Source organism: Manacus vitellinus, unplaced genomic scaffold (genome assembly GCF_001715985.3).
Source record: "Manacus vitellinus isolate BGI_N305 unplaced genomic scaffold, ASM171598v3 scaffold_4_pilon, whole genome shotgun sequence".
Taxonomy (NCBI): domain Eukaryota; kingdom Metazoa; phylum Chordata; class Aves; order Passeriformes; family Pipridae; genus Manacus; species Manacus vitellinus.
In genome coordinates this window covers 31,494,632-31,638,810 of record NW_021940604.1, presented here as the reverse complement: position 1 = coordinate 31,638,810, position 144,179 = coordinate 31,494,632, and the positions used below count along the sequence as shown (strand labels likewise).

The 144,179-nt window shown below is 41.2% G+C and overlaps 4 protein-coding genes across 4 annotated transcripts in view; 1 reads left to right on the top strand and 3 right to left on the bottom strand.

The window, feature by feature from the left end:
- PM20D2 (peptidase M20 domain containing 2) overlaps positions 1-17,728 on the top strand; it is a 26,260-nt gene extending 8,532 nt beyond the window's left edge. Inside the window, 10 exon segments of the mRNA XM_008929971.3 lie at positions 47-521; positions 523-555; positions 557-592; positions 594-788; positions 866-1,014; positions 4,610-4,752; positions 7,730-7,884; positions 10,243-10,378; positions 14,646-14,753; positions 15,575-17,728. Coding sequence (XP_008928219.3) covers positions 47-521; positions 523-555; positions 557-592; positions 594-788; positions 866-1,014; positions 4,610-4,752; positions 7,730-7,884; positions 10,243-10,378; positions 14,646-14,753; positions 15,575-15,777 — 1,633 coding nt within the window. The 3' untranslated portion in view covers positions 15,778-17,728.
- Positions 17,729-21,626: 3,898 nt separating this feature from the next.
- LOC103763213 (gamma-aminobutyric acid receptor subunit rho-1) lies at positions 21,627-50,187 on the bottom strand. Its single transcript, XM_008929949.2, has 10 exons — positions 49,930-50,187; positions 37,972-38,025; positions 36,157-36,263; positions 34,730-34,797; positions 32,561-32,784; positions 29,061-29,143; positions 27,744-27,884; positions 27,146-27,298; positions 25,218-25,414; positions 21,627-24,385 (listed from the first exon to the last, which is right to left on the bottom strand). Exons 1-10 carry the CDS (start codon positions 50,049-50,051, stop codon positions 24,098-24,100), a joined length of 1,437 nt encoding a protein of 478 aa, XP_008928197.1. The 5' UTR covers positions 50,052-50,187; the 3' UTR covers positions 21,627-24,097.
- Positions 50,188-79,180: 28,993 nt separating this feature from the next.
- On the bottom strand, positions 79,181-111,234 carry LOC103763214 (gamma-aminobutyric acid receptor subunit rho-2). Its single transcript, XM_008929951.3, has 9 exons — positions 111,107-111,234; positions 103,428-103,534; positions 93,210-93,277; positions 88,854-89,077; positions 84,693-84,775; positions 83,262-83,402; positions 82,866-83,018; positions 80,475-80,671; positions 79,181-79,489 (listed from the first exon to the last, which is right to left on the bottom strand). The coding sequence occupies exons 1-9, from the start codon at positions 111,217-111,219 to the stop codon at positions 79,181-79,183; spliced, it is 1,395 nt and encodes a 464-aa protein (XP_008928199.3). The 5' UTR covers positions 111,220-111,234.
- Positions 111,235-113,360: 2,126 nt separating this feature from the next.
- On the bottom strand, positions 113,361-141,003 carry UBE2J1 (ubiquitin conjugating enzyme E2 J1). Its single transcript, XM_018078194.2, has 8 exons — positions 140,940-141,003; positions 130,244-130,317; positions 128,391-128,522; positions 127,734-127,818; positions 126,260-126,365; positions 123,694-123,823; positions 119,678-119,809; positions 113,361-114,533 (listed from the first exon to the last, which is right to left on the bottom strand). The coding sequence occupies exons 2-8, from the start codon at positions 130,301-130,303 to the stop codon at positions 114,264-114,266; spliced, it is 915 nt and encodes a 304-aa protein (XP_017933683.2). The 5' UTR covers positions 130,304-130,317; positions 140,940-141,003; the 3' UTR covers positions 113,361-114,263.
- Between the last annotated feature and the right edge of the window lie 3,176 nt (positions 141,004-144,179).

The following is a 144,179-nucleotide window of genomic DNA, read 5'->3' as shown; positions in this document are numbered from 1 at the left end:
GGCTGCCGGCTGGGGTTAAACCAGAACACGCCTAGACCTAAACCAGAGAACACGGCGGGTCCCAGCACCGAGCACCACCCGGCAGGCGCCCGGCACGGGATACGGGCGGGCCCGCGAAACTCCGTCGGCCGCGCCGGGGGGCGCCGCGCTGGCGCGCTGGGGTGAGGAGTTCTGGCTGGGCGCCGCCTGCAGGTCGGCACGGGGCGACGAACTACCTTCCCAGCGTGCCCCGCGGTGCGGCGGAGGCCATAAAAGGGGCGGCAGCGCCGGTCTCACGCTGCAGGGCAGGTGTTCCGTCAGGTGCTCTCGGGCCTCATGAAGCCGCAGGAGCCGCCGCAGGAGCCGCCGCAGAGCCGCCGCAGGGCGGCCCCGCCGCGGCCGCGCGCTGGAGGAGCTGAAAGCAGCGGGCGTGCGAGAGCGTGGATCTGAACGCGGCGCGTCTGGGCGCGCTGAGCCGCGACATCTGGAGCCGTCCCGAGCTGGCGTACCGCGAACACCAGGCGCACGACACCCTGACCCACTTTCTTCTCCGGCGGGGACCTGCCCGGCGCCGCCCTGGGCCGTGCGGCCGCGCTACAAGCTGGGCACGGCGTTTCCGCGCCGACTGGGGCACGGCCGCCCCGCAGGGCCCCCGCGGCCCGCTCCGCATCGCCTTTCTCTGCGAGTACGACGCGCTGCCCGGGCTCGGGCACGCCTGCGGACATAACCTCATCGCCGAGGTGGGAGCCGGCGCCGCACTGGCGCTGAAGGCCGCCCTGGAGAGCCTGGCGGAGCCCGCGCCCGTGCAGGTGGGAGCCCTCCCGAGGGAGGCGGCGGTGTCCCCCCTCTGACTGCCCCTGACCCTCTGTGTGCATCTGTGCTGCAGATCACGGTGCTGGGGACGCCCGCGGAGGAGCAGGGAGGAGGCAAAATCGACCTGATAAAGGCTGGAGCTTTCGATGGCCTGGATGCGGTTTTCATGGCGCACCCCTCGCAGGAAAACGCGGCTTACCTGCCTGATGTGGCTGAGCACGAGTGAGTGAGCGGGGTCAGATGGAAAGAAGTGGTTTGTCATTAGCCCTTTGTCCCCTCCCTCAGTAGAACACTGCTTTGGCAGTGGCTGAAACCCGGGGACCTTGCAGATGCCCTTCAGACAAAGTATTTACAGTCAGCTAAGAACCCAGGTCACTATTAGGGAATGGCACTCTGGGGCATTCTTCCGAAGTGCAGTGTTCAGCATAGTGCTAAAATCCCTGACTACTCTGAGATAATCTTGCATATGTCCCAAAAATCAGTTCTTTGTTCTGATGTTTCTAAGCGTTTCTTTTAAACATCCATGCGATTATCCCATCTGTTAAAATAAAAATAGAATTTAAAGATGCAACTGTAGGCTCTCAAGGATCATAGTTCCACGCTTGCCAGGGTGCCAGGTCTTGTAATCCTCTGTGCATTTTAATCATTTCAGAAAGCGTTTCACGTTTGACCTCCTGCTTTTGAAAAGAACTGGCCGGCCAAGCTTGACTGCAGTTTGGATCCATATTAACTTCCACCCTAAATTTAGTCATGGCCCTGTTGTGTGTATTAACTCTCACATCAACTTTTTTTTTGATCCACAGTAGTTCTTGGCTTTCCTGGCCCTTAACGTACATATAGACAGCAGTCCTGCCCTCACACAGCTGCCTTTTTTGCCGGCTAGCCATGTAACTCTTTGGAAATTATGTCTTGTCTTCTTTTCATTAGCTCTGCCGTTCGGTGACAGCACTTGCTTATTCGTACTTGGAGTCACTTGACTTGTGTTGAAGTATACGTTGCTGGATGTGCATACCCAGAATTGTGCACAGTACATGAGGTGCAATTTCCTTAGACCTTACTTAGCTGATGCAGGGACCATAGTGTCTCCTTGTATCTTTGGAGATAGCCGGCATGTTTGGGATTTCCTGCTCAGTCATTTTCAAGCAATCAACTCTTATACAAGTGCTTAGTCTTTAAATATGTGATTTTTTAAAAAATACTTTTGAGCTTCTTTCTTTTCTTACTCTGCCAGTCTGCAAGGCCATGCTGTTCTTCTTTTGATGTTATGAACTTCTTTTTCCGTAGTGTCCCAGCAGTAGTGTATCAGCAGGTTTTGTTGCTACGTTTTATGTCATTGTTACTAAGATTCTTGATCCCAGGGTCTTATCTTGCAGAGACCCCACTAGTAACCTCTCTGCAGTGAAACAGATTTTTCAAGTATTTCTATTGGCTGTCTCTGACTACATTCTGTAATATTTAAATAACTGGTTTTCCAGTAATTTCTGACTTGATGTACTGAGAACTGTTTTCAGCTCCTATGTTCTTGGGCATTTTGCTTTTGTCAGGGCTTTTTTCAATGGATAATTTGCTTCTGTTACTGCTAAATTTTATGGTAAAAAAGGCAAGGTTAGCAACACCTAGTCTTTATTATGTGGCCAGCTCTCTGCTATATTTCTTTATTGTGTTTCTAAAGAGTCTTTACTGGTTATCGTAATCTCCTTCAGGACTTAGCCCAGCTTGCCTTTTGGTTTTTGTACCTTAAGATTATATCTATAATGTTCAAGATTCAGTTTTCAATGATAGTTCTGCCTGTCTGCTTGCAATAGCCTTTTAAGTTTCATACAGTAAGATTTAGAAGCCTCTCTTCAGAGGTCATGGTCTGCTGTAGGATGCAAGTCCCAGATAGCCTTTAAACCTTGAACAAAATTGAAGTTCTGAGTGAAGCAACTTACTATCTTCAAAACCTTGAAATACCCAGTTTATGTCATGTTTTATGTAATTATGAGATTCCAAAGGTACAAAGACACTTCTGCCAATTTGTAATTTATCTTTGGTTGTTTCCAAGGAGTTTAAGGACTGGTGATCACTAAATTGCTAATATAACTGTATCTGCTACTGTGAAAGCTGGCTTGTGCCTGAAGTAAGATTAACATATTGAGATAACTGGTGAATACATTCCAAAGTTTGCTGATTCTTATTCACTTATCTTTCATTTAATCAGCCTGTTGTTGGTCAAACAGGATCCTCATTCTTCTACTGGTATTCTTAAACTGGCTTAGGGTAGTGTTAATCTGCAAAATCTGTTGGGTTTTTTGGACACTGTGACATTTGTGTAGCAATAAAAGCACAAGAAAAGGAATGCTGAAAGAATGTTTTTTTAATAAGAAACACATGTTTCTTGTGGAAAAAGAAAGTTGCAACATGACTTTCTGCTGCACTTTGCTTTCTTCCCATTTTTTGGACAATGTCGAGGGATATTTGTGGATCAATTTGAGGGGTTGCAGTATAATACTTGTGATATTAATGGATAAGTTTTTTTTTATATTGATTTCTTAGTGATAACAAATTTTAAATAAATCTCATACTCTAGAGAAAGGGATCTACGGTTGTCTTGGAGGATGAAGGAGAATGGAAAAGGGTGTACTTAATTTGGGTTGCTCCAGTAGTAGTAGATGTTTCCTGCTGCAAGAGTACAGTCCATTGTACCCCTCTTTGCTATCAAGTATTTAAGTACTGGTATTAATTTACAGCTGTGGCGTGGTTCCGAGAGTGAGGGGTCAGTTCAGGATAACTGGTGAAGTTGGCACTTGTGCAAGACAGAGGGACAAGCAAGTTGGGCTTGCTTACTATGGCTGGGTAAGAGGAAGGTTGTGTGTGCCAGGGTGGAAGGAAGTCTTTGAGCTTGAAGATGGAGTTTTTTGTGTAAAGGAGTGGGTATGGAGTACAAACTGATTTAGTTAAAATTTCTACTATTGGTAGAAAATATTTGTGTATTTTATAATAGTAAGACCTTATGCAGTTGTCAGTATTTAGTATTTTCCTCTTACGTAAAGAGTTTTCATATAATCCGAAATATTAAATTATTTTGTAAGTCTAATAAAAATGGCCCCAAGATGAAGCAAAGCATGAATTCCTACTAGGTATGTTAAGGTGCATTTTTTAATGACTTCTATGCAATTGGAGGATAACCCTTGCACTAAATTTCCTCCTTGTTGCAAACCTTTCTACCACCTTTTTTGAGGTGTGCAGGGAAAGAACATTCTTGCTGTAGCATAATAACATGTATTTAGTACTAGGCTATGCCATTACTACACTTGTAAAACTTGACTTTTGTTATTTAGACATGAGTTGTATGTGATCTTACATGCTTTTGCTGTCTTATTGTACGCATTTTATTTGACAAGAATTAGGACAGTCAGCTTCTAATTTTGAGTCTGAGAAAAGGGTTTGTTGTTCTCTGAGAAGAATGTTAGTAACTTTAAGTCTCAGAACAGTCAGGCAGTGTAAAAAAAAAAGTGTTGGAGAAATTTAATTAACATGTGAAACCCGTACTCTTCAGGAAAAGGCTTTGTAGTGGTATGTGTGTTACCAGTAGCATTCTTGCTTGACTGGCCCTTGGTATCATTCCATTTTATTGGGTTTCTGGAAATCTTTCAGCATTTTTCTGCACTCAAAGATAGTTTAACTATGCAACAGTCTAGTGCCAGGTAAACTGTTTGGTGTTCTGCTGCACAAAACTTAAATAACATATTTGTGTGAACAAAAGGAACTTTTTTCTTTTAGACTTTTTTTTTTTCAGTGAACAAAAAACAAATAAGCAATGCCTTTTATTTCCTAGCGTGACTGTGAAATACTATGGAAAAGCTTCTCATGCTGCTGCTTATCCTTGGGAAGGAGTTAATGCATTAGATGCTGCTGTTCTTGCGTACAACAATCTGTCTGTTTTAAGACAGCAAATGAAACCGACCTGGAGAGTTCATGGTGAGATCTTCATTAAAACTAATGTCCAGCAAGTAGAGTTTAGGCTGTTGAAGTACTAACTTAGAATATCATACATTTCAAAGTATTGCATTAATGCCCTAAGTTAGTATAGTCACTTGAAATATTATGAAATAACACCATTTCATTTAAATGGTATGTAAGTGTCCAGAACTAACTGCTGAAAATACACTCACAGATCATATTCAAAAGAGGACTCTGGTACCTAGGTAGAGGCGAGACAAATTTTATGTCTTTGCACTTGAAGTTGCAGTTCAGAAAGGACGAAAAAAGTGCCAAGTTTATTTTGGTACATGACCTTGCATTCCTTAATCTGTGTGTTTTTGCAAAGGTGTAAGATTAAACGCTTCTGAAAAGTGAAGTATTACTGCATCACTTTTTTTAATAGGTATTCCATTAGTTAGATGGCATTTATTGGAAAGGTGTAGTGGTCTGGAGTGAAGTGTATTTACTGAAGTACAAAGAACAAGTGATGGCACAAGCTTATATTTCTGGTTAGTAACCCAATCAACTAGGTGTTGACTGGATTCTAATATTTAATATCTAGTAGATTTTGGATTAGAAAGGTCATTTTGCACTAAGCTTGACTTGTACTCCTTCAGTGTCATGTATCAACATCATCAAAAGTTTCAGCTGAGATGAAGCTGCCCTTTAGCTATAAACCCAGTTTTCCTTATTACATTCAACACAACTTTTTCCAAGTCAAAATTAATAAACTTTGCCAATTCTACAGGACTTCTGAATGTAGAGCTGTTTATTTGGAGTACTTGTTTATGAGCTTAAAACCCTTCCAGAAGTTCTGAGCTGACCATTATATGTCTTCGTTGCTCGTGCTGTATGTAATACAAGAGTGTATTTCTCTCCAGGATATCTGGGTAGAGTCCTGATCATTTTGACTCTAGATGAAGCTGTTTGCAGTTGTGCTGTGCAGCATGCCCAAAAAAATTTCAGACAGTAGGCATAACCTCTCCATCCTATTGCTCTGTAGGAAACAAGGCACATAATTATGAGTTTTGGTGTCTGAAATGCATGTGTTGCAGGTGTAAGCTTGGAGGTGCCTAAGTCTTCTGTTGAATCTAAGCCTAAACCCCTAAATACTGCTTTCTTCATAGTTTCTAAAGGCTGCATGGGTAATATTGGAAAAAAAACTAAGTATCTAAACAAGCCTCCTGCAGGTAATGCTTCCTGAACTACAGCAAAACTGAAATTACTGTGTTGATACAACTGCAGTCATAAACCTGGTTTTCAAATTGGAAATATTTAAAATACTTCTGGGAAGGTATAAGCAGACAGAATGAGATTTAATTTTAGGAGTGCTTTCTTTACAACACTTTGTTGGAGATCGTGTGTTGTAGACTTGCAGTATAATCAGTGACTGAAGTAAGTGATCCTAAAAACAGTAGTGTTAGCCCACTAACAAAAGCTGAGATAATTTCCATTGTTCGAAGTCTAGGATTTCTAACTAATGTTTCATGTACTGAACTACTGTTGGTTTGAGTTCCTCTGAGATTTTGATATTACCTTTCTCCCCTGCTTATGAATGGAGTAAGTGTTGCCTCCTTGAAAAACAGGAATGTAGGTTTTTTTCCTATTCAAAAAGTTGTATTAAACAGGTTGTAAAAAACCCCCAAGGTTTCCCTCCAGAAGGGCAAACTGGCTGCTACTAGGAGTGTTTAGGCAGCCTACTTTTAATCTAGGTCTGCTGTCCAGTCTATATTGCAGTTGCTTTGAAATTTAACTGTAGACATACTCGGACTCTATCCAGTTGCATTTACAAATGTGCTGGACAAGACAAGTGAAAGTTGTTTACTCATGAAGCTGCTTGTTTTGAGAAAGCGTGTTGTGGTATGTGTCATGAAAATTTGCACAATTACTCACTTGCTGGTTCCTTTCCTGTGATGTCTGTCCCTCTCATCTGAGCTGTTCCTTTTGTGATAGACAAATACTGATAGTGGATTAATTCAGCACTTTGTTTTTTATTTTGACTGTATTTGAGACTGGAAGGGTATTACTTCAGGTGGAATTCATAATAGGTTTTCAGCACCAAAAGTAATGTTTTGTTGCCCATTTGCATCCTGTTAGTGCTGTCTCTTCAGGCCTCAGCATCACACATCAGTAACTTGTACAATATTTCCATTTAAGGTAGAGAGTTTCCCAGGTTCTACAGAAAACAAATCTTATTCCACATACCTCAATTGATGGTAGGAGGCCAGAGAAACAGCCTGTTGAAAGCACCTAACTGTTAATGCTTTAAAATCTAATGTAGAATTGGGCTCTATAATGTTTTATTGATGAAATATCTAAATATTACTGTCTTTTATGGTAGTGACTCTGATGCTATAATTGAAAAAGACATAGTTATCATGCATTTCCTTGAGGGAGCACTTTCAACTCAAACTGTACTTGTGAACAAAACTACATATATTATACATTCCCATATTTCTGAAGAATTAGTATGAGGCATCTAATGAACTTTCCATGCACTGCAACACACACGTGTTACTCCAGTATTGCCGAGAAATGCAACTTAATTTTTCTCCAAGCTGACAAAGGAAGTTGGAAGCATTCTAGTTGAGGAAATGTTGAGAAATTGGAATCCAAGTTAACCTTTATAGCAATTTTTTTCTTATGGCAGCCGGATTGATTTAGGGCTCTGATGAATTGAATTTCAGGGGATTAATTAGAAATGCTAGTTTGGCTCATCTATGGATTTATAGCAGATGTCTAACCAAAGAATGCAGTGAAATTGTGCTGAAAAACACAAACATGTTCCACTTAATCTGATGAAGAAACTTTTGTCCACATATTGTATTTTTTAAATCCTTTGTATTTCATGCTCAGCTGATGTTTTGTTGTTTTCTGTTTATATATTTAGTTCTCGACCAAGGAATTTCATGGCAGGGCTGAAGGTCAAGTTATTCCATTTAACACTGGTAACACAACTTTTCCCTTTCTGCAGGTGTAATAAAAAATGGTGGTGTGAAACCTAACATCATTCCTTCTTACACTGAGCTAGAGTTTTACTTGCGCGCACCTTCAATGAAAGAGCTTTCTGTTCTGACAGAGAAGGTTGAGAACTGCTTCAAATCTGCAGCACTGGCCACAGGGTGCAAAGTAAGAATGTATTCATTGTCTTGTGTTTCTGTTACACAGACCAGAACAGGAAATCGAGGCTTGCATTATTTGTCTGCATGGTGTTTAGCCAAAGTAAATCTGAGTTACTATGATAATCTTTGCTGTTCTGTTGCTTTGTGTCCTGAAAGCAAGCTTTGGTTTATAAATAGAATGCTGCAGAATCCTAGAAGAATCTCGGTTGGGAGAGACCTCCAGAGGTCATCTGGTCTAATCTGATGTTCAGGGCAGATTGCTGAGTGCCACGTGAATTTCTGAGTACTTCCAAAGCTGAAATTCTGCATCCTCTCTCAGCAAGTGCTCTACCCAGCTCATGGTGAACGAGGGTTTTCCTAATGTTTATGCTGTGATGACTTGAGCACTGGAACAGGTTACCTGGAGAGATTGTGGTGTTTCCATCCTTGGAGATATTCAAATTCTGCTTCGATGGGGTTCTGGGCAATCAGCTCTAGGTGACCCTGATTGAGCAGGGTCAAGATGACCTCTGTAGGTGCTTTCCAGCATCAGCCATCATGTGATTCTGTTGTATCTAATGGGAATTCCCTTTGTTGCCTCTTGTCACATCACTTTGACCTCCGAGAAGTCTGGTTCTGTCTTCTCTGTACCATCCCCATCTGATAACTGTAGACAGCAATAAGATGTCCCACTAACCTGCTGTTCTGAAGGCTCAACAAATCGAGTTCCTTCAGCCTGTCCTTGTAGGTCATGTTCTTCACCTGCTTATCCTGATGACCTTCTGGTGGCCTAGTCTTGATTGGAGGAGCACAAAATGAACACAGCACCAGATGTGGTCTCACAGGAGTTGTCTACATCAAATGATAGAAATATTGAAACAGTAATGGCACTGCTATTGGTTGCAGATGACTGACTGCTACAGGTAACAGGCAGCAATGTGGATTTTTGTGCCACTGATTGTAACACTTGGAGTTTGCATGTCTTGTGTCGTCTGAGCCAGACACGTTGTCATGAAAAGCTAAGCTTGATCATGCACTGTCTGCTCTTCCATGAGTGTATGCACGATCACCTTGTGATTCATGAGCCTGGATGCGGGTCTTAGGAGGATTTATTTGGTCTGTAATCCCTCTGGAAACTTGAGCAGTCTGACCAGTCTGTAGTTTTCAAGGTCCTCCTCTTGGCCCTTCAAGGTGGATGTGACCTTTAGCTCTTTTTCAGTGAGCTGGAGAATTCCTCTATTTCAATGACACTTAGAAAATGATAGCTCCCAGATTGCATTTCTGCTTCTCTCTTACTCTGCATCCTCGGATGCATCCTGCCCAATCCCATATACATACAATTTCTTCAAGTGCCCCACAATTTTTTTTGTTTTGCTGTGGGTGATGTTTCTATCCTACAGACAGTGCTGACAGGCTCAGAGACCTGGGAGGCTTGGTGGCAAACCTTACTGGTAGGAACAAGCAAAACAGGTATTGGGTGTTTTGCCTTTTTTTTTTTTTTTTTTTACCATGTTCTTTGTCACTAGGTCCTTTGCCCCATTGAATAGCAGGCTCATGTAGCAATCGAATGTGAAAAATTGAGTGATTTTTTCAGTTAGCATTCCCGCTTTTTTTGCTTTTAGTAAATGGGGGTATGCCTCCTCTGGCTGGTTCAAGCAACATGACTACCTTGCATTGTATTGCTAAGGTAGGTTGTTCTACCTAGTCTGTAGTTACAGCTTTGTGACTAATAGAACTATAAAAAGAATGTATGTGCTCATCAAAACAAATAGATATGGTATGTGTGAATGTGAGCTTGTCAGTTTTGTAGTCTATTTAAGGCATTAGATGCTGTTTTCCTACTGTGGCCTTCTCACTCTATTTAGAAAAGGGCTTCAGAAAGCGTACTTTATGCAGAATGAAAGTTAAAATCTCTCTTGAAATTTGACATTGATAGGGTTTTTTCCCATTTGTTTTCAAACTTCTCGACTGGGTGAAGTCACTTCATGAATGGGGCTGTATTTATTGGAAGTGTGCTAAACAAAGGTAAAATAGAATTTGGTAAAAGCCTAAATTGATTTCTGTGTAGTTTAATAGTGCCTGTAGTAGGAATCATTAGACAGTGTTACAGGAAATGTTTGTTTCCTATTTTTGGAGAAAATTGTGAAATCCTTGCTTCTGGAATTTGATTGTCTAGTGCAAGCTGAACAGAATGCCAGCTGTGTTTTGATCAAGGGTAATATTTAGCAGAATGTAGTGTTTTTGAAAGAAACTTAGCACTTATGTCTGTTTTGCCTTGGGCTTGAAGTATGGATACATAGTTACTTTTTCTGGCCTTTAGATTGTTTACATTGAACTGGCTTACATTGGAGAAAAACTTAAAATAATTTGGGTTTTTTTTGTCTAGGTGGAAATAAAAGGTGGTGAAAATGATTACTACAGTGTGCTTCCAAATAAGAGCCTCCAGCAAGTTTACAAGGAGAATGGAAAGAAGCTTGGGATAGAATTTATATCAGAAGATGCTATCTTGAATGGTTTGTCAGGTAACTCCATCTGTATTTTTTGTTATGACTGAAGCTTAGGTTGATCAATCCTAAAGTGTGTAAAACAATGGAACAGAGCTAAATTAAACCCAATTTGGTCAGAAGAAAAAGCCAAATTACAATAGTGAAGTTCTGTAAAAGGTTTATATCTCTGGCTGGTGTTTTTGTATTTGTTGTAGAAGCTGAGAACAGGTAAGAAGAGCAGTAATCGTTTTCTGGTAATAGTTCTGAAAATATTTCAATTAATAAACAGTTTGATTGGGGGAAAGGTTGGAGAGCTAAGAACAGTCTTACTGAGAACATGAGGATGTGTAATGAATTGTGTCTCATTCTGTGGCTTTGAAATATAGAATCCTGGTTTGCTATGCATGGGGATGAGACTTTGTTTATAGGAACCTTTCTTAATAGTATTTTACAAGCTTTCATATAAACAAATCTACTAGAATCTAACAAATATCTCAGAGGGAGTTTTTCGAGATATTTATAAATGGCAGTTTAAGCATCTCACCCTCATTTAATCTTTTCATTAACAGGTCTTTAATTTTAGTTCAAGAGTTCAACAGATTACTTTTCCAAAGGGTGCTGTTCAAGTAGATGTTCACTTCTGGGTCTTGACTGTGTCTCAAACGATTTAACTTTTTTGGTCTCAGAGCTGTAACAGGAATGTGAATGCTGAGGTGGATTTCTCATTATACTTAACAGGGTTTTTTTTCAGAATGTTCCTACAGGAGCTCTGTTCAAGTCTTAACTGCTGCTCATGCTTTTAGCTTTCACTACTGATCATAACTGTATATATGGACATTTTTACTCCACTTATGCTAATGGTTTTTCTCTTAGAAAGAAAATACTTTTCTCGGTAAAAAGTTACTCTGACTAGTTTGATTGTGGTGCTTATCTTCTCTATATTAAATGCAGATTATATTTGGAGTTTGGATAAGCTTGGTGTTTGGGAACAGAGCTCTCCAAACTTTTTTTTGTGGACGTGGGAGACTTCATATCCCCTGGTATTGTGGATTTTTTTTTTTTCTGTTTCTTACTTCCCTTCCAAATTAAACATGTTTTTTTCGACTGGTTCATTGTCTTGTGTGTAAAAGCAAATTATAACTAAAGGCAGGTTTCTTTTTTTCTTTGGTTCAGTACAAATAAGATTTATACTTTGCTGGTTTAGCCAAAGAAAGGGGCTGAGGAAACTTACATAGAATGTTTACTGTAGTGCGGCTTTCTGGAGCTCTGCTGGTTGCTTCCTTCAAACCATTGTATTAAGAGTGATTGTGAATATTGATGATCTTGCTGTTGTTCAGAGGACTTCAAGTAAACTTAACACAGACACCCACTTGTAATGGGACTTTCATATGTAAGTTACTTGATATGCTAAATGTTAACCATTAATTTGCTTAAATCAAAACTCCCCATATGCCTGTTCCATCCTTGAATTGCTTGTCAAATGTCAAAATGTGCTTGAGCAATTGCATTTTTATCTTGCACTGCAGTAGGTTTTACTGAATTTTCTTTCCACAGCTTCTCCTCTGAATTTTTGCAGTGGGAATTCAGGAGTGATACAAAGCACAATCTCCAGAGCCATAGGAGTGGAACTTTGTATGCTACCTTTTTTTGGGGGGGGTTGAGTGTTTTGTGTCATCTTTTTCAAGAACCTCTATTTCTGTTTAGTTTTCATACAGTTTTCAATGTTTTCTTTTAGGATATCAGTTTCTTCTGTTGAAAGGGAAGGAAGATAGCTCAGTTGCTTCTCCATGTCTGTGCAGCAGAAAAGTCGTAAACAGATGAGCAAACTCGCTGCCACCTCTACATGGGTATTGGTATCGGTCTGCTCACAGGTATCGCTCCAGGCAGCTAAGCGTTACAAAGAGTTTCTTTAGCACATCACATCACACTACTCCGTGTGTGCCTTGTGCCCACTCTGCTCGCTTGGCACACAGCCAGGGTGACATAAATAACATGAAAATGAGTTAGTTTGGACCAGGTACCATGGCCTGTTTCTCCTCCTACTGGCGGTAGGGCAGCTTTACTGCGGGATACCAATAACCTCCCAAAGAAGATGGCTTAACTGAGCATGCCTTAGATGAGGCACCAACACTTGTGATAACTTTGATATTTTTAGCATTCGTGGGGTTCATTGGTTCCCCATGCACAAGACTGATACAGGCAATATTAAGAAGGAGGCAGTATGCTTTGAAAATGCCACTTTTGGAGCTTGGGACTGTATATAAATGTTTCCTGGGATCTTTGGTATTTTCCCCTCCATTCATGTTTGTGGTAATACTGACTTGTGTTAAATATTCAGTGACTTGAAGAGGCTTCAGTATCAGCTTCAGGATATGTTTTTGAGTGGCTGGAGGTCCCAGTACCTCTCTGTTGAAGATAGTGCAGAATTCTGTATATTGCAGCTGCAATTATTTATACTTCTAGAAGGAGTCCTGATCTGTATGTATCTGGCAAGCATACAACTTCAGATGTTTGTATGGAAGCCATTGGAACACCTGATGTTGTAAACGTGCATCTAGGTTATTACCACTAAAGGGTGTCTCTTTTTATCTGTTAGAGGGGAGAATTTGACTGTCACATTTTTATTAAAAGCTGCCTGGATTTTTGCTCTCCATATTACTAGAAAATACCCAGTTTAAATCCCTCTATTCAGCAAAAATAATTTGTGAACTGGAATTTTACATGACTGGAAGCTGTGATGCACTGACATTTCTGATGTTTCATTTGCTAAGTACGAGCGGGGAAAAGGGCAGCACTGTCTTTCCAGCAGTTTATGTATTAGGACTTAGTAAGGCAAGTCTAGAACTCTTGGCTTAGTCTGGAGGATGCAGAACTTTTAGACTTCTGGTTTGTCTGTCCAGGTTGACCAAAGAATGAATCAGTAGTACAGACTACTGGAAATTAAAATAACTTGTTGCTGTGCCAAGACTTGGGTTTTCTTCAAATGCATGATGAATTTATTGGAAAAGATGTTTTCGGACAAGTCTTGCTTTTTCCAAGTCTTTGCTCTGTAAGCAGAGCAAATAGCAAACTCTTGTCCTCATAGTGTAGGCTCTGTGGACTCACTTTTAATAACTATATGCTTCCAAGTAAAATCTGTGTTCTTCAATCATTTTATCATTACATCTTGAGGCATTAGCAATATCATCTCTTCACAAAGTATCATGATGTGGAGGCTACCTGATACAAATAATTTTAAATCTTTGGGATGGTCATTTTATACTATAGAAACAAATTGCTATAGAAACAAATCCTTGCATCTCTGGCCTGAAAAAAGTTAATTGAGATCTTAGTTGATCATCCCCATTTTTCCCTGCTATGACTTTCTCTGGTGTCTGGCTATCACAATAACTAGTATGTTGATTTCTCCAGCTTCAAAACGTCATTTTAACAAATAATGAGTGGATTGCTTGTTTGGGTAAAAAAAAAAAAGGCACTTGGGATGTAGTTGTAGACTCTTGGATGATTTACTATGAAGGATCTACTACTCGAGGATGATATCATTCAATAGATATGGCAGTACTGTGAGATAGATCCTATCACTAGATAACATATTGAAAGTGGTAGTCAGACATGAAAGCGTCATCATTAAAATCTGCAGCACTGCTATCAGGGTTTTTTTTATATCTGCAAAGCACTAGCATTTTGTCTGGAGTTTAGTTCTGATTTTATTTTGAGAGTGCTTGTGCTGTTAAGATTTCCATAACTGAGAATAATCAAAGGGCATGGGGGGAAAAAATAGTTGTCCTCAATCTGGTTTTGTTTAAAGATAGATTTCTACTTCAGAGTCTTCTATCTAACACTGAATGTTTGCATATTGGTGAGAAGTGGGAAGTTTTGGGCCTAGTTTTAAGGGCTGTAACAGGAAAATTGCTGAACTGCCAGAAATGTCAGGGTTTGCAGCTTTCATTGTTTCATTGTTTTCATAATTAGCAGCTTACTATTGGGAGATGCTTGATAAAAGATTAATAGTAAAGGGAATAGGAACATGCTGATACATCTTCCTTGCAGTCTGGTAACTGATCATTGATCAGAAGCACACTGGAGAGCAGCATCTGGAGATGACTAGTTAGGGAAAGCACCTTGGTGATGGGAGGTATTTATATGGATAATGACTCATTAGAAATGCTTTTATTTTGTTATTTGGGGCAAAGGATATTCTGTTTTAGATACAACCAGGAGATAATGTCTTTCAGGCATTTTCTTACAGCGTTCAAAACTGTTCAACACTTGTTCATTAAGAAAATCTCTGTGCTCCTTCTAGGTTCCACAGACTTTGGAAATGTTACATTTGTGGTCCCTGGGCTTCATCCTTATTTTTATATTGGCTCTGATGCATTGAATCATACTGAGCAGTACACAGAAGCTGCAGGTGAGTGGAAGTGAAAAAGGTTAAAGGTTTATATTTGGAATCCTTATACACTGTAGAGGCTGCTTACTGATTTCACTACAGCAAACCTAGAAACAGAGAATATTTCAAATTACAGAGAATTAAAGCTTTCATATGTTTCTATGGTATTCAAAGGTACCGTGTATAATGTAGCTTTGTATGTATAATGTTTAAAAGTGTAAATATGAAATGGGCTGCATGTGAATATGTTATAGAAACAAGGTTGCTTTTGTCAAGCATGATGAGATTTGAGCTGAATATGGACCCTGAAACTATTTAACTACATTAATAGTAGAGTTGCAGAAAAGGCTGATGTAGAATTTCTGGGTTTGTATCTAAAGTTAAATGTATATGGGAAGGATGATCACTTTTCATATGAAAAACCTGACTTGGTATACCATCTAGACACAAGAAATTAGACAGATTATCCCAAGCAGCATATTCAGAAGAGTTTCTAAACATGAGACAAAAGAAAAAATTCTTACTCCTAAAGCACAGTGCTTTGGAAACATAACAGTGCCAACTGTATAAAACTCCACATTGTCTAAAAAGCAAAACATGAATGCTCATTTTCCTGTTTTCAGTCATAGTTGTTTATATCAGTAGCAGAAAATTAAGTACTTGCATGTGAAAGATTGGTTTGAGGCATGAGAAAATGGGCTTGTACTTCATGCAAGTAGATTAAGAAACTGTTCTTGCCATTGAAACTTAAAGATCTTATTTTACAGACTATGCCTTATGCAGTAAGCTAGTGGTTTAATATTAGTGATCTAACCTGAAATTCCTTACTTTGTTTTTTGCAGGGTCACAGACTGCTCAGTTCTATGCTTTGCGCACAGCCAAAGCTTTGGCAATGACAGCACTGGATGTCATTTTCAAGCCAGGTCTGTTAGAAGAAGTCAGGAAAGACTTTACAGAGATGAAGCTTAAAGAAGAGGGGCAAATAAATCCAATAGAACCTAAAAAGGAATCCGATGTTGGCGTAGGAGCATGTGCATCACACTAAACTTCATTAAGCCTCTCTCAGTAGGATTGACTTAATGGAGATGCTGTATTTAAATCCTAGTAGAGGCTGGATAAATATATAGCTGAAGAAATATTGTTGTGTTTGTTTTTTTTTTACTTTAGGAAAAACAAACAGTATTGCATTCAAAAGTGCGCAATTTCATCTGGCTCTAATGTTTGTGTTCAATATGGTGATGAATTTCATAAAGAGATCTCAAATATGTTGTCTTTCATTTGCTGTGTTGAATGAATTATAGTGTTCAGATCCCTTGTTAGTGATTTTCTATGTATTGCTAAAGTAATATTCCTTACAGGGGTAATATGGCAGTTTTTCTAAAAAAAGCACAGTTCATGCAGTAATCATAGGCTGAATCTGAAGCATTTCTCTCTGGTCAGTCACTTTTCTTGGCACAAAATGGAGACCTCAGGTTTCACTGGAGAGAAGGGGCTGTGTTTGGAAACATGCCTGGTTATGACAATAATAGCTTCCAGCAATGGAAGAGAACTGTTTGTATGGAAATGCAGTCTGTGAATCTTGATCTTCCTGAAATGCATTGATCTTCCTCCTAATAAATTTTGGAGGTGTTGTGGAGAAGTCATGGATCACAAAATTGGAAAGCAACTAAACGTTTAAATTAAATTTGTTTAAATTAACACACTGAAACTACTGCAGGAAAAGTGCTGCTCTAAGGCAATACAAATGTTGCACCAGCTTAACTGAGCTGAAGGATGTGTATAAATTTAGCTAAACCAGTGAAAATTTTTTTTTACAAACATACAAGTGTGGTACCACGAAGCAGTAAATGAAGATCACCTTAAATTGGTTGCGTGCAAACCCCTCTAGTTATCTCAGGGAAGCTTGCACTGAGGATTGCTGGTGCAGTAACTGGCTTCTTAAACATGTTTGTTCCCATATCCTAAGCAGCAGATCTATTAAGTCATGTTTCCATATCCTAAGTAGCAGATCTGTTAAGTCTTGTCAGTTGTCCTTTTTGTGTGTTGTGTTGTTAGTCTGTTTAATCCTTGTTATTTTGCTTCCCAGAGATATTAATACTGCAGATTTTATCTAGGTGGTGTTCTGTGCGCCCGAGCACGTTAGGATTTTTTACATTCACTTATTAAAGGACCTCATGAATCAGTGGAAAGTGGAACCAGTGGACAGACTGAGTGAGAAAGCAACTTACTGTTTAATGTTTTCCTAAGCATAAGTATTACAGTAAGATTCAGAAAAAAAGTCAGGCAAACTGTATTCCCCAGGAAGTCAGAATGCACAATATAATTTCAGAAACTTTTTTTTTTTTTAACAGCACCAGTGTCTAAATGATAAAGTCTAAAATTCTATTCAGAATTTATAGTTAGTTAATTTCTACGTTCAACTTCCAGTTTTACACCAGTATCCTTGTTTCCATTAGCAGACAGTTTTGACAGATGAATGCATGAAAGAGATGAGGTATGGACTGTGAGCTATAGGTACATACAGGGTAGTAAGTTGAATACTAAATCCAATTGAAATTTGTTCCAAGATTTGTCAAAGGAACTTTCTCCTTAACTTCTAATCTACAGTCTGCCTTGCCAGGCACAATTGCAATTCATTATGATCTACTGGGTTAACAACCCAATTCATTAATTTCCTTAGCACATGTTGCTTTTTATTTCTTCCTGCATGAACTGCTTGGCCCGTTGCTTTCCTGTTTTTAAGATGGTGTGTTGGGATCCCAGTGATGGCAATACATGCTATGTCATTGTGTTTCCTACCAGCTGATGTGCATTGCAGCCTTCTCAGTTCTCTTTGTCCAGACTTGCTGGCTGCATCTTGTCCAAGATCAGTTAATTAAACTTTTCTGCACTAAAAGCATATCTTCATTTTGTTGTAATAATTGCTGGAGTTAAAATGGAATTGAAGTACTGATTAAAGATGAGTTGATATTAATAAAGCAATTTAATTGTGTGTATCAGTTTGGCCTGGCTTTCTTGCCAAGTCCAAGCTGTCCCCTCCCCCCTCCCACTCTTTCAAGCGAGGAAAAAAACGAACCACAGAAAAACCGAAAGAAGCCCAAACAAAATGGGATTATATCAAAAATATGTATTTACATATATTTACAATTATATATACAATTTGAATATATTGTACACACAATAGGGAACTCCCAAGGGGGGAAAAAAGGGAAAAGGGAGGGGGGAAACAGGGATAAAAACCAAACCAAAACAAATATCCTCCAAATATACACCATTAATAGAGAGCTAGCAAATAAATAAAAAAAAAGAATTAAATACTTCCCTGAACGAGACAGCAGAACTGTGCAAAGCACCAGCCAACTCCCCACGCCTCCCAGAGGGACCGGAGATAACAGCAGGTCTGAGCAGACAGGCCTTGGCCTTGTATAGGCAAAGACCCGTCTGCGGAGAGACCTGTCACCTTCAGCCACCGTCAGAGAGAAGAGAACGAGATCTCTTATCTACACCTTATTTATATGTTGTGTTATGTTAAAGGATGATATGGAATACTTCCTTCGGTTTCTGACCCCCCCTTGCTAAGGAAGGCCTAAAAAAAAAATGCAAAAGCCAACCCACTATATTGTGATTAAATTCTCTTGTCGTTTGCTTAATATTGAGATGCTGCATGACTTTATTTGAATTATAAGAGTGAGGTGGTTTTAAGCTTTCCATTTTGGTCTGCCTTTCAGAGGGTTAATGCTTTTCAAGTACAATATTTAATGTTAGTCTTTATAATCCTAGGTCTGTTTTAACTGTTAAAACATGTTAGAATTGATAGAATAATAGGAATGGTGCTTGGGAGGGTTCTCTGTAGGATTTCTGTCAGGCTAAACCTGGTCCAGCCTCCAGTTTGAAGTGGGATTATTATCAACACTAGATCAGGTGATCTTGGCTGCATTTGCTGAATGCTTGAATCCTCATTCAGCCTCCTTGTTCAATGCCCCATGTGACCTAACACTGATTTGTGTCTCAGGATATTTATTCTTGAAGTTCAGAACTAAAGCAGTCTGAAAATTAACATTGTAATTTTACTATCACAATGATACTATATGAGAGAAATTTCTGTGGGAATAAAACTCACTTTGATTTTCAGTCATTTGTGCTCATAAATCAAATGTATATGAAAAAATCTGTCATGTTTTTTAAGTTGCCCTAACTGCAGTCTTCCCCAAGCTGATTATAATTTAAGAATATTGGAATGTTTGTCAGGAATAGTATTCTCAGCAATTAATCAAAGTGTGTAGGTAATGAACTGTAATGGCTGAAATTATTCTGAACAGCTGATGGCAAATCACAGATATGTAAGGATGAGGTTATTGTATCCAGATGTTGTGAAGAACTTAAAACCTCTATCAGCCCACCAAGCTATTGTATTTCCTTATTTAATATCTGTCCTAGAATTTGAGTGAAAGATAACACCTTGTTTCAGGCAAAACAAAACATGAAATGCAATGGATTTTTTTTTAATGAAAAGACTTAAGGAGAGAACTTGCAACCTGCTGTGTTCCTGGTATAGAAGGGCCCAGCAGCCTTTTTTCAAATAGTAAATGGGAAGCAGCTTTATGTTCTTGTGAATCCGATTTCTGTAATCATTTCCCTCCCATTATCTGAGTGCTCTGTACCTGATCCCATGGCAGTCACAGGGAGCAGGACTGTGTTCCTGTGAAGAAGGGTCATGACACATCGTCAAATTAAGTCTGGCTAGTATTCAATGAGTGATCTCATAACTTGCTAACAGCATTCTTGAAAACAGACTATTATTTAGAGACAAGTGTTTAGGATTAAATAATTATAATGTAGACTGACTTTTTTATTTCCTTTTTCCCCCATAGGGTTTGCAGTTTCCTTCCCTTAAGGTAGCAGCCCTCCACAGAGCCTTTGTCTACCAGCCTGTTTGGTTCCTGCTGCCCCCCACCTTTTGTTCTCATGAGGAACAGAAGTGCATCTCATATAAGAGTTCTTACCTAAACTCTACTAAACCAAAGTTGAGTAAGACTGCTGCTGGTTTAGATCCCTTTAAGCACTAATGGAAGCCAAAAGTGTCGTGACAAACTCCTCCAGAATTTTTCTCAGCTACAACTACATCTGAATGCTCTTATTTAAAAATACAGTGACAAGCCATATGCTTCAGTCCTGGGAAAGAATTAAGTTCATGTGGTTGAGGACAGTGTAAACAGCCATTTGTATGGTGCTGTAGTTCGTGATAGTTACAGAGTATCAGAATGATTTGGGTTGGAAGGGACCTTAAAGATCACCTCGTTCCAATCCCTGCCATGGGCAGGGACACCTCCCAGTAGACCAGATTGCTCGAAGCCCCACCCACCCTGGCCTTGAACACCTCCCAGGATGGGACATCCACAGCTTCTCTGGGCAACCTCTTCCAGTGCCTCACCACCCTAATATCCAATCTAAACCTACCCTCTTTCAGTTTGAAGCCATTCCTGCTTGTCCTATTACTACAGGCCCTTGTAAAAAGTCCCTTTCCCATCTCTCTTGTAGGCCTGCTTTAGGTACTGAAAGGCTGCAATTACATCACCCAAAGCCGCCTCTTCTCCAGGCTGAATGATCCCAATAGCAACTGCTATCTCTGCTACAATCTAGTGAAAGACTTCAGCACTCCCTACAGCCTGAAGCCTGGATAGCTGCATGTTTTTTTGGGAACTCTGTCTTGGTCGCTATGTCCTTTCAGTGAGCTGAGTAGATACAATACCTGAGCTCCTGGCTGCCCCTATACAGTTATCTTTTCAGCTGTTTAGTCTCAGAGTTGCCTAGCAAGTGTAATAGGCTCATTTCTTCCTAACTTCTCAAGAAGTTATTGAAGGATAAAAGCACATAGCTCTGGTGCATGTTCATTACAGTACTGGAGTCTTGTTTCATAACAAAATTCATCAGAAGTTACAATTTTCCATAGTTTTCCTGTTTATATATGCTTTTGGTTCTTGAAGATTGGAATATGCTTCACACTCTACCATTTGTTCAGCTTTCAAAGATTTGTTTGAGCATCTGAATGGCCTTGTGTTGTACTGCCACCAAGCTGGTGTGGAATGTGCAGTACATGGTTTCTCATATTTTCTTTCCCTTTCTCTTTGCTGCTTCCTCAGGGCTCCGTCAAATACCACATTGACATATGAGCAAGTGCAGGAGAGGGGAGTCCCAGGGGTTTCTACTTGCTCATCAGAACTTGCAGGGAATTTGGATCTGTTTTGTACTGAATCTCTTAATTGTGCTACATATAGAAAGGAACATCTATTGATTTGATTACTATGAGAATCTTTTTTTACTAGGGAAGAAATCATTTATCATTCTTCATGCCTTCTCAGTATTCTATCTGTTACAGACTGAACTCTGCCTTTTTGCTGCTTCACCCTATCAGTAATTAGCATCATCCTTAGAAACTACTAAAGATTTTAGTCTCCCAACCTCCCAGCCTTTTCATTTAGACATAGATCTCTTCATCTGCTTGTAGGCAGAACTTGTGTCTATCCAAGATCCACACAGACCTGCCAATACTCTTCAGCTTTTGAAAAGAGCATCATCCCAGGCTGGGCTTTGGGTTAACCTCTGAGAAATAGGTCTGAATTATTTTGTAAAATATCACCCAAAGCGAGAAGAACAAGGAGTGTAATGTACACAATCTGGGGTGGAAAGCTAGTGTCATCATTGTGGTGATGTGAGTTTGCACGCAGGCTTCTTATCCGAGCCCTTCCTGTGAAATCACAAGGCTCTCCAGCCCAAGCAGCATAACCAGATTTGAGGACATTTTGTATTTGTCTGGATCAGGTCCTGAGCAAAAAAGGTCTTATATACATGTATAAACTCATGGAGATCATTCTTTTGAAGGTAGAAAACACACGGTGCTGTACAAATGTGAAGTTTTATTGTGATTTTGAGTGTTTCTAGAAATAAAGAAAAGCAAACAAATCTCTCTGGTTCGTTGTGGGAATGGAAAGGAGCAGAGTGTTAATGATTGGATACAAAAAACATACACTGAAAGGTTAAAAGCAAAAAAAAGGTGTATGTAAATATGTTTAATGAGTACAGCTGTTGATAGCAAACACTGACTGTATATGATATATCATGTACTTATAGAATACACCTATATACACATTTATATAAGACTGAAAAGGCACTAGAGTTTCCCAAGTAAAACACCAGTAAATTAACAGTATAAATCCAAATACTGAGGTTGGGGAATCTGGTTAGGGAGTTGTGCTGCAAGGGAAACTTTGAAAAAAATCTTATGATAAGTTAGAAACCAGGTTCCCACTGAAAGTCAGGGAATTCAAAAGTCCAGCTCCCATTTGTATCTTCAAAATCTCCCTTAATATACTGATCAGATGCCAAATAACGTATGTAGTATGAGATTAATGAGTCTATAAAGGAACGTACAGTACTGTACCAAACTACATAACATTAAGCTTCTTATGAAGCTGAAGAGCTTACTATAAAATCTGGCACTCCTGTTCGTGCTATTCTTAAATTGTAGAAATAAATGGGTTCTTAAATGAGAATCTAAATACATTCCTGTGCAAGTAGTGCCCAAGAAATCTTGGAGTTACTGGTTGTGGAGGGTGCCATCAGAATGAGGAATAAGGTAGGGTGGGCAAAGCTGGTGGCCAACCTTTCATCTGCTTTTGCCAAAGTGACCTTTCCACTTTCATTTGATTGAAATGTTTATGGTTTTCAAAAAAAAAAAGTATGTTTTTAATCTATTGAAAAAACTAACAGGAGAATAATATGATATGAAGGGAGCTTGATAAAATGAAGCTATGAAAGTTTATGTATGTGAAAAAAGCAATTCTGTAGAAATGAGTAGTAAAATCTTATGAGTGGGTGTCTTCTAATGATTTTTAGCTTTTGTGATTTTACTGCTTTACCTGTGGAGTGTGGGCTATATAAGTGCAAGATGAGTGTAGGTAGTTTTTCAGGTCATGATTTTAGCAGTTGTAAGAAACGCTGAGTATGTTTGCATGACATTTATTTACATCGGAAATGAAAACAACAACCAGCAGTGTTGAAACAACTGCAATGTCTGTGTCACGTGCCTGATGGCAGTGGCAGAACAGGCAGGCCAGGGCAAATGTCATGTGAGAAGATTCACTCTCCTTTTGAAGTCACAATTGCTTTGGTCTGATGCTCAGAGCAGCTTCACCTGTAAAAGGCAACAGCATCTGCTGTGCAGGGAATAATTCTGCAATTGTGTGCAAACTGCATCTGCAGTTGAGCTGCTGTCTTATCATGGAAGCTCTTTGTTATTTAATTCCAGAGTTTTTGGCATAGTATCTCTAGTAACTCAAATATAAAGTCCTTACTACTGCTTTGTCAGCTGTTGAGCACCTTTCTATTATGCTTTTACTAAGAACAGATGAACTTGGCTTTTCCCACAAGCGAGTACAATTACTGGTAGCTTTACAGGCTGCAACAGGTTCTCAGGCTGTACAGACTGGTAATGCTCAGACTACCTCAGAGGAGAGAGGCTTTTCCTGGAGTAGTTTGGAAGGGTTTTTGTAGACACATGATTGTCTTCACTGGATCATTTTGTAGAGAAATCTGTTTCCTCTCCCAGGAAACTCAAGAGCAAAACTTCCAATGACCCAAATAAGCACATCCAAGGACAGCTCCTGTGTTTCCCAAAGGATTTGGCTAGCATTGCAGAGGTCTGGCTTTTGTTCATTCCTTATTAAATGTGCATTGCAAGTCATATTTTAAAAAGTTAGTCAAAACCGTCTGGAAATATTTCCTTGTTTTAAATACAATCAAGACAAAGCACAAATCTGAAAGTATTCCTACTTGGACCTGTCAGTACAGTACTGCTAATGCGGCATGCATTAAGCTGTGGATATTTTGTGTTTGTAATTACCATTTCTGACCTCATCCTGCAAAAATGCAAGTATTTGCATTTCTTGTATTTATTGGTATTGAACGTGGTAAGTCTGCTGAGTTGAGAGATGTATGCATGTGCTCAGGTACTCAGAGAATTAGGATTTCAGGAGCACAAAATGGAGGATGCACCATATATAAGCAACTGGCAATTATAGTCACTTGTTAAAATAGTTTACAGTGGCCTGCGAGGCACAAGAAGGAACATAGCACAACTTCAAATAAGTATAAAATTTTAGATTGTGTATCCTATATTTTGCTGACATGTGAAACTTGCACAATTATTTATGCCACAGATGAGTTGCCTCTAATAAAAAAAATTAAATCTTGAAAAAAGTCAATCTTCCTTCCAATTAAAACAATTCTCTATTTTCTTTCTGTTAGCCTATGAGACTGTACTTTCGTTTAATGTCACAATGCTCTGTGACTACAGGAGTTATGAATACCTATGAAAAAATGGACCAGTATATCAAATTAAATAGAATGTATGCACCAGGGAATATTATCCTGGAGTACTTGTCGATGGCATGGGTGTCGATCCGCATGCTGACGTATCTCTGGTTTTTCCTCCTGCCCGAGCCCCTCTCAGACCCCAGCGCCAGCTGCACCATCATCCGGTCCTGTTTGTCTCCGTTCTCAGACATGTAGTGCCCCAGCTCATTCACGTCTCCGTCGTTGTAGCTGCCGTCCATCATCATGGCCCGAGGCTGAGGTAGGCTGCACGCACAGGCAGGCTGTGGGCACAAACAGGTGCAGGGTGGGTTTGAGCTGTGTCCAGATATACACACACCCCTTTCCTCCTTACAAAAGCAGAGGAGGGGAAAGGCTGGGAAAATTCAGGCAGCTGGAACTCAAAAGGGAGAACGAGAGGGTGGAGCTGAACAGCAGCTTTCTCTGTCTCTATTTTCATGTCTGCAAAACACAGGTACAGTCAGGGAGCGAGCAGGGTTGTCTGTGGAGAAGCTCATTTTGCAGAGGTTTTTAGGGTGTAAATAAAGGTTGGACCTGTACCTTGAAGTTGAGAAAATCAGAGAAGAGGACAGAGGGAAACCACAAGAAGGAATGTATGAGGCTTGTCCCATTTGAAGGGAAGATTTTAGGCTTAAATTTTAGGTGGTTAAAATTTCATGTAATGTGGGCAAAAGGGGGAAATTGTGACCATTGTGTAAGTTTAAACTGTGCGTGGAGAAAGGTGGGAGATATCTGCCGTGTTGTCTGAAACCCAAAACACAGTATCCAACTAATTCTATTCACAGGTTTGGATCTTCAGTATAAAAGTATCTAAAGGTAAAATCCCCAAACCTATCCCATCTATACAGGCAGTGGAGGACTATATGTAAAGGGAGTTTGTGTCCTTAGACTCCAAAGAAAGAACAGAGAACTTGGGCGTGGGTTGTTTGTGGCAAATCTTTATAACCTGGAATGACTTGCTGCTGGTGTTTTTATTGCATTCTCCCCCCGACAGCTGAGAGCAGCACACTGTAGTTGAAAAGTTTTGAATATTTCCAGACTTTTGCCACACCTTTTCCCAGGGGCATGAAGCTGTTTGGAGATAAAAAACCTCACCTTGTCCCGCAGTTTCCTCTCCTTCCTCTCTTGCACCGTCGTCAGGTAATTCACAGCTGCATATTCCAACACTGAGAGGAAGACAAACACAAAACTGACCCACAGGTAAATGTCCACGGCTTTGATGTAGGAAACACGAGGCATGGAAGCATTCACCCCAGTGATGATCGTGGACATGGTCAGCACAGTGGTTATCCCTGGGAAAACACCAGCAGAGAGATCATTTTCAAACCAGACTCTTCATCACAAATACAGCTGTTGTTACAATTTCCTTTGTAACAATTTCCTTTCCTGAATTTACTTTGCAGAATTGTTTTTGTCGTTTGGGCAATAGATTTCACTGCCTGAGGACAGTCCAGGCAGCCCTAATCTCTGACAGGGGTTTTCTTGTCTTTTTGGTGAGTATAGCTCTAACTCTGGTCTCAGGGTTATGCTAGCCTGGTTGCTCACCACACCACGAGCCTCCCACCCCATGTCCAGGCAGCAGCACTTTGACCCCATGCTGGCTTCACTCCATTCCAGGCTCAGGACAATCCCTGGAGGGGTACCAGTACATGGATTTGAACTCAATGATCCTTATGGGTCCCTTCCAACTTGAGTTGTTCTGCGACTTACAAGTCTGAGTATCTCAGCTCCTAGTTCAACTCTTCCAGAGCATGGGCACAAGCAAAGCTGCTGCTTCCACCAGTTTCCCCTGTGTTTTCTATATGCTGAACTTCTCCTGGGAAGTCCTGCTTCACGGTAAGTCACAGAAGTCACCAGCCGACTCTCACACTTGGTCTGTGCCCTCACTGGAGCAAAAGTAAAGAATAATGGGGCTCCACATGGCAATGCTGCCCCACGTTACCCCATAGACGAGCACAATGGGCCCATCAGCAAGGACAGGAGCCCTGTAGTTCAGTGTTATCCTGGCTCTCAGAGAGGCTCTCTGTGGCCTTCTTACTTCAGGGGCTAATTATGTCACATTAGTGATCACTTTGGAAGTTGAAACTATGTATACAAGCAGAAATGACTGATTCTACAGGAGCATCTAGGTGCTACAAAGCTGCTAAGGTAGTGCCTGTATCTTCTGAAAGGCCATGGCTGAAAACCTTAAACTCCTTTTATTTTCTTAAAGCAATGGGTGCTGTTTCTAAATTCAGACGTGAACAATTGTCCCATTTCCATATCTGTTATACCTCTATTTATCCTCTCCATTGAAGAATATGATTTTAAGAATAAATAAAATCCTGAGGTGTGTTGCCTAGAACAAGAGGAAGCAAGCTTGAGCTGAGAATCTGCAAAAACACAAACAGCACTTTGCTAAGGGTGACGCATCCACTTAGAAGAAGATTTCTGCCTGTATCACAGTTCTGCTTCCGTGATGACTCTTCTGACATACAGCTTCATCTGTCTGAAAGATGCTGCAAAAGGGGAAGCTGAATCCCTCACATTGCAGTGCAAACTCATTTAACACATTAAATGGCACAGCTCAGCTGGCTGTGTTACCTCCACCCTCCCTCCTCTAGCAAAACTCAGTAAACTGAAATTTTGTCAGGGCTGCTGATACTGATTTTTACCTTCTCGCTCACTGAAGTCTCTGAAGGATACTGAAAACCTTGGCTTTATATGTGCCCTGTTTCTGTTTACAGCAATAAAAACGGAGTGGGATCTTTGCTCTCTGATTTGTACCATGTGCCTCTTGGACTTGTGTGAACAGGGAAATTCCCTTGGCACTTCAGGACAGATGGGGAGTTTGCACCAAGGGCAGTTCCCTGCCCGTGGGAGGACGCATACCCTATCCCTGGGAGAAATGTGTGACATAGCCGATTTCTATGCCACAAGGCAACATGGAGGCAGTGCATAGCACAGGGGATTTCATTTTGGTGGTCAAGGCTGTGGATGCAGCAATTGTCTCTTAGGTCTGCTAACTCCAAGATTGTTTTTACCTAGCGGTACTCTGGCAGGAACTGCTCGTCGATCGATCCAGAAGGACACCCAGGACAACATGACCATGAGGGTGGCAGGGAAGTAGGTTTGGAGCAAGAAGAAGAAGATGTGTCGGCGTAAAGTGAAGTTTATATAGAGGCGATTGTACCACCCTGTATGACAGAGAGAATGAAAATATCAAACTACTTTCAGACAAGGTGATGTTGCATCAGGAGAAAAGTGTCTTGTTTTTTTTTAGAAAAACACAGTTAATGACTGCAGATCATGGCAATTTACAGAAAAGACTCCTTGCTGTTCCAACTATCACAGTCAAAGCATCTCTCAGGATGATATATTCAAGAGAATATAGCCTATGCAATTGGAGAGTTTAATTAATGTTAAGGCTTGGTGTAATCTTGAAGAAGGATTGTCTTTCCAGACCACAACTGTCAAGATGGAAGTCTGTGGCAGGGACAGCCACCTTGGCATAGAAGAGTGGCAGATCTGATGAGCCACACAGGGAACTCCCAGAGGACGATCCTCCAAGACCAAGGTCAAGAAAGACAGTTTGCACCCCTTCTTCCCCCAGCCTACTCTGGCTGGCGCTCCAGTACCCACCTGTGCTGCTGTAAAAGGCAAGCTTCGTGGTGGTGTGAAACTCCTGAATCAGGAACTGAGACAGTGATATCCTCTCATCTGTTTTTAGGGAATCATTCCCATTCTTCCAGTAGAGCATAAGGTCATCTTCAGTGTAGGCATCTAGGAGAGCAGAGCAAACCTCAGTATTGTGCACTGAGACAATTACTATCACCCCCACATCCCAGAGTGTGCCCACACAGCCCTCCCAGCTACCTGAGAGCTCCTGGCTGAAAGGATCAAATACCCAAGATGCCACCCACCTGGGTGGTGAGTATGGTTGTGGCAAGGAGTGGACTAGCTCATTGTTACAGCCCTCAGGCCTGATGCCTGGTACGTTTTGTAAACCCTTCTGTTTCTCACACTCATGATGTGTGTGTTAGATAAGGCACCGCATCAGAACTTGAAAAACTATCCCTTATAAACCTTCTAAAATCAGAAACAAAAAAAGGGACACTTAGAGGAAAGAGCCTGCTTGGGGTAATGGAGTGAACAATCTATCAATGGTCTGAGGCATGCAGGAGGGAAAATTCTTGGGCAAACTTTCTGCCTATGATGCAGACATGAACATTACAGGTCTTCTATTTTAATGCGGAAATAATAGGAATGTTAATCCTTTCAGATGGGTTTAGTAGCAGCTCTTTACAGACAGGGAGAAAAAATCACATGTAAATGTATTAAAACCAAATTAAGATTATAATTTCTTATTGCAAGCTTAAGAAGAAGAAGAAAATAACTTGTAAAAAGCTAAAAGTTTAAAATGTTGTTGTACGAAATCCAGGCAATTCATGTGTGCATTATACTCGGGACAAAGAGTACAAGCTGGGTTTATCTCAAATAGGAGTAAGAAAAGTAAGAGGAAGGTGATTAATGTCTCTGCCCCGCTGTGGTTTCCGTACCACGGATGAGCAGTCGGAGCACACAAAGGGTGTAGGGCCATTTATCTCTGTGTTTGAGGGCACCTGGATAAATGGGTGCTCTTGGAGACTGCTGGCCTGCAGGCAAGCGGCCCAGGTCCTCATGGGGTGGGGTGGCAGCTTGGCTGGCACTCAGGGGTACTGGCAAGACAGTGCTTACAGCCAGTTTTTAAAAACACTGTGTTGCTGCAAACACCATCTAGTTCCAGTGAAAAATACGGCCAAGGAGTTTTCTTAGTGTTGAAGTCTGCTGACTTTGGTTAGAGCTCCCACGAATGTAGCAGCAGTTTAATTGTTGATATAATTGATTATTGGTATAATTAAATGCAGTTTGGGTGCCCATTGGGTGGCCTTGGCTCCACAGCATCTCCACTTTACTTACAGCTTTCAATCTCCAGGGAACATGTCTGTGTGTCCAGGGGAAAGCGACTAAAATCCATGTTGCACATTGCTGTTACTGTAACTCTAGGAATAACAAAAATCACTTCATTAAAAACTTGTCCTCTTATATGACTGAAAAATAGTAAAGCTGTGAGTTTGATCTTTTATTAAGCGACTATGGCCAGTACCAGTCAACTGAAAATAAATCCCTTCCATTCAGCTAAAGCCATTTCACTTTAGTTAAAGCCATTTCTTCCTCTCAGCAAACTAGTGTTAGAAAACATGACTAGAAAGTTAGGCCACTACAAATTGCTATTAGATTACAAAAATATTGGAGAAGAAAATGGAATAATATTGAAGAGGACACTTTTCCCCCTGACAATCAACAAATATATCTCTGCAGACATCTTTCCTTTCAACAGATGCTTTTTACGATAAAATAATTTCCATTTATCAAAGCCATCCTAGTGCCATGAGGGATCCAGGTAATTTTCTCCTCACATGGTGAATTTCCAGCTGCTCGGTGAGAACCCAGTGTTCACACATGGGTAGCAGCCACCAGAGGGCATAGGCAGTGCCTCGAGTTAAGGCTGGTACGCAACAGTGACCACCGAATGCTCTGCCCCATCAATCAAAAGCTCTGATCTCGCTATAGTCTGATTATCTCATTTTTAATAGCATAATTTTGTGTTTGAACTGGAAACATCCATAAATCTTGACTCGACTGGCTTGAACTCTAGGGAAGTAAATGAAAAGAAAAGGATAATTTGTAATGGGGAAAGAATAAATGAATTACAGAAGGGCTAATGGTAGACAGATGTCTGTCACATAATGATAAGAACACAATGCAATCCCTTATGTTAGTAGTCCTGCACATGTGGGTTCCCTCTGATGTTGCTTTCCTGTCAGGATTTAGACTTTGAGTGAAATTGCTTGGCGCAGATTTGTTGTTTAGGTGCCTGTGAGGTCCACACTGGTATCCAAGAAAAGAGAAAACAAAGTCTGGCAAAGAACCTTAAAAAGGCAGGCACCAAGGAAAAAATATAATCTACAGGCAAAGGCATTCAACAAAGGCAGACAGGCAGTAATGAATGACCTGTTGGCTCTTAAGGAGAGTCCAGCCTTTGTATTTCCCTATAATTCATAAGGCACTGCAACCTGCAGTTGCTGCTGAATAAAATACTGACACTGCCAATTTGCTATTGAAGACATCCATGACCATTTCGTACAGGGCAATTGTTTGAGCACAAGACTGTACATGGCAGGATCTGAGTAGTTTGGTGTTCTTCTGTTCCCATCTTCTTTAGATAATCATAAACGCTTGCAACACAGATGCTTGCTTGATGTCAGGCAGCTAAATGAAAGAGTATATGGACATGCATGCTATAGCTGAATGTTATGTCATATTATTGTCCTTTTTTATTGTACTGATGACCTGAGCAAACTTTGCAAAGGCCTAAGGAACACCTGAACCTTGTCTAATACGCTGAGTGAAGAAAAAGCTTTGATAATGAGAAGGTAGACACTGTTCAGGCTGTGAATCCAGTGAACAGTAAGATAAAAATATCAGAGAACAAAAGAATTCTTGTCAAACTGATGCCCCCTAGGGAATCAAGAATTTCTTAGCTTGACTTACTTTCCTAGAATCATAAAACACCTCAGCAGGCTGAAAAGTTGATCTCCTCACTTCGTGGCAGGCTCAGCTCTACCTCTGCCACTACTATAAATCCCTAAAGACCTCCACAGCTTTCCCAAGCAGTATATTCTGCAACTTTATCACTAGTTAAATCTATGAAGCTTGCTGAAACTGACTTTCTATCAGTCAGATTTTCCTTCTTTTTGTCCTTCAGAATATATTATCTATCATCTGACGCTTTCTTATCTATCAGGTATTTTGTTATTTCATTGTTGTGGAGGTGATGTCAACATTTTTGCATCAGAATATTGCACAGCAATTTCCTCTCTAATACGTTTTTATGGGTCATTTGGCAATACTTGTTTTCTAACTGGATGGAGCTGCAGCCAAGAAAAACAGAAGCGCAGAATTTAGGGTTTTTTGGGAGATAGACATATCATGCTGGATTTGTCTGGGATAGAGTTAATTTTTTTCACAGTATCTAGCGTGGGGATATGTTCTGGATTTTTGTTGAAAACACTTTGGTAATACAGGGATGTTTTTGTTTTAGCTGAGCAGGGCTTTTTCTGCTTCTCACCCCACACCACCAGTGAGGAGGCTGGGGGTGAACAGGGAGCTGGGAGGGGACACAGCCAGGACAGCTGACCACAAGTGACAAAAAGGACATTCCACACCATATGGCATCATGCTCAGTATATAAAGTGGGGGAAAGAAGAAGGAAGGGGTGGAAGTGTGTGGTGACGGCCTTTGTCTTCCCCAGTCACCATTACGTGTGACAGAACTCTGCTTCCCTAGGGATGGCTGAGCACCTGCCTGTCCACTGGAAGTGGTGAATGAACTCCTTGTTTTGCTTTCCCTTTGTGAGGGGATTTTGCCTTGCCTATTAAGCCACCTTTCTCTCAACCCAGAAAGATTTTCACTTCGACCATTTCAATTCCCTTCTCTATCTCACCAGGAGGGAGTGAGCCAGCAGCTACATGGAGCTTAGTTGCCAGTTGGTGTTAAATCACAAAACAGATGCTCCTCACAGAGCATCTCCAAGTATGAAAGTGTTACTTATTAAAAAGAAAAAAAATCCTGTTTGAATAATGTTCAGACTTACATCAGCTGATTAACCAGCTGGAAAATAGGGGAGCAAGCCTGGCCTGGGATCACCCCTCAAACTAGAGGACAAAACAACGTTTACAAAAAATATCCCCTTCAAGGGGCTTTCAGGCATTTCACATAAAAAGTGAGAAAAAAGCAGGAAGATCCCAAGTCAAGTGTTTGGGTTGCTCTAGCCATATATGCAAGTTACCAGGAACTACATACACTTGCTCTGAAGCTTCTCACTTCACGTCCTGGAGGATGTTCCTTCTGTTTTGTTGCATATCATAAAGCTAAAATTGTGCTCGGTATAATTTATATTCTTCTTAATTGCATATTTTGCTAGTCACAGAGGCTTGTTATATAATTAAGTGGATAGCAGTGGATAGCTGCCCTGGACTTCTCTTTGTTACCAGACATTGCCCTTTTACTTAGATTGTGCCCTGCCTCTTCATTGGAACCCCCTGATCCCTGTTGAGCTGCCCCAAGAAACTGCCACATTTGACTGCAGCTTCCCAACAGGAACAGGGGCTAACCATGCATACAAGGCAAAGGGACAATGGTCGAATCAGCAACATTGGCATAGAAATTAGCACAGAAGACCTCCTGCAATAGGCACTTAAATGAACTCGGACAGAGACTCAGATGTCTGTGAGTAGTCAGCACATTCATTTTTTTATGCTTTTTTTGTATGAAGTCATGCAAAAACACAATACAGGAATCAATTAAACCACTTTTTCACTCCACTAATGGCTTGCATTGACCAAATGCAGCTTTACCTGAGGCTATAAAGTACCTTCCCATCTGGCTGGACCCGCAGCATGACATTGTCTGTGGTGGTGTCGTGGATGAAGGAACGCTTGGAGTGAACAAAGAACATGTCAGGAACCCAGATCTTCTTCACCAGTCTGCCGTCAAAGGTCATGCTTTGGTTGTTGGTGCTGGGGAAGGACAGTCTCTCATCTTTCCAGTAGTGCCTCAGATAAAGTGTCATGGTGAAGTCCTGCAACAAAGAGGCTTGTGTCACAACTTATACCTTATCAGCACAGTAGTGATTGCTTCTCTCTGGGACAAACAGCAAACTGGAAAGCACCGTTCTTGAAGGCACATCCCCTCCCCAACTGCAAGGGACATGACTGACTGCAGGTTGTTTATTCCTCAGGTCAGACAGACTTATGGGGTTCAGAAATCAGAGGCCATCCAGGTGGCAAATCCACCTCTGAATTGCAAATGTTGCATTTTAGTGTCTGTGAGCTGCTCCAGGGGCAAAAATGAAGACATGTCAAGGCAGCAGTGGATGTGGAGTGCTGCTGACCGCCTAATCCCCAACCATGAGATGCTGTGTTCCTGGAACAGGCAAGAAGCATTTGCTGCCTGCACTGCCATCTCTGCTGCTCCAGCAACTGCCTTACCACAGGCAGCTGGAAGAATGTGTTGCAGTGGGACCTCTTCCTCCAGCCTTGACTCTAAAATATTTTTTACTTGATATTTGACCAAAATGTTTTGGGTTCTTCTTGCTCTTTCTCCCCACGTATTGTACTCTTAGATCTGAGGCATGCTCCTTGTCTTTGAGCTCTATTGTATTTGGAGTTAGGCCCCAGACATACGTACACTTGGGTTTGCCTTTTCCCTTGTTTCAAAGGAAGCTGTCACATATCTGAAGATAAGATCACACAGTTGTTTATAAATATGGTCTCTTTGAGTGTAGTGTAACATGTTGCCCATAAAGTGGGGGAAATGTCTAAGTCTGAGCAGTCTGCCCTAGAGTCTGGAGCCTAGGAGGTCAGATGGATTTGGGGTGGAGTTTTTTGACATTTGATTTTTTTTTTCACAGCACTTTCCAAACATTTTGAACTACGGGGAGTTCTGCTGTCTTTTTTTCAATAGAAGTGATTTTTTTCTTGCAGCCTATGCTATTATTATTACACTAGAGGCTAATATAAATCTTGGAAATGCTTTACATTATATCCAACTGAAGCTCCCAAAGCCACTGATCATGTAATTTCTTCTTTTTCATTGGATTCATTCTCTAGCATTTGGCAACAACTTTTCCCTGTTCAATTTAAAGATGTTTGGTCTGGGAAAGACTTAAATTTAAAGACGTTTGATCTGGGAAACCTTTTTTCTTGTCTCCTGTGTGTTAATGTGTCCTTTAAACAACAATAAATTGACAGATATTTGTTCTTTAGTGAGAAGCTAATGCCTCACTTTTTTGCATAAATTTGTAATTATGGTTGCTGTGGAAAAATCTGGTATTGTCAGCCTTCATTAGGAATTATTTATTAATACTAGTTTTAGGCTATTAAACTGGGAACCACAATATTTTATATCACATCATCTGAAAATCCCTCAAGCAACAACTGTATATCTCCCTTCTTCTTTTGATCCAGTTCTCAGCAACATTATTAACTCTTCCTGTTAAGCTTGCAAATGAATTTCCAAAGCTGAGTGACACTGTTTTTTCCTTCTTGTCGTCTTTCATGCAGATAATACAGCTGTCCCACACAACATGCAAAAGCTCTGTAATTTCAAGAACATTAGCCTATAATAATATATAGGCTATCTATAATAATAGATATTTATATAATTTTAAATTAGTTAGAGAAAAAAATCTGATTTGTGACATCCAAATGAAATTTTATAACAGCCTCTATTATTTTATCACTTTCTTGTAGTCAGAAAGTAACAGAAAAAAAAGAAAAATTGATGTAACTAACTTCTCAAGCTTAAACTTAGTGCAGAATAGATAACTGTCCCTGATGTCTCTTCATTTAAAAAGCAAGCAATGATCTTGCAAAGATCAAGCCTGAATCTGCCTCCTGGAGGCTGTGGAGTGTTTGTCCTTGAAGGTATTCAAACCCCATGGAGACAAACCCAGGAAGCCTGCTGTAGCTGGCCCTGCTCTCAGCACAGATTTGGTCTACAGAGGTCCCATCTGTGACTCTTACCATGTCCACCTCAGAAATGCTGTCCAGACTTTCAACTTGGACATCCACCCCAACAGGAATTGCAGGGCCTGAGGGGAAAAAAATTCAAAGTTGACAAAGTACACACTTAGTGAGACAAAGTAATCCCCTGGCTTTAGTATCTCAGAGATAGAAATAGATGCTTGGTCTGAAATACAAACAACAGTAAATGAATTGAAATTAAAAACCATTTGAATTAATTAAAAAAGCCCCTAATAACAATTAAAGTTGGTAATGAGACTGACCTATTAATGAGTTTTTCTTTTTATTGTGTCATCCTACATGTGTCCCTTCAAAATTTAAGAGCAATTTTAATTGCTTTTAGCTCTAGTGCTTGGGTCCAGAACTAGCGAGACAGATGCCTGGTGGAGCATTTATTCTGAGGGAAAGCAGTGGCAGCACGACTAAGGAAATGTGTGACAGTTACTCCAATTTTTTCCCTCACTTCTGCCCCCCTTGTAGGCTAATATATCCATGAGAGCTACTCTGTGTATTTGACTCAGTGCCCAGCTGTGGAAAAGACAGGGTGACAGGAGGGGATGCATTGCAGGACACAGGCATGTGCCACTGAGCCTGGGGTTCCCAAGGGGAAGGATCCAACTGTGACCCCCTGTAACAGGGATTTTGATCTTTTTTCCCTCCTCAAGGCTTTGACTAGTCCCTCCTATACCTCTGGCAATTACAGTAGAGGAGAGCTGTCAAGACAAATAATGCGCACATTAGCAAACTGCTATGAAACTCAAACATTTTTAAATTAATTGAACATGCTGGCATTTGGTATATTGAGCATTTAGCAATAAAATCTTCTTTCATCAGAGTATATAATGGTATCCTGGATTTGAATGACCATCTGTCAGCCAGAAAGGGTAGATAAATTACAACATTCTCTAATCTGATGGGCTGAAAGAAAACGTGTTCTCCTTCATCCATTTCCCTGAAAGCTTAGGTTGGTCTCGCACACAGCCAAAAACTGTAAGCAAGCATTAACACGGGGCAGTCAAAATGGGTTTTTTGGGGTTATAAATGAAATGGCCAGTCAATAGGTGTGGTACGTCATTTGATTATGCACACACATCATGCATTTCCGCATCATCCAGAGATAAACATGAGGTGTATTTGCAGAGTTTTGTCAGAGGAAAGTGTCAGTCCTGAATACCACTGAATATCAGGAATATTATATTGCCTGTAATCATATTTCCATGCCTTTGACTATGCTTTTTGCTCATCCAGAAGGCTATTTCTCTTCACCCTATCCTCCTGAGCATATCATGAATTCACAACCCAAAATAACAGAAATTAGAGGCAGAAAAGTCTCTACTCGCCAATCTGCTTCTTAACCTCAGTACATGTTACAGTACAAAGAAGTGACAGTGTAAATGGGAACAGTGACAAACGCTCATGTTTCATACCTCCAAAACCTGGTCTCATGCTGAAGTCGTGGTCATCTATTCGCAGCAGCTGCTCTGACTTCGTCAGGGGAGATTTGGTGATGTCAGGGCTTCGTTTTAAAATTGGGCTACCAGGAGGAGAGAAGCACAGCTATGAGCCCCGAGCAGATCCTGCGAGAGGTACGCGCTCGTTTCACTCCATTACCCCTTAGAACATTTCGAATATTTACTCCTTAGGCCACGACCATGCGACTGCTTGCAGTGGTTGGAAATGTGTCATTAAACAGTGATTCCTGCACTCAGCATATAGCTTAGGCACCTGTGTGAATTCTGGCACTGAGAAAACATTCGTTTAGTGACTTTTTGTCTGTAAAATTATCTCTGCTTACAGCACTTCGGAGACAGTCATTCAAAAGTGTGGAGGAACAGTATGTATGGATAAGTGGGGAAATAGAAATGGTGGGGAGGCATTGCTGACATGTGACGGAGTGTGAGGCTAGGAATTAGGGAAACAATATATCAAATAAGCTACTGGCTGTTGCCCAGGAACAAAATGGAGACAGTCTGGGAAGCAGGCCAGGAGGCAGGCCATCCCGTAACTTGGGATAAAATGATTAGCTCCTGCCCCAGATTTCTATCAAGGATAAAAAGGAGCATTAAAGACCTGGGAGGTTTCTGAGCATTTAAGAGCCTAGGAGGGTCATTTCAGAAGCTTTTGGAGTTGCAACAAATGCTGGACAGAGTATGCTCTGTTCCCCCTCCACATCCAAGGTGCAAACTGCTGTTCAGCGCTCCAGTGATTTGGCTGGAATGATGGTGGCAGCAGCTCCTTGGTTGCTCCCTTGTGTAGGCAAAGCCTTTGCTGGCCTCAGAGCCAGCTGCACACCAGCTGCTCGGGTGGCAGGAGGGCTCAAAAACAGGAGGAAAGGTTTTACTGGTTCTTGATTTTAGAAAAGATGGCACACTCAGAGAGACGCTTGTCTGAATATACACAAGACAAGTAAGGAACAGATTAAAGGAAAGCAGGTTATCAGAGAAACTTGATGGGGAATGTATTCCTGAGATAAAGTTTCTCCTAAATGAGACTGTAACTTACGGGCAGTTGTACCACAAGAAGCCAATACAACAATCTCCTAACAGAGGCCAGCAGTGTTATCAGTAACTCCTCTCTCAAACCCAGAGCTTTATCTATGAAACATCTTAGAAAGATTCTCAGTCTCAGTTCCATAATTTCTAGGAGAGGTGAGTTGTCTACCTCCACCAGTGAGTTCTAGTCATGAGTCATCCTTCAGGCATTTTAAAATGTGGACCCTTAAATTAAATCTTTAGATTTAATTCAGCCTCTGAAAGACTTGTGAGTGTACATGGGGAAAGGTTTATGCCTGTCTGAGACGGGGAAACAAAGATAGCAAGCCACTGACAAAGCCAACATTTGTGAGCAGGTTTGACTGTGCTCAGAAAGGTGCTTTCTCGCTGGCAGTGGCAGTGGAAAGGACAAGTGGAGAGCCTGTGGAGTGGACTCAGCTCTGCAGAACGGATTCATGGAGGCAAAGTGCCCGCTCACACAGCATGGGCAACACAAACTGCGTATCAGTGCCACTTGAAGCCCAAAGGGATGTGGCAAATGGCTGTAGCATCGCACCTCACCTACATAAGGGTGTCAAGGCAACAGGACTTTCTCTGGGGCCTGCTGGATCCTACTAATGGCATGACTCCTACCTAAAGACAACTGGCATGTTCAAGTGGTGCCCCCTTCCCCTGCCACAGCCTCAGCCCAGCCATGGGGATGTGGCTGGCAGGGCTGGGCCAGCAGCAGCCACCCAAGGTTTTGCTTACCTGCCTTGCTTGTGCGCCTCGCCGTGGGCTTCCCGTCTCTGCCGCTGCGGCCTGCTGCACACAAACAACAGGAAAAGGGAAAGCTGAGACAGGTGGACATGGACAGGCAGGTGATGATGTCAGGAGGGAAGCACCAGATCCCTGCAGCATTACCTTCTGTGACAGACATGAAATGGTGCTTACCTTTTTTTTTTAACCTTTTCACCAAAGGCCAGTGCCAGACTGGGCATGGCAGAAGGTGGGGAATATGGGCATGCAGGGGGCTCGCAGCTTGGACAGGGCAAAAGGAGCAGACTGATGATTTTTGTGAGGTGGGATGCTCCTGCTTTTGACTGCTTGGAAAAAGACCCAGGCAGGAACACCTCCCACCTCCCCAGCTTTGGCTGGTATCATCAGGGGCTTCATGGAGAGGCCATGCTGCCCAGGGTCCTCTGCCAGAGGGGGTACAGCCATTACAACTACACACCAGAGGCAGCCAGGTTTGTTCATGAGAAGAAACTCTTTCCAAAGTATTCCACAGGGAAAAAAAAAGTAAAAAACTGTGAAAATATTTGTTTCTGATTTCACACTGTCTCCAGCTGGCTGTCAAGAAAGGTTCTCTCAGGTCTTTGGCCAATATTTTATTTAATCATTAAAGGTAAGAATATGCTTTTGGCAATGTAAGTGTTTTTGGCTAGCTAGAGGAAAAGTAACATTTCAAACATTTAACGCTTCTAACTCATCTTTAATTAAAAATGAAAAAATTAGCTTCTCTCTGCAATAAACACAAACCGTAATCAACTCTACTAATGTGGCTTTTTGCCCATTAACATACATCTCAAATGCCTTTGTAGAGATTTACAGCAGCAAAACTCCTTTTGCAGTAATGGGTGTCATCACATGAGCACCATCATCCCTTTGGTGAGCAGTGGAGGAACCTCAGGCCTTATGGGATAGTTCCTCCCGGGGCTGGAAATACTCTGAAAGCCAATAGTATCACAGGGTGGTTCATCCTTCTGCTCCCACAGACAAGCAGACAGCCAGGCTAGGGGTGGGCATGCAGAGCTGTATCACTGACTTACCCTGAAGTAAAGCATTGGCTGTGGGATTGTTTTTACTGGAATCTGCTCTGTGACTCCCAGAGGAAGGCTGGGAATAAGCCCACAGGCAGACCACTGTCTGGGAGAGCCTTGGACCATGCAGCACCATTTTCATTACAAAGAGTAGCTTCTGTGGCATTGCTTGGACCTGGGCAACACACAGAAAACCACTTCCAAATGCAAAATGCACTTTCTGGAGTCTTCTGCCTTGGGCTGCTGCTGCTGTGTCTCACTACTGCCTGCATCTCATCTGCTGGCTATCAGGAAGTAATTTCTCATGTTTTGGGCATAAGCAGATTCTGGCAACAAGCTGACCGATTTACATGACTTCAAAGTGCCCTAGTAAACTCTTGGCTGTTCAGGAGTAATTCTGCTATTCAAACAAGAATAAAGCAGGCCATGTTCTTGCAATTTCTAATTTTCATTTCCTTTGTAGAGCTTATCTAATGCTTTATGATGGCCCCGGCCCTGTCTTGCCTGTTGAGGGAGACGTCAAGGCATGGCCATCAAGGATTCGTGGCCAAATCCTTCCCGTCCTCAGCACTCAGCAACCCTGGGTGGTTCGTTTTATTTCCTTCAGGTGTTTCTCAACACCTCTAAACTGAACTTTATTTCCTTGTCAAAAACAAGCATAAAATGTCCACTGTACTCTAGCCACTGCAGAGTACTGTGTTCATTTGAGCTTTGGTTCAGGTACTTCACTTCTTTTTACCAGTCCCATTCCACTTGTCACAGTTCTGGGGGTACAAGCCTCTCCCACTTTCCTGCCTCCTCCTGTGGCAGCAAAACATTTTTACATATTACCCAGTTACTGCAATTTGAAGTCCCATTTCTTTCTACTCAATGAATAGCTTTTCTGGTTTGGTTCCTAAGGAGTGCTCTGCTGGCTAAGTGATCAATGACAGCTCCATCATGGGCCCCCATTACTCTGCCCATTTGGGCCATGAATCAATGGAAAGCTGCTCTGGCTTCCCCTTACATGTCTGCTGTCTCTGGGTGTTTGTGGTAGACATTGGCACTTGGGAGATTCAGCCCAGACATCGCTCACAGATTGCTCAGCACAGCCCTTTGCCACTGTGGCCACTGTGACAGTGTTGCTCCTGCCTTTGCTGGGGTGACAGGCTGTCTTTAAAAGTAAACAGTAACTCCTGAGGCAAAATATACTGCATAATGAACAACTTTTTTTTCCAAATGTCAATATTTATCTCCTAACTGTTACAGTGTCAAAAGGCGTTTCATGTCTCATGAAGATCACAGAGACACTTTGTGAAAAAGCAGCAACTGGAACAGGGTGACATTTATTCACAGTGCTCCCTGAGCATTGCTAGAGTAGCTCTCGGGCTGCCGTTGGCTGCTGGGGTGATACAAGCTCTTCAAAGTCATTGTACTCCCCCAGATCTACCCACTGCTTCAAGGGATCTTGAGATGCCTCTGCCTCAAAGGCTAAGTCTTGCTGGGGCTGGGAAGCAATGAGGCAGCTGAAGCTTAGGATAGCCAGGGAAAAAAATCAGCAGATCCAGATTTTGAATCACTATTGCTATAGACACAAGGCAAAAAGCAGTTATTATTATTTGCATTTTAAAGCACGAGATTTCCTGTGGCTCTTATAGTGACTCCAACACAGCAAAAAGGGTAGCAAGATTAGGGATAACAGTGTCTGATTTTCAGAAGAAACAGTCCAACCATGACATCTGAAGGTCTCAGCAGGCATTTCCAAATGCCCAGCTTCACAGTATTTGTGCCAGAGTAGCATCATGTCCACATTTGCAGTGTGTGCCAGAAACCCCATAGTATTCTTGAACTTTGAAATAAGAGCTTTTGGAAGGAACCAAAACAAATGTGAGACAAGTCATTGCCCATTATAGCATTTTAATTTGTAATTACTTATGCAGCACACATTTCCCACCTATAAATCATACTCTCTTTTCTCTATGGGAGACAATTTACCTGTAGTAGACAGTGATCTATTTTACACTCTTAGTAGAATAATCTAATTAGGATTTGAGAACATTTCTTCCTTGAGGAGTTAAATCAAGATACAGCTTCAGTTCAGGAGAAAGCAAGCCCAGCGTATTTTCCTTGAGAGTAAAGTGAAAGTTGCTGAAGTAATGCAGCCAGATTTACTCAGTCTTTCCTGGGTCCAAGGGCTGACATCCTTGAGGAGAAGTGCTGGTGGGTTTGGCAGGCTGGACTAACACTAATGTTGTTATTATTATCAGATTTCATTAAAATCTGGGACAGTCTGCTCTCTCCCTCCCTTTTGGTTGTTCTTAGGTCTGCATGAAGGATAGCAGATCAGATTCTGTCTCAGGAAGTATTGTTGAGATGTGACTGTTGCATAATCTTTGTCCCTTTATTTACTTGTGTCATGAGCAATATTTTGGCAGGGGCCTGTAGCTACAGCTCCCCTGAGTGGAGGTGCCTGCCACCACAGAAAGCCTGGCAGCCAGCAGCTGGGGCTGAAACTCCCAGGGAGCCCATTTCCTTTCTGCTTATCTCAAGCTTGGGAGATGCCACCACCCCTTCTCTGGTGCAGAGACTGTGGAATCCCCATCATCACCCTCTGAGACCACCACATGCTTAATTTTGTCGGGTATGAGCTCTGTAGCTCACTCTGTGCTAAGGTGCAGCTGATCCACAGTCTCACCCCCTGACACAAAGCAACAGGGGGTGTGGAGCTTGCTGAACTAGTTTTCAGCAGGACTTTTAACTGGAAAGTAATGAAAGTGATGAAAACTCCCTCCTCCCTGTGAGAACTCCATTTTAATCCATTATTACTTGACTATAAGTCAGTCCTAGAATGCAAAATATGCAGAGGCAGGAGACATATATACACCCTTCAAATTTTGCACTTCTTTTGTTTGTCTGGACATAAACACTGGAAAAAGAAAAACATTAAACAAGCCTACATATATTGATTACTCACAGAAATGTCATGCCACCTGAGGTGTCTTGACACAGTATCTGATGTTGCAAAAATGGAAGTGTCCCTCTATGGAAGGAATTGCATCCAGTGGGTGGGTGTTTGTGGGGGATTTGTATTATATATGTTGAAAGGAAGGGTTGGAGGAAGCAGAAGGAGAATGACTGAGGTTGATCCTGTCAGCTGAGGAGGAGGCAGGCGTGGTGCCAGGGCTCAGTTAGGCAAGAAAGGGAAACGGATGAAGGGAAGGGGAGAAAAAATGGGGCAATGCAGAACATGCTGAAAGGTTTCATGTCTACCCTAGTCTTTGAAGAACAGTTGACTTGTAAACAGATATCAGCACAGTGCAGATCAGGGAAGGAAACTGGAGTTTTGACATTTGGAAATAAATTGTGACAAACTCCAGTGATCCATTTGTCTGCCCCTCCCCTAGGGAATAATGAGATTATAAAGATCACTCAATGTGAATCTTTGCAATAATTGACGTCAGTCCAGTCTAATGTCCTGTCTGACAGTGTAACTGGCTGCCTTAGTGTAAGCAGGACGAAAAGTAGATTTGAGTGAGGTTTTTAATATTTCATTACTAAACAGGGGAAATATGGTCGAGATGAAACTGTGACTATGAACATGGTTGAAAGACCATGGTTAAAGTAACTGCCATGAGTTTGAGAGACATTAAATAACAGCTCACAGATCTGCTAGTCAATATTTTCAATAATAATGCAAATAACAGAACTATAAAATTTGTGCACCATGGCATGCTTGAAAGAGAAACAGGCATTTGGGGAATATAGGAATCCAAAATTCAAAGCAGCCTCAGCATGTTGGGGAAAAGGTTTGATGTTGATAAGATGAATTTCAGTAAAAAAGAATACAAAGAACTGTGTGGAATACTGAGAAATAATTGTACAAATTATGAATGGGGAACAACTAGCTAAAAAATACAAATTTGTAACAATTCAATTCTGCTAATGATGCAAGGGTAAGAAATATATTGACACAGGACCAGAGGTAGATTTAAAGTATATAGACTGAATAAGTCACCAGGCTTTTACCCAGAAGAAAGCCAAGTAAGAAACTATTGAACCAGAATTTAAATTGTCCTTGGTGTCACAGGAGAGGAAGGTGATAGCTTTCCACTTCCTTGGAACTCTGAGAAGATACACTGGACAAATTAGCTACAAAGATAGTAAAAAACACCGATATTGGACACCAGATAAATACGGTTTATATTGAATAAGAGCAAAAGGCAGTTCACCTTTTCTTTAAAGGATGTTATGCACTATAGAATCATGGAATCTTTAAGACTGGAAAAGACCTTTAAAATCAAGTCCGACTGCCAACCTAGCACCACCAACATGTTCACTAATAAACCATGTCCTCAAGTGCCATATCCACGTTTTTTGAACACTTCCAGGGATGCTGACTCCACCACTTCCCTGGGCAGACTGTTCCCATGATTTATAACCCTTTCTGTGGGATTTTTTTCCCCTAGTATCTAATCTAAACCTCTCCTGGCACAACTTGAGGCTATTTCCTCTTATCCTTTCACTTGTTACCTGAGAGAAGAGACGCTACCTCACTACAACCTCTCTTCATGTAGCTGTAGTAATTACAATAGCCTTCTCTAAAAAGCTAATGACCATGTAGACAAGGGTGAACAAGATGATACACTATACCTCAAATTGCAAAAGAGTGTTGACAGGTCCTTCTTGTAAGGCTTCCCAAATGTGAATGGTTACAAAACAAGAAATGGAGGAATAATGGAGAATTTTCACCACGAATAAAGTTCTTCAGTATAGTCCCATGAAACCTATGATAGGATCATTATTGTTCAGTAGCTTTATAAATTATTTTGGATAAAAGAATAATTACTGTAACCAGTATTTACTGAGGATATGTAACTGTTTAAGGTAGTTAAAATCAGAACTATGGATGGGGAATTGCAGCAGAATCTCACGATGCCAAATGACTTTAGAAAAATTTAGTGTTAGTAAATTTAGGAAAGTGTACATTCTTTTCCATTGTGCTTTCAGAAACAACGTTAAGGTGCTGATGACCTCTAAATCAGCTGTTGCTGCTGAGAATGGAGGTCTCAGTATCATTGTGGTATTTCTCAGTAAACATCAGCTTAATGCTGCACAGTGCTCAGCAAGAGAAACAGGAACTTAGGCATTATTGAGAATGGAGAAGCAAAACAGAAAGCATTTTGATGCTGTTAGTAACACCAAGGCATGTCTATATCTCACATATCCAATGTCCAAGGCTGGAAAAAACAGCAGAGCAAGAGAAGAGATCTTGGAGGTGGGAGGTCTTCCAGGCAGCCTGAGCAGGGCTTTCTTAAGTGGGAAAGGAAACAATGGCCAAGTGATACAGTGCAAGGATTATATCCTAGTTTTACATAATCAGGAAAAGCTGAACAGGAATCTGTCGCTCAAGACTTTCCACAACAAATACCACAGAGAAGATATTTGAAACAAATTACACAAACACAGCATGTTTTCACTCACTCTCACCAAAAGCTGTAAGTGCTAAAAACACAAGTGAGTTTGGAAGATGACTGAGCATTTAATAGAAGAAAGACCATCACCATTTCAGATATGAACCCAACCCTGGAATTCTAAAATCAATTTATATTCACTCAGGAGGGAGGAAACTACCTTGCAGCATCTTTGGGTTGGGCTGGTTTTTCTTTTTATTTTCTTTTTTTTTTTTTGTTGGCTGTGCTGCACACAGGATTTTGAAGCCTGTTATGTCTTCTCACACCAGCTCATAAAACACATTGCAATAATGGTGGGCCAGAAGACAATGTGAAGCTGCTGATTCTGAGCAAATTACATGGTGGTAATGTTGACTGAAGATTTTATCATTGGTGTCCCTCTAAAGTTGCACAGTACATGGGTTTATGAACACAGCTTCAGAAGTACCAGTAGAGACTATGATCTGCCATGAATCCCCTGAAGAAAAGTAGGAAGCTATGTGAAGCATAGACCCAAAGTAAGTTCTAGAAGAGATAAAAGGAACCTGGTGATAATGATGAAAGTAGAAAATATAATTTTCAAAGCATCATCATGTGCAATGATAAGCAGAGAGAGGACAGTTTTGGCTGGGCCAAGAAAAGTTGTCACTCAGGAATGAAGTTACTTGAAAGAACAACAAGGTGGAAAGACAAATGAGAGAAATAGCAACACGATAACAAAAAATAAGTTAATGTATAACAGGATAAAGAAGAGGAGCACTGTTGGACAGAATAAAAGTGTTTGAAGGAAGCCACAGAGTAATGTGAAGTTAAAAGGGACAGGACTAAACTTGGTAGAGATGTGTAACAAGGGCAAGGGATGGGGCTAGGGGCAGATAAATGAGGCAGGTGAAGCACAGGGTTAAAAAAAAGGAGAGAAACAGCTAATTGGAGAAGAGGAGAAACCTAGAATGAGGAAAAGAAAAGGAATGAAGGAGATGAAGGTAAAAGGAGGAAAGGGAAAGGCAAGTTACCAACAGGAAAGATGGAGATACCAGTTGCACTGGCCTGAAGCCCACAGTGGGCCTCTTGTTGCTCTCCTGAAACCCAGCACTGCTGGAGCAAACGGTGTCCAGCCACAATGCAAATTGCTGATCTTAGAAAGCAGTGCCTTGGGGGCCACAGGTGGTCGGTGCTCACTGGGTCTGGCTCAATAATGATAACGTGCCTTCACAGGCAATGCTTTCAACAGGCATTTGACAGGCTTACACTGCACTCCCAAGATCTGATCTTGCATTAGTAAAATTTATTCATGCAAATGAATGCTATCAGCATCAATCCTGAATGTACAAAAAGAAACTCTAAGACAAGAGAGTAGCATAAGGATTGCTGGGAGGTAAAGGAAGAAATCCTGTTGGGAGTGAATTTATAAGGCCAGAGAAAGCATTAGGAAGCCAATAAGGTAGGAACTGCCCTTCATATAAGGGACACCCTCAGTGAAAGTACCAGGATAGCCACATGTGATTTACAGACCACAGACAGCTTGCATCCAGTGTGGCCAAGGTACAGAGGAGCTGGCAACAGGGAAGTCCTATCCAAATTCAAGAAAAGCAAGAGAAGGTAACTTTAGTCTAGAAAATGTTCACTACACTGCCAGGTGGTGCCTATCACTTAAGAAGAGTGTCATTAATTGTAATAACATCTGAAAATGTCATAAAGAGAAAGATCTTTAGTCATGAGAGAGACGCTGTGATAACCAGCCCAAAGCTTATTGTAGAGGATGTCATTCAACTCCATTGAAAGATAGCTCTTACTGAGAGAAACATGATTGGGGCACTCTAAAGGAGCAAAAAATTAGTTACTATTTGGAGACCAGAGTGAGGTAAAATTGTTATAACACAGCTGAGGAGTGATAGGGATATGACTAAAAATGTGAAGTCAGTCTCTTCAGTAAGATTAAACAAACATGTTCCTTAGCTTTTCTACAGTGAAATTTCTTCTGCTGAGAGCTCTTTGTCTGAAAGGTGGTTTTAATGCTATCCAGAGAGATTTTAGTGTTAAAAGAGATTTTTTTCCCCTAGCAGTTAGTTTCTGGCAGAACAATATGGCTCAGCTCCAGACCAGTTCTTTTCCTATAACTCATCCTCTCTAGCAGATTCTGCAAGTCTAATTAGCAACACAGGCTTTGGCCCTTTTGTTGGCACAACGATGTTGTGACTTTTAGTGAGCCTTTGCATCATTCTAGTGCCCCCCCTGCAGCCTGGTGGCTTTCCAAGAGCCTGAGCAGTTGGGAAAACAGCAGACAGCCCTTTTGCCAGTGCTCCGGATCTCAGCTCCTTCCTGTAGGAGTTTTGGCACTTTGGGTTTAACAGGAGTAAACAGCCTTGCAAACACAGCAGGATTTGCACATGGCTGACTGCAAACTGCGAACAGGTCTGCAAGGTGAGAAAACTTTTATTTTTGTATTGCTGCTCTTTGAAGTGAAATTCCTTTGACATGATTTGTCCTGGAGATTAGGAAAAATAAGTAGTTGAGTCCTTGACTGGCACAGACATTTTTATAGTGAATTACAATATTGGAGGGCTCTGCAGTAAGTCCCACGCAATAAAGCTATCTACTATGCTGCTTTCACAGTGACTTTGAACAAGACTGGTTTGCCATTTTCTTTTCACACTCTGGCACTATGTCCCAAAGCCTCAGCAGATTTATTTAATGAATTATTTGTGACCTTTTTCAAAATTTCTGTCATATTCCTGTCATGCAAACGCAGTCCCCTTAAGACTGTGGTGCACGCGTGAACTCTTATGTGGAAAACCATGGCTGTCTGTTCACACTTCTTTAGGGCTCTTGTACCTCATCATAGAATGGCTGTCTTGGGGTACCTACCAGAAATTGTGACAGAGGTGTCTGATCCTGTGGGGCCTCATTCGTCCCATCCACCATATCAGGAGGAATGCAAAGGCAAAGTGAGTGTGGGCTCAGCTGGATATGAGCAGGTAAAAGACAAGCCCTGGGGCTGAAAACTGCACATCCAGTGGTGAGTTTTAATTTGAAAGCAGAGTTCAAAGCAAGTGACTCTCCTTGGAAGAAACTAATACAGAATCCAAAGAAACAAGCTAAAAACCTTTGTAAGTCCTCTATCAATTACACCATGAGAATCAGGAGTAAAGCTGGACATGTTTTTCAAGGACAGCAGGATGCTGGCAGCACACCCAGTGTGGCAGGTCTCTACAACAGGTGCCTATGCCACCTGCCAACACTGGTGGCTGATGCTGGGCTCTGGCAGTGGGGCATATAGATGGTCTTGTGGCCCTTCTGGAGGCCCTTCTGGGAGAGCATGAGTGCAAATCAAGCCATCCTGAGCATCCTGTGGTAGCGTGGAGCCAGCCTTTTCCACTTCAAATTGATTTCCCCAGCAATCTCCACTGATGCCTGCTGCTCTCTCAGAAGGTAAAGGCTGCAGTGAAGGAATGGAATTCCATCCTGGTCCTTACCACAGGCTGAGTGTTGAAGGGAGGGGAAATAGAATCAAACCCAAAATATTCAGGAGCAATGTTCTCTGCAAGCTTTTTCTGGTGTTATATAGCATCTCTCCTTGATGCATTTTGAAAGCAGGATCTAACTCTATAAATTAGGGGCTGTTGAAACCATGGGTCTCTTGCAGCCTACCCTGTCCCAGGGCAAAGTGAGCACTGGGCACCACACCACTGATGGACAGCTACAACCACAGGCCAGCTTTGTTCCTCTCTCCCCATCAGCCCTCCTCAACATCACTAGTGCTTTATTGAGGGAGAAATAGGCCAGAAATCACCTCCCAGGCCAGTGTAGGCATGCTGGGAAGGCAGTAGAGCCAGCTTCCCAGAGCCACAACACCTCAGGGCTTTCTAATGGGCTTATCCTGGCACAATTACACCTTATATACAAAGTACAAGTGAAGAGGCAGTTCCTACATTAACCAAATAGGTATTTCTTTTCTGTTTTCACACATTTTTAACACTTTGCTGCTGTGATTTGTTATATTATCACTTCATTGCACTGACACTGTTAAGCATTTAGTGCAGTGGGAGTTTTTGTTAAAGATGCTAAACAAGAACATGGCTGTGTGTGCACATTTCTCTCAGCTGGATGCTTTCCAGCTCAAATGGTGGTACCTTACTTCTCATCCCTTTATTTTGCTACAGCCAACATATGACCTCTGCTGCTACTGCCATGAAGCCTCAGTGAAAACAGGGCTTTGTGGCTGTTTTGTGTCCATACTGTCTCTGGTAATGCGTCCCCTGGGTGCTGGTTATGAACAGAGCCACTGCATTCATTTTGCCAGTTATAATTCCATGAAGGTGATGTCACTGCTAAAGCCACTTCCTATGTATAAAATGGTTCAGGGACCCCCAAGTGCCAACCAGGACACTGCAGTCACTCTGTAATGTAGCCCTCACTTGCTACAAGGGGCTGCAGGAAAATAAAAAGGAACTTTCCATCCCTTCCACCTTTCAGTCCTTTTTCTGAAGGCTAATAGGAATGGTTTGAATTCCTCAGGACTGTGACATTCCTGCATTTCCACATCCTTATACATTTTACAGTGTTGATGCTGATAGTCACTACAGAACAGACATTATAGCAAAGTATAAACAACATAGGATCAGTTTGTCACAAGCAGAAGTATGCAGCATTTGAACAGAAAGATTCATGTGTGAAACATGATAAATATGTCACCTATATTCTTACAAAAAAAAAAAGTATTTTTCCTCTGGGTGTACCTTGTTGTGTACCTGAGTATAAAAATCCTCATACAAAGTTCCAAATATTCCCCAAAATAGAATATAAGTGATCAGAACTCAGCTGTAGCAAAAAACCTTCCTTAACTCAAAACCTCCTAAAATGGCTGTCTACGAGGTAGTGGGAGCAAAATATCACATAGTCTTTTTGAAAGAGAGAGAGAGAGAGAGAGAGAAGAATAGAGAGCATTTTAAATAATTTTAGTATCTTAATTCAATAACTGAATGCCCTTTCTGTTTCCTCTAATAACTGAGCATAGCCTTGAAGTTTGCTGAGAGACTTTAATTTTTTCCTCTCAAAAGCTCTATAAAACAAATGACGTGGAAACAATAAAATAAATTCTGAATGTTTTCATCTGAGATCTCAAGTCAATCTAATCTTCAATGAATGCAAAATTTCTCATGGACCTAAATTTCATCTTCACTTTCATGTAAATACCCTACCGCATTTTAACCACCAAAAATATAAATGTTTCCTTTTTTGCACCCCTTCAAAGTTTGAGATACCTCACAAACCCTTTTCTTTGAGAGAAGCAGTGATTTTCACTGTAGAAAATGCATTAAAACTTAGTCATTGGCAAAAGCAACAACAGAAAATATTTTTGCCTGAGAGATCACAATCTGCAAATGCAAGCTCTAATTATCTGTTAGTCATTTTATCATCACCAAAACATTGCATTTGTCCAAACTATAGCTATTTGAATGTAAAAAAATGAGACTCACCTGCCTTTTTTGTATACCTCATGTATTTCTTTTCCTTGTCGGTGGGTTCTGCACTCAGTGGATAAAATCCATCCCCACAACAGGAGGAAGATGCTAAAATGCATTTTATGGACAGTCAACATGTTACCTTAAGATCCTGTATCCAGAAATAGTCCATACAAGAAGGAGAAAACCTAAATGTAGATCCTTTTCCTCTTTTTAAGACATTATCGGTCTGATCGTTATTGGAAGGATGTTTACTCATACAAAAAATCATCCTGCAGTATTTAATCTGGACAGTGGGGAAAGCAATTTCCACTAAACCTATAAATCCCTCTACGTCAGATGGCAGGGATTTTCTAGCAGTGTTGAATTCATGTATTCTCAGAGAACAATTATTTTTCATCCAAACAGGCTATTTTATTAATTGGTTTAAAATGAACCCTATTTAAATACCTGTGACATGCCTTTTTAACCAAAGTAGTGCAGTTGGTGAGGCTGGTGACATTAGTCATTCTTTAATCACCAAAGTTACCTATGTAGCAGTAATGTTTTTTTACAAGCATTGCAATAAATTGAAAAGTGTTAATAAACATGTATCAGTTTCTGGCAAACATTAATTTTTATTTAGCTCTAAAAACAGAATTTTGATCTTTTGTTTTCTTCTAAATTACTTTAGTATACAGTGGTGCTGTGGCCAGAGTAGTTGGTGCTTGCAGGACTTGTGCTTTGCTGAGCACTGTGTCTGGAAAGTATCCCAGTGTGCAGAGGAGTAGGAGAGGACAGCATGGGGGAGATAGCACAGGGCTGTTTGGAGGCATGCTGCCGAAACAGAGCAGCAAACACCCACCAGAGCTGCAAGAGAGTTCAGGGGCCTGTTGTGCCAGACAAGATCCTTGTTGGTGGTAAAGATAATAAAAGAGCATGGGCAAAAATATGGTCAAGCCAGTCACTTCACCTATCACTTTGGAACTCAACCCCTCCTTGCAAAACCCACAGCTCTGTGTTTACCCTCCTTCTCCTCAGTACCCTCCCTCAAGGCCTTACAGTTCTGGTCCTACTTGTGCCTTATCATGGAAACCTTGCCCCACGCCCTCCTGACACCACCAGTCTTGTCCCATCCCTTTGCTGACAAGGCTCTTCTTCCTCTGCCTGTTACCTGTGCATTTCTGTTTCAGGGCAGTTTGTCAGGTCACCCATCTCTTTCTAAAAACCCTAGGAAGCAAATCTCTACCTGGTCTAAGCTGCTGTGGCTTTATTAACTTCAGTGAGCATTTATACTGCTTTGGGATCCACAGAAACAACACACTGAAAGTCACTAAAATTTCATTCAATCAAACAAGATTCAATTTTGTGATTTGCTGGGGTACACAAAGTCATGCAGGTCTCAAAAGATGGGCAATCACTCACCAACAGTTTGTTGCAGAGATTAATCAATTCTGTTGTTCAAAGAAGTTGTACTCGTCTTATCTTTGAAAATTATCTGCATTCCGTTTCCACTGATTCACATAATCTGTGCAAAGAGAATAAAAAGTACCTCAATAATTGTTCTTTTCACTTGTGGTGATATTAGATATACTCTTCTCAGTCTTTGCAACAGTCTATATAAAGTTTTATGATGTCTTTCATCAAATTCTCTAAAATACATTTTTGTTGCTTCATACGTGTAGTTAAAAAATGCTAGTCCCTTTCTTACGCAACAGGGGAGCAATGGGGATTGAGAAGCAATGGATAACTACAAATTCACTTAGCTGCTCTAGAACAGCTGGAGATCCCCTAGCACACATGAGAGAGGGGAAATATTCATCCTCTCAATAACAGAGGAAATTTGCTAAAGGAATATATCAAAAAGGCAAAATAATGTATTCTATTTCCCTTTTTTTGGATTGTTGCTCATAGAAAAGTTAAAATATGAGCAATTCAGAGGAAAATCCTGGAACAAATCATCAGACTACTTCTAAACTCCTGAAAGAAAATTACTAGATGAAGATGGGCTTATGAGAAATAAACATCTTGATCAGACTTTTTTCTCTGACAGGCCAACAAGTTTCAGAGCTTGGGAAGAAGCAGTAGATTTAGGTAGGCTTTCAACACCATCTCACACAACATTCTTATAAGCAAGAGAGGGAAGCATGGTCTTGGCAAAGTACTTACAGGACTGATGCAAAACATTGCTAGTTCAGTTTATCTTGCTGTACATCAAGAGCACTTACCCGTGACTCACTACTGACTCGAGAGAAGGCAACACGTGTAGCAAATGATCTGCAAGGAAGCTCTGAACCACCTGGGTTCATAACCCAAAATGAAGGCTTGAAAGGGTAAAAGCGGGACAGTACACCTCTTCAGGTATGTAAAAGTCACTTCAAAGAGAAAAATACTCTGCTCCAAAAGGCCATGATATAGAGAACAAAAGGCAACTGAGAGATTAGTAAGGGAAACATGAGGTTAGACACTCGATTAGATACTAGGAATATTTTCAAACAATAAGGACAGGGAAGCATTGCTGTAGATTACATGGAGAGAGTTTGCAACTGCTGTCATTAGAAATAATTAAGACGGTATAGCAGATCTTGTCTTAGGATCAAAGGTTAGTCTACATTACTTTTCAAGGTCACTTTCAGCACTATTTCTTTCTGGATTCCCAGAGGAAAAATTATGGAAAGTTCACATATCAGAATTAGAAAAAAAGCTGCAATTCAAACATCCAGAAACAAGAAAAGAGAGGGCTATGTGCCTTATATATGAAAAATAAAACAGAAAAATGGAAAAAACTTTTTAAAGTTTGCCCTCAAATTTTGGTTAATCTTGAGCTTGAGTAGATGGAGAGTTAATTTTGTCTGCTTTCTCCATGAGAACAGCTAGAGATGAAAGATACAGCACTATTTTAATTCAGTAGATAGAAACCCTCTGGATACCAAATATGAAAAGAATCAGTAATTTTCAGTGAACTGTATTTTCAACAAGTTGATCTGCTCTTATGGTTTGTGGGCTAGCTGTGAGCTGACTGAAGTCTCCTCAAAAGACTATTATTTGTCTTATCAGCTGATATATTTGGGGGGAAGATCCTAGAGATTTGTGTCAAAATATTTTCATTTTGAATTATTATTTGTTTTATTCGGTTTGGAAATCCCTCAGCATTTTTTTCTGTTCACTCATCGTATGAGTGTTCACAAAGATAAAACTTAACATATACTCCACTTTCCAGATACCCAACTAGTAATGACATAAGTACTAGCTTTCCACCTACATCTGACATTCACCAGATCTCAGAGCAGATGTGGGTAGAGCCCTTCCCAAATCTTCGTTCGCTAAGCCTAGCCATGATGATGAGGAGGAGCTGAATGCAAATGATCATCCACCATCTCAGGCAGTTGCAACAAATTATAAGGAACAGGAAATGTAAAAAACATTCTTGAGCAAGCTGAAATGAACAAGGTTTGAATCCTTTGTGTTGAAGTCCCCAGCAGCCACCCTCCTGTACAGCAGCTTGGTCTCTCCCCAGGGATGCCACCACCAGCTCCTGCTGAGCTCAGCTCAGGGGCCTCTTCAACACCTGCTAGCTGGTGTTGCTTTTCCTGCTCCAGGACTTTGTCACTTTGATCACTATGTTACTCAGAGGAGTTCAGTGGGACCTTCGGCTTTTACTTAGTTACTGAGGCCATCAAAATGCAGATTTCCCAGGCTGTTTGGGACTCTAATCCCAGATTTCCTGGATTTTCATTAACAAAGGATGATAGGAAATGTCACAGAAGCAAACATTTCATTCAATTTGGCCCAACTATATTATTATAATTTGTTAAATAAAAAAGTTTTGGGACAATCAAAGACGCACTTTTTCCTTTTGATCCCAGAAAAGAAACTATTTGTTCAGTTCTATTTATAATCCATCTATCTCCAAAATGAGAACACAGTCAGAAGAACAAATTGAGACTTTTTTTGAGTCAACAGTGTACTGAGATGCTGAACTTGTCAGGAGCAGAAATCCAATCTGGAGAACAGTCACAGAGGCCTCCAGCTACCATGGGAACCCAGAGTACTTTGAGTGCCCAAGAGGGCAAGGTGCAATGCAGTGTGTCTGCCACAACCATAACTCCAGTCAAATCACGAATCAGGACTTCTCTTGTTTAACTAACCACCCAAAGCTTCAAATAGTGTAGCAATACACAGCATATATCACGTAAATACCTCTGGAGCTACAGCATGCACACATAAAAGAGCCCATAGTGTTTACATTTTCTAACCTGTTCCTAGTAGGTATCTGCCTTTATCTAAAAGCTTTTAATGCAATCATGGACTCGTGTATCTCTGTTGTGATTTATATTTTCAAGAGCTGGAGGAGCACAGGGGTACCTGTGTAACAGATAGGACATTGCTGTCTCCAGGGCACAATGGTCAGAGCATAGTTTTTTACTTCTTTAGTGCCTTCAATCATGGCTGTTATCAGAGACTTTAAAAATCAGGCTTAATATGAAGTTAGTGGGATTTCCATTACTTGTGTCCCTGTTTAAGAAGTATACTTCCATTGTTGGGGATGTTCACAGAAGATTCATGCTCGCTTTGTGGAAGGCGAAATTTGTCAGCTGGATCCTTCATGTTTGTTGGATTATGGGACCATATCCAAGGATGATGTTAGTACAGATGAGCAATAGAATTTGAATAATCTGGAAATAAGTGGGAATCCACTGAGTTTCACTATGGTGGTGTCAGCAAAGCTGGTGGCTATTCATAGCACTCATAGCTCTGTTCTTTTTATTACTCAAAATCAAACTCTCCTCTCAAGCTGACACTATGAGAGAAGTGTGAATATACAGATTTACACTGAAATGATTAAAACTAAAGAAGCCCACACAGAAGGGGGCTGTAATAACAAAAAGTTAATTTCCTCTGCAGGCACAAGAGGCAGGAAGGTTTTAGTTTTCAGCATTAAAGATCAGTCTATGACCTGGCGTAAGTGTGCACCAAGATGGAAATCATGTCACTTTCTACTGGCCAAGGTTTACACCACAAAAGCTTTTGCACTTCGTTATCACATTTGTTTTTATGTCCTTGCTCTCTTCTAGTCTCTCTTGCCCCCCTTGCTTATAATATCACATCAGAGCAGATTCACATGCTTTTTGTGGCAAACCCTGGAACTTCTCCAAGTAGCGATGAGGACATTGGTGGACCTCAAGAAATCATAACAATTAATGAATAATTAGATTTCTATGCAATTTGAATGACAGGGAGGAGAGAAGTGCCAATGAACCCATGACCCCAAGCCTTCTTATCACAGAATAAAAATCAGATAGAGGCAAGGCAGTGTACATGGGCCTCTAAGCCGCTATAAATCCCTAAATGGATTGTGCACTGCATGAAAGGAAAGGGAAATAGGCCAAGCCTGCACTGGGCAGAAACCTGAATGGCTACAGCAAACAATGTGCCTGAGTGAAATACACTGCTTGAGGACTAATGCATTCAGCTGCCACTCCTCACTGCCAAAATGAATAACAATGCTACAGCACCCCAACGAGGCACATCTTTAATACCACTCTGGTTTCATTACAGCTCTTACCTCAGGGGTGTCTTTGTCCACCAAATGCATCTTTTCTCCTCACATGATGTGTCGTTGTTGCCTGTGGAAACATATTTGAGTTTGCAACTGTCTCTGTGTGGCCTTGCACTCTGTCTGAGAGATTATGTGCGTTGCGTGCTGAGCTGTGTCCTTTTGTTTCAGTCCCTTCTGCAATTTCCCGAAGCTGGGCTAGCTGGATTAGGCGGCTTTGTGTGCACTTGGCTCTGGGGCACCTGGCCTTTTTGCATGGAGGTTCTGCTGCTAAAACTCAAGAAAAGATATCCAAAAAAAAGGTAAAAGATAAATTAAAGATAAAAAGACACTTTTAGAAGGACACTTTGCTGTTAGCAGTTTAACAAGGCTGAATTAAAATATTGAAACATTTACTAGTGCCTAGTGCAGCCTGGTAGAAAGTATTTTTGTCTGCTGCTAGCAGATTATACTAGAGAAGGCAGACATGGGATGCTACAGGTGAAAAGAATTTCCCTTATGCTCCTCAGTCCAGTCTTCACAGCACACAGCACATTCATTTACCAGGAGGGACTGCTCCCTTAAAGGGATCTCTGTTGGCAGATCCAGAACTAAAAGATATGAAAGCATTCAAACTGGATTGAAATTATGCTCTGGACATCCGGATAGGAAGTAATTTCACTCTGCCAACTAGATTCTGGTCCTTAGCCCTCCTATCCAACTCATGGCATTCCACTTCTTTGCAATAAGTACAATTCTTACACATACAACCCTAGCTAAAAAGGTTTTCTCCATTTCCTCTACTGTTCTCACATTCCATCTGCGTCACCCCACGGGGAATTTCATCAAGTAATATGCTAAGGGGCCCTGCCTGTCCACCAAGAAATAGTTCAAAATGCTTTTCAAAAGAGAGTAACAAAATAGAAGAAAAAATAATTCTTATACACAGAGATTCAAATAGGGCCATATCAAGGCAAAAGCTAACACAGGTATGAATAACAGCTACAGAACTGTCAATAGCAATTCAGAGAAGGCAGTAGTGCTTAATAAGAGAGTTGTTCTGCCAATATTCAGAGGGGATTAAAGGAACAACTGGACTAATTACAGCCCTCAGCCTGACAAAATATTGGAAAGGCTGATATGGCACTCAATAAATGAAGAGTTAGAGGGTAATTTGATTAATGTCAATTAGCATGGCTTTAAAGAAAAATAGATCTTTCCAAGTTAATCCTTTTTTGATTAATTTAAAATGTGTTTGCTGGAGGAAATGAAGCAAAGCAATGTGCTTCTGTAAGGCATTTAATTTTGCAGCACATGGCATTTTTATTAAGGAACTGCAACAATACAGTATCAAGATAAAATAAGAAAAATATTTTAAAACTGGATAAAAAGCCCATATTGAATATAACTGCAAATGGCAAATCTCCATCAGGTAATGCAGTTATCTCCCCAAAAAGACTGGTTCTTTATCCTGCACTGTTCTTGACGATAAGCAAGACTAAAACACAGACTGCGTCCCTAATAAGCATGCAGTGGCACAAAGTAGATCAGAAACACTGAAGGACTGCTGACAGGGAGCAAATGGAATATCATAAGGGAAGGCCCAGGAACTACTAGTGTCATTTCACTACAGGTTACTACAAAACTGTCCTGTTGGTAGATACTAGATTGTATCTAGCAGTCAAAAACGTGGCTCATAATTTTAGGATAAGGAGGAGAAATTCTGGATATCAATGGAGAGTTTTCTTGGAAAACTAGCTGACCAGTACCTTCCTATATATATATAAAAGAAGGCCAAAATTTGCTACCTCGTGTGTTTAAAAAAGTGAGAGTTCTCTATCCATCAAGCTAAATATTTATTAAAATATCCTTATTAAATCTTACAACATTCCAGTGGCTGGAAGACCACAGAAGGTAAATTTGAAATATATTTTTTTTAATTCTTTTTAAAAAGTAGCAGTGAAATTTGTTTTATTATGAGTGTATTTATTAACTGAAGACACTATGATTTTCTGGAGGATATGGGCTAGTTCTTAGACAGGATTAAAGCTGGGGAAGTGCAATAGCCAGTGGTATAAGGTAGAGCTGATTAAATAATCAAACAGTCAATGAGGCAGACTGAGAACTATCAATTATTGGCACCAGTTAAGTGGCAAATCTGAACAATGCTTTGAAAGACAAATTTGTTTGGATCTGACAACCTTTTCTGAATTTGGCAGTGAATTAACTTCAGAGGGCAATATGTTATAACAGTTGAGTTTACAAAAGCACTGGTCAAAAGGTGGTTCTTAAACAAATAATGGATTAGAGGAGTGTGTATTTTTTTAAAAACAAATATCACAATAGTCTTCCTTGATCGATGTACCCTGAGACACACAGTGGTTTTCAGTAAGCTGCTTCTTGGAGTCACTCACTTTCATGGGTGTCCCTCCAGTGGACCCACCAACCAGCCACAAATGATATCTGTTCATTGTGCACAGGACTCACACAGTTCATATACAGCTTCAGCATCACTTTAACACTTTCAGTCAAGCATTTGGCATCTGTATAGCTTATCTTGGATTTATTCAGGGATGAACAAATGAACAGGAAAACTGAGAGACTCATTTTAAAACTACATAGTCTCTGGCACCTCTGGACTGTGCCTGAAGCTCTCTGCACATCCCAGGAACTGGGGGAGTCGCCTGTCCAAATTCCTCACCTGCAGTATGGACAACTACATCTGAGCCAACCATCAGGGACTGCTGGGGAAGTGTTTCTAGGAAACAGTGAGTTTTATCAGGATGTAGCTGTCTAAATCAGCTGGGTGCATTGCCTTTCAGCAGGGGCTGTCTTGTTGGGGAGAGCAGCCCAGTGCAGCTGGCTGGCGTACAGACCTGTGCCATGGAATCCTTCTCAAGGCTGTCTGAGAGTATTTTTTTGCAGTGTGCAGGGTCAATGATGTGATAAATGTCAGGAAGTCTCACCTTTCTAGTCTTCTTTTGTTCTAATGGAGTCTTGTATGTGGAATGCCCATGGGCAACTTGCCCCAATGGCTTCTTGCATATTCCTTCTCACTGGACTCACTACAACCTTTTAGTTTTGGCACAAAGAAATCCAATAGCTTTTGGTTTTCTCTATGAATATGCTGCAGCATCTCCAGCTCTGTCAATTCTGAGATATTTCACAGTTTTTCCACTAACATTGGAACATGACTGCAGACTGGGACAGCTCTAACAACAGTATTCCTTGAATTTCAGAGCTGAAATGATGTTAGCTGGCATTTGGATGTGCTGAAGCTCTGTGAATTATACATGGCCATTTGGAAAATTACCAGTTGGTTCTTTTTCCTCTGCTACTGATATTCCCCCTAACAATGATGCCTCGAAATAGGAATGAAATGTAATCTGAAAAGGTATTATGAACTGCATTGACACACAAGTAAGAGAACAGCAAACAGGAACCACAAATCTGTCACATGCAGTTCTGGTTTCAGTGGCCAGCTTCTAAAAGCTGCTATGTGGGTTATCACAAATAAACTTCCCTGACACAGTTTCACCAGCAAGTCTGGTACTGATTACTGCCTCTATATCTCAAACTGCCTGCAGTCCTTCTAGGTCTTCAGATCTGTGATGAAGCAGAAATGCCTCAGCAGACTTTTCTCACTGTGTCTGCTTTTAGCCTATTGCTAAAAGTAACCTGCTGGTGCTCAGTTGCTCTGTCCTCCAGATTTACAGAGGCAGAACTGGCGTTACTTTAGACCATTTTCTCAACCAATGAATTCCCTGCCAAAAACTCTTGCAGACGATACAGCTGGGATTTGTGTTGATTTTTAAAATTTTATTATAACTGAAAAAATTGACTTCTTTATTGTCTCCCAAGATCCCAGTTTAGCAAAATATTTGTTTAGTCAGTTTGCCTTACTGTTGTTGCTAGTGTCTTTATAGAAAACATGGGCTGAATCCACAGTGAAATATTTTGTGTTTCTCCACCAGATTAGCTTCTACCTCTTGTCTCCAGATGCAGTATGGTGTAATACGGGAAGAGACAAGACTGGACAAGACTGTAATTAGTGGACCATTAGTCTGATTACAATATTTAACTGAAATAAAATGCTAAGAAGAGGTCTTGTTTTGCAGCAAGAGACCACAAATGTACAGGAATCAACAGATGGTTGTGTATCATAGAAGTCACTGCCATTGGCAAATAAGCAAATTTAGTACATCTGTAAATATTCTTGAGTATCAGAACATCTTGCTTGTCCCTCTGCAGAATGAGAGGGTTCCTCTGGTGTCAGCACAGACCGTTCTTGGAAGTGGCTCATGACACAGAGGGAGACAAAACAAAACACCCAGAAAACCAACAAGTTGTTCAGCCAATGATATAGGGGAAAGTTTCCTTTCAGATTACTGAACTGGTGATCAGGCTATTCCTGGGCACACATGAAAAACACATCAAGCAGACACTTCAAAGCTTTCCAGGACAAGTCTGAAGAGAAGTTCTCAGTGCTCGATGACCTGCCTCCATCTGTCTCAAGTCTCCACTGCATTATCAGAAGGAAAAAAAACAAAGCCCCCCTGCCCTTTCTCTCTCCCAAGTTAAATGTATGAAGAAGAGCAAGAGTGACAGTGTCCCAGCCTTTGAAGGTGACTGGACAGTACTGAAATATGTGTCTTAAATCCATGTAATCCAAAAAAACTACAAACTTCAGTTTCCCCTACCACCAACCTTCCTTGCAGCACCTTGTAAAGTAAACAAGCAAACGGAGCGATGCACAAAGCCTACCAACTGACCTCCATAAACTCATAAAGCCCCACCTTGTAACACTTTAGCTTCTCTGACTCACTTCTTGGTGGGTAGCATAGGTCCTCGACACTGCTGATAGCTAGAAATCTTCTGGTTTACAGTTTTGTGTTATTCAGTCCTATTCATTTGAACCTGTAGCAGTTTACCCTTTGACATCAACAATTCCTCTTGTCTGGTATTTATTCTTCCTGAAGTGTCCACAGACTGCAGTCACATGCCTTTATAGTCATGATTTTACAAGGTTCAACAGGACAAGAGCTTTAATTCTTTTCTTGTACAACAGTCTCCCTAACTACCTAAGGAGTCCTTACCTACACCTGTACCTGTTCCCATGCATATTTCTTCAACACAGGTAACCAGAATTATACAAAAATGAGGTATTACCAAATACTTTACACCTGGTGATAATACTTTCTACCTTTACCACAGAAGTCACCTGCTAGAGCATCATTAGCAGTCTATTTAGTATTTAATTTTTCCAGAGCTCTATTAGTAAGGAAGGGAGAGCAACTCACATCACTATTAAATGTATGGAACCTCTGCTTGACCAGCACAGTCATTCCTCTCTTCTCAGCACTTGAGAGAGGTGTATCTGCCAGTCCACACCTTGTGTGGGTTCTGCAGGTACACAAGTTTCATCAGCAACAGCAGATCTTAGCCACACACTGGTAGTGGAAGAGGATGGCTAAGTAATGAAACTCATCTGGGCTCTCAGTGGACCTCAAAATGGCACAAATGGTGAGAGGGGATTGATGAAAGAAACACTGTGTGGCAAAGCCCTAGACCTGGATGGCAGGGTCTGTTTCCACTGAGAGTTTCCACTTACAGGTGAATCTGCTTAAGGGTGATGTGCACAGTGCTGTCCATCCCTTACGGGTGCTCCATCAGGGTGGGCCTTCTGGTATTGGGAAGCTTTACACACAGTTAGGAGGTGCTCCTTTGCCCAGCCTAGCCTCTTCTGCTCCTAGTGTTAGCTCCATGGAGGCTGCTGAGATTTCCCAGGGATTCAGCAGAGATACCAAGTCATGACTTTTAATCCTGTCATTTCCCCAGACTGCATAGTCAGAAGCAACTATAAATTGTCAAGTCTTAGTGGCATAATAGGTTTGTATTTGTAACAGAGTTTTTATTAATTTTGGTCTTCATATAATTTGCAATTTTTATTAGTGTCATTTTGATGTTCCTTTTGCAGCACAAATTATCATTGATCTCTTGAGATATAATTGAAGGACTTGATAGGCTCATTTCACATCAAAGTCATAAAGCAATGGGGCTTGGGTGTGAGACTACCAGCCTTGGTATGTGGTTTCTTGCTATACCAAGATATTATTTGGGACACAGACTTGTTATTAACACAGCCACTGCTTAGAGCTGATGTATTTATCCCATGCCATTCTACTTTTGGTTTGTAAGAATATTTGAATTTAGCATTTAGTTCAGCATGAACTGAGCCTTAAGAGGAAGTCTTGATGTTTGCATTTCTTTTCTGATGAGCATACAGTGATGAACAGTCTTATTTTCCTGTACAATCTTCTAAAAAGTTTTGATGGTACTTTCTGGTCTTCAACCCAAGCAATCCAACTTAGGCCATGCTTCTCAGGGCCCTGTAAAGTTGACTTTTGGATACCTCCAAGGGTGAAGTTTCCACAGATCTCTGAGTAGCCTTCTCCTTGTACCTTGCTGCAGCTTGTGACTATTGCCACTTGCCTTTTGCTGAGCATCACCGAGAACAGGTCAACACCTCACAGACAGCATAAAAGCCTCCTAAACGTGCTGTCACCATTACTGGGTGAAACAGGCCTTCCTGCAATGACCTGGTAACTATGATTTAGCAGTGAATGTCCAGCTCAGAATCACAGAATCACGGAATGAGTAAGGTTGGAAGGGACCACAGTGGGTCATCTGGTCCAACCCCCCTGATCAAGCAGGGTCATCCTAGAGCACATGGCACAGGATTGCATCCAGATGGTTCTTGAATATCTCCAGGGAGGGAGACTCCACAACCTCTCTGGGCAATTCCAGTGTTTGGTCAGCAGCACAGTAAAGGAGTTCTTCCTCATGTTCAGGTGGAACGTCCTGTGCACCAGTTTCTGCCCGTTGCCTCTTGTCCTAGTGGTTGGCACCACCAAGAAGAGCCTGGTTTCATCCTCTTGGCAACCCCCCTTTAGATATTTATACACATTAATGAGGTCCCTAGATATTTATACACATTAATGAGGTCCCTTCTCAGTCGAGTCTTCTTGAGGCTGAAGAGTCCCAGCTCTCTCAGCCTTTCCCTGTAAGAGAGATGCTCCAGTCCCCCAGTCATCCTCATTGCCCTCTGCTGGACCTGCTCCAAGAGCTCCATGTCTCTCTTGTACTGAGGATCTCAGAGCTGGACACAGCACTCCAGATGTGGCTTTACCAGGGCTGAGTAGAGAGGCAGGATCACCTCCCTTAGCCTCCTGGCAATGCTGTTCCTAAAGCATCTCAATGTCCTTCTCGGCTACAGGGACACACTGCTGGCTCATGGACAGCTTGCTGTCCACCAGGACCTCCAGGTCCTTCTCCACAGAGCTGCTTTCCAGTAGGTCAGCCTCCAGCCAGTACCAGTTCTCAGGGTTATTCCTCCCCAGGTGCAGGACCCTGCATTTGCCCTTGTTGAATTTCAGAAGATTCTTCTCTGCTCATCTCTCCAACCTGTCAAGGTCCCTCTGAAGGGCTGCACAGCCCTCTGAGGTATCAGACACTCCTCCCAGTTTCGTATCATTGGTGAACTTGCTGAGGAGGCATCTGTCCCTTCATCAAAGTCATTGATGAACAAGTTGACTCAGAAGGGTCAGAGATGCCTTGACTTTCTGTGAGCAGAAGCTGCATAGGAAAAACAGAGAGCCAGATGTTGGTGTTGTAATGTTCTGGGTGAGTTGTGTTACAGAAAAAAATCAGCCCTTTTTTTTTTACCTTTTCCACATCGTTTCATCATTTTTTATTCTTTTCCCCTTCCAAACCAGGTCAATGCCAATTATATGAATCCATGCATGTACTACTAAAGTCATTAAATGTGCAGGCTATTGAAAAGAGTCATTGAAGTGTATGAGCAAGCATAAGTGCTGAGGGGACCAGGGCACAAAAGATCTATCAGAAAGGTCTCAGCAGTTCACTGAGGGGGAACAGACAGAAAAGGCAGCATTTATTTTACATGGTTCTATTTCCAGACAAAATAGAGAAAACTGGATGTGCACTTCATTGCAAGCACATTAGCAGAGTGGCAGAGTTTAAAATACATTATATGGACCCATAAAAGAGGAAAGCCTTGACAAAAGTACAAACATAATTAATACAATTTTTTCTGTGACCATTTTGGTTTCTCACATCATTGCTTTCTGCACATTTGTCCTTTTCCAGCATGTTTGTCCTCTTTAGACTCTCACAGGCAGCACCTTCCCTTCCTAGTTCAAGCTTTTGCTCTCATTTTTTGCACATTCAAACCAAGGTAAGCAGAAGCAAACAATCCCTGTCCCCAGCACATATGTCCACATCGTTGCTGCCACAATTCTGCCACCAGCGCAGTTTGCTTGTGTCTCACTTGGGACTGGCCTTGAGGACCTTTGGTGATGAGACAGGATGGGAGACGGGCCTTACATCCAACACTGCAGTCTGTGGCTGGTCCTCTAGTTGCATCCAGGGCAACAGGATTATCTGTGATTTTTATTTCCATTGGGGTGCAGGGACATAGAGGATAAGGAAAAGAGAGGAGGAATTTTTGTTATTGTTTACTCTCTTTTTCATGTGCTTTTCCATCTGGAATACCAGCTTGGGGTTTTTTTGTTTGCCAGAGTCTCAAGCCTCGCCATAGGCAGCCACACTGGGAAGTGACACAGACCCAGGATGGGTCTCTGTCTCTGGGAGAGCAATGTGGGCAATAGGACACCCAGGGACATGGGAAGCAGAGGGGACAAGGCGATAGGCAGGCAGGCAGTGGTTGGGGCTACGGAGCTGAGTAGTGCAGGCAGGCAGTGATGGGCACTGTGGGGAGGCAGTCATCCAGGCAGGCAAGCAGTGGTGCGGGCAGGCAGCGGTGCGGGAAGTGTTGTCGGTGGGTAGTGGTATAAGCAGCCGTGTGGGCAGCAGAGCAGGCAGAAAGCAACACAAACAGGCAGCAGCGGTGCAGACAGGCTCCCACCTGCTGGAGACAAGCAGCTCCACAGCTACTTTTCCTGGTTGCCTGACACGACGTTGCCCAGCAGATGGGGGCCTGGTAGGAATGGCCACACTGTGAAGCCCAGCATTATCGCCCAGGGGCCAGGGTTGGGCATGGAGGAGGTCTTTCTCATGCAGTTAGGTGTATCAGGGAGTTTACCCCCCAGCATGAAAAGGACCATAAACAGATGTGTATTGTATCTGGAAGGAAATGACACCTTCCTGATATCCTCTGAGGAAGGGAGAGGACTGGGGACATCCCTCACTGCTCAGGGTGGGGGAAGTGTAGAAAAAGTCCAGGTTGCTAAAGTTATGGGGAAGATTATTGTGGTTAGTATTGAAAAACACCTGAAAGACCATGCTGGTTTTGGTCATAGCCAGCATGGTTTCATGAGAGCAAATACTGCTTATCAAACCTGATTTCTTTCTAGGACAAGGTAAACTGCCTAGCTGATCAAGGGAAGCCAGTTGAAGTAATCTTTCTGGATTTCAGTAAAGCTTTAGATACCGTCTCTCACAGAATCCCACTGGACAAAATGTCCAGCCCACAGCTGGATAAACACATCATGTGGTGGGTGAGCAATTGGCTCGTGAGTTGAGCACAGAGGGTAACAGTGAGTGGGATAACATCAGACTGGTGACCTGTCATTAGTGGGGTTCCACAGGGCTCCACCTTGGGCTCTGTGCTCTTCAACATCTCCATAAATTACTTAGACACAGGACTGGAAGAAAGGGATATGAAGCAAGTTTGCAGATGACACAAAACTTGGAGAAGCTGTTGAGTCTATGTAAGGCAGGGAGGCCCTGCAGAAAGACATTGACAAGTTAGAGGACTGAGCAATCATCAACTATATGAAGTTCAACAAGGGAAAGTGCCAGATTCTGCACCTGGGATGGGACAATCCTGGATGTTTGTACAGACTGGGGAATGAGATACTGGAAAGCAGTGCCACGGAAAGAGACCTGGGGGTCCTGGTCCAAAGCAAGCTGAATCTGAGTCAGCAGTGCCCTGGCAGCCAGGAAGGCCAACCATGTCCTGGGGAGCATCAGGCAAAGCCTCGACAGCCGGTTGAGGAAGGGGATTGTCCCACTCTGCTCCGCACTGGGGTGGCCTCACCTTGAATATTGTGTGCAGTTTTGGGCACCACAATATAAAAAAGACATTGAACTCTTAGAGTGTGTCTAAACGAGGGCCACGAGGACGGTGAATGGCCTGAAGGGGAAACCATACAAGGAGCAGCTGAGGTCACTTGGTTTGTTCAGCCTGGAGGAGACTGAGGGGAGACACCACTGCAGTCTACAACTTCCTCTTGAGGGAAGCAGAGGGGCAGGTACCAATCTCTTCACCCTCGTGACCAGTGACAGGACTCAAGGCAATGGCATGAAGCTGAGTCAGGGGAAGTTTAGGTTGGATACTCGAAAGAGGTTCCTCAAGCAGAGGGTGGTTGGAACAGGCTGGAACAGGCTGGAACAGCACTAGAAGAGGCTCCCCAGGGAAGTGGTCATAGCACCAAGTCTGAGAGAGTTCAAGAAGCATTTGGATGATACTCTCAGGCACATGGTGTGACTCTTAGGGATAGTCCTGTGCAGGGCTAAGGGTTGGACTCAATGATCCAAGTATGGGTCCCTTCCAACTCAGCATATTCTCTGATTCTGTGGTTTTGTGATGCATGGGTAACTGGAGACTTCAGGGGAGTCAGCTGAGCATTTCCCATAGTAAAACTCATCCAAACATGCAAAAAAACCCCAAAATAAAATATACTTATCCCTTCTTCCCTACTTCCTCTTCAAAAAGGCATCACCTTCTAGATATAGAAATCTGCCAACATGAGTAGGTTTGGTTTGAATGACAGTTTCACTGAACTTTCAGGCACCTGAAAACAGGCTCTGATTTCTTAGGTCAAATCCTTTCCACCCCCTCTCTGGCAACAGTGAATTTGTTATTGGAGGTTTGATACTAATAGCTTTTGAATGGTTTATCTTTAAAGGAAAATAATGTAATTATTTCAGAGAGAAATCCAGAGCAAATAGAAGAGGAGACAGTGGTTTGAAATACTCTGGGCAAGAACCCAAAAAGCAGACTATTAGCATTTGCGGTAGAAAGTTTATGGCTTTGCAGCACAGCGTGTTAATGTCAGCCCAGAAATAGCCCAGAAAAATCAGAAATCTTCTCCAGAAATTCAGTCCATGATATGTAGGAATACAACGGATGAATTTTGTGCTGAATATATAAAGCATATTATGGATGAGAAAACATCATGCCCTTGCCATGATTGTTGTCAGTGGTCAGCGCATCGTGTCCTATGCTACCACCCAGAGCTGAGCCTTGAGAATGCTGCTTCTTTTTTTAATGCTTTAAAAAAAAGAGAGAGAGAAATCATCTTCCCCTCTCCATTAAAATATTTCTTTTGAAGCTTTTTCCTCAAAAGTCTTTCAGAGTTTTTCCTTCTGTTCACTTCCTTCATTTCCCTAGCTTCTTTTAATAGTAAGGCTGAGGAAAGAAATTAAATAAATCAAGAAAAATTACAAAGCAAACATTTCCAAAGCAGCATGTTTTGAGACATAAAATGTTGGTGAACTTTTTTTATGACTTTATTATTTTAAAACCCAAAAACCCAAGAATATATTGGGATTTCTGCAAAATGTTGTCTGTCCTTTTTTGTCTTTATTTAATGATGGAGCAAATAAAAAAAATTATTGTCATTAGTCTGTACATGTTTTTTGCACATGTTTTTTGTACGTCGTTTCTGTAGCTCCTTGGAAGAGCTTATCTCTCCATTTGGTACTAAAGACATTGTCCAGTGTGCAAGAGCCAAAAAAACCATTAACAATCTCCAAACTGGCATTCCCTTAACAGTCTCTTCTTTCATAGCCCAGACAAAGTATTAGAAAACACTCAGCATTTTTAAGCGATGACTAAGATGATCTAATGGGGCTGTTTCATCTCTGATGTCAATAATCGGATGTTTTCATCTTGTCGCTCACTTTGTATTGGTGTCACAAAATTTTCTGTTGGATATAAATGTGCCCTGTAATTTCCATTACAGTACATGCAGAGTTGTCCATGAATAAAAAGTAGTTGGATTTAGCTTTGTGCTCAGAAGCTGCTCGGGGACTTTAGTGATAAAAAACAGTGTGTGAAAAAGGCTCAGAGAGGGGGCGATGACCATTTTCTCTGCTCACATTAGTACCCAATCCCCATTGCTTGCATGGCAGCCTGCTGGGAAGCCTCATTTGCATAACGTGAGTACTCTCAGCTGACAGACCTTTGGTTGTGAGGGACTTCGGGACATGTATTTCCTGGGCAGCAGCCCCATGGATTTTCTTTTCACCACTCGCATCTGCCACAGGGGCTAGCTTAAGCTGTGGAGAGGTCTGGGAGTGCTGCTGGCCAGGCTGTTGCACTGGAGGCACAGTCCTTTGGTGGTGGTGCCCTTGGCCTCCCATCCTCTGGAACCGGGGAGATGGGAAGCCCTTAGGGGCAACATCACACTCCCAGACATGAGCACAGGGCTCTTCCAGGTCCCCTTAACGCAAGCGTACATAAATGGCAAAAACTGCAAGGAACCATTTAAATAGAAATTTGCAGAGTTCAGCCTTGCTCTCACAGCCTGTGTACCATGCTCTGGCTGTGCCGATTAGTCGCAAATTTAATAACTTGCTATGTCTCTTTTGAAGTCTCTGCCTGTGACAGTATCTCCACCACCAGCCTTTCTCCCCGTTTGAAGTCCTTTGCCTGCACAGAACTTACTTTGTTCTCACACTTCTTACAGATTTAATCTGCTTTCCGCAGCTTGGCATCACTGCAGAAAAGCAGGTGAAACGGAAAGGAGATGAAAGAAAACCCCAGCATCTGAGAGATCCCATTTTACCTGCTGAGCATCCGTGCTGCTCGGGAGATACAGGTCTCCTTTGCCTTTTCCTATTCACGTGTCACAGCTTGTGGGGCTTCTCCTGTTTTATGTGCATTTATTTTGTGTAAGTCCATAAAATATAAAATGCTCAAGTAAAGTGGAATAATTCTTGCTTTAAGCCATTATTGTAAAATTCCTTCCAAATTTTTTCTGTAAGATCATCAGTAAATCAGTAGGAAGATTCTTATCAGATGATGAGTAAAACTAGACATAGTAAAAAACTAGTCCTCACAAGTACAAATCACCTTCCCGCATGTGAAACAATTTTACTATATCTGTATCCTTAGGTCACAGGACAAATATAGTGATTTTTCTTTTTAACTGGTGGAGTAATTATTGACACTATTCATTGATATTCTAGTGGATTTAGCTTTCCAGTGAGTTTTGCTTTTGGTCTCCTGACTTTGGGAGAACATCTCAGACTCTGCTGGGGTGGAGTGCAAATGCCTCTGTAAGTTCCTCCTGCAAGGGTGACACTGGCACAGCCTGGAGAGACAGTGTCACCTGCAGAAGAGCCCAGGAACCAGCTCCCAAGGCCTTAGCTCAGGGAACCTCTTAAGGGAAGGAGAGGAAAGTCAGTGAGTCAGTGTGGAATGCCTTGCTTTCTTGCAAGTAGAAATAAATGTCCGTGGAGACTCCTGATGGCTGTGAGAGTGAAAAATCTGTATGTGTCCATCCATCACAACATTGGCTGCTGGGATCCAGGTAGCTGCACAGTCCCCTGCCAAAACCCCTGCTGCTTAAGGTGGATGTGACCTCTTACTTTTCACAGCCGGTTTCCTCCTGGCTGATGGAAGGTGAGGGCTGGATACCCCGGCCCCACATGCAAGCACAGCCTAATACAGCTGCACCCCTGCTCCTTGCACCTTCCCAGGACAAATCCCTGCAGTGCAGACACACACAGGCGGAGGTCAGGGAGTCAGCATCATCCCTCCAGATGGGAGAGGCCTGGTGTGCCTGGGACTGCACGAGGCTATCTCCTGCATCCCTGGGGCGCAGGGTCCACACAGTGGCCCCCTCCCGCCTCACACCACCTCCTCTGCCACATCTGCCTCACCAGTCTATGGTGCAACATATTGTACTCTTTAGGAAACAAGCTCAGTGCTCCTGGAATTAGGATCTGAGTGACGCTGGCTGAATCATAACCTTTAAAAAATAGCAGATTTTTTTTTTGTTCTATTTTTCCCGCAGTGGAACAAAGCCGGATTTAAAGGTCTGCTGTGGGTGGATGATTGCAACCCTTGATCCCCAGCCAGAAGCATTACATTACATAAAGAGTTTTTTTCTTCATTAGGAATTAATCTGTGCTAACCAACTGTCAACTGCTGGTAACGACTGTTTATTAACATGCTGCCCTCCCCAGACTTAGGGGCGTTTAACTGACTTATTACATTAGATGTAATATGAAAATGCACTTATCCATATCCCAGGCATTCACGTAGCCCAGTTTTCTGCTTGCCTGCCCACGCATGTGCTGGTGCAGGGGAGTGAGGGCAGCCGGGCAGGGCAGGGCAGGGGCTCAGCCTTCCTCCTGCCTCTCCGCTGCCTGGCTGTGGGATGTAGCCTCGGCTCATCAAAGCCTTCCCTGCTGAAGAGGTGAGCTGATGAAACAGACCTGTCTGTGAAAGTCCTGCTTTGGATTTTACAGGGGGCATTATAGGGACCAAAGTTTGCAGAAATGCTGTAGGCATGGAAAAGCCCTCTATGCATTTATGGAATACATGAGTTCACTGAGTCAGGAGAAGGGTTTATTCTGCCTGGTCGGATTTTTGTAAATGTTCAAAACCAGTCAATCCCGGGCTAACAGGTAATCTTAGCAGGTGTTACGGAAAAGATGAGGCTGTTGTTCATGAAAGAGTTATCACCTCTATGCAGCCTAATGAAACATTTAAAGAAATAGCTGAAAACATATACTCCCCTCACCCCCTCCAAAAAAAATCATACCACTTCTTCTACGGAAGGAAATGTTGGGTGCAAGCAGGGCTTGTATGTTTTGATAGTGGTAGGACAAGGGGGAACAGTTTTAAACTAAAGGAGGGTAGGTTTAGTTTAGTTGTTAGGAAGAAATTCTTTACTGTGAGAGTGGTGAGACACTGGAACAGGTTGCCCAGAGAAGCGGTGGATGCCCCATCCCTGGAAATGTTCAAGGACAGGTTGGATGGGGCTTTGTGCAACCTGGTCTAATGGAAAGTGTCCCTGACAATGGCAGGGGGGTTGGACTGGATGGTCTTTAAGGTGCCTTCCAACACAAACCATTCTGTGATTGCAGTAAGGCTGCTGTGAGATTTTTCTGTAAACAAACTGGGGGGCTCTGAGGAGGGTCACAGAGTGGAGGTCACTTAGTCCAGGGAAGTGAAGAGCAGAGGAAACCTGAGATATATGTACACAATCTTAAGTACATAAACTTTCCTTCATATCCACAGGGTGTAACAGATCCAGCAAGGGAGATTCAGCCTGGCCACTGGTAAACACTTTCTAATTTTAAGGCTTTTTAACCACTGGTAAAAACTCCCTGGGGGAGGCTGTGGGGTTGCAGGTTTTTAAGAGCAGTCTGCACAAGCACCTGCCAGAAATGGTTTAAATGCAGTCAATGATGCCTTCAGCCACAGGAGCATTGGCTGCCTGGTCTCCCTGCGGCCCCGCTAAATTCAATTCACCTGACCATTGTGGCAGCACTGGGCAGGGCAGCCTCATCCTGCTGGTGGGGATGTGCCCCAAGATTATAATTTCTGACACCAGAAAGGTGTCAGTGCTGGAGCTGGGTTGAGCCTCGCTGCTCTATACCAGAGACCTGGCACACACTGAGCCCTTGTGCCATGTGTGTGCCCTCTGCTCAAGCATTCAGGGACTCAGCTCATCAGCTTTACCCTCTCCACCCTTGAGAAACATTTTTCAGCCTCTTGTATCTCTTCTGTGACTGCCACCAGCTTCTTGCTGTGTGATTCCTGATGTCCTCTCCCAACCTTGTGGGGAGCAGAAACAAGGATCAGGGTAGACCTCAGGAGACTGCTGGAAGGGTGTCTGCTTGGCAGCAAGTGAGTGTGAAGTCTTCGACTCCATTATCTGCTCTAGTGACAGCAGAAAGCGGGGAGGCTGGGCTGGGAGATAGGTGACGTGCTTGAGGTGTTGAGGCATATCTGGGTTCAGGAGGCAGCTGGGAAATGGCATCAGGGTCAGTTTAACACCACAGTGCTGAGCAGAACTGGACAGATAGCTGGGTGCGTGAGCCTGGAGGCTCACGAGAAATGAACATCAAGGCATTCGACTCCATATAGGCTGAGCCAGGGACCAGAGACATGCCTTGGAGCAGCCATGAAGCTTTGGGACAGGCTCCATATGGGGACTGGATGTGCCTGGAAGCAACCGTGAGCATTTCAGGGCTTAGGTGGCAGCTCAGCAGCATGGGATGGAGAGACTGAGGAATGAAACTGGATCTAAAGTGCATCTTGAGTGGTTTCTCCAGTCTTGGGAGCGCTGGTAGGTCCTCCTGTGGGCTGCCTCTTGGACCTGCACCCACTAGTCAGCTGGGCCATGATGTGTCTCACAGCTGCATGTCATGCAACTGCATGCCCTTGATTGATACCTGAAGTGAGGGCAAGCCTTGGACTTCTTTCTAAGGCTGCTTTCTGCTCCGTGAAATCAAACTTTTTTTTTTTTTTTTAAATTTGTGACAGGCTGTTTTACCTCTTCCCAATTAGACTGCTTCAACTAGTTCGTTTATTGGATTCACAGGGTAAGTAAACATGTTACAGGCAGCATTTACGCTTGTAAAGCAGCCTGGAATGTTCCTTCCTTTGGCAGAGCACCAGCACAAAAGTGATTTGCACTGGAGCTGTTAGTCACTTATTTTCATAGCTTTTGTCACCAGTTGAGACGTGGGAAGAATACTGACATGCTGTTAATGTTTACGTCAGCTGCCAGAGAACTAAGGAAGAGAAAGCACAAACATTACAGCCGTGATTTAAGGAAAGCTGGAGAAGTGAAAAGCAGTTTATGGCTTGGTAAAATACTGTCTTTGGCACAGTCACAAGAATACTTTCATTTTTTTGGAAACTTTTTTCCTCTTCTTGCCTCTTTCCCTACTTTTCCCTCTTTTTAAAGGAAGCCATGTCTGGCTAAGCACTGCATGGCTGCACCTGCACGAGGGTGAGCAGGACATGGGGAGAGCCCTTCTGTGGGAGGCTGAGAAGGGAAGGGAGAGCTGATGGGTATCATTGTTCCTAGGCCACATCACTGATGGGTACCATCATCACCAGGCATCATCACTGCCAGGCTCCAGGCATTCCTGTACACATTAATGAGGTACAGAATGACACACACAGTGCTCCTGCCCCAGCCTTAATGTGTGAGTGGTGGTGAAGGCTCTCGGCAGCTCTGCCAGTGTGGTTTCCATTTAGCAGCTCAGTTCAAAATTGAGTTGTACAGCTTTTGTGTCCTGTGTCACTTAGGGCACAGAGTGCCCAAGAATCTGGGACAAACCATTTGATCCCAAGTAATCAGCAGGGCCTCCCATTTCAATCCTTTCCTTTGCTTTCTGTGCATACACCAACCCTTCTCCAAACAAAGGAGCCCTTTGAAGCAAGGGCTCCTCCTCCTCTCCTGGGTCACCACTGGGATTAAAGGGAGGTCTGATGAGGCAGGAATCTGACAGGAAAATCCTGCAAACAGACACCACCTCTTCAGACCAGAGCACCAACCTCCCTCATGGACAAAACACACATGGAGAGCACCCATCCTAGCCCCAGAGTAAGAGAAATGCTTCCTTTGGTGTGCCATCCTGGGGCCGGATCAGAGCCCTCTGGGGCAGGGGGACACTGACCCCATGAAAAAAGTGTCTCATAGAGGCACAGAACATGGACCAAGGCCTGAGGAAATGTCCTTTGTCACCTTCCCCAGGGTGGCAGTTTTCATCCATGACTCCATCATGGATGGAGGTTGTGGTTAGGGTGACGACCACCTGAGGTGGTTAGTGTCTCCAGATCTGGCCCAAATGGCAGTTTCCTTTTCTCCTCCTCACCTGAGCACCCAGCAATATGTGTTAGATGTCAAGGTTTCTGTCCGATATAAGTGACATGGTCTTTCTCTTGTGCGGCTCCTCAGAGAGTGTCTTGTCTCCCTGCCTAGCAGCTGAACAACTCTGCCTTTCTTCTTTTATAGAATGGCAGCTCTCCTGAAACTCTAGATGCAAAAAGAGCAGTAATTTTACTTGGAGGCTGCTGCAATTACAATCTGTGCACAGCACTGAAGGTCTCCTCATGACTGAACCTATAAAAATGTGGTCATTATATACCTTAATAAGAAAGGTTTAAAATTTCACGGTTGAAATTAATTTGGATCCCGATAAAAATCCAGATAAAATGGAAACAGCCAGGAGGCTAGAGAGTTTTACAGCTCCAGTGTTCTGTCCCATTTCCCAAAATATATTTGTTCAAGTAATTCAAACTGTCGTTACAATTAACTTGTCCTTTCATTTCCCTCTCTGAATTCCCTCTAAGCTAAACACACAATTTTCTTTTATAAATCTGCGTGACAAGTAGAGCATTAAAATCTTTCTTTTTTTTTCCCCCCACATCATTTATATGCATTTTGCACAGGTTGAGTTGCCAGGCACTTTTCCTAAGCTAATTTCTATGGTTGCAAGTAATATATCTGCACTCAGAAACTCTCTAAGAGACTTGTGGAAGAAGTCCAATTTGGACAACTGCCCCAGAGGAGTCCTCAGTATTTTCTCAAAGGGAGAAAATCTTAAAAATCAGGCACCAAATTATCTACTAAGGCCTTTGCTGCTTGCTCCAAGGAGCAGGCACTGCAGGGGTGTCCTGGTTCCTGAGTACCTTGTAAAGGGAGGGCTGGGGGCACATTTCATGGCATGCCGATGATGTACTCCCTATCTCTATGGTGCTGGCCGGATGAGCCGAGAGGTGAGGCTACATCTGGGAGCTGTGCAAGTCTCTTTGTGTCGGTGTGCAGGGGACTCTGCCCATGGCTGCCACAGGATGTGGCTCCCACATGAAACCCTGGCTAAGGACCAGCTAATGACACACATGGCCAGAACTGAACCCAAATCTCTAGCCAAAATGGCTATATCACCTGCACTGCGCCATCTCTCGTGATTACCCTACAGCTGGTGGGGATCCCATCACTTCTGGCAGAGGATATCCTTTTCATGCCCAAATCAAGGATTGCCACATGGTAACATGATTCCCAGGCACTGAATGCCTTGGGAAATTTGGATCCTCTAACTCTTGCCTCTACAGTGGGCTCTGCTCAGCCTGGCAGTTGCCTCTGTCCTGCTGCAAGAACTGGATATCAAGAGCAACACCTTGCCCTTGTTCGTGCATGATTTCCCTCCCCACCCTTCTCACTTCATCTGAAATGATAATTCCTCTGACCAGGAATTAATGACCCTGATATTTTATTTCAAATGTCATTTTTGCAAAGGCATTAATCAGCTTAGTATGAGACTGGATTACATTTTAATTTTAATAGTGCTAAATTCTTGCTGTTTTTAAAATACATTTTCCTGCTCTTTAAATTTCAGCAGGGCAGTATCTCACTTAATTAGACTGTACCTTGCTGTAATCTCTCCATTGTGGAAATTTGACAGACAACAGCCATTATTAAGCCTCACCCGTGCACATTTACTTTAGTTCCATTGTCTGAATTAGGGATAATAGATGAGATTGGGCAGACAGAATCTCAGAGCGGTTTTATCTTCCATCGGGATGTGTGGAGACAATAGTTTCAAAGGCAGAGAGGAAGAATTAAATGACAAGTTCTTATTTGTAGTCAAATGGAGATTGAGATATATACCTGTCATTTGGGCTTCTGAGAATGTGCCACTAATGGTAAAGCAATTATTACAATTTCTTCAGTTGTGGGCTGCAGTTTTCACAAAATGTCTCCATAGCTTATATCTGTAATTAACAGTTCCTTTTTCCTGAGGAGCTTTGCATACTTCAAAATCCTTGCATGCTTACACTACATTTATTCCACCTTTTGAGATGCTTTTTACTTAAAATCAATTACAAGTAAGGTGTTTATTCAAAGCTCCAAACAGAATTAAAATCAAATTTAAAGGTTACACCATGAAATGGACTCTTTCCCACCCTTTCCATCTGTTATTTTATTACCAGGTTTGATTACAGCAATCAGCACAGTGGATTGCACCCACTGTACAAGTTTAGCATCAGCGTTTCTTGCCTTCTTCTCAACACCTCCTTTTTCAGAAGGAAAATGTGAGCAAACTCCTATTTTTTGCTAATACCTCATTTCTTGGGCCTTGGCTGACAATAAGAGCCTTTTTTCCATTCAACATAGTAAGTTTTCTGGGCATAATAAATGGTAATTTACATACAATATATCACAATTTCACATATGTACACTATTTAACATAGGTACACACCCCAGTGTCATCCTACGTTATACATTACACCTGCATATACTTTATACATACGTGTACATATCTACATAGTTACTTTTTTTCAGAGACATGATTTGGTTAGAAGTAAGTAAAATGACAATGGAGCCAGATGTAGAAATAAGCAGAGCTGACATTTTCTCTCTTCAGAGTTGGACAGGGTTGTCTGGAGAAGGCATATTCATCAGTGACCCCAATCTCCTCTGCTCAAATCTCCTGTGCATTTCTGAAAATCCTGTCCTTCAGTAGGTTCATTGTCCAGATGCTTAGTGCTTCACAGAATTGGGTTGTATCCATCAAACAGTACTCAGAGCCTAGCTTCAGGCACTATTTCTCAAAACATTGGTTGGATCTTGCAACTGGAAGTTAGACAATGCTCATGGAGTCTCTTGTAATCCAGGGGAAATCAAGGGTGAAATATATTGTCAATCTACACTTCAAATATTCATTCTACCTCCATGTCTAGCCACTCTCCTCTTCATAAGCAGAAGAATACAACTCCTAATGCTGCCTGAAGAAGTATCAGCTTTATTTGTATCTACGTTTTCCATCTGTTGTTTTAATGAATAATAAGTGTAAGTGGTGCCTAAGTTTGAGTATGGATTTTTTTTTTTGCTTTAATGGAAAAACACCCTCTTGATGGTTTTATAGGCTGTATAATTGTGTCTGGTAGAAACAGACATCAATCTCTATCAGTTATGTACACATGCAAATAAAATAACAGTAAGGTATCCTCTCCAAAAGATGCTTATTAGACATTTAACTACAGGCAATGTTCAAACGAAGATGACAGATCAAAAGGACATCTTTGTCATAACTTCTAAGGGAACAGGAGGTGTCATAAAAACAAATGGAAAAGTAAAGCACTAGGACTTCCTGGTTTTTGTATGCAAGGAGGCATTATTCATTGACAGCACTCACTTTTTGGCTGTTTGGCTACATTTATCCCTGGTTTAATATCATTATAATGCAGGGGAGTTTTAATAGCATTATAAGGCAGGGGAGAAACCTGCTTTCTTCCACCTAAACTGATTCACAGGATGCATTTGAACAACTTGCTGGTAACTAAGACAAAATCAGATTCCCAGTGGGTGACCTGCTCAGAAATCATAACCATGCCCCACACATGTGCTGGTTGAGCAAGTTAAGCCCCTTGGCAGCTTATGAGGTAGGTAAATCTTACCGCTCCTCACTTTCTAGATGGAGGAGATGAGGCACTGAGAGGTTAAATGGCACATGCCATGGGCAATGCAGGAAGACTGGCAAAACAGGAGGGCACAGGAACCAAGTTTCCCACTCCCTGTGCTCTCTGGTGACTTCATGGTGCAGTTCTGCTGCCTTTTCCCAGCAAAAGTCCCTTTGCTGCACTGTCCTGCTGCCAGCTGGGGCATTGGTTCCTGTTTTGCACTCAAAACTGCTAATGCTGAAGAATGCACTGCTGTGTCCAAACTTTAACCTCTCAAAAAAAGGAGTGGTCTATTTCTTTAATATTTTTTGCATCTTTCTTGTAGTAATCTCCACTTGTCAATGTGAGAAGTAGCAAGGTTTCAGCTCCAGAAGTGATGGGTGGTAAGTGCACTGACCTGCTGTATCAGGAGACAAGTAGCAGGCTGGGGTACAGCACAATCCATGCTCTCAGACACTTCCATGTCCTTCCATGGCTCCTCTTCTTGCCAGCAATTTCAGGGATGTGTTTTCTCACTTTCGTGACCAGACAGAACCCCATTTATGTCAGTTATTAACAGGGCTGACAAAAAGGGAACATGGTTGTGAATTTTAGTTTCTCTCATTAGTTTCATTTTCAGTAAATCAGTGCCACCATCAGCTTGACTTAGGCAGTAATATTTGAGGGAAAACCCGGGTTTTGTTGACAGTCAACAATGTTGTTGACAATTCTCTGCCACTTTTCACATCCCTTGAGATTTAGGACATAAGAATAACTGCTAGGGTGAGCAAAAAATTTCACATGCTGACAAATAGTTATGGCTGCATTGGTATTTTTGTTTGCTTTTTCTTTATTCTAACCTCAGTCCTGGCTCTTCACGTTTCAAATTCTGCCCCTACTGCTCAGTTTCAGCATGGTAAACAAATATTTTGATGTACCTAATCTCCAACACAGCCAAAAAGTCCTTCTGTTTTCTAAAACTAAGGAGCACACAAACCTGAGCATTGTTGTCTTGTTGCTATAATATTTCTACATTTGGGTTTTGCAGGCAGCATTGTTAGCAAAGGAAGGGGAGATATCACAGGATGAGAAAAGAACTGCCAAGCACATAAGCTTGTTACAATGCTTTGCAGCAGCTTCAAAGGCCTTACATCGACCTTGGACCCCACAATATTATCCTTGGCCATTTAATCTCTGCCATACCTCTGTTTCTGCAGAGAGAGGTTCTGGCAGACACATCTCCCTTTTGATCCCAAATGCCTGAACGCATTCAGAAGAAGGACATTGTGTTGACTGGGAGAGGCACATGGGCATGTACAGTTTGTCTGTGAGCTGCACTTTCCTCACAGGAAAACCTTTGAAAGCCATGTGTGCTGCTCTCAACACTGTTTTCCGTTTCTTGGGAGGGAATGTGAAGGTCCAAGTCCCAGGGGCACTGCCCATTCACCACGTGTGTGAATGCTACAGATCAGTTCCCCTTCTCGTTTTAGAGAGTAGGTGCTACCTATCATGCTCTGTGCTCCATTGATATGGAGAAAAATGTGCCCAAACCTCCCCGCTTTCATTACCCAGGTACCCTGGGAGCCATCTTCTGTGAGTCTGTGGGCTTCTTAGCTCTCCTTCATCATCGCTCCTTACTTAAAATCTTACCACTGACACAAACATACCACCTGCACTCTGTAACCAGTCCAGCTGACCTTGGACAGTCAACTGCCCTAATAGTGTTGATGAAGGTCCTATCCAGAGAAAGCAGAATTTGGACCCTGAAAGGAGGCGTTCTTCATAAAACAATTGAAAAAACTACGATGCTAATATGCCAAAGAAAAATAAAATAATTTGCTCAAAAGCAGAGATTTTAAAAGGAAAGGTTCATTCAGTTCCCTTACAGGAGATGCACTGTCCAGACCTCCCCTTGCAATTTGCATTTATCTAATTCCTTACAGCTCACATGAGCACTGTTTCTAGTTGTCCATTGTACAGCAGGCACCACCAGCATGGCCAGCACCTTTTCGGTGTAAGGTGAGCACATATTTTCAAGTATGAGAAATGGCATGTGTCTTAAAGCAAACAGCAGCTGGGGTGTGGGTTGAAAATCAACCAGCACAGCAGGTTCCTCCATGATGCCTCCATGTGCATGGAGTTGCCTACTGGAGTCCTCCCCTTTGCCCTTCGAAGAAGCAATAAAAGAATCAGTTTTCTGGCTTTGCATCCAGATTTGACTGAAAAAGTACCAACAAAAGAGAGTTTTGTAAATGTGTTCTGAATCAGTCACTGCTGTGCCAGCATGCTTAGCTAAAGACAGACCAATATATCAAATTAAAAAATATATAGGTGCCTGGGAATATTAATCTTGAGTATTTATCAATTGCATGAGTGTTCTGGATGATGCGCAAGCCCACATGACCCTTCAGGCCTCTCTTCCTTGATGAATTAGATTCATTGCTCATAGCCAAATGCACAACTATCTTTTCTTGTTTTTCTTCTTCTGGTACCATCTGGTTTCTTGTATATCCTGCCAGGCTGTTGGCATCAGATTCACTGCAGTTTCCATCCAGCATCATAGTTTTCGAGTGAGGTATTCCGCACGAACATGAAAACTAGAAGCATAAACAAGAAATATGGTTGAACACTGGAAGAACACATGAGAAACAGAAATTATGGCTTTCTGTTAACAGACAGCTTGTAAACAGTTGAGCTTGAAATTTTAGTTGAGATGTTTTTTCCTCTTTGAACAAAAAAGTCACTTTGGAATTTTGCTTGTGTTCTGGAAGTAAGAAATAGGGTTTAGCTCCGCTGCTTGGACAAGCAAATTCAGAAAAGATTAAAAAAATGCTTAGCAGACATTTAATCTAAGCAAAAAGTTTTCTTAGCTATCTCTTGTTCAGCCTTCCTGTCTTCAGATCCCCTATTTTTCAGTCCTGATGTTTATAAATATTCAAGGACAAGATGCACTTTTATCTGTAGAAATGGCTTATCCAGTATATGTTATGGAAAAAAAAGGCCCAAGTTCTGGTTTCACAGATACACGTTTTCTTTGTAAATCTGATTTTAAACCAAGGAGATGACCTGCTAAAAGCCTGATGTAAAATCCCCACTCTGTTGAAGTTAATGTCAAAACTTGCATTGACTTTAGCAGCATACATCCCACAAGTTTTTTAGACTGCAGGTAGAATTTTGAATGGCAAATGCCATCTTCTACTATTCAAAATCTGAAGTTTTCTTGTTCCAGCAATATGGATGATGTATTTGTATGCAATGAAAATGGACTCCCAAACCTTTCTGCTAGGAGATCCTGCCTTGATTCCCCATAGACCAATTTCCTTACCCAGTAATACTTTGCACCCAATTCCCTCCTCCACCAACTTTGAACTCTGGTTTTTCCAAAGACTTGTTTTCAAGGATGTGTTCAGCTAAAATAATTAAATATATATATGTAGAAATTTATATATCAGAAGATATAAATATGTATATATTTATCAATATGGAATATTCAGGATGCCACTGAAAAACTCTGTCAACATAAAGACCAGATCAGTAACAAGGGAAAAAAGGAATAGATTGATGAAAAGAAGTTTTTCTCACCCTCTTCTGGAGTTTCCTCTCCTTCCTCTCTTGCACCGTCGTCAGGTAATTCACAGCTGCATATTCCAACACCGAGAGGAAGACAAACACAAAACTGACCCACAGGTAAATGTCCACGGCTTTGATGTAGGAAACACGAGGCATGGAAGCATTCACCCCAGTGATGATCGTGGACATGGTCAGCACAGTGGTTATCCCTGGACAGAACCAAGAGAAATAAATGTTATTGACTGATACAGTATATAAGGCTTTTCGTCTCTAGAAAAAAAACCCAGAAATTATGGTTTACATGACGATCTAAAATATATTCAATATCAAATAAATATGTGTAACGTATCTCTTTTGCCAATGCAGAACTGTTCCACTACCTACACTTCTGTGCTCATGATGGGTTGAGTTTTGAGGAGCAATGATTTCTCTAGGAACAGCATTTAACTCTCTCCTTAATCTCCAGGGTTTATGAGACAGTGCTGTTAAAACACATTTTTAACACACCTAACCCTAAGGTCAGGTCTGCTAAGACCAGTGGTGACAGGGACCCCTGTTTCCCAGCTGTACCATTCTGTGTTACAGGTGCTGCCAGGAAGAAAATTAGTATTGACTTTCAGTCACAGCTAAAGAGGACTTGATCTAAATCACTGATTTTAAATAGGACAGGCAATAAGGATAAAATATTTTGCATGAAGCCATGCAAAAGAAAAGTGTTATGCTTTTACCTCTAGAAATATTTGTCTACAGTTAAAGTTGTGGAAATCAAAACATTTTGAACAACCACCATGGTATTATATAGATAAATGTGTGCATGTGTATGTGTTTATAATTAAATATATGTGTTTATATATGTGTGAGTATGTATATATCTTCACACATGTGTATGTGTATATATATTTAGACAGGTATACGTATAATCCTGCAAAATAATATATCCTTTGGATTGTCATGGAGAGAAGAATATTGACACATTCCCAAAGCCACTTAAACAGGGAAAACAGTCAAAAAGCATTCATAGCTACTTCAGCCATTTCAAAACAGTGACTGCTGTGAACATAGCTAATGTTGTTCACTTTTTATAAGGATACAATTTTTTTAAAAAAATTGAAACCAAACACATTTCTTTCAGTGGAGCAGACTTCCAGCTCCCTCTTCTCATCTGTTTGCTCTAGTGCATAGCTCTCTAAGTGAAATGAACTTATGAGCTGGAATACTGTGTTTATGCTTTCATATTAACATATTAATATTCAGAGAGTTTTCCTACTATATTTTTGCCTCCTTTAACCTATGCATGGAGTGATAAACAAATCAGCTCTTTTTTATGTTCAGCTGAAAGAATTTCCTCCAGTCCTGACATGGACAAAGCTCTGACTGTTGAGTTTTAGATATCCAGAGAGGCAGATTGGTGTGTGCAGGATTTCAAGCAGCTTCTTCTTTGCTTTTCCACTCCTTCAAATGAGAGACCTCACTACCCCAGACACATTGGGTTTTCAGTGCAGGACACCCTTGGGAAAGGAGAAACCCAACATCTGCCTCACCTCAGGGTTAGTGGCCTCTCATCCTCAGGCACTGTAGATGAGAGAGGAAAGCTATGTTCCTTTCACTGCCTCACTGTTGTCTGAGGCCTGGAGTTACTGAGGTGCCTGAGCTTCCCCAGGGGCACACCAGATGGAACAACATGTTTGAAGGCCAGGCTGGATGTGGCTTTGAGCAACCTTGTCTACTGGAAGGTGTTCCTGCCCATGGCAGGGTGGTTGGGATTATGTATCTTTAAGATCTCTTCAAACCCAAACCATTCTATGATTTCATAATTCTGTGATACCAAAGTACACAGGTGCTGATAGGGCTAGATCCCTTGCTGGTGCCTTTCTTTCCCAACTTTGTTAAGATGTGCCACATTGCCACCTTCCAGGCAGTTTGGAAAAAAACACTGGCCACAGCATCGGTGTTGGCTGGTTGGGAAGACACATAGCTGGGCTGGGATATTCACTGTGGCAACTGGGACATGGCAGGATCCTGCTCTTGAAAGGCACTCATGAAAATTGTAACAGAAGCCTTTAAAGCCCTGTAGGTGCCTGAACTCCTGTGAAACTCTACTGTCACCAATGGGAATGTGTGTCTTAGAACTGCAGGGCGGGACAACAGGGAAAAACTCTCAATTCATCAGCTCATAAATACTGAAACTTCTCTGCTCAACTGTAGTTTTAAGACCATAGCCCTTTTTGTCCTGAGCAAAGTGTAGGTCAGGAAGACTGCTTAATGAGGAAGGACTTAAGACAAACTGCAAGTTTTACATTACATTAATCATCAGGTAAAACCAACATTTGATTGCCCAGTCCTGCCAAAACTTTCGCGTTCAAAGATTTTCCCACAGTCATGGCTTTTTGCAATTGTTCTCACCCAAAGAGACTCTGGCAGGAACTGCTCGGTGATCAATCCAGAAGGACACCCAGGACAACATGACCATGAGGGTAGCAGGGAAGTAAGTTTGGAGCAAGAAGAAGAAGATGTGTCGACGTAAAGTGAAGTTAATGTAGAGTCGATTGTACCAACCTTTGAGAGAGGAGGAAACCCAGAATCAGTGGAAAGAGCCTTGACAGTAGGCACAGAGAGGTAAGATCTTTCTTTTGCTATTTTAATTCTAAAGAGTAGTGAAAAAAGAAACTGAGCTTACAAAACATGTGTTGTCCAGACCGTGGAGACTACATTTCAGCAACATAATCCCAAGAGCCCTCTCACAGGCAGTTAATACAGCATTAGTTTTAGCAGTAGTATTAAATCAGAAAAGATCAATACCTGTGCTACTGTAGAAAGCCAGTCTTGATGTAGTGTGGAATTTTTGTATCAAAAACTGAGACAAAGAAATCTTTTCATCAGTTTTCAGAGATTCATTCCCATTTTTCCAGTACAGCATCAGATCTTCATCAGTGTAAGCATCTTAGGGAAAAAAGAAACATGATGTGAAGTGACTTTAGCTTGGAGGTTTGACAAAAGCTAACAGATGCAGTCTTTGGCATGAAGTAATGCCACAAATAACTTTGCTAACAGCACTGAGTTAAAAAGATCGCATGATATAATATATCATGACAAAAATAAAAATTTAGGTCATCCTGATTCAAGGAAACACATCCTCGTTTTACTCTACACTGATGGAATGACAGCTGGAATGGCACTCTTGCTAACTGATAAGAATAGATCAAGAAATAATCATGGGTAAAGCACTTGAATTCAGAGGAAGGAGGAAACGCAGACACCTCACACACAAACACTCAAACTATCTTATAATGATAAAAGCAAAAAGGATAGGATCTGAAGCAAAAGTCTAGAAATATTTTAAAAGTATATATGAAAAACAGAATTTGTTATCACACTAGGTATCAGGAATGGGGAATGAGAAATGGGTTATCAAGATGGTCAGGGGCTGGAGCACACAGCATAAGAGGCTGGGGGAACGGGGTTCGTTCAGCTGGAAGAAGAGCAGTCTGTGGTGGGGTCCAGATGCTGCCCTGTTGAGGGTCATAAAGAAGATGGCAGTAGGTTTTTCTCAGACTCTTCATCAAGATAGAGAATGAAAGGACAAGAGGCAAAGGATGCAAGTTACAGCAAGGGGTTGTTTTCAAGCAGGTAAAAGTAAATTTTTCAGGATGAGGGCTGTCAAATATTTGAACAAGTTGCACAGAAAAGTTGTGGAGCCTGCTTTACCTTGTTCAAAACCCAAATGGACACAGCCCTGAGCAACCCACTATAAAGATCTCCCTGCTCTCAACAGGGAGCAGCTGAACTCAAGGAGCAGCTGACCTCAACATCAATGTCAATTACCCTGTGATTCTGCTGTTTGTAGAGGAATGTTTCAGTTAAACAGCTGGGAGGACCTCAAAACATCTAGATGTTAGTCTACACTGGAGAAAGTTTACAGAACAGCCACGAAAATTTTACTGTTCACATTAAGTTCTCCACAGAACAAATCCTTCCCAAAGAAGCTTAGCCCAGGTCACAGTGTTTGCAGGATCAGGATTATGTCATAGGATGTTTTCCTTGCAAATTCCCCTGTCTAGCAGCATAAGGACTAGACATACAACACTGTTGAGTCAATAGAAAGTCTTTTAGTAACTCTGGTGAACTATCTTTTCAGGCCCTGAAATAAAAAGTATTCTGAAATGTGTCCAGTGCAATGCTTGTGCAGCCAGCCATGAAGCACGTGTAGCAAGAAACACAGATACAACATACAGCTTTCCAGCTCCAGAGAACATGTCTGAGAGTCCAGGGGGAAGCAGCTGAAGTCCATGTTGCACATTGCTGTCACTGTGACCCTAGAAGTTGAAAATGAGAAGAAAAGTTGGTTTCTGTGAGGAGCAATCAAGCAGAATGTTATTGCAGATAATTATTCCGCAGCTTTAAAGCCAGAAATTATGCATGATGTTAGCATAAAATCCCCAGGAAAATTACCAATTATCCAAGTTCAAACGAGCTGGATTATACACAGAAACTCCAAAGGAAGATGTAATTTCAATATCTACCAAGGAACTAAAACACTATCTTGAACATTACAGTTATACTAATGTCAGTACAGTCATTCTACTGTATTTTACAGCCAAGTATTTATCTACAAAGCAACAACATAAAATAACTTCACCATTTACATTTGAAGTTTCTCTCACGTACAGCTCAATTAAGGTTTCCTCATTTTCCCCATTGCTCAGTTCCCTCCATAGTCACCCCAAGAATGATCCAAGTCTGAGGAACATGACCATCCTTATTGCAAGCCACAGAATTGCTCCACTACATATATTTTTAAAGAAAAAGCAGTTTCTTTTCTGTTCTCAATAAAATTATTTTAATCTGAGGGGTGTATTCCTGGGCCAGGGGACGTAAAATGGATGCAGCTTATTTTCAAGAAGTGAGATTTGCCTCTGTTAAGTTTAAGTCTAAGCTAAAGAGCTGCAGCAATCACAGCTCCAGTCTTTAAATTAGTCCAGTTGTGCACATTGTTACATAAGAAATTTTCCAGTGGGTCAGTGAACTTTCTCTTGCAGACGGATTTGCAGTGGAGCTCTCAATTTAGTAGGCTCAAATCAGCTGTGACTCATCGTTTCAGAAGCCAACTTACGTTAGCTGTGACCATTTCCTAGATTTATTGCAGACGTTGATAAAGAACTTTTCTTCTGTTGCAGGGATTTAGATGCAAATCCTACCCTGATCTACACACTCATCACCTGAAAAGCTCACACTGTTCATTTTGACCATAAAACTAGAGCAAATTTTTGCCTTACGTGCAAAATTTAAAGAATATTTTTGGGGATGTGCTCCAGAAGGTCTATTGAGGCAATGACCTCCCCTAATTGTGTGTAGCATTTAAGCATTGTGTAACTCAGTCGCATTATTTTCTTTCTTTCTGTTATTTTCTTTCCTCAGCATCACCTGAACTATGCACAACCTGTGGTCAATAACAATTCATTAGCCAATGACAGCACAGAAAATCAGCTCATCAGTAACATATTCCTCAATTAGAGTGAAGTCTTTAGGTGCCCATGAAAGCCCAAGGCTGAAATGAGGAATGAAATGTGTCTCAGCCCAGTATCAACCCCTTGCAGATATCTCAAGACATCTGAGGGCATTTCCAGTATGACCAGGCACCCATGTTTTGTCAGCCAGATCTCATTCTGTGTCCTAAACACTACCAGGCCCAAATGCCATGAAGATTCTCATTCTTCTTTGTTTTATGTATCAGATTATCCATTTAACTCTTGTGCAGTCAGCTGTGGTTAACTCACAGTCTTCTCTCTTGTGGATAACATTAAAAATTCACATCACCTCCTTGACAGATCACAGAAAATTTTGAAAGTAAATACTCTGCATGTGTGCAAATGAGGAGACCTGAACAGAACCAATGTTTGCCATTAAAAATACTTGTTCATTCATTCTGGTTGTTGAACACTGCTAATAAGTGGATTGCTCCTGGCTTTAGAACATAAGAACTGTGGGGTGTGAGCAATGGAAACAGATACTCAGTTACACAGAGCAACAGCTGTCAGGAAGGTCCCTACCCTCCTGCTGCTCTTCTCCCCTCAGTGCTGACCCAATCTTTCATCTAACCTCATTCTTTATTTTTCTTTCTGCTTCTTGTCTCTCCAGCTATATGGCACCTTCATCCTCATCCAGTTCCAAAAAAATACACAGTGTCTTTAGGTGCTTAGTTTAGGTGTGGGTAATCAGACCTCCCACGCAATAAATGGATTTATTAAATGGGTTCATAACAGGGAAAGTGTTCTTAAGTGTTTGATCAAGTTGGGACTTTCATCATTAAATCAGGCAAAATGAAGTAGCCATATGATGCATTTCTTTCTTACACACACGCATATATTTCTTTGTGATTTTACAAATTTGTCCAGGGCTTTTAAAATAAATTCAGTAGAATTGTATTTGGACCATGAAACTTTGCTTTAGAGTGAACTTTGGAACCCCCTAGTTCTGTGGGATATTGTCTTACTTGGGACAATATTGTCCTACTTGGGACAATATTGCCCACTATGCTTATTCTTCAAAGAGAAAGAGCATCCTGAATAAAACTTTATAGAAAACCTTTCCTAGTTTTTGAGAACCATTTTGCCATATCTGAAGTGAGTAAGTTCCAGAAAAATCCTAGAACAGAAATCCTTGGCTACAAAACATTCCAAGGTCTCTGTACACTGAGAGCATGTTTTCTGCCCTGGGGAAATATCCTTTTGTTTGGGCTCTTCAACTTTTCTCCTCTGGAAGTGTATTTTTCTCCACTTTTCTTTTTGCCTTCTTCTGAAGTAAATGAAATCTGCTGGGATGGTGATGTGAGCAGCCGTAAAGGTGGCCTGGTTAGAAGGGGAAACTACTGAGCAGAAAAGCTGCCTTCTGAAAAATATTGACAGAGAAAGGCCTGCCAGCCTGGCAGGCAGACACATCCTTGAGAAGCACAGCTGGCCTCTTTGAAATGCAGACAGGGTACCTAGAAACTGGAGACATCCTGGAATACCATCAACAACTGCAAAAAGAAAGGGATTTAAAAGGCAATTTATTGTCTGGAAAATAAAAATTTTTCTGAAAGAACAGAAAACATCATTATCTATTATTCATCATAGGTAAAAAATAGAAATTACCAGCACCTATCGGCTGCTCAAAGTGATAGTGTCCTACACCCTCTTATATCTCTGGATATAAGAAGGACATGACTTCTACCCAAAATGAAGCCTTATTCTCTGAGAACTTTCCATGCTGCATGTACTTTTCCATTCCTAAACAGGTTAAATTCACTGTATGAACTTTGTACCAGCTTTTGGACTCTCACTGGGGGTGGCTGGCTGACTCCAGACCCTATGACTCAGAGTATCTCTGAAGTGCCACTATGTTGTCTCATTGGATCTCTCTGGGCCCACTTTGGAGGCTGTTTCAGTTTGTCCTTCATTCATAGGATGATTTGGTTCACCTGATGATGGAATCACTTGATATCATTATTATGCATTCATACAAGCAGTCTATCCTAAGTGTACCTGCTGGTATACTGTTGAAGAGTTGCTCCACTAATAATAAGTAACCAGTGAAAGCATATACCTAGTTAGTTATATCTGTTATTGGCTGTTGCCACATGATTTATGGACACTAAATTACTGATTGTTAACAGTAATTTGAAATAGCTTGATATGTATATTAATATTCACTTTATTCATCATAGGTAGTGGTGATTTTGTGGTAGTTTACTTGCTAGTGGTGACTTTTGTGGTATTTTTGGTAATCTGTAATAAGGTAGAGAAGTTTAGAGGATTAAGCCTCCATGTCCTTGTGTATTACAGAATTGTGCAAACCCACCGTCACGATCTGCGTACACCCACAGGATGGGTAACCCTCCAGGTCATGACAGACGTGCCTCAGGATTCTTCCAGCCAACAAATCTACTAGAAAACCTGACTGCCTTTAATACTGCCATTTTAGCATCAATAAATTTAAACCTTTACATCAACACAAAAACACCACCACAACAACAAAAAAACATTTCTAGACAAACAGGAAGAAAAATAGGATAATTATAGAGGTCACCATCTGGTATATCAGCAGCTTCCAGTTTAATCACAGACTGACCCTGGGATGAACATTCCTGCTTGACTAAGCCCTCCACTGACTGCAAAGAGTTGAGGGCATGCTTCCCCTGGGGAGGAGGTTATCCTGTTACTCCCCAAAGCATGGGTTCTTTCAGTTTCCTGCAAAGCATTTTGCACTGCACTTTCTGGAAACAGGGCTCTGCATCTGCAGTGTGAGTAGCAGGATTGGCAGTAGCAGTCCTAGTGATCACCAAAGTCAAGCCAAGAGCAAAACTGACAGCAAAGCCCCAGGGGATGCTCGGGAGCAGTAGGGCTGCACTGTTACCTCATGCTGTAGAGGACATGACCATCAGGGAACACTCGCAGCATGATGTTGTCTGTGGTGGTATCATGAATGAAGGACCTCTTGGAATGCACAAAGAAGACATCAGGGACCCAGATCTTCTTCACCAGCCTGCCGTCAAAGGTCATGCTCTTGTTGTTGGTGCTGGGAAAGGAGAGACGCTCATCCTTCCAGTAGTGCCTTAAGTATAAGGTCATAGTGAAATCCTTCACAAAAAATGAAGAGAACCAGAGAGGGGTCTGTCAATGCTGCACTCTACAACTGGGACACACCAGAAAGAAAACTCACTCCTACCAGGTAGATAAAATCTCTCCACTCTCAACTCCTGATTCTTTCCTAGGCCAATGATCTCTGTGAATAGATTTTTCTGAAAAAAATAATTTCAGCCAAAACAAAGCATAAACAACCAATGAATGTATTACAGTACCCAGTAATGTTCAGTCACAAAAGGGATATAAATATGCCCCAAGAGAAGCAATGCCCCAGAGAAACAACTCTTCAACCCTGGCAAAATTATCTTGCAGGACTACAGTATCAATATCATGATCTAGAGGAAAAATTGTTAAAGTTAGCTTAATGATGAGGCTAAACATTAAGTAATGTTTAGAAGAACTAAATTGTTGCAAACAGCAACCAAGTGACTACCATAAAAGTGTATAAATAAAGTTCCCTTTTTAAGCTTGTTGAGGGGGCAGGAGCTTCAGTAACATAAAGAAAAACATCTGTTTGTTGATTCCAACCTGGCAGCTGTTGCTTTCAGAGCTGAATCTACTCTCTCATTCTGAGATCAAATACACTTCTTTTCTTTATATTCACAATCAAATGAGGGGTTATGGGAGCTGCCAAGCCTGAAAAGGCAACAACACAGGCCAGGACCTCTTTCTAACTGCGCAGCAACCGCTTTCTAAAAACAAAACCAAACAATTAGTTTGGTGAAAAACGGTAACAAACAATCCCCCCTGACTCTCCGCTTCAAAGGGCTGTCTGGTAATAGCCTTGCATTGCCAATAGGTTTTTCATTAGTTTGCAAAGAAGGCTCTAGTGCCAGTCCTCATCTTGCTGCCCTGTATGGGACAGAGCTGGCCAGACACCTCCCTCTCTGACCGTGGCAGAGACCTGCCAGGGAGACACTTCTGCTCATCCACCTGCAGGTCCCCATCTTAGGCTGGTCCCAGGCTCCACTACCACTCCTCCCAGGGATACTGCCAGCTTCTGTTCCCTACTGGACACTGGCCACCTTCCCCTTACAACTACAGTCACAAAGAAATACTTCCAGCAACTGCTGCTGCTGACAGGCTTAGGTTGCAACCTGATTGGACAAGTCACCCTCGGGGAGGGACATCAAGCTCATCGGCTTGACTAGAGCTGGGAAAAAGGAAATAAAGGAAGAGGCACAACTGTTGCTTTCTTAGGAGTCAGTGCAAGTTACAGCAGAAGTCAAAAAAGGGGTAAAAAAGAGCCTGGATATTCAGGGTCACCATTCCCTTGGCCATGACATGAGATGGAGGGACATGGGGCTCCAGGTGAGGAGGACCATTGTTGTAGTTTAACCCCAGCAAGCATCTAGGTACCACACGGACACCTGCTCACTCCTCCTTCCCCCAGTCCCCAGCCAATGGGATGGGGAAGAGAATCAGAAAAAGTTGGGTTGAGATAAGAACAGTTTAATAATTGAAATAAAGTAAATAATAATAGTAAGATTAATGAAAAGGGTCATAAAAAGAGAGAGGGACAAAACTCCAGAAAACACAAGTGATGCACAATACAGTTACTGACCAATTCCCAGCCTGTCCCCCAGCAGCAATCAGCCCTCCCAGCCAACTCCTGCCAATTTATATACTGGGCATGACCTTCTATGGTATGGAATATCTCTTGGGCCGGTTCAGGTCAGCTGTCCTGGCCATGTCCCTTCCTGTCTTTCCATGCTCCTCCTCACTGGCGGAGCATGAGACACTGAAAAGTCCTTGACTTAGGGTAAGCACTACTTAGCCACAACCAAAACACTGTGTTATCAGTATTATTCTCATACTAAATCCAAAACACAGCACTGTACCAGCTACTAAGAAGAAAATTAGCTCTATCCCAGCCAAAACCAGGACAGCCAGGCAGCTGGAGGTTGCGGCTGCAAAATGCCTCTGGGCAGCTCCATCATCAGAGCACAGGGGAACAGGGAACGATGTGACATCGACCACAGCAAGGCTTACAGCCTCCACAGAGGAGGTGGAAGAGATTGCCTGTAGGGACAACATGGGAAGGGTCACACCATATTCCAGGTCACCCCTTTCCCTGTCCTACCAGGCAGGAGCTTCTTCTCTCTCACCCTCACCCCCTTTCTCTCTCCAAACAGGCCAACACAATGGTCAACTCTCCTCTCTCTCCAATGGTCAACACATAGCACACCAAATGCTACAAACACAATGTCAAAGTGACAACTAAGTATAAAATCTAAATAAAGGAAGTTTTTCACGGCATGAGTCAAATGAGGCAGTTAGTTGACAGCTTGTTCCTTTCTGACCAGCACACATGCTATTTACAAGCAAAAAAAAGAGGGTTATTTCAGCACTCACAAGTAGGAAAATCCTTTAGGAAACAAGTTTTTACAAGAAACTGAGAGAAGGGTAGTACCTGCCAGAGGCACAGCAAATGAGCATACACAAGTACCTCGATTTTGACAGCACATTTCATATTTGTGCTGTGCTCCAGGCAGCCCCAAGAGCGTGCCCTGTCAATGCACACAGTAGCAGCCCATCCATGCCAACCAGACAGGCACCAATTTTAAACCCTTGTGCTTTAAACATCTCCTGGCTGCTCTCACTGACATGCACTGTCTTGCAGGTATGATGGGTTGCGGCTCCTGACGCTTCTGTCTGGTGCTTCTTTGGAGCATCAGGTGCCTGCTCAAGCAGTGAGCATGTAAAGACTGCCCAGCTGACAGTACCTGATTTCTGGGCCCACTAACCCTTCAGAGCAGTCTGAAATAAGCCCTGCCTGCAGCCTTGCCCTGCCTGCAACTGGCAGCCAAGGAGGGCACCCTGCTGCAGGCACAGGCAGCCCCGGTCCCCTGGCCATGCTAACAGCTTACTGCCCGCTCTCCTCTCTGCAAACACCCACGCCAGGACAGTCTGTTGGAGAAACAAACCAATGAAATTCAGACTGACCTGAGAGACCATTCTTCCACCCCAAATACATATCAGAAACTGCTGTAGAAAGTGCTTGTCATGTGCTGGGAAAATAGGACTACGGAGCTATCAACAGCCAAGGGAGAGAACTGACCTCAAAGCTTTCTGATAGGCAACACTTTTGTTGAAATCAGATGGTCCTGATAGAAATCATTGTGAATTATTTACTAATTAGGTCTCTTTGCTGCTCTGACATTATCTTGATATACCAGAGCCCCAATTCTCCTTGTGGTGGCAATTTCCTATGCTGACACCTCCCTCCTACACACCTCATTGCATGCATACCCCCAAACCTGCTCTTCAAATATCCAGGCAGCCAAGTTCCCTTGTTTAATCCTAGAACACAGAATAGTTTGGGTTGGAAGGGATCTTTAAAGTCATCTACTCCGACCCCTTCAAAGTGGGATGAAGATGTAATTGCACCACAGTAAAAACCACTCAAGCTAAAGCTCTTCCTTTGTGTTTTGTCTAGACCAGAGAAGATAACCAAGAACAGGGAGGAAAAGGCAGAAGAAGGAAGGAACTAAGAAGCTTCCTCTTCTCCTCTATGTTCCTCTTTGCACTTTCCAGTGTTTTTATTCCATTTTCTACAGCAAAGAACAGAACAAACCAAAACCAACAACAACAACAAAAAAAACCCCAACAAAAACAAAAACAAAAAACCATAAACAACAACAACAAAGAAAAACAAAAACAAACAAAAAAAACCCCACCCAAAACTAAACCAAAAAATACACAAACCCCCAAACAAACAGACAACACTCCCCCCCAAATGTATATGAATATTCATGTGAACTCAATGTTTCCCCAAGGAAGAAAACTCCTGCAGTAAGCACAGCTTATGTGAACTTCACCTTATACCTTCAAACCTTCATACACAGCTGTTTATATTTTTCACTGTGATAGATCTTTCATAGCACTGATTATTCTCCCATTCAAGGTCGTTTTTTCCTTCATGCTTTTAATCTTTATCTGTAGATACAGAGATAAGCCTTTGATCACCTGGTTTTATCAAGTCTTTGCTTTTGAATATGAGCCTCTGAATTTCACAGATGCTGCCATTACTTTGATCTGACCAATAATTTGAAACCCACAGGTTTCAGGTGGGAACGACATTTTATGACTGGAAGTAATTGAGGCTTAGAAGAGGATTACATACCATGTCAACTTCAGAAATACTGTCCAAGCTTTCAACTTGCACATCCACCCCAACAGGAATTGCAGGGCCTGAAAGAGAAGGAGATTTAGATATCCAAATAACTGGTCTTTCATATCATCTGCATTTAATTAGCACTATACAGTGCAAAACATTTCTGAACTTATGTTACACATTTCTGTCAATGGCTCTTCATGAGGGGGCTGGGGTAAGAGTCAGTGAATAACCATGTAAGGCCCCTTTTGAAACACTGATTATCTTCTCCTTGGCATATACTGCAATGTTGACACTGCCCAGCTAATCCAGAGCTCGGATGAAACATTTGCATACATTTTTAAAAACTGAGCCATCCCATCTTAAATTTTAGGCTTTTATGAACAAATTTAGCCCCAAGAAGAGGGGACTGAGATGAAGAAATGGCAAGCAACGAACACTTCCTTGAAGGTTTCTCATTTTTTACCAAAAAGACAAGCTATACTAATCTCTCAAGAGCCCATCACCATTCATATGACTCACTGATGATGTTACTAGTTTTCCACAGCACTTTCAAAATTAGCAACCAAAGAATTCACGAAGAGTAAATAAGCAGAAAATGTCCCACAACAAATGCACACTCTTCTATTATTAGAAACCTTATATCAAAACTTCACTGTAGGCTGCTGCTCATTAATGATCAGGACCTGGTGAGGTTACTCGTCACCATAGTGTGCCCTCATGCAGCTTTTTCCCATTTCTTGTGGTAAGTGCCGACAGAGATCTGCACACCAAGCGCAGTCCACCAGGGCAGGTTAACAGGAACTGCTGAGGAACAGTCCAGGTGGATCCACTGCCACCTTGTGCTGTCAGTGTGTGGCACTCAGGGCTCACACTGATGAGCTGATCCAGCCTATCTCCAGCTTAGGCACTGTCAGTGAGACAGACCCTGCCAAAGGACACAGGAGCTCTGCAGACATGTCTGGGACTTGCACAACAGAAACGAATTTTCCAAGGACCATAGTGGCCTCCATGACAATTTGTGAAGATTTGCGAAGTTTTTCAGCACCCAGATTTTCAATCTGATAAGCAGTCAGATGGTATGTAAGAGGCACCACAATCACTTTGTAGACTCAGACCCACACATAGCAAGGGCTGGCTGTATGCATGTATTTAGCTAGAGTAGCATCTTCCTTGAGACCACAACCAAGGTCTGAATACACCATGAGCCTAACAAGAGTGCAGAAATAGTGTTCTGAGAAAGCAGGGTACTTCTGCAAGCTGCCATCTGTCCTGCTCCAGTACCTGCTGCAGCTTGTACACACTCTCACACATCTTCAGGGCTTTTGAACACAGCCTTAGGTTTGCATCTAAATGGAGGAGAAAGCAGAACAACTCAGTTTCAGTAGGGAAAGGCTAGTCACCATGTCCACGAGACAAGCTGCAACAGGCCCCAGTACAGGTTTGCTAGGGCTTTGATAAGCCAGCTTCACCAAATTACAGTAGAGCATGCTGATGGTGACACTGTCCCCCTTCTGCAGGCACATTTCCAGACTGTTGTGCCCACACCCTCCATCAGTGGTTGTGCTGGGTACAGGCACCCTGAAGGAAGCCCTGTGGGGCAGAACCAGGCTCCTCAGAACCACCAATTCCAATTTAAGTGACTGTTTCCCCAGCAATGAAGCTGAAACTTGGCTAATCCAGCACTCCTAGATGCTCATAAACACTTAACATGTCACATTCAGACACACAGCTGTGCACTTCATACTCTGAAAAAATTGAGAGAAAGAATTTCTGTACGGCATCCCTCCTGCTCAGTAAAACATGTTTTGTTTTGGTTTTTTAAACAAGGTAGCAAAAAGCACTTTATGTATGGTGATAATAAGCATCTGTTTGTAGTCAATTTTTTAGGGTTTTTTGCCTTTTTTGCCTTTTTTTGTTCAGATACCATATCAAAGTCATACAGGGTGAAAAAGAGTCATACATCAAGAAGAGCTTGGGCAGTAATTCAAATACTTACCTATTTGTTTAATGCCTTTAAATACCTAATAGCTCTTCAGTGAGGTCATGTTTGTGACACTTAACTTGGGCCTCTGCTACAGCAAGCCTCAATGCTCAGAGAAAGTCTCTTCAGAAAGACTCCACAGTCCAACACAGCCCATGTCAGGGCAGGCACAAGGATGCCCCCAGCACTGCCTCTGTCTTTTACTGGAGAAAGCATGAGCCATTAATATTACTTATTGTCATATACAGCTGGGGGCACTGCAGTAGTGCCCCAGTGCTTCCAAAAAGCCACGTCATGGTAGCCACAGTGCTAATGGAGAAGACATGGTCTCTGCCAGGATGGCTTCACAGTGCGATGAGGTTGTGCCAGAAGAGGATGGCAGTGGTTGGTTGTGGTACCTCCCACTGCGGTTCCCTGGTGCCGAGGGGCTGTGTGCCCAACACAAGCTGGGCAGTCCCCCACAGCTTCCAGACTGCAAGAGAGACTCTCTGTGTATGAATCCTGAATTTAGCCTTGATTCAGGAAATCAACACCCACCCAAAGTCTGTTTACTGCTGCAATTTCTATGCCTGTCTGAACAATAATCACAGATTAAAAACAAACAAATAAACAACAAACAACTAAAAACCAAACCCACAAACATAAGAACACTGCCAAGTTAGCATATGTCCTGCTGTCCTATTCCTTCCCTATCCACTCTTGAAGATAAAAGACTGTGTCCATATTCTTTTCTTTGTTCATGTTCCTGCATCAAATGCTCAATAACCAGCAAGGACATTGCAAGGACAAGATCTACAGTTCAGTCTGGAGCTGCCATGAAGCTTTATTAAACCCAAAATAAAAGGTATTCCATGTTAAGCCAGATAGTCTGGAAAGCCCTTGAGAGAAGAGGCCCAAGGCAGTGTTAGGTGTCTGGTACATCAGTGAAACTGCTTTTACTTATTTCTTTTCTGCAGTTAATCATGAATTTGAGGGATGATAAAACAGTGATTGTAATAGAGAGAGGGAGAAATCATTTGAACACTGGATTCAAATGTTTAGATCTTAATATAGACAGTATGAAGATGAGATTGTAAAACCAACTTATCAGTGGAAATATTTACTCTGCCTTTCCTGGGCAAACTCTTACTACAGTCAGCAGGAGCAATCACTGCTTTTCCCTTCTCCCTGCTCCTCATTCAGCACGTGAGGCTGAGGCAATAAGAGAGCACACAAATGGGAATGAGGGCACATTGAGACACCTAGACCCTTTGGAGGAGGCTTAGACAAAAAGCTGGGCTGAGCAGGGAAGGGTGGATGAAGGGCCAGTGGGGACAGCCCAAATGTTGCTGCCTGTGAGCTAATGACAGGAATACAGTGATCATCAAGTCCTGCTTCAGGTGATGAGCACAACTGAAGCCCTGTCTAGAAATGCTCTCTTTAAACCACAGAAACAAACCCTGGGTTTCCTTAAAGGTATCTTGGCTACAGCACATACCATTGAATTAAATGGCTGTGGATCAGTCACCAACAATGTCAAGAGATCTTTGCTCTCACTAACCCTTGGAGTCAATTAGGAACTGCTATCTTTTCAATCCTGTCCCTTGGTCAGCTAAACTCTTGAACCACTGAGGCTATAGATGCTTTGCCAAATTCCTTATCAAATTCACTAGGGATGAGCAAAAAGAAAAAAAACCCTCTTTACTGAGAGGGAGCAGAGGATGATGAGGGTGTGGATGTGAGGGGACAAGAATAGCTGAGATGGTATACAACACACTGAACTGGTAGACAGAACAAGTAACTTAGATTACAGCATTAAATGCAGAAAAGCCCTCATCAACCAACTTGTCCTTGTCATAAACAACGTTTTATCAAAATTCACTTTTTCTTCAGAAAAGAGAAACATAGAAGGATCATCTTAGAGAATTATAAGCAGGAAAAGACCTGAATACTGTAACACTGGAGAAATCTCAAAGCTCGAGAATGTTCACTGCTGCACAGGCAGCTAAACAGATCCATGTGAAAGCCGTGGATTTGGATGACTAAAGGAAGCAGTAGTACTTTGCTTGAAGACTGCAGTCCAGCAAAGCTTTTCAGTTCATACTTTATAGTCTCTGAAAAGTATCAGCCAAATTCATGGAATTATTCAAATTAAACAAGTATTTATAGATCAAGGTCTAGAGATAACTTGTATAACCTTCAACTAGAGCATTTCTTCCAGAAACAGCAAAGATGTCAACATTTATTATTCCCCATCACTGTCCACAGAAATATCTTGCAGAACACAAATCCTAATTCAGCAGGACTTATACAACCAGAAAACAAACAGTGGACTCTCAAAGCTTCATAAAAATCACAGGCTTCTGCTTACAACACAGAAATGAACCCACCAATAAACAATTCCCCTTGCACCTCAGACACAGAACAGTGGCAGTTTTCAGGTAAGCTCAAGACACACAATCATTAGCAAATGTGACAATATAAAAATTGAAAATGGAAAATATGAGCTTTCCCTTTTGAAGGAGGTATTTATGTGTTAAGAGAGGATTTAAATGACCTGAAGCACAGACTGAGGCTGATGGGAGTGTTTCTGCTTTCTCCCTTTCTTGGACAGTATCCACTAGCCCCACAATTTCTGCATAGGGTTTACATATAACATGATGGAGCATCCTTGCAGCTTCTCACTGTAAAGGTACTGCCTTCTGAAAATGAATTCACATTTGGAATCCACTCACAGACATACATCATGCCTTATTATTGTAAATTCCTGCACATCACTGTTCTGGCCTCAAATCAAACTGATCTTGAAAAGATACTTAGTAACCAGCCTGTAAAGGTGTTTGTGGTTTCATATATCTTTATTCCTTTGTGGAGTTCACAACCTGGTGTGCAGAGAATCAGTGGCAAGAGCGCTCCCTCATTTCTTTTTCCCCTGCAGTAAATTGCTCTGTTTTGAGACCTACTCTCCAGTGAAAGCCACTGCACATTCAGCTTAGGTGCTGCACATAGAAAAGACCGTGTTCAGAATACCTTTACAAAAAGCTGCCTTGCATCTGCATTCCGTGGTTGTACAAGGAGAACAGATGGACACAAAAAGTCTCCATTTTGGGTGGGTTCTGACACAAAGAAGACTTTGTGGCTTTTTTCACCTTGCAGAAACTCCAGTTTGAATACCAAACTCTGCCCCAGGTTGAATGGGATGCCTGGTCTGGGGCTAACCTCTCCAGGGAACCCAGGAGGTTTCCACAAGTCCTGTTCAGGAATGACTTCAGAAGATGCCCAACACTAAAGTTTGTTGCACCCCAGTCTCTGCACCTAAAAACACTCACCAAGGAGCAGCGTGAAATCTTCAAAGGGTGAGTCACTTCCCAGTCAGAACTGGGCACAAACATGGTTTTTTATTTCTGAACACTGGAGCAGGTTTTGGAAGATAGGGAAGAGCGTGCTACCATGAAGATGCCTGGAGTCAGTTTTCCACCCAGCTCTGAGACTAAAGCTTTGTGACATTTCTTTATTTTTTCTCTTTGGCAGTGCTTTCAAAGGCTCATTGTTTCCTTCTGAGACAGTATCTTTGTTCGCTCATGTATCTTTGGAGGAGTGAGGCACATGTAGGCCCTGAGATAAAAATATCTACATGGGAAATTAGTAGGTTTGAAACTTCTTTACTGACAGACATTTCATGCACACCCAGGGGGGCTGTAAACATCCACAAGAGATCCCATGCCTGCAAGCTGCAAGACAGTTTTCAGTGTATCTTCATGCATGTGTGTGTGTTCATACACATACATATTTACTTTTTAATGAATATGTGTATGAATGGGTCCTCTTAGATGTGGGCAGCTTCCAGGCAGCCATGACCAGGATATGTTCATCACCTGCCTCATGACAGCAGAGAGCTTTGTTCCTCTGCATCTCACTGACAGCTGTTCATTAGCAGCGAAGCAAGTTTTATTCTGGCCCTTGACAGTAACTCTAAGTGAAATACTTGTGCCTTATTCACCCCACTGTTCATCCATCGTGGCAAAAATACTGCCCAGAAAGGGAAGCAAGGACCAGCTGAAGTTAGGTTACTAAGCTACGAGCAAATATAATAAAAGTAAAGCATTAGGCTAGCCCTCAATAAAGAAGATACAGCTATTTTAAGTATCAACAAAAGCTGCTTATTTATGGGCTCCCTGTAAAATATGAGATGTCATAGATGAAATGCTTAAAATGGGTGTTTAAGGAAGGCAGTAAAACAAACATTTACATAATCTTTAAAAATTAATAATAGTAAATAATACCTGAACATCTGCTAGCTAGAACAAGGTCACTGACATGGAGATAACTCCCGAAGGGTCAAAAACCCTGCAGTCTCTTTTAGCTTATGGAGTCTCTTTGACCATCAACAAAGCAAAAACTTTGTCATTGCCTCTGTACCCAGTCGCCTGCCTCTAATGGGCTGGGAGCAGGCAAGACAACCATGCTTATTGGGCTGTTAATAACACAACTTACACAACATTTGTTTACTCACTTGCTCTTTACAAAGGTACTTCTTGGAAAACCTTTCACCTTTCTTTAATGTTGGGGTTTTTTTTCATTTCATCTTGCATAACCCTAGCCTGCTCTGCCCAGTGGTCAGCTTTGTTGAGCTGGCAGCTTGCTGACTGTCCTCTGCAGACCAGCAAGAGTCACCGTGGCCATCATTAAGCAGCTCACACCCCAGCCCCTTTTTAGTTTAAAGTTCAATAGTGAAGTTGTAAATTGGTCCACCAAACCCGGTAACCAACACGTTTACAGTACTGGGTTTCTCTTTAGTCTAATGCCACTCAAAATCTCCTCATTATATTGTTTATGTTTTCCAAAATTGAAGTACCTTTCCCACCTGCATCATAACATCAGAAGCCCAATGCAACACCACAAGGCTGGAATCTCTATTAGGCCACGGTCCTTGAACGGCTCTCAGAGAGGGTCTTAGGGCAGTGACTGGTTACAGCCATGTGCCGTCCCAGAGGCTCCTCTTCTCTGCTTCCACAATACAAAAGCCTTTTTATCCTATGCAGGTCAGACCACCTCAGTTTGACTGACATTGCCACAGGAAAAAACTGGAAGGACTCACAGTGCATAGCAAATCACTGTGACTGCCTGACAAATAACATTACAGACGAAAGTATGAGGATTGCCTCTTATCAGGTTTTTTCCCATCAGGCTTATCATCTGTCACTAAAAATACACTGCATAATTCTGTAGGGGTGCAAGAACTTGTAGCACCCTCTATCTCTGTGTAAGCCATGCTTTCCAAGACTGGAGCCTCAATGGAGCTGTTTCCATGCTTTGTTCCTTATCACATGCAACTTCGGCACAACTTTGCTAATCCCACATCTTTGTCCCAAGAACCTCTCTAAATTAAGGAGGTTTTAAGCAAAAATTAAAAAAAAACCTATGTTTTTCCTTTATAAACAAAGGCACCTTCTCTGTAAAGGCTGTTAGGATATTTCTCAATTTTATAAATATTAGTAGAAGACTTTTGGTTCTAGAAGCATTTTATGCTGTGATAGGAGTTAGCATGGGAAAACAAGACAAGAGGGAGATTAAAATGTAGTTGTATTAGCACTTGAAGAGTGACTCTGTAATTATGTATGTCTGTTTGGTGTGATGTGCACAAAAGTGTTCCTCACAGGCTCTGTGATACTGATGAACATAGTAAAAATTGGATTTGTTTCCAGAAATATAATCCAGTGGTGTCACCGAGCACCAAAACCTAAACCATCAGCACAACAGAATAAATCCCCATAGCTTTCCCACAGAAAACAGACATCATGCCCTGACATATATCCAGACAGGGGAAAAATGTTTTAAAAATCAGTGTGGCTCCACAGCTATCTCCAGCTGAGTCATGGGAAGGAGTCCTAATCTCCTCCTAGAGAAGCCCTGTCATCCCACCCTCTCAGACTCAGGAGCCAGCAGGTCTTTTGTCCGGAGTGGTAACAGCTGCAGAGAGGACAGATTGACAGGCTCCGATCTTCCAGTTTGTCCACATTAGGCACTCAGAAGTCATCAGCCAAGCTCCAAAAACTGAAGTTGGTTTAAAAAAGATAAATCTGAAAACCTAACACCGCAGCCTCTGAGCTTATAGCAGGGCAGGGCATACCTGGCCTTTAGGGATGCACATACACTTCAGTGAACTCACTCAACAGAACACAGTATCTGCTTCTCAGTGTCCAGTCTGTTAGGGAAGTTGAAGCAGAGCAAATCAGCAATCCCTCTCCATGTGTGCGAAATCACACAGCTGCCTATCCACCTTCAGAACACAGCATACTAGTGACAGAAATCAATGAAATGTTGATCAAAATCAGTGAATTGTTAATACCACCACTGGAAGTTTTCAAGGTCAGGTTGCATGGAGCTTTGAGCAACCTGGTCTAGCAGAAAGTGTCCCTGCTCATGGCAGGGGGTTTGGAACTGGGTGATCTTTAAGGTCTCTTCCAAATCAAACCATTCTGTGTTTCTGTGGCGAAGCACTGCTATGCCAGGCAAGCTGTGTGGGATCACCACTATCCATGAAGGAGCAGCATGCCAACAAAAGAAAGCCAGGCTGAAAGCAGTGGACATCCAGCTAACGCCTCACAGGTCCAGGCTTTGTGGACAGAAGATTGAAAAAAAAAAGAAGCCTAGAAAGTCAGGTAAAGAAAACAAAGACCAATAAACGAACAAACAGGGGGTTAAGCCCACAGAGTGGTTGGCTGGACATTCCTGACAGTGACCATCTCATCCTGGAACCAGGAGGATTTAGGTGAGTCCATGAAACCAATCTCATGTCTCCCTGGTCTTTTCATTTTTCAGAAGCCAGGTTCCTTCCCAAATCCACTTTGCTGAAAGGCTCACCTTCCCAAAGAAGCAGCCTGGCAGGAAAAGAAATGCCAGGGATTATGTCCCTTTCCCTAACCAGAGGCTGGTGCAGCAGTATCACTGGAGTATCACCTGCTCCATCTGGAGCAGGTGGAGGACCTGAGAGCAGCTCATTCACCATCATTTTTACAGCCAAGTCATAAAGGAGCAGGAGCAGGTTTCATGTCCAGTGCCTCTTGAGATAGCTCCCAGACCTCAGCCCTGAGCCTCAGCTGCACCCCATGGCTTGTCAGGTGTATTCACACCAGTCTGAGGAGATCTGCCTATGCTCCACCCAGAGGGCAAATTAAGGCAAATTCTTCAACACTAGAAATAGCAGATCAAGTTTAACATTGATTAGCAAAAGAAGTTTTACCTCCAGTGGTCAGGCTGGACTGCAACTTGCTAGCAAATAACAGTGGGGGGCAGGTAGGAATCACGGGTGATGACACATTTGAACTCTGGAGTCTGGAGATATATACATATGAATTGTGAGCATGGGGACAGCACTGTGCTCTTAGAACAGCACAGCTGCACTGTGGGGAGAGAAACATCTTTCAAGTCACACCAGGGATGAGCAGGTCCAAGAAGCTCCATTCTACAGATGAGGTGCAAAAGGCAAAACACCTGTCTCACCAGACAGGGAGAGGTAGCACTTCACCCTAGATGGCCAATCGACAAAGGATGCAGTATTAGCCATTCAATGAAATCTACAGAAAACTGTCCTTAGCTCTGAAGTGGCTTGGTTATTGATCTAATCAGAAGAGCACTTTCCATACTGGTAATCCAGCACACTTTTATTCAGATACTCTCTTACCTCTGCAGTGGTGAGCCTAGCAAGGTCAGCCAAGCACATTCCTGTAACTGGGTGTGACAGAAGGCAGAAGTGAAGGACACAGAGGACTCTTCCACTCCTTTAGTTGTCTTACAGAGTTTGAGACAAGATTTTATCTGGATGAAAGTGCTCCATTTTCTCCTAGCAAGGATGGGATGCGATCCACCTAATGAGTTCTTTATTTTGCAATTTGATAACATCAGCTGAAAAACTCATTGAAACTTCACAACTACAAGTGAATGCTAAAACCTGCGGCTTGTTCCTCTTCTCAGTAGAGTGAAACACTTACTGGCAGAGTCCATCCTGAGCTCTGGGGAATTACAGCCAAAAAAAGTCAACTGCAGCAACAGGAAGGAACGTAGGAACTGTATAGAGCCCAGAGGGCTATGAGATGAGCATGAGGCCTCTCTGATTTGGCACCAGGTCCCTTCCCTTCACACTGGTGCACTTGGCCACAGGTTTGGTGTTTTCCTTGTTTTTTTTTAAATGAGATTGTTAATTAGATAATTAGATCATTTTTAATTAAATGAACATGAAAACAAGAGAACCATTTTATTCTCACCTCCAAAAGCTGGCCGCATGGTGAAGTCATGTTCATCGACTCTGAGAAGCTGTTCTGTCTTTCCTTTCCAAGCTTTGGTCAAGTCATGGTTCTTCTTAAAGATGTGACTGCAAAAGACAGCAACAGCATTGGTCCAATATCTCTGTGCCCGAGCTGCAGCTGACTTCTGCCAGCCCAGTTTTGGACCTACAGGAGCAGAAGCTTTGTAGGTACAGTCTGAGGAAGGGAAGCAGGAAGGCTGCCAGCACCACAGCATGGACACAACACCACCTTTCCACAGCACTTTGTGCCTCCACAGGTGCCCTGCTGCCTCTGCCCCACTCCAAGATGGACAGGGCGCTCCCTTCACCCCAGACACCATGGCTCCCAGGGAGGCACAAGGCTGAGAGAACAGCATCTCATGGAGGAGCTGGGATGCAGCAAATGTCACGGCTCAGAGCAAGCAACAGCAGAAGCAGCTGGCTGCCCCCACGTTACCTGGCCAGGATTTGGCCAGGTACCAAGGAACATTGTCATGAGAAAGCTCTTTTCGGTGGTGGTCACGCAATGTCATGCACTATTCTGAGTGAACTTCACTTCAGTGCCAGCAGTTTGTGTGGACAGAGGGTTTGCTTTGTCTTCTGGCTTTCAGCAAAAACAAAACCACCCATTTCTCCCTTCAACAGCAGGAAAAGAAGAGTTTTAGCTAAAGAAGTCTGCAATCCTTCACTTTTCCGAATATTAAGGTAGGAAAAACTCTAACCTTTTATTTAATACATTATATGATAACAGTAGAACAAGGATGACAACAAACCCCTGAGAAAAGTGCAAGATAGTCACTAAAATCACCTAAGGGGATAACTACCTGGCAGACAAACATACATTTCTGGAAGAAAATCCAGATCAGCATCTCTGGCTGTTCTCCAGTGGTGTAGGATGGAGAACTTGGACCATTAAGGTTCCTCCCTCTACTCGGAATGTAAGATACAACAAAGTTACAAATATTGCTGCAATGAGCTGTTTGTCAGTAACTTACTAAAAGTAATAATGATAAAGAGAAAGAACTTTATACAAAAGGGTTCAGATTCCTTTGCCTGTGCAAAAGAAATATTACTGAATATAAAGAAAAAAATCTTGGAGAAAAAATAAAGAGACTACTTAGGCTTAAAATCTTGGTCAAAAATTCAGAGCTTACAAAACAATCACCACACTCATAAGCGTGGCTGTGGAAAGTGATGTGCTTGGCCTCATTAAAATACAAAGCATGATGAGTATGAGGCAAAGGGAGCAAAAATTGTAAATCACAAATCAGAAGAAAAGTTTCCCATCAGAGCACTCATTTCAGGAAAGAAACTACGAAACCTAGGGGGTGTTGATAGCTGCCACTCACATCAATAACCCATTTACTTTAATAAGGAGGTGAAAAGGAAGCAATAAAATTTGAAAATAAATATATCAAATGGATTTTTTGAGGGAATATAACCCCTTGTGCTCCAGGACACATGCTACATAGAAAACATTGGACCCTTCTTACATCACTTTGGGCTCCTGTTTCAGTCAGGATTCCAGAGCATCTCTCTCCCTGCTGGCTGTGAAATAGAGCCAGCTGGAGCAAGCGTGCTTGGCACAGCTGCATTAATGGTTACCTAAAAGCAGAGTGTCAAACCAAGTCCAGTCACTAATGGGAATGGTTGGAGGCAAAAGTTTAGCTTTTAACTGCTTGCTGCAGGGGGAAAACTTTGCTTCTCTGCAAAGGTTAGGGCTGCTGCCAAAGTGCTCCGCTTTGCCATCCGCAGTACTGCCCCTACGCCTGAAAAGCTGGAAGTGGGGAAGCAGGATCTTCCTGTGTCTGCTTGATTTTAATTATCTGGGAAAGGCCAAAGTACCACTGAATGTTCAATCAAGTCTCTCTTCTCAAAGTATGGGGAAAAAAAATCTAATTAAAAATCCAATAAAACTTTGGATTGCCCGCTGTATGAGGAATTAGCACGGAAAACCCTGGCAGTATTACAGTGCCATCTTCTAAATCGATGGCTCAGCCTCACTGAAATGCTGTGCTTTGATCAATTATTTTAAAAATCATCAAACAGCAAAAAACACACAGGAGAGCTGCTGAGACCAGTCTGTGGCCACTGAGGCTTCAGAGGGCTGGCTGGGGACACAGACACTGTCTCAGGAAGGAAACAGGTTTTCAGGCGCATCCTTAGCCAGGAGTTGTATTTAATAGCCAGCATTTAATCATCAGTTCATGCCCAGTCCTTCAGGTATGTGATGGACAATTCAGACTTTATGGATAGAGTTCTGTCATTTCCTTTCTAATCAACTTAATCCATTTACAAAGATTTTGTACCAAGATATTTTTAATGACAGAAAGTCTATACAGCCTTTGAAATGTGCAACTACTTTTGTCTATTTAATCCAATTCAAGACCAAATTTGTTTTAAAAATAAAAATCTTTATAACAGTGTTTGACATCAACTACGGCAGTATCTTCTGACCCTCTCTGGAAGGTATCCCACGCCACCCCCATCCCTGACAGGCATAGGGAGCACATCATTACCTGCAGCAAAAGTGACACCAGCTGCCAGTGCAGAGCTGAAGGATGCATTGAATACTGCTGCCCATCGGGCACCTTTACTGACAATCTGATCACTGCTATCTCAGAAATCCTCCCCAATGTATTTATAGTCTTTAGCATTTCTGATTACAGATTTCTCAGGGTTTCTTTCAGCTTTATGCACTCTCTGTCATTCACCACTATTCATTTAAAGTCATCTCTTTTTTTGCCAAGTTTTTCATATATAATTTTACTGCTGTTTGTACTTCATTCAAAGGGGATTAATTTGATAAATCTGACTTTTGTGAGGAATTGTTCCTGTTTACAGAGGAGAGAAGGGGACAGGTATCTCACTGAGCTTCAGTAAAGACTTCTCTATTATTGCCCTATTTTTTTTAATATATATTTTCCTTTCCAGTCACTTTTATTCAGAATTGTTCTCAATTGCATAAAATGCTTCTTATATATCAAGGAAAATTAATTATTGATGGCATGAGAAATTAAAGATAACAGCTCAGCAGGACTCAGAAAAGTAGGTATTTATGCAGACATTCAGATTTTTCAGAGCAAGATAAAAAAACTTATCAAATTGGAAACAGTCCTCATGCCACAGGGTGTAAGGCAATGGCTAAGCAGTGAGCGTGAAAGCGAACGTGATCTTCATCCCGAGCATGGTGCAGCTGTTGGCAGCCAGAGTCTGAGAGGTATCTGCACCTTCCTCTGGGAAATTCAGCATTGTCTTTGGTCACAAAATGGTATCTCATGGCATCTCCACAATAAGACAGGTCTATCTTGGTTTGCATGGATGGCACACCATGGGACAGATCACACCATCTCACCAGGGGAGAGATACTCTGTTGCCCAACTTCTGGATGTAACACTTAAATCATCTGTAAGTTTATGTTCAAAGCAGGAAAGAAGGTGATTTTCCATGCCAGCTTTCTAGAAAAACTAAACCAGACTCTGGAAAATGACCAGATCAAAGGGTGTGCACAATCACTGCTATTGTACACATTTTCTCCCTGCTTTTGTTTCACTGCTGTGATGCTGCAGTGTTGGGGAAAAGATCCCAGAAGACATTAAACCTCGCACAAGTAGAGGTTCTGCAATGCCCTGGACTTGAGTCCCAGACAAGCAACACACCTGTAAAAAATGTTGATCAACATTTTAATCACTGAGCCACTTACTCAAAATTTTCTGAGAAACCACCATAGAGCAGAGGGATTCTGTAGGGCCTGGGAGGTACCAAAGGCTAGAGGACATGTCTGCATTATCTGGCTGAAAAATGTGATAAAAATGCAGCTCTGCAAGGAAATAGAGGGAAGTCGCTGCCAGCAGCAGCAGTTTCAGCAGGGATCACTAGACCCCTTACTCCAGTGGACTGCTGTTTGGAAAAACAGCCTATGTGCTGAGCCTTGTGCTGCCATGCCCTGATGGTCATCTTCTGCTTCTGGGTCCCAAACTAGGACTCGCATGTAGCATACCCTGAAAACTGCATCTCTAATGAAATAGTCCAAATCACTTACCACTTCCAAAAATCTTGGCAGGAAGTCTTTAGCTAACAAAAAGCTCAAAGCCACTTCTATTTCAAAGGCACAATGTTTCTGCTGATTGAAGCACGAGGCTTCGCATGGTAGGAGAGAGGAACAGGCAGACTTGGAGTTAGGTGGGTGTAGGTTGCTGGAAACACGGCATTCACTGGCACAATCCAGGTGGTAAATTGAGTTCTCAATTTATGCAGAGCAATACACATTACCAGAAGCATTATCAGCAATTGTTATAGAGCAATAAATATTAACAAAAGTAGTAATTCTCAGAGCTTCTTTTTCTCTGAGTGGAAATTCTGTCCAGCTGGATAATCTAGAAGGACTACCTCCATTTGTTTGCAGTTCCTGAGAGGCAGCCACCACCAAGCTACTGAAGAGTACCCCAAACTGTTTCAAAAACTCAGTGTCGGACATTCCAGCAGCACTTGCTTGGCACTTACAGTAAGGCCGATGTACTGAGGAAGCTCCAAGCACAGATACCCACGCTGTGTACAAGCCAGTACTACTCACAGCAAGTCGGACGTGCCCTGGCAGCATTAGCCTCGACTGTGTACCCAGCTCTCTGGCAAATCCCAGCCAGCAACATGGCAGCACAGACCACCCGACACATATACCTGCACCTTTCCACACTTACACTACCTCTTTCAGCATCAGTCTCTTCTTCCTCTCTGGAAATTTATTCCCTGGTGCACGGGTAAGGCAGGGGTCAGCCTGCCCTGCTCAGCAGTCACCCAGGGGACTCTGACAAAAGGCTTTGCTCTGTGGCTCATTTATCACCTGACTTTTCCAAACAAAATGAAATGCAAAAATTTTTAACCAACGTTTTGGTTAGTTATGAGCCCTTGGTTTTGTGCACCATTTGTCAGCTTGCAAATCAGCAAGAATGCCCTCAGCTTCATACCACTCACTGATATCCTTCAGTTTTGCAATGTAAGTGGCACAGACTGTACACCCTGGAAAATGTGAAAAACCGCCATCAAAGAACAAAGCCAGGACCCGCTACTTGATGAGCACAGACCAATCTTCTGTGCAAAGCCTGGGCTCTCCAAAGCATAACATGAAGCTGTACCGGGCAATGATCAGGGTGGTGATGCACAGTAACAGTTGTTTCTTTAAGTTATACCTCAATTTGTAGAAGAAAAGACGTGTTGTAAGTGAGGTGGGGGACGCAGGAGTAAGAAAATATTAAATGCAACACAGTTTCTAATTAAGCAAGGATTATCTGTTCCACACACTGAGCAAGGCACAACTCATGAAACAAAAATAACGCGTTACAGTTCAGTATTAACATAGACCAAGGGGAGTAATTAAGGGTGCAGAGGCAACCCTTAACTCGGAATTTCTTAATTTGGGTTCCTAACCTGACTCTCCCATATTCCTTTCCCATAAGGCACAGGCTCAACCACTTCCCTGAATAACCTTGGCAGACAGCTGTTTTGGCACCCGTGGGACCAGCTGCCCAAGCCCTCAGAGCTCTGGGGGTGAGGACCTCTATACAGCGTGAAACTCCGTACAATGTTCAAGTAAAAAACTACAGAACTGAAGGTGTTCTGCACTTGCACAAGCCAAGCTATCTTCTTGAAGTCAGTATAAAGATCTTTGATCATGTTGATTTATCCTCTTAATGGATACAAAATATCAAACTTATCAAATGTAGATTCCCAAATATAGGAACACATTTTTCTTGATTAGTACGTTTACTGTAAAATTTACTGTATTTCTTATGGTAAGTCAGCAAGAGAAATGCTAAGCAGAAAATGGGATGAAATTATTCAAAAGATCATTGTTTAAATTTCTTTTACATGACTGGGAAACCAGCATAGGAACTAGCTTTAGTTTCCTTTTACTAGATGAGTCTGCTATTTGTTGCTGGTTTGGAGACAACTAAATTTTTTCTATGTATGTGGAAATTTGAAATATTAATGACACTGCTCCATAAACTTCTTTTTGTCACAACATTGCAGAATTCTCTGTATTAAAATTATCATTCATATTTGATAGTCCCTAAAAATCCTTTTTATATACTTTTAAATAACCACATTGCATAGGAATTGTATGGGGGGGTATGTGTGTAGATACAAAATGTATAATTATATATATATATATATAAAATATATAGTTCCTTAGGTTCTACCTGACTAGAAAATTGTTCATTAAAACCATTACATCACAGAAAACTAAATAGTATCACTTATTCTTTGGAGTATATTTATAAAAATAATTTTAGCAGTGCTTTGACTGCCACTCTATTACAGCTCACAAAAATAACAGCACTGTAAAAACAGTAAATTATTTTCACCATGTTCAATTGAAGTATAAAACTTTTAACCCAGAGAATGGCACTACTTTTGGGTAATATTTAAAGAAGGATTTATACTATTTTGTTACTTCAAAGCAAATGATCTCTACTACACACAAATGGTTTGTAAGGAAATGCTACTGTTGAATCCTGGACAATCCTCAGAATGTAGACTTTGAAATATTTTCAGAGTTAAATGAAAGGTCTCATTCAATAATTGAGATTCTGTGGAAATCAGTAGTAAAACTTCAGTTGACTTTAGGATTTCAGGATCAGACCCTGGCTGTTTCAGCTTTATAACATCAACGTCACTAAAAGCATATGCCACTGTATTTTTTCAATAAGTAGTGTAAATCTGATAGCATATTATGTATTCTTTACTTCCAATTACATCACATTTATTTGCAAAACATTCAAGTAACAACATTCCTTATAAGTGTTGAGTGTTAAACAAAAAAAGCCCAATAAAATGAATGAAAATATGAAAGTTTACAGCCATAGTGAGGCCATTTAATAAGATGGATTAACCCAATTTTATTTTTGAGCCCTTCAAACAATGAATAGTCTTGTAAGATATAATTGCCACTGGATGACATAACCACAAAAAAGGATAACATACTTTGGACTGTCTGGCAGGTTTGGAAGATTATCTTTTCTAATGTAAACCTCCGGACAAATCTCAGCAATGGTAAATCTAATAAACTTTACTAATACCTTTAACTCTTTCTTGTGCCTTTGCTTGACTTTAAAATACATTTTTTTAAAGATTCCATGTATTTCTTCAAAATGTATTTTTAATTTTACAATCCCTGGATAACTTCCAGGGTTTAATTTACCATTAATTACCATAATGCATGCTCTCCATCTCAAATTGTTAGAAAATAACAGGCAATTCCAAGTGAACGGAAGTAGCACAGGCATTCTAGCAAGCAGGTAAACAACCTGCTCTTGAAACAGTGCTGAAACAGTATGTACATTTGAACATCTCTATTAACTGCAACTAATTCTCTAATTCTCTCAGTAATTTGCATATATGGCTAAGAATAATTTTACAACAATCCATGCTGAAGTGGTCAACTTCTCTGCAAAACCTGCCTTGCTCAGAGTTAATCAATATTAGCATTAGAAGGGTCCATTTACAGTTAAAACTGATTATACTACCAGAGACTGGTATAAAAACATTATCTATAAAGCTCTTTACACACACAATAGACACAAAGAGTAGGTTTTTATGTCCGCATAGTTACGTATTTGCAACATTCCAGGAAAAGAGATATAGTGTTTTAGTAACGCTTACCTTGCCCTCTGCACATCCAGCTGGCTTGTCCACCTCCTCCTCCTGTGTTTTCTGCTTTCCACAAGAAGAACTAAGCAGAAGATTAACAAAAGGAGTTTTGCAAAATAAGGCATCTTGCTGGAAATGGGTGCCGGGCACTCTGCACTCCAGTGACCTCCTGCAGTACAAGTCCCCCCGGGCTTAAACATTGAATCAACTCTAATTCCGGTGTCGCGCGTTGGTCAGCGATCAGTGGCAGAAACGCTGCTTTCCCGACGTGATGCTTTCGACAGGCTTTCAGGGGCTTCGCACTCAAAGCTTTTCCCTCATCACCGCTTAATGATTGGCCATTACTCGCCAAGTTTACCTCATAAACATTTCCACTGGGTCCTAAAGGATACTTACTAAAGCCATTATATAAAGACCCGCAATTCTGCATGCGGCTTTTTGCTCAATCCCCTAATCTCAGTGCTATCCTCCTGCCAGACTGTAAAACCAGGCTGTCCCTTTTCATTAGGCATTCCACGGTTTTTTGATCCTTTGTATGGCATCTTTTTCAACTGGAAAACACCTATGCCACATTTCAGACATGTATCTCATTGTAAAATATATGTATTTTGATGCGTTTATAGCAGTTGAGGGTTTATTTTCTGATTTAGTCTGGCTCTTCGTGCTGTTGAACATAGAATATGAACTATTTCCTCTGAAAATGCTGACTTTATTTACTGTTAACTTTTAAAGGAAAATTAAAACAGAAACTTCCAAACTATTCACGCAATTGACTTTACACAAAACAAGTTGCCATTAATGTGTTTGTTTTTTTTTTTTTCAAATGGGTATTTTGCATAATCAGGCATTTGAACTCTTATCAAAGAAGATTTAAATGAAAATTTTAAAGTTACAAGCAGCTACTTCTTTAATCACAAGGAAGAGGCTGTTTACAAAAAACCATTGAGGGGGCTTATTTCCTCACAGCTCAGTGGCAGGACAATGCTGACTGTCCGTCTGAGTTAATAACAGCCAGTGCGTGGCACAGGTATGAGAGCAAACACTGTCTTGGCAGAGCAGTGATTCTGGAGGGAGAGAAAAACACACTCAAAGCTTCCAGAGGAGTGAGCAACTCAAACCCCAGCAACGCCCGTCTTGTGGGTCAGACCTTTTCCAGAACTCTCTTCTGTGAGCCCACGTTTGCAATACTTGAAGTGAATGGGTATTCAAGCACCAACTAGGAAACAGAGTACTTCTGTATTAGAGGCTACAGGATGTGCAGAGGGTTTTTAGTGTTTTGGTGTGCCGGGTGCTTTCTTTTGTGGTGGTGGGGGAGAGGAGTTGTGTATTGGGGTTTTCTGTTTGTTTTTGTTTTTTTTTTAATTCCTAATGAAATAAAAAATTAGGTAAAAAGACAGTATATCGACATCAGACTGTTCTACGGCAGAATGTGTAACTACTGAACAAATGACATACTTCTGTCGGAACTTCTAAAAAAAATATTTTTTCATCCTTGTTCCTTTGTACCTGCAAACAAGATTATCAACAGTGCACAGAAATGCTAAAAAAGAAATCATGTTTTGGAGTTTTTAATTTTCCACATCTCCCTTAGACACATAATGGGCTTTCCTTATTTTAGAAGTTTTTATAGCTACTTTAATGTAATATATGCTATAACTAACAAAATCTAGGAAGCTTGATAAATACTTGCTGAGAAACAGGATGAGAATCTCACTTAAGTCAGTGCTATCATGTCTGACAGCAACAAAATGAGAGCTAGCTAAATTTCCTTGTCTTTGAAATAAACACACTGAACAATAATTTGAACAATGATACCAGAGGAAAATTATCCCACCCATTGTGTTCTTCTACTTCACTCCAATTTAAAGTCACAGGCAAAACCTCTCAAAACCTTAAAAATCATAGGTCTGATGCTTGTATATCCATTTTCACAGTATTCATGAATATTACCAGTGACTTTTTAAGTAAACTTAAAATAAGAAAGTCTCTGGATCTAATATAGATTTTAGGTTAAAAAAAAACCCCAAACCACTAACCCCCTCCAAATGAACAAAATAAAACCCAACCAACCAACCAACCAACCAAAAAAAAACCCTAAACAAAAAACAAACAAACCCAAAAAACAACCACCAAAGAAACCCCAAAACAACAACAAAAAAACCAACCAACTAAAAAAAAACCCAAAAACAAACAAACAAACAAAAAAAAAAACAGCCAAAAAAAAAACCAAAACCCAGGCAAACAATAAATAATATGCCATGTGATATTTGAAGCATATCCAAAGAGTGGCTTGAAACTTTATTACTAGTAGGATTGCAATAAATACTTCTCTTAAGCACGTTGAGATATGAGAGTTTAAGTATAACAAGGTTTAAATTTTCTTTAGTAAATAAAACCACATACAAAACATTCAGTTCAACACATTATGTATATTTCTGGTATAATGAAAAGACAATAGCTCTGGGTAAATAATTATATTACATATTTATAACTATTGCAAGAATAGACATGTTTTGTAGTATTGTCAAATTTAAAAACAAGATATACAATTGAAAATACTAGAAGAGGACATTCAAATCTTTCAAAAGATTATCCAATCTTTCTTCCAAAAAAATAAAAATCAAAATAATGCAAGTAGTTTTCTGGCCCTTTCTTTCCTCCCCTTCTCCTTTCCCCCTTCCACACACACAAAGCAGCTTCACAATTTGTACGTGTTCCACCTCTAGAAATGTGTCATGGTAAATCAAAGTGGTTACGAAAAAGTTCACTGGACACAAACACATAGTAGTGTTTCATTTTATAATTCTCTCTTCAATTTAAAATCTTATACTAACTTAGATGGGTGATTAATTGCATTTATGTTCCATAAAAAATTAATCAACCATTTTTTAAAAATTGTCTTTTTCTAGTTTATAAATTACTCAAATTTAGGCCCATCCGACGTGCCTTCATGTTACTATTCCACTGCACTGTTTCTCTAGTGGGCACTCAATTAACACATGTCCCACTTTGCTTTTCTTACAAGTAATGTATCTGTAGGTACATTAACAACATTTGTAAGGATTTAAGCATAAATACAAAAAGTAGCCTTTGTAAACAGTTCTCATGTCATACCCAATACAGAATGTTCAATGAAGCATTCAGGTCCCTGCTGTTAGGACAAACAACCTTATAACTCAAATATATACTCGTTAGCCAAACATATTCTGCGAAATATAAGAGCTGCCAACGCAAAGGTCAGAAGGACAATCAGAACAGTTGATCCAGTGTGGTTGGTGTTGACTCTCGGCTGCTGTGCCCGGTTGAAGTCAGTGGAGGATGGAGCCCGTCTCTGACTCTGCTGCTGAGCACGGCGCTGCCGGGGACTCAGGGAGGTGCTAGTGGACACAGCTGGAGTGCGCTCCTGACCGGCCACTGCATTGCTGTTCTGAGTTTCAGACTAAAAAGGAAACATGGAAAGTTGTGAGAGAAGACACTGCATGAGGTTAGCAAGAAATAAAATCATAAGGACTAAAACATAGTCTCCAGACTGCTGTTAATACTTGAAAGCCTGATAATACATGTCACTAATCATTACAAGACTGTTGTAGCTGTCACCTTTGTCCATACACTATCTGAGAAGTGTATTTCAAGCTGCAAACTAGCAGTCCTATGGACAAGAAAAGGCTGAAGAAAGTCTGCCAAACAGTATTTGTCTTAAAGAGATTTCAAATATCTTTGTCTAGGATTTGTTTAACTCTTTGTTGTTCAAGAAATCTTTAATAATCCTCCAGATAGTTTAATCTCTGAGCATCTGTAATGTCACCTACACTGAAGGGGAAACAATCTGGGGAGGCCAGGAAAGGAAGAAGAGAAGTCCAGAGAACTGTAATTAAGCAGTGCTGCATTGCTTTCTGTGGACAGCTGGGTCCAGAAATCTGTTTTCATCACCACCAACGCCACTGGAAACACAAAACGAAAGTCATCCTAAACACAAACCACCTACGTGATCCCAGCAGGAGTTCCCAAGCACTGCACATGTGCAGGCACTTACCTATTGCCCTCTACTGGGCAAACGTCAGGCTAACATTACAAGTACTAAAAAAATAAACTTCGGCAACTGATGTTCATTTTGCCAGTTTGTAAGACTGAAACTATGATTACTGATCTTCCACCAGACTAATCCTGCTTGTAATACTAAAAGGCTCAAATTTCCAACGTTTTAGTATTAAAAATAATGATACAGCACAGTAATTAGAAATAAACATTTTTACAAGGTTCAATTTAAAAGCACTTAAAAAAAAAAGCCGCTCTGACAAAAAATTGCAGGGTTTTTTTTTTAAGTCTTATTTTCAGTTCTCAGAACAGTGTGCTAGTATTCCTAACTTAAAGCAACTTGCAGCTATTTTCCAGAGTTAGCTTTCTCCCCCTTTCCTTCTAAAAGATTATCATCACAGTAGGTAAAACTAGAATTCTGGACATTTTATATATGCTTCCAAACAAAAGCTTTTTAATGGTCACAATATCCATAACCTTAAGCACTGTTTCAGCCAGCCACTATATCCATAAAAGACACCCTTTCCACATGGCCAGATAGGGAATGCCCTCAACTGCGTATCAGGTTTGAGGATCCACAACACAGCAACCAGCACTTGGTCTCCTGACTCTGGCCACGTGTTCACTAGTCAGTGATTTGACCAGCCCGGGAAGAGACCTTCCTTTCCTCATCATTACTATTTTCCCACTGTTTATCATCACCAAGGAAGTACTGATGTAATAACTCGCCACCTTTGACAACTTGCCTGTTTACACAGGTTTCTTGCCTAAGTAAGCAAGTAGTTTGGGTAGCTTCAAAGAGAAGCGTTTTCAAAAGATACATTTTATCAGCAGAGACATCAAGAATACCATGAGTAGCCTGCCATGACTTCCACTACACTGCAGAAGAAAACAATTCTGCTTCATTTTGAACTCACCCGAAAGCTCCTCATGCCAAGGAAAATAAAGACTAAGAGAAGCCAAATCTTTGAAAAACTAAGTTCCTAGATTCATCACACTCCCATTTTCCAAAAGGGGAGAAGGAGAGGAGTCAATTCAGGACACAAGAACTGCCAAGTCAGCAGGCAAAGTGCTTTCCTCATTCAAATAGTTTTAAAAGAAATAAAAAGGAAGAAAAAGTCTAAAAATATTCCTGATCCTTCATATTACTAACAAAAATAACTAGCACTGGCTGTCACACAAATCCTCTCAACGCTGCAAATTTTAAATTTAAAAATGAAACAGAAAGGCCCTCTTCTGAATAAAACAAGGTGTCATACACTGACATGAACAGATCTGTGATTCGAGAGAAACTTCACTGACAGTTTCAAGGCTTTAAACTATTTTTTAAAGGAAATTATAGATGGATCATGGCAGAAGCAGATCAACTGCTTCACCCAAAGCTCAGCTAATGCACTGCCTTGGGATTCCCAACATAATCAGTGACACGCAGAACTAAGTTAGATAAGAAAGAAGTGATCATTACCTGATATAAATTTGGGATCAGATGCTACAGTATCTTAAATAATACATACATGTATCGCCAGATAAAAGATTTTTTTCGTTTGAAGACTTAATTGTTAAGAATCCCAAAAGTGGCAGATGGCCTGTATTATAAATTTTTTAAAATATCACAATCATCTTGTTTGCAACATAATGGCAAGTCTTTAAATTCTCCTTAAGCAAAAACGTCAAGATTTTTAGACTACACAATACCTCGCATAACATAATTTCCATTAAATATTAAGTCATTTTCTGCCAAACCACACTGGAAATGTTGTGGATGAGGGCTCAGTAGACTTAAAATAGAAATATTTAATAAGAGCTACATTGTAGCCATCTTTAGCATCTGATTTTTACAGCCATTTAATACGAACTTGTGTCATGTTACATATTTGAAGCTTCTGAAACTGTTAGGACTAGTAGAAAACTTTGCTCTAAGGACATTCGAGTTTGATGAATAATGCTATTTCAGTAAAATATACTGATATTAGAATTAACAAAAAGTTATATCATCTAACAAAATGCAGCTAAGGAAATTTACATTATGTTCAGTCTACTGAAAACGGCAGCATTCATTGCATCCTTTACATCTCCAGGCCATTATTTTAAAACTTTTTATCAGAACTGTATAAGTATTAAATCATCTTAGAAGGGATGTTTTAAAAATATAACAAACTCTAGGAACTCAGAACCATAAAAATCCTCTGGGTTACTGAAGCCTCTTTCAGTTACACTCATGATTTGGAGAGAGATGCAGAAATAAAACGACAGAACGAGAGATGGAATATTTGTTTGTCTGTAAAACTTCCAACTGAAGAAAAGCTGAAGCTTGACACAGGACAGCTTAGTGGTTCATATTAAAAATGTCTTCTTTTTAATGAATTAAAGTTAGGCCAAGTACTTCCGATTGCCAAGACATTTAAAATTTTTGCTGTAGTATTATGAAACTTAAGACACTATTTAACAGTGATAAAGGGAAACACTTTTTACCAATGTATCATTCAGAACACATAATTAAAAATAAAGGCTTTTGTAAGTCTCATGCATCAGAACATAGCCTCATTTTACGACAAAAACCTGTTTCATCAATTCAAGTGTTCTCTGCCCTGGCTTCAGACTCCTCACAAGTACTATGCTGCACAGTGCTTTAAGTAGCTGTTTCTTATTAATGCCTAAAGACTGTTTTCTTTGCAGCTCTGTATCCTTTTACACAAGTTGCTGTGGCAGCATTTTCCAGAGCCTTCATGGTACCATTGTTCCTTTTCTTGTTCTCATGCTGTTGTACTCATTGGACTTGATGATCCTTGTGGGTCCCTTCCAACTCAGAATATTCTGTGATTCTGTAATTTGACTTGTACCTGCAAACCTCGATAATGTTGTTGTGACAAGTTTTCCTGAGAAGCAGCTATCTTTGGCATGAGAATCAACCCCTTCTCATTCTTTTTCTTTATTAAAAGATAAGCCATTTAAAGATTTGATAAACATTCTCTAATCATATCAGCGCACAAAATCTTAAGAGCCAATATGCAACATTTTATCCAAAAAAAAAGGAAAAATTAGTTTTGATGTTACCCACATCTAACATAACTTAATAAGGTGGAATTAGGTCTTTACACAACAAGAACTAACCTAATAAACTAATTTTACACATGCAAGAAGCCCAGTCAAGTGGAAAGGAACTGAGGTTTGCATGGATACTCTTTCACACCTATTAGCAGATCAAGGCCACAGTTCCCTACTTTGAGAAGATTTCTATTAACTTTTGCATGAATAAGAACACAAAAATAGCAAGCTCAAATTCCTTAGATAGTCTTTCCTGTTACACGTTTCTTTTTTCCACTGTGTGACTGTTTTCACTCCCAAATGGCTCCAGATAATTCCTCACACTCAAAATGTGACAGCTCAGAAACATAGCTGTTGCTTCAAATTAAAACTAACAATCATGAATGAAACAGTCTGATCCCTTAAAACGTGAATCCACACATTTACAGATAACCACATATATAAATGTTTTTAAGTACATTTATACATTTAAAGGTCTCATTTCCCATAGGACTGTTCTGCTAAAAATGAAGTTAATCCTTACTTATTAAACCAGCATAATCGATTAAAACAATTTTCTTTAAAATGGGATTAATCAAAAAAAAGTCTTTTTTCCCCTCAAGAAAATGCCAGCAATGCCTTTGTGTGTCAGCTAGCTCTACTATATTAGCCAGGATTTGTAATAAGAAGAATAAAATACAATGGTTTTAAATCCTGAACAATCTGGAAAAATCCTTATTGTGGGGGAAAAAAAGTATGCTATTAGCATGTTTATATTTCTACATAGCTTGAAAATATGTTGCAAACACGCAACAGATGGTCTGATGTTATTTGACATGTTTTAGGTTTTTTAACCAATCTGCAGGCCCGTCTTCTCTCTAAAAAAGGCAGCTTAGCTGGGATTTGCCTGCAATTTATCAGTGAATTTAGATTGCATTTGTCACAGTCATAACAGCAGCTGCCTTGGCCCTTCACCAAACCTCGGTCACTTCCGAAACCATTATGTAAGCCCTACACCTAACAGCATTAAAACATAAGTGTCATACTTCAAATGGTAGGAATATTTTAGACTTATTGAAGAGGTTATAAAAAACAGGAAGACAATCTCAATTAATATTTAAAAGCTACAGGTTATCACTGAAACATTTGTTGCCTCTGGCTAAGAATTCTATCAAAAAAACCTGTGCTACGTTATGCAGATGGTAAACTGCAGTACTTCAGACACCACTTCAGTATTTTAATGAACAGTTAACCCATATATTAAAGGAACTACTGGGAACAAGAATTGCTAAAAGAACATTATTTTTTGTTTTTAAGAGAAGGAAGTGAAAGCAGAGAATCACTATTTCTAAAAGTGATTCAGCATACTCTTGGCTAAAGTTCACACATAGATTTTATACAAAAGTATGCAGAAGTTTTACAGAAATGTATTAACTACATACTCTTAATTAAGACTCCAATCAGCTTAATAGGATCAATTTCATGTTCAGGCTATGCCCAGTAAAGCTCAAAGATGGACCATACCGTTGCACTTGCTGGATCCTGGGATGCTCTCACTGCACCTTCCTGCTGGGGCTCACGTGAGGCAGCAGAGTGGTTCAGTCCCGATGTGTTTGAAGGTCCAGCATCAGACTTCCTGGATGAATTGACTTCTGCCTACAAGAAGTACATATGTACACTTAAGAGATGAGATCAAAATTGCTCCAGAAAGATCTGGCTTATTCTGGAATGTGTATTTTAATGTGAGAGAATATGAGGCTCACCGAAATGTAATAATCAGGTATGCCAATTGCCTTTCAATCGCACATCAACAGGTTCAAGAAATTTCCATTCTTTAGAAATAAGACTCTAAATGTGCAAATACCACAATTTTAAGGTTTTTTTGCACATAACAACAGATATGACATTCAAAAAAGAGCACAGATGTATAGAAAAAAAAAAGATTCTTTATAAGATCCAAGATATTATGCCAGAAATAACATCCTTTTTTAAAACTTCCGTTTTGCATGTCCTTAAGACAATGCTGATTACTGTTGCTGCAAGTGAAGTAATAGTGCCTGTTTCTCTGCAGGACTAACGAGCCTATACTGGTTCTAGTATGAAGTTGCCCCACAGTCAGAGTGGGTACATATGCATGACACTGCAGTAGGGTCAGGCATGCATACCAGTTCCCAGTATTTAAACTTCAGCACAAACAGAGTAAAAGAAAAATTACAAGTCCTTATAACACTGCTTTCATACATGTTTATAAAATGTCTATGAGGCATTATTTCCCAGAATTTAGGTTTCATGCTTTGGGAAATTTAAGACAAGAGATCAGTAGGGACATGTAGAAGAACATGAAAAACAGTATATGCCTGCAATAATCTCTTGGGAATGGAAAAGGACATAGCATCATAGTGCTGAACTGAAATACTTTAAAATTCATACATGTAAAAAAAAAAAAAGTCATGACTGGATTAATTTTTATCAGTAAGCAAGTCACCTCCCAAGTCATGTATCTAGATCCCAATTTATTATAAAGATGACAATTCCAAATCTAGTAACTGTCTTCAAATACAGACATAAGTGGTAGCAGCAGTAGCAGCAGTAGCAGCAGTAAGAAACACACACAGTGTATTAGAAACCAACCAGTTATGGTGATAACAAACTGATAAGATCACAATATAATATTCTTTCATGATACTATTTTGTGTGAGGAAATTAAATTCCCTGTTTCTTGATGTGTATTATCTCAGGAGAATCCAAAAAATGTCACTGAAACAATCTGAAGATGAATTTAAGATATGAAAATACTTACAATCTGACAACATTGCTCTCCCTTTCCACTTGACTACTATGAACTCTAATATTAGACAGGATAAGTTGTGACTCAAATATGGATCATGAAAAAAGTAACACAGAACTATGAATAATTTGGACTGGAATGGACCTTGAGATGTCACCTGGTCCAACTCCCACTAGAGTCATGTCCATGTTCAAATTCTGAACATCTCCAAAGCTGGAGATTCCACAGCCTCTCTGGGCAGCCTGCTCCAGCATTTGACAACCCTCGGGGTAAATTTTTCTTTCCTATATCCAATTCTAAGTTCCTTCCCTCGAAGGGACCCTGTGACCACTGCTTTTCATAATTCTGCTTTTTCCAAGATGAGTTTATCTCTACTTTACTGTTAATCTCTATAAAGCACATACACTACAAAATGTGCATTTGATTTACTTTTGTTTATGAAAATACTAAGTCTACTATCTAGACTAAAGTCAGACTAACATTCAAAAAAATGACACTTGACAGTTCTCAAATCTGAAATATCTTTTTTGTCACCCTGTCTCTCTTTATTCCAGCCCTTACCTCTACTTCCAGAAAAGCTTGAAGGAACATAAGACACCAAGGCATGATGACAAACATATTTGAATGTTATAATGAGGGTGAGTGGATAATTAATTTTACTGTGATGGTCACATGTAGGTAAATACATGGCCACATGTATTGTTTTACAGTGATACTTATGCTATAAGTGCTATTAATCGTCTATCTTTCCTGTTGGTTTTTTTACACAAAATGGAATTTATCATATATAGCACCTAAAATGAACAAAATTATGAACAAAACTATTTGTAAGTCAACATAAAGCTGATTAAAAATGTAATTTGCTATTAAAGCAGACAGAAACAAAGGTGGAGGCTCACAAAAGAAAACTGTAATGAGAAAATGTGTTGGGTTTTTTTTTCCCTCCTGAATTTCATATTCCTATCTCAGTACCACACTGGGGTTTTTTAAAAAAGTTACCATTTTGCTTAAAGCTGGTATAAAACAACTTCTCATAACCCCAGACTCCCCTAGAAAAAGTCAGGAAATCTCTTTTTGAAGGATGAAGCTAATGCAGAGGTTACTAATATGTTTGCCAGTAGAGAGACTCTCTCAAATTATACACTCAATCACCAACCTGATATTAAATCTTATCCCATAAATTGACATGGAACGTATCCAAATGATTAAAAACCTCTGTATTCCCTCCTAGTGATTCATATCATTAATTTACTACAAACACATCAATTGAATACCTCAGCCTAACATCAAACAAACAAACAACAGGAAAGTCAAGCAAAGCAGAGAAGCAGGAAGCTTAAAAAACCCAGTCCCTAAAATTTGATTTGAGAAGGGAAGAAACGCACAACCAGAGGACAAAACTGATTTATCTTGTAAGAAAAGCTAAAATGGATTGTAAAAGGTTTGAGGCTTTTTGTTCATTTTTCCCTTGATAAGTGCTTGTTCTTACAAGGTGGTGTTAAGTATATGGATACATGGAAAGCACCAATATTCTTTAAAGGCCAATGTCCCTAAGTCTTTCATTTTAAAACTGAAGATATGAAATGTAAGTAAAGAGTTCTTTCTTAAAAAAAAAAAAAAGAAAAAAAAAAGGCTTTCATATTTCTAGAATTTCTTTGATGAAGACTAGCAGTTCTTAAGTAAAAATCAATCCTACATTTTTAACCTTTATATATTGTAAAAAAGCCAGAAACAGGTAGTCAAATGCTTCTCCACGTAGCTCAACTTTAAAACTCTGTCCCTAAACTAAAACTATCTCCTCATCTTTGTAAAATATTTGGAGATGTTTTTATCACAAGTGTTATTACACACAGACCCAACCATGCCAACAAGATGGCAGAGGAGTATGCAGGTCCCACAAAATTGGCAGTAATGCTCAGTAGAAGGTAATCTTTAATTTCATAGCACAAAAAAAAAGTAAAAGTAGTTCTAAGGAGAGTGTTAGGAGAACATTGGTGATAAAAGGGGACATATGAGCATCCCTAACTTTAGTGAGGATGTGTTTGCACCAATGCCACACTGTCATCATATGTTTCACTGTAATTCCATGCCATCATGCACAGCAGTCTTCCTTAGTGGTTGATTTAAGAGTTTAGTGGAAAACCCAGTGAGAAACAACACTGTGCATGCAAGACATGCAATTCTCTAAGGAATGTATTTGTCTAAACAAACCTTGCTTTCACTGAAACACAAGCTAGAGAACACATTTTTCGGTCACAGCAACTTCCATACCAGAGTTCAACTTTCAGTATCTTCAGATAGTAGCAGAGTAGTTCAAAAGAATTTGCAATCATTTTTCAGTAGTAATATGTTTTATTCCTTCCATAAGCAAAAAGGAGGGGAAAAAAATCACAAGGGAAAAAAATTTAGGTTAGCTTTGCCCAAATTTTCCTAACACTTTCCTGATAAGACTAATTCTGGAGAATTTAACAAAGTTATTAGTGTCTGAAAATGTGGAATTAAAAGCAACATAGTTAGGCAGTTTTTACCGCAGTGCTCACTACTAAAATTAAAACCTATCAATCAGTGCTTGAGATGCACAATTTATTAATTGGCAAATTGCAAGAGATCCACTTTTATTTTTCTCTTTCAGACTGTACTAAAAAAAGAAGCTGCCACATAGCAACTGATGAAGGTTTCTGCGATTTACAAGTTTTTCCAATTATTTTAAAATTCTACACAAGAGAGATAAAAGTTTAAACAGTAACTTCACCTTGAAGCTAATTTGTCTGGCAAGTTCTTTAGCCTCCTTGTCCGCCTGGCTTGACACGCTTCTGGATGTTAGTGGTAAGAGGGCTGTCTTCATAGATGTGCCACACATTTCACAACAGAAGTCTTGTGACCTGGCCACAAATGACACAGCTCAGAATAGCATGTTCTCATAATGTTCTTGTGTGCTTGTTTAAACAAACTGCTTGCAAAACAATCCACAGAAAGACAAGTGGTGGCAAGACCAGTAGGTTAGAAGTAATTCCCCCCTGCCTCAAAACACTGTCTTGAAAAAATACGTTGAGAATTATCTACACTGCAAACACATATTCTCTCATGTAATTTAGGAAAGTATTAACAACTGACTTACCTACTAGTATTATTTATACTTCATTAGTAATTTCTTTCAATTTAAAAACTTATTTATACCTACAGCAAATTAAAACTATAAATTATAAAGATCTAACTATTATTACAAATACTATATAGGATCCAGGAACTTGCACCTCAAATCCAAGAATTTCAGCTTCTGTGACAGCATTTCCTCCCTCTCTTGCACATATAATTTGTCTATCGGGCACACTGCAGGCTGCTCTCCAAGCCTGTGAGAAACCACACAACCTTGATAGCATAGTATCAAGGCCAGCCCACGAACCCTACCTTTGAGCAGAGTTTATTAGCTTTGACTCAGTGCCATGCTAACAGAAAAGCTGCAGCTTCCAACAGCTCAGAGTACAGGTGCAATAAACTCACATTTGCCTGCAAAATAACATACTAGTTACCATTTGGAATTCAGTAACTTTGCTTATGTAGGGATATGCTTAGGTAGGGATATGGCCTTTCAGGTACCTTCTCCTTCCCAGATGGGAGAAAAGGAAAGAACAAAAAAAACCCCATAGGTATAAGATCATGTAAGGATAATACTGCGTAGCTGAGGTTGGGATGGTCTTCTGGAGATAACACTGAGTTACTGAGTTATCTGAGCAAGTCTCCTTGCTCAGAGCAAGGTCAAGTAGAGCATGTTGCTTATGTCTGTTTCCAGTCACACTTTTAACAGCCCCAGAGAGAGAAGACTCCACCTCTCCAGGCAACCTGTGCTAGTGCTTTGGCCACCTTCAAAATAAAGATTGTGAAGATGGTATTCAGACTGATTTTTGTGGTTTTCAGTTTGTGCCTATTGACTCTTGTCCTGTTACTGGATGTCACTGAGGAGACCCCGGCTCTGCCTTCTTTACACCTCCCTTTCAGATATTAGGACACATGGACATGATCCCCTGAACCTTCTTTTCTCCAGTCTGAACACTTCCAGCTCTTCTAGTCTCTCATTGTATGAAATATTCCCAGGCCCTCAATCACCTTTGTGCCACTGTACTGGATTTGCTCCAGAAAGTCCTTCTTTGTAGTACCTTGACCTGGTCACAGACCTGACTTGGACCCAGGACCCTCAGTGTCTCATCAGTGCTGAGTACAGAGGAAGGATCACTTGCCTCAACCTGCTGGCAATGCTCTTTCTCATACAACCCAGGATACCATTAGCCAGGATACTGCTGTGCCCTTCTCTGCTGCAAGGGCACACTGCTGCCTCAGGATCAGTCAGGTGTCCACCAGGACCTCCAGGTTCTCCCCCATCCAAGTTCTTTTCCAGCTAGTCAGCTGGTGTTATTCCTCCCCAGGGGCAGGACTCTGCTCTTCTTTGTTGACCTTTGATGACATTCCCCCAGCCACAGTGTCCTCCAGTGGCAGCACAACCTTCTGGTGTTATCGGCTACTCCTCCCAGTTTTGTATCACCTGCCAACTTGCTGAGGGTGCACTCTGTCCCAGCATCCAGGTCATTAATGACACTGAATAGCACTGGGCCCAGTGTTGACCCCTGGAGTACACCGGGCTGCAGCTGGATTTCATGTTGCTTATCACAATCCTTTGAGCCAGGCAGCTCAGCCAGTTCCTAATCCACCTTACTGTCCTCACTGACTTAGGTTGTACCTCAGGAATGAGGACGGTAAGGCAGAGAATGTCAAAAGCCTTGCTAAAGTCCCTATAAACATCCACTGCTCTCCCTTTCTCCACTAAGATAATCATTTCATCATAGTCACAAATCTAATCTTAAGTTAATTTCCTGAAGATCATTCAGAAGCAGTTGCTTCAGAATTTTGGCATAATTTCATTAGTGTTATTATTTACTTAAGCACAATAATACATCATTATTTTGGTTTTCTCCCCCAGTTACACTTACTATCAATTCCATCATACTCCTTTTCCCTCCATGCTGCAATTACTGCTGTATCACAGTGTTAATTAGAGCTCCAAGCCTGAATTTTAGTTAAACCTCTAATATGACCACACAATGCTGGAAGGAACACAGCCCTCTCACTGTATTTTGTTTGACTAACTTCCAAGTTTGCACAATATTCAGAGAAAAAAAACCCACTACATATACAAGGCATTGAACTTGTTTTATATTTGGAATAAATGCAAAAGAATAGACTGAAGTGGCTTACTTTCTACTCAATGCGTTACCCCAAAAGTGAGTGCATATATAGGTACCTATAGGAACAAGCTTAGTGCTTACTTCTTTGCAAGAGCTCTTCTTTCTTCTGGTGTGTAATCTAGAGATCCTATTGCTCCTTCACCTTTGGTTGGCATAAATCCAATAATGGCCAGTAAAGCTGTTCTTACTAAAATGGGAAAACAGAGTTAAAAACAAGGTGGCAGAAACAACTCTTATGTCATCTCATTCTAAACTCAGAAAAGTTGCAGTTCTGACTGCAAAACTTCATTATGTCCAAAGGAGCAGTCTGAATTTCATACAAGCAGCACTGGGTTTTTTTTGGTACACTGCAAGGTTTTCTTAATTTTTTTTAATGTCACATTGTAAAGAAAGGTAAGGCCATCAGCCAACACAGAGAAGAAAACACAAGTTGTCACAAAAATGTTGCATCATTATAAATACTAGAGTTCCAGACTTTAAAAATAGGTTCTGAAGATAAAATGGTAAGGCAGAACTAATATTATAAATAAAGGAGGGAAGAATGTTGATAGCATTCTTTTTGTACGTGTTTTCTATTAGACATGAGTTCAGCAATTCAGTGCACACAAGCTCAGTGGTTTTCTATGCAGCAGAATTTGTTCCTTTTATGTCAACATGCTGGGGAAGGAACTCAAATACAACTGCTTGTAATTGAACTGTCATCTGAAACATCTTTTTGGACAACATCCACACTTGAATTTTGCTTTACATAGTCATGAACTTTAGGAATTCAAGACACTTTGCTAGTAGATTTGGTAAATAAATATCACGTGAAGATAAGTACCACATCACAGAAATAGGATATTTGTAACTCCTATTTAGAAACACAATATTTTCTACTCTTTAAAAAAAGATAAGAGACTCTACAAAAGTTGAAGAGTGGTGTGCTAGAAAACTCCTAAAATTTTATTAACATATTTTATAAGTGAAACGGATATACAAAGAAATAATTGATGCACTCTACTTAGCGAAACTAAAATTATATAAACACAAAAATACCACTTTGGTTTAATTGTGCAAACTCTCAATTTCTGTGATAATACTTAAAAAAATAAAGGTAGTTATTCTCAACTCAGACCATAATGTCTTTCCTCATGAGTGTTCAGAACTACAGCATTAAAATTAAAAACTCCCCTCAATTAATATTCAAGCTGTTTTAGTGATTACACAAAAACAGAGTAAAGTAATAGGATTTATTTTCATAAGAACAACTACAAAAAAACCCACAAAGAATATGCTAAGTAGTCTGAAAATTCTTAATGCTTGTGCATCAAAAAAAAGGAGAGCTCACCATGGCCCCTCAGTTTCTCAACCTTTTCACCCTGCTTTTATTTAATACCATCCCCAAATCCTCCTATGTCACTCTTTCAAGACCTTACATTTCTCAAATTCTCCCATACTTTTATGCCTCAAAATGTGTCCTTTCCCTCTATGCACATTCTTTGTGAGTTTTTTTTCAGTTTAAAGATCAAGTTGCTTGATGGGGGGTATCATTTTCCAAATAATTGTTACTTACTACTCCATGAAGGCTGCCACGTTTCAGGATGATGCCCTGAGATGCTTAAACAAATTTTCTTCCCCACTTCAAACCTCCCATTGGCCTTCAAAAGAAGAGGAAGGATATAATAAAATATGCTGGAAGTTAAATCTTGGGTTTTGGTACAAGTTGTAAAAATTGTAATAAAAAAATTCTATATGCTAACAATAAATGATAGTTCTATTACTACCAACCTCACAAAATTGGCATTCAACTTTCTGAACAAAGAATTCTGTCATCTGACTCTATTAATGCATGAAGAAAACCTTCTACAAAACTGTGCACGGAGGAGGGCCTTTGCCTCAAACTACAGGTCTGTCTTCCTACATGTGAGTAATGTTTCCAATAGAAACCAAAAGGGCCCATGGAGAGTACAGAAGGTTAGACAATCACATCAGCAACATGATTTCTCCTGGAGAAGAAGTTTCCATTTATTAGGTGCAAAGCTTCAAGCAATTACAGATTACCAAAGCCACCTTGGAAGACTTCTGGACTTCAACTGACAGCACAAACTGTACTATGTCACCTTTCCTACAAAAATAACATTATGTTACATGCCAAGAATCTCTCTCTCTCTGACACCTATGGTTAAATTGATGACATAAAAAAGAAAAACTAGTAAGCTTGCTTACTTACCGTCAGCAGAATAATGCTGGGTGGTTTCATGGGATATTCAGGTGGTAGCACTATTCGCCCATGATAAATCCCTCCATCAAAATCTGAATCTGGAGGGCCTCTAACAGTGAAGTGCCATTCAAAAAGATTATCCTAAAATGTCCCCATCAATGGAAGAAGAAAAAAAAGAAGAGTTTGTCACAGAAATAGACAACTACATGCCATTGTCTTGAACAAGGATAGGCTAAAGAAATGAAGCCAAAAATCAAATGGAAGGTTAAACAGAACCAACACAGCCCTAAGCATAAAATATTGTAGGCCTTCTAGCAATTTGCTTACACAATGACTTCACTGAAACCCTCAAAATGATTATCCAAACTCCTCACTCTAGTTGTATCAATTATGACAACAGTCTTATTACCCAACAGATGGAAAACTGAGTCAGATAAGAGAAAACTGGATCTTTGCCTCAGTAAACAATAATTTCTGGAGAACCAAGGGGATGCCTACACCAAGAAAGAACATTAATGACAGTCTCCCCAAAGCCTCTTCCATGCACATGACTTGACTCACATCGCAGAGAATTCACATCCTCTTTTGCTTCTCCACTAACAATCCTGAATCAGCTACTGTGCCTTACTGCAAGAGGAACACTTTGAAATTTAGATTATTTTCACTGGACATACAAATAACTCCTCATCATTTCTCTAGGGTTCTGAGTTTGGCTTTATGTATGAGAACCCATGCTGCCCACAACTTCCCAAATATTTACAAGCAAAACAACTCCTCCTGTTAGGATAGGAGTCCAAATGAGGCTTGCTGTCAGTGAATGACATCTCTCAACTAATGCTGAACCCGGGTATTACAGGGTTGGGACTGCCCACCCAGTTACAACTTTTTCAAGTACACGAGGTGACTGTCAACATTTCCAGCATTTCCTTTCATCTGCCACTGTTCTCTTCCCAGCGAGTCACTGTTCTAATCCAGAAATAAGACCTTCATGTCATCATCACAGCTGGGCTTCACGAACGAAGATTTGGGAAGGGCTCTACCACGTTTGTTGCAAGCGCGTTGAGACCTTCATGTAAGTTACAAATAATAGCATGAATTAAACCCTACATTTCACTACAGGAAAGGGAAACACAGGGTACAGATAAAAACTAGTTGATAGTATGGTATATTTTACAGCACCTAGGAACACACATTATTATGCAAGCAAGTTAAGTGTGTTACGCATTTCTGTGAACAGCTAAATCAAACCTCCCAACTGAAAAACAAACACAGAACTCTGTCCTTTTAATTAATCCTGTGAAATCAGAAGGGATTTCTGTTTAAGCTTCTAACCACCAGAACATCATTGTCCTCTCAGCCCAAAAACTTAATTGGGTGTTAGGTGGACTTCTAGAAGCTTCTGTTTAAGTGAAATCTATGTCTCTTACAATGCATCCAGAACTGTACCCAGGGTTTTTCTTTAATGTAAAAGAGCAAAACCTTAGGGATCACCTAGGGTTAAATGTTTCATTGAGCAACTCAGCAACTGAGCCAGATATCAGGTTTGGGTGTATAAAGTTTAAGTTAAATATTATGCATTTATGCAGTCTCAGGAAAGAGATGGGGGAAAAAACATACCCATGCTATAAAACTACTCAGGTGTGATATAAACCCATTATTGTGCACTTTCACTGACAACCTGGAACTACAGTACCATTGAAGTGGAATTCTGATGCTGATTTCCCACACAGAAAAAAAAAAGGTCTGTTAGCATTTAAATATGCACATTTTCAATACCTATGCATTACAGAGAGGTATAATTAGAGTATATATGAATAACACTGCCTAACTAAAAGTTCTCGCAAACATATAGAGAAACAAACCTCCAAAGGCTGAGCATGATAATGATCTGTAGGATCCTTCAGTTCTGCAGCCTCTTTCATCAAACGTTTAACAGCTGAAAAAAAAGAAAGTGGAAATTAAGAAAATAAATTAATATGCATTGCATACAAAAATACATAAACATTTCACTCTTTTCCACTAACTAACCTTTTCCAGCATATACCAGCTTCTTCACTAGAGTTCATAGTTCAAGACACAATATAAACTACTCATGATGAATAAACCTTAAATGAGTTATACAAGCATAAAGTCATAAAAAATATGTTGCATGGTCAGAGTTTCTCAACACTGAACACTGGGACTAAAGTAGTTTTATACTAATAATTGCACCAAAGACATGAGGAAAAATAACAAGTTTCAGACTACAAGATGTACAAGGCTAACAACCTCAATATTTTATTATAAAGGACATCATGTGAATCTTTAAACAACTGTCAGCTTTGTCCTGACACCTCCCATGACAGTCACATGACTACACCCTTAGTTGTTCAAAAGGAGGTCACAGTAAGATTTGAGAGAAACCAACACATCAACAGTAAGAGGAGATGAAGTTTTATATTAGATTTGAAAACGCACATGCATGGCCAGAAAAATTTACCCAGGGTCTTTGCACTTTGAAACTGCTACCGAGTGTGGACAGACAGGTATTTTTCTATCCTAAATTCAGGATAGTCATTAGTAACCCTCTCTAATGTTCTACTTCAGAAATATCAGCATCATCTGTATCTTCTGCATCTCCTTTTTCTGGAACTTTACTAAGTTCCATTACATCACTTGTCCTGCCAGGTGCCCTAATGTGCATCTTATGTTAACGCCTAATAAAAAACTCAGCCAAACTGAAGAGCAGACTGAACATAAGAACTGCAGACAAGAAATTCAAGGATGCCACCTCATGAATAAGGTCAGGTAGAAAGTTCTTATTCCCTCCTACATACAGGAAAAAGTGCAAATGCCAGTTACCTCTTTAATCAATGACATAGGAACAGGATACCTTAATCCATCCTCCACATTCAATTCAAACCCCGAGTGTCCCTGCCACTCACGTAATTATTTAACTACAAAGAAGGAGAAACACTGCTCAAATTTCCTTACAGTGTAAGCATTAAGATACAGTGAAAGTGAACTGCAGTTCCTTGATTTACAAAGCCTCATATCACCACATGACTGTAGGCTATGTGGCATGCTCAGACGCCAGGGTTTTACTCACTTTCATAAAGATGTGAGGAAAGCTACTCTAACCTACCCACAGAGAAATTTAATTCTAATCTACTGTGAAAAGCTCTTTTCCTCCTTCACACTTCTCAACAGCTATAAACAACAGCTCAAAGTTTAATAATTTCACTTATTACAACCCAGAAAGAAAACAGACTATGTGGAAATTTGCTGCTTCCAGTTGTCCCAATTATGCAGTTGCCAGGGGGAGATGTCAATCAAACGCCCTGCAGAACCCCCCACATCCTGTGGCTCCACTGAATAACACTTTGTCTTCATCTTCATTAAGGTTTATCAGTTCATTAGCAGGGAATAAGAAAACCAGCCTGGACCAGAAAAAGCTTCAGACCCAATACTGCTTCACAGTCAACAAGCCTGGGCATTTGCCTTCAGAAGAAAAGTGGCATGCACCAGGATGAGCTAATTCAGGACTGAACACCCAGTGAAGCAAAAGGGTAACCATGAGAAAACTGAGAACATACATAACAAAGCCTAATGAAGACAGAATAGTCATGGACAAGGCAGATAACTGTTACTGAGATTTCCGAGACCAAGAGGGACCAAGACAGAAATACAGTCTCCCCTATTAGCATCATGTGCAGTTACCCACGATCACTGAGGGACAACTACTAGAGAAAAATATTATTCCACTCCTGGGGCATAAAATACAGCAAAATCTAATTTAGCTTTTGTATATCATAGTGCAAATTTGCTTATAAAAAGTTTTCAGTATTAACCAACCTAGGATATCTTAAGAATATATCAGGTGACCTAACTGCAGGCTTCCAGTACCTTAAGGGAGCCTAAAAGAAAGAGGGAGAGGACTTTTTACAAAAGCATGTAGTGACAGGACAAGGGAGAGTGGTTTCAAACTGAGAGTAGGTTTAGATTAGATATTATGAGGAAGTTCTTTGCTGTGAGGGTGGTGAGGCAGTGGAACAGGTTGCCCAGAGAAGCTGAGGATGCCCCATCCCTGGAAATGTTAAAGGCCAGGTTGGATGGAACTCTGAGCAACCTGGTCTAATGAAAGGTGTCCCTGCGCCAGCAGGGGGGTTGGAACTAGATGATCTTAAGGTCCCTTCAACCCAAGCTTTTCTATGATTCTAAGAAGCATATGTATACAAAAAAGGTTGAGAGGTGGGGCTGTTCAGCCTGGAGAACAGAAGGCTCTGGGGAGACCCTACCGTGGCACTTCAATACCTAGAAGATGCTTACAAGAAAGAAACTTTCTACCACAGCCTGTTGGGACAGGACACGGAGCAATGATTTTAATGTCACAGAGAGTAGCTTTAGATTGGACATATGGAAGGAACTCTCTATGGTGAGTGTGGTGAGGCACTGGCACAGGTTGCCCAGAGAAGCTCTGGATGCCTCATCCCTGGAAATGCTGAAGGTCAAATTGGATGGAGCTTTGAGCTGTGATCTAGTTGAAGGTGTCCCTGCCTGTAGCAGGAAGGCTGGACTACTCATTTAAAGACCCCTCCCAACAAAAAACATTCTGTGGTTCTCTTTCCATATTGCTGAAAAATGTCAACTGACAGGATGCAAGAAAAGCCCGGAGCGATAAAGGTTCATTCTGAGAACGTGTGATCCAGTGAAGAAAGCATTAAATTGTTTCTTCTTTAAGCACTGCTGCAATATTCATGAACACAGTCCCTCCTTTGGCTACTGAAAACCTCGATGAAAGAAACAAACAAAATTCGCAGTCTGCCTGCAACAAGTACGTGATATTCTTATCCAAATATCATTAAAAAGAGTTTTGATACAAAATATGGTATTTCAACTCACTTAAAGTCACGCTGAATCATCTGAGTAAATGCTTGGCAATGGCAATTCCGAAAGATGAGAATGGTTTGGGCCCATTCAAAATAAAAAACTGCAAACTGTCAATAAAGTCAAAGAGTATCACTAATATAGCAAAAAAAAAATTAAAATCAAGACATTCAGTTTGTAAAAGATGGGTTTTAGAGACAAAATAGTCATTTTTTAATGTGGCATGACCATCAGCATGAGAAGTAGTCATGCTTTCACAGGTACACTCAGCAACACTTTATTATAATGCTCATCAAAATTAAGTCTTCAGGAAATTTAGTGCCTGGACTAACACTAGGGAAAAATGGGAGCTCCTACTCAGCAGGAAGTGTGGGAGCTCTCTACTGCTCTGGGAAGGGAAGGAAAGAAAGAGTGGGTGCTATGGGTCAGAGGCTCTGCCTGACAATCTGCCTATTGTATTACACTAAACTTAACAAATTTTTCCAAAAAGCAAAACATGGATATTAAATTCTGAGAACCGAATTTAAAGCCACCAACTTGCTTTAGGATTGAGCAGTGGTGGAATAATTAATGAGCAAAATTTGCACAGTGTATGCATGTCCAATTTGTAGATTTATTTCTAACAAAAACTGTTTCCTGTCAAATCTCACTTTTATTATTGTTTACTTCAAGCTATCCTGAAACTTCTGTTCCCACAACTGTTTCGCTTGGATATCTCTTGAGGTCACATTCAGGTACTTCTGCTATCGTGCCCAAGTCTGCACCTTGTGGCTGGGAAACTTCTATATACAGAAAATTCAAGTGATCAGTCTTCACAAATGCCAGTATTACTGCTTAAAGTAATTTGAATACTGGTGGTGTTACTCAGTAAAATATCATGTCTTTTTTTAAAAAAAATAAAAAGATTGTGCATGACAGGATCTTCCTCAAATGGACAGGAACCATTTCATTCTATCAATTTTCAGTTCTACTGTTTGAAAAAGAAAACACATAATGAACAAATAAATAAAGGAACCCAAAACAGCTGGCATACAGCTAGAGATCTCTTAATCTTTCAAGCTGACTTATCTGATCTGGGAAAAAAGGAATAAAACAACCTGACAGCTTTTACTGCTTCAGCAAATGCTTTCTACTATTTTTTTTTATTTTTTTCTCCATTTTAAGCAAGATTTAGACATCTACGCAGGAGAAATACAGAAAAAGTAGTACTTTTTTCCCAAGGTTCTGCTGACCAGTATAAGTAAGGACGCAGTTTACTTGTTGAACACAGGTTTTCCTATAAAACCCTTCATCCCAGAGAAACTTTTATAACTTCTCAGTTCACTTAAGCTATTAGTAAAACACAAGCTATCTGCATTATGTGTTTGTCTATTAATGATGTTACTATGTACAATTAGGAAAAATATTAGACAGTAATTTTAGAAGAATTAAAATCACAAAACAGTGTTTCCTCCCCCTCCATTCCATATCTGACCACTGAGCTAAGACTGCCTGACCCACAGCTGGTGTAACCACCAAATGACTTCAGAGCTCACTGTGCTGAGAGTCACCTGCTGAATCACCACCACCAGTCCTCCCAGCAGCCCAAAGCACCCGGAAACCCATTAACACAAACTGCCTCTACTGGCATTCAAAATAAAACCCCATTTACTAAAGATATCTTTAAATTTCATGTAAGGAGAAAAATAACGGTGAATAATAGTCAGTACACCTGCCCAAAGACTGGATAACTCCATTAAAAAATAAAGTAAGGATTAGGTTTTGTAAAGTACATAGAAATTCTTGTAAGGTGACAACACTTGATGAGCTTTGACATTCCAAGTCCAAAAAAAAAAACACCCTAATTGATGTGGTCACTAAAGCATGCAAGAGAAGAGTCACAACAGACTGGAGAGTTATGAAATACTTTTACAACAGCTCTTTGATATGGAGTGTGGTATCTTTTCAAGTAGTGTTGAACTCTAGAGGGCAGTTTATTAAATCTAAACATGCAGTGACTCTAACAGGTTCACAGCAACCCGCACAGTGTCACTGGGTCATTTTGTGTCAACTACTCCTTGTGGACACGATTCTCCTGGACAGCTTAGAACCTGTGAATGATATGTGATCACTACTGAACTAAAAACAACAGAAGAGGAAAAAGGGGGGCTTGAGATAAGTACTCTGAAATATCAATTACAATCTTTCTGGAGAATAGTGTTAAGGGGTATCTACTCTTGAAATAAATCCGAGTTACCACATTTTCAAGTGAGCTCCACATCACTAGAGCTCTTCTCTACCCCTGCATTCCTTCTGTTTATTCATTTTGCCCCCAATCTTAACCCTTCCAAGTTCACATTTGTCTTTAAATAGATTTTTCAGTTCCTGTAGACATTTTTGTATATCATTTCACAAAATTGTGGCTATATTTTCATAAAAATTTGCATATCAGTTTATAGACACTTATTTTTGAATCAAGACTACAATTAAAGTTTCGTTAGGATCCAGATACCTGATCTTTCTTTATTTAAAAAGGCCCAAACAAATAAATGTCCCAGTCGCACCCATCCAAAATAAAATCCCTGGAAGACAGATGAAACTTCCACTTGGGCAAGTCCTTTAAACCGCTGATGAGGAGAATATACTACATATTTTCTTTCTTTAAAACTCTTTTACAAAATATTCCCTACCACCTCTGTCTATGATGGGACAGTGGACTGCATATATCTTTGCTCTGATAACTCAGCAACCAAGAAAGATTTACAGATATTTACAGATTTTTCGGTCTTCTGGAACCAGAAAACCAGCAGTAGAAGGAGCAACCCATAATGCTAACAATCCTTCCCATACTGCCACTGGCCACCTCATCAAACCTACATCCTCCAGTACCAGAGGAATGAGCAAAACGAAGAAGAGTTAAAATTTCAGTCTTGGTCTCCTTAAAATGGTGAACAGCATCACCATTTTAAAGTCATCTCTACCAAAATCTCCTACAGTTTCAACATCATTATTCTAAATATCATAAAGTATGGAACACAATTCTTCGTACTAAAGAAATCACACTCCTCTGTTTAAATGAAAACAAATTAAGACAATTAAGTGGTTCATCATTGAACATCACTGCTTCTGTGATCTTCTCTATTAGTCAGGTTTTCATTTTATGCCAATCTCATGCAACAAGACAAAACAATTGTCCTTACAAACCCGAAATGTATAACTGCAGAATTGTAACAACTGTCTGGGGCAGCCACAGGTCACAAAATTGCTTTTATTTTCAGATTTGGTGTCTTGGTTTAAGCCCAGCCGGTAACTAAAGACCACTTCCTCCCAGTGCTCCACCTGGTGGGAGGAGCACTGGGGGGGGGGGGGGGAGAGAGTTAAACTTCTGGGTTGAGATAAGAACAGTTTAATAAATGAAATAAAATAAAATATAATAATAACTAATGATAATAACAAAATTAATTATAATTATGGTAATGAAAAAGAGAGAGACAGAGAAATAAAATCCCAGGAAAACAAGGGATGCTCACCACCCACTAACCAATGCCCAGCACATCCCCAGCAGCAATTGGTCCCTCCCAACTTATACACTGGGCATGATGTTCTGTGGTATGGAATATCTCTTTGGACAGTTTGGGTCAGCTGTCCTGCCCTTGCTCCCTGACTTCTTGTGTCCCTCCTTACTGGCAGAGCACATGACACAGAAAAGTGTAAGCACCACTTAGCCACAACCAAAACACCAGTGTGTTATCAATATTATTCTCACACTAAATCCAAACCACAGCACTGAACCAGCTACTAGGGAAAAAAAATGAAATCTATCCCAGCCAAAAATGGGACTTCTGGTTTGGCAGTTCCTTTGACTTCTGCTACCAAACAAATAGAAATGCCATTTGCCAAGAACACCAGCTGCTTTCCATCATCAGGGTCTCAGATATTCCCTTTCTCAAGACCCTAAATAGCTGTTTTACATCTTCACAGTTTCACGTACATTCTTTCACAAGACCCACAAACCTTCTGTACTCATACAAAGTTTAACAACTATAAAAAAAAGAATGCTTTTAATTAGTCTCATCTTGCTTTCTTCTCACTCTCAGAAACAATCAACCTTTAGCCCTCATCTCCCTCAGGGCAGCAGGAAGTACAGCACTCTTCTTGTATTTACAATTCAAAACAATTGTTCAGTCAACACAACGGGAGATAAAACTTACCAAATGTAAAGTGCTTGTTGAACACGCAAAGATCAAACAATGTCTTCAGTCTTAATAAATTTTTAACATCTGTTCAACTTTTTATTTTTAAACAATCTATCCTTATTTCATACACAAAAGGTACTAAGCAGCTCAGTAGCTACTGGCTATTTCCTATTGACTCTGTTCTATTAACAAAGAACAGACATATGCTTGTTGGCAAGGAACACCGTACAAAGTACAGAGTGGAGAAAGAAGTATAGTTTGAAGAAGCAGCAGCAAATGCATTGAAGATGACAGCTAAGAGGATCACAATCTCAGCATTGTTATGCTTCCTGTATGTCCAAGATCCCAAAGCACTGGGCAACAAAGGCGGGATATACATGCCACGCCTCTCTCCAAGTGCTCTCCCCAGGCCTCCAGTGCTCTCCCTAATCAAATTCTCGATGAGGTGGTCTGCTGAAAACAAAACCAACTCTGCCCACAACAAAATAAAAAAGCACTGTTGTTTGTGGGCTCTGTGTGAGGCACTGTAAGTAGCTGTTCATAATTCTTCAAGTGTCTGTGCTAATACCTGCTCAGACGCCTGGTAACAGCCCATGTGAAAGAGAGAGACTGTCACTACAGAAACAGTGACTACAAGATTTGGTGTCTGATCTTGCAGCAGGCTAAGGGTCACAGCTCTTGGGGAAAAAAAAAAGTAAAGAGATTATTCCAAGTAGCTGTCTTATAAATTTCAGAAAATAGGGATGTTCCTGAAGCATGAAGAGGATGAAGTCTGTGCTTTAGTCAGCTGAGCTTTAATATTGATGCAAGAGGTTTATCAACCATATGGCAGCAGGCTGATATACATTGACTAATTCATTTTGAAATCCTAAGACAAAAAATAGCTTGCCCTTTTACAAGTGCCAAAAATACACACAAAAATATGAAGCAACAGCTTACAAGGCTTTGCTTTATTGCAGCAATACAAAGAAGCCTGAAGTGCAGAGTGTGAAATTTCTCCCCTTCCAAAATTAATGGCCTTTTGGGGAAGAAATAAAAAAGGAAATTTAAGTTCATAGGCAGTGCAAGAAGACAGGGTCAGGTGAATGTCCCCATAGCTTCTTGCCCTTATAAAGGGTAACTGACAGGAGCCAGCAGCAGCTTGGCCATGCCCAGACCTGCAGTGGCCACGGGCTGTACCTATGGCAAACCGAGACCTGCCAGAGCACCAGCTGTGCTGCCTCTCATCGACAGAGACACGGTGTGAAGGAGAACAACCTGCTTTGCATTATGGAGAGTTACCATCTTTTAGATATGTCAGGATGAACTCACAGCCATAGAAACCAGGATAAGGAAGAAGACGAACACGCTGCCTAGGAGCAATCAGCAGCACGACAAAGCTGTGCAGCAATATTGCACTTTAGGTGATCTGCTTGAAAGCACACAAAAAGCACGGCACTAGAGAGGCAAATTGATCCCCACTCATCAATCTGGTCTAGCACAGCCCCTCACAGAAGAGGGATCCATATATAACCACAGATGAACTTCAATTCCTGACACAGCTCTACAGCAGATTTTGGTTTAAAAATGAAGATCAATAAAAGCACAAGTTTATTTTAACAAAATTTTCCTATTTGAAATCTGTTTTCCTCTATGATATTTCAGCAAAAGCCTACTATAATCATTAAAACAACTTATACTAAAATGGTAAGTAGTATTTGCCCTCTTTAAAACTACGGAGCAGACAGAAGTCACCATTTGGAAACAGTTTTGCTCAAGTTCAAAAGCAGATTTCAACAGGAGAAGCCTCTTGTACAGGTACAAAATTATTACTTTTTCCACTCTGTCTCAAGATAGCACATTCCAAATCCCTAAAGCTGACCTAAAGGTTACCAGCTTGGGTCTTCCTCTATTCAAGTCAAGGCAACAACAACAGGCACAAGGACAGCTACTAGTTCTAAAGCCTTAGAGGGCTCAGGTATCAAAATAATCCCGTTAGTCCACAGATGACACAACCACTTGAAATAGGAAATATGGTGGATTTTTTCATGTATTTTCAGTGCATTTACATTAACTGAAACCATGTTAATGTCAGAATACTCTACATTCATTTTCCTATGGAACAGCACGGGTGCTGAAAATCAAGTCTGCTAAAGGTAGTTTTCTCTTGAAATTAAGGGAAACTAGCAACAACAGAGAGGAATATTTCTAAATTAAACCACAAATATTTGTCCTCTCCACCCAGATCTCAGGGGCTCATCACACAGTACACCAGCACTGTTTTCAATGACGTGGCAAACCACACCTAGTGAGCATGTTTGTGTGGCCTTGTAAATTCACATATGCCACATATCCAGCACATCACCCTAAAAAAAGAAAAGTATTCCTTCCTGGTATTTTAAACTTATACAAGTTCATTATTTGCTTAGTGACCCTTCTTATCTCTCAGTTATGCAACTTGGGTGTGAGGGTAAGGGACATAATTTAGCAACAGATATATCATCCACATAAGGCATGTTTGTAAACAAGCCTGTCATTGACATATGTATGGTACAAGTCATCATAGCATTCAGTTTCTCCCCACCTTCCATGCTCCCATACAGGATGGTATTATTAAGGAATAAAGCCACTCTTTGAAGCTGATAATGCTTAATTCTCAAAGCCAGATATGGGGAAAGCAAGGGCAAGACAGCAACTGACATACAAACCCAACTTGACTTTACAAGCTGTGGGAGAGGTTTTGCTCCAGCAGTGTCAGCCCTCCAGCTGTGCAAGCAGCTCCCAGGGGGGAAAGCCCGAGCACAGCTGGTCAGGGGCCACTGATCAACACAGCCATACAGGAGGGACACGACCTGCCCTCCACTCCCTTTCCTGGGAAGCAAAACCTTCTCTTCCAGTAGTATTTCTCCTGGCATCGCCCACATCTCTTGAGGCACCTCTCTCACTTCAAGGATTCAAAAGAAAGCTTAGGAGTTGTAGGTATGAATTTTAACATGGAAACATGTTAAGTCAAACATGTGAACAAACACACACACATAAGTAAACACAGCCTGTATAGCAACACGTCAACGAAACAACCTGACGCCACCCAGGCTAAGTGACCCTTGCCAATCCGTCCCCTCACAGGCACCTGCTTGAACAGGAGGCGATGCCAGAGGAGCAGGGCACACACAGCCATTTACCTTTGACTAAGGGTTCAAAGGTACGTTTCCAGGAACCAGCAAAAAAACGCGTGGGCACACATACAGACCTGGCAGCTGGCGTGTTTTGAACCGAATTAAGCTCGGAGGGCGGTTCCAGCGCCATCGCACTGCGAAGGAGACGGACCCGGCCGGCCTCCGCCTGAACGCCGCCGCTCCCCGGCGGAACCACCACGGCGGCACCGCCCCGGCCGCGGCCCCGTCCCTCCCCGACGCGTGATCCCCGTCTTCCTCCCGCCACGGCCTTGGCCCGGCTGCGGCCCTCGAGCCCCCGCGACCCGGCCATCGGCCGGGCAGCCGTCAGGCCCGCCCGCCGCCCGCCGGCCCCGGCCGCCTACCCGGGCTCTTGAGGTTGTACGGGCCCTCATGGCAGCGGGCACCGCTCGCTTGCTCCGCCGGTCCGGCGGCCGGGGGAGGAGGAGGAAGGCCGGGCCCAGCCCCGCCGCCTCGCCTTGGGAAACTCCCTTGACGTGGCAGCGGGCGGGACAGCCCGCCAGGACCGCGGGGGGAGGCACTTGCCGGCGGCACCCCCGGGCCCGGCCCCGGAACTGCAGCCGGCAGGGGACGGGGTGGTGCGGTACCAGGGCTGAGGCGGTGCTGTGGGGGCTGCAGGAGAGAAAATGCCCCGTCTGCGTGCCCGGCTCGTCTCAGCCTCCACCCACAGAGATGATGGGATGAGGTGCTCGGGACTTCATGGTTTGAAAACCATGGGTTTGAAAACTGGGAGTTTAGAAAAGGGGCTTCCAAGACCCCACAGACCCAGCGCGCACCTCAGCCCAAAAGACTTAACTGTACTGTAAGACTTAGCAGCATCTTGTTTGTTGGTTTTCAGGATCGTGAAAGACTGAAACGGTATCATACACCAATGATTGTTAGCTTAGGCAAGAACTATCAGCAAGAGCTTAACTTGATTGCCACCTTTTCCATGCCACAGTCCCAGAGGGATATTTGTTTGCCTCTACAACTTGACCTCTCTGTCACTTGGTTACAGGACAGGCACTGCACACTTGAATAGCACCGTTAAGAATTTATAGCTAAGAAAATATCTAAAGTGGTCAGAATATCAGCAGTCTCAGTTTGCCTTTGATTCCGCACAAGCTGTAAATAAGAAACCTGTCAAAGCTCTTACATGCTTGTTTTCAAAGCTTATGCTAGCTTTGAAAATAGCTCGTATAGCCCTTAATTTCATTTATGAAATGAATTGTCCTTAATTTCATCTGTTACTTTTATAGTGATTAAAAATTAATTTTTTTCATGTTTTGATATCTTAGTTTTCTTTTTCTCTTTCCCTCTGTGATTGAACAGAATGGAAAAGAGTTGTAAACAAAACCATTTGAGCAGGCACATGTTTTTCACCTCTTCATGTTCTCAGAATTTCAAAACAAGGCGTTACTCTTCCCTTTCCTGTTCTGTTGCACAGTGATTTAAGTAAAGAAAGCAACTTTACTCCACCTTAACAACTAGCAAAATTTTTGAAGGGGCAAAGTGATTGTCCTTTCTACAGGGCAAAGCATTATGAATAATAAAAAGCGTCAATAACGTATAGCATCATTAATGTATAGGAGAAGGGAAGGGATGATGTCAGACATTGAGGTTCCCTACAGGGTACATTTCATGGCCAACAATTCTTTATGACATCTCAGCATTTCTAGCTCATGATGGCTGATCTGACCATTAGAGATGATGAGCTGCAGGCACTGGGTTCACAAACTATTTTGGTCCTTCTTGGCAGATATGTCCTATCTTTCCTAGTTTCCCAGAACCATCTTGATGTGCTGCAGGAGAGGGGCTCTGGGTCCATCTGTCACTAAATCATGCCCTTCCCTAAAGTAGGAGAGCAGTATTTTGCATTCAGAAATCTGGGTTTACATGTAAAAAGTTCTGGAATCCATTTTGGTAGAAGATAATTTTTGAAGTGGTATTATAACATGAAAAATATAAAGTGATGGTTATTATGAAATTCTTAAGCGCAGTGTGGAGTTCAGCTTTGCCTTCTGGGCTCTGGCCTTTGACCCTGGCTGCCCTTACAGTGTCATTTTATATAGTTTAAGGAGGAAGCATCTGCAGTTAACATGAAACTTGGGCTTTTAACTGGAAAGGATATATAGTCACTGTAACTGCATGACAGCTAAGCAATATTGAAAATAAGCTGAATAGACTTAAAGCAACAGAAATTCACTGGGAGGAGGTGTGCATTTTCCCCATTTAAGTAAGCTACAGTGTGGCCTGGCTGGGCACTGGGGCAATCACCATGAGATATTGTGCAGAGCTAGCAGTACAAGTCTGCTTTCATTCTCAGATGTACTGTTAGTTAAAAGTCAGAGCTGCAGGACATGAATGCTGCCAGATGAAGCTGCTGATTCCTGAGAGGTACTCGGCATACAGGTAGAGATCTGGGGATTAATTCCCAGCCCCACATGTCAGCAGCTGCTTGGGACAGACGAGGAGCAGGCCCTGCAGAGCTCTTGCACAGTCAGTGTTGGCAGTCAAGAAGCAGCAGCCTCCCTCCTCTTCCTGCCTCTGTTTTAAAAATGCCCTTTGGATTTGTGTTTTCATCTGCCTTTTGTTTTGGCTTTTGCAGGAAGAAGCCATTTTGTGCTAGAACTTGTGGGTTTTAAAAACCAAATGCCAAATATAGCAGCAAAATTGCAGTCAAATCCTGCATGCTCGCAGCACTTCATGTAGCTTGTGTATCCTGTCATATGATCTAACTTGGTGAAAAAATAAACATGCTCAGCTGAAGCACATAGAAACTGAAAGTTTGTGTGAACACTGCTGCAACCAAGATTTTATTATTTAATACTACACTGAATCCTTGCGGAAAGACTGTGTACGACTTCATCAAATTGGTTGCAGCACAGCAAGAACCATCAGTTTTGATAACTCACAATATTAAAAATTGTGTGGTTTTATTAAATGTTTTACATTGAAGTAAGGCTTCACTTTGACAGAAAATAAATCACTAATAATTTCTAATTTTTTAAATTTTCTGTTTTCTGAGAAGATGGTTTTACTCATTTACTTCTCTGTAGTTATCTTTGGATGAAAACAGAGACTCTGATAGACCCACTTAACTTCAGAGCAAAGGAGCATATAGGCCCCTCTGTTGCAAAAAAAAAATTCAAAATTAATGATAATCATAGGGTTTGATAAAATGCATAATTCTTCAATTGCAGCCATCTCCACTGTGAAAGAAAGGCCAGATCAGAATAAACATCTGGGCAGAATTCCACTGAACACTTGCAGACTATGGATATACATTACTGAGCTGATTTCCTGAGGCTTACTTTATAACTAATGGAGACAACTAGGAGCTTAAACACTAAAGTTCATCTTGTCTGGAATAGATGTTAGCTGTATGTCCAACAAATCATGCTTTAAATGTTCCTGGACTTTTCAGTTAGCTTCAAAGGGAGCTGAAGCTAAGTCATCTGTGTTCCAGATCACTCTGGTTAGGTATTTTTATATGTATGTATAGCTGCATCTGATATATATAGCTCTCTATATCTGAGAGAAATATATCCTGCATTTCCCCTCAGTTTAGAAGAGTTACAAGCCTCTTATTTTAACAGTAAGTT

Bases quoted from the DNA above. Each gene is read 5' to 3' on its own strand.
- LOC103763213 (XM_008929949.2), bottom strand. From the start codon at position 50,051: ATGTTGACTGTCCATAAAATGCATTTTAGCATCTTCCTCCTGTTGTGG. The intron at 32,785-34,729 runs GTAAGAGTCACA...TCTTTGTTGCAG, and splicing joins GCATTTCTGAGGTGGACATG to GACTTCACCATGACACTTTA. The intron at 24,386-25,217 runs GTGAGGTTTTTT...TTGTGCCCACAG, and splicing joins AGAGGAAACTGCGGGACAAG to CCTGCCTGTGCGTGCAGCCT.
- LOC103763214 (XM_008929951.3), bottom strand. From the start codon at position 111,219: ATGCCTTATTTTGCAAAACTCCTTTTGTTAATCTTCTGCTTAGTTCTT. The intron at 93,278-103,427 runs GTGAGAATAAAA...CTTCTCTTTCAG, and splicing joins CATGCGGCCAGCTTTTGGAG to GCCCTGCAATTCCTGTTGGG. The intron at 83,019-83,261 runs GTATTGATCTTT...CCTCTCTCAAAG, and splicing joins GGCTTTCTACAGTAGCACAG to GTTGGTACAATCGACTCTAC.
- UBE2J1 (XM_018078194.2), bottom strand. From the start codon at position 130,303: ATGAAAGAGGCTGCAGAACTGAAGGATCCTACAGATCATTATCATGCT. The intron at 123,824-126,259 runs GTAAGCACTAAG...ATTTGTGGCCAG, and splicing joins AGAAGAGCTCTTGCAAAGAA to GTCACAAGACTTCTGTTGTG. The intron at 119,810-123,693 runs GTGAAGTTACTG...TACTTCTTGTAG, and splicing joins CCAGACAAATTAGCTTCAAG to GCAGAAGTCAATTCATCCAG.